Raw genomic sequence first — 122,845 nt, 5'->3', positions numbered from 1 at the left:
ATCTCCAGAAACTCCTTTCTCTGAAAGCCAGGTTACAGAAAAATGAACTTGACGAGAGCCCTATTTATGTGTTTTACAAAAATAAAATATGGTTGGTTAAAGCTCTAAGCATGAAGAGTAATTATCAAAGATCTATTTACAGATATTCCAACTTCAAATTACATGCAATTGTTGCTTCTGGCAACAGCGGCTTGAAGGGAGGAATTTCACTTTTAATTTTAATCACATCTGTATTGTTTGAGTGTTTTGCACTGCTCATGTATTATCCATTTCTTTTGAATATGGAACAAGCATGGCCATGTCTTTATATCTTGAAGTCATTCTGGGAAAAGCTGAAATATTTTATGATTAGTTTCTGACATTCACAATTTGGTCTTCATGCCAGCCCTACTAGCTTCCCAAGAAATGACAAAACAATTCCAATTCTATATCCAAGACAACTGTGCAATTCATTTGCTTCTGCAGAAATCTGTAGTCCTTACTCTCTTCAGAATGTTTCTTCCAGCTCTCTGCCTGTGAAGGAATATAAAGCCTGAGGAGTTAGGGGCAGCCCATCTATCATGAGATGGATGCCAGGGGCAAGTGAGGTCATTAAGTCAACTGTACTGCTGAGAACACAGATGCATCCATCATCCTAGAAAGATTCTTTTCTTAAACACCACTGTGGGGAGTCTCCCTCCCAACCCCCTCTCTCTTTGTGTGTTTGTGTGTTTTTTAACTGCAAAGAGTACACAGCTGTACTATATACACAAATCACAGAAGAAATGAAGAGTTAAATATCTCTCCTCCCACCAGGGATAACTACCCACTAGATGTCTGTATCCTTCCAGACCTTTTTTCCTTTGCACATACCAATATTCATTCATTCATTCACAAAAACTGCAGCATTCTGAATTGGAAAATCCAATTTTTAAAATGGATCCCCTCCTCGCAAAAAGCTCCAAGGATCTTTTAAGTTGTATCTTCACTCTTCCTCCCAGGACATCTCCTCTAGTTAAGTCACACTAGAGATTCTCTAACTTCTTGTTGGTATGGAAGAAAATAGATTTTCAAGACCCAACTTGTGCTATCTCACCAAGAATCAGGGAGGAAACTTTCTTCACTTAAAGCCTTAGAATAACTGAGTCTCAAAATTAGAGAAAGTGTCTGTAGAGGTTCCGGAAACAGCATGATGTAGCCAACTTTTTCGGTAAATAATTTCAAATATGTAGGTGAAACAGTATCTGTCACAAGTACTCAATGATGGTATTGTAGTGTGAAAGCCGCCATAGCCAATACATAAATGAGCAAACATGGCTATAATCCAATAAAACTTTATTCACAAAAATAAAAGGTGAGGGGGAAGAGGAGAGGTGAATTTGGCCCATGGGCTAAATTTGTTTGCAGAACCCTCATATAGTGGGAGGCCTGTAAATCAACACCTAACTCTGGTCCCAGCTCTACCTCTTCCAACCTTGGTGCAAAATTTATTAAGCCTCAATTTCCCTATTTACAAGAGGGACATTTAGAAGAGAGATTTGCTTTGTATTTCTCTTGAGATGGGAAGGAGATGCAGGTTTGGTTGGTTCTCTGAGTATAAGGAACCATATCTAGATCTAGCTCCTTTGTGAACCCTGAGGAGTCTGGCAGGATCTTAAAGAAGAATGACTGCAGTGTACCTAGAGAACATGACCATAATATGGGAGGCTACCAGTTTTGCAAGACTCCCAAGTCCAAGCTTGACGTGGAAGCCCACAATCAGAAGACCCTATGAGCTTAGACCGTAGAGTGGGGACAATGATAGAGGGGATAGTAGAGGACTACTTCTAAATATTCAGGAATGTTAGTATATTTGATACTGTTGATGCCCTGTCAATATCCCCTTTTACCTACCCATGGCAGTTGCTACCCCTCAGCTGCTATAAATGTTGGTTGATAACAACTCACAACTGTCCCTATCTTCAGAGAATTTCCCTCAACCATATGGGAGGCATCCTTGCCTGGGAGGGTAGGCACACATACCCACCCCCTAGCCAATGACTGATGGACACAAGGGTAAAAGGTCAATTCTCATAACTTAAAATGGGATATGATTTGTTCTCCAGAGTTTCCCCCATGGATCAGTCTAAAGCCAGTCTCCAGCCAAGACCACATTCTTGCTTTAGGTTCCCCACCCCTCTATCCCAGCCCTAACTTGCTTCTGTTACTCCCTTTCTCCTGACAGCAGTTCCCCAATAAATGACTTGAAAAAAAAATCCTCATTCTGACTCTGCTTCTAGGAATTCAAGCTAAAATATTTGGTACCAAAAGTGATCCCAGAAAGCAGTCTCCAAGGGGTTCTGGAGTGAGAACACTCACCAGGTAGATGACAATGAAGCCACCAACGCTGGCAGTAGAAGGAATATTCACAGTCCCAGACCTGCTGTAACACTGCAATTCCTAAGACTTTCACCTGTGTTGAACTGGGATGGGCTATGTCAAAGACATTTTCAGTCATAGACAAGCTGAAAAAATCCATCACTAGAAGACCTGCACTACAAGAAATATCAAAGGAAGTCCTTCAACTGGAAATGAAATTACACCAGAGGAAAGCCTATATCTACACAAAGGAATGAAGAGCTCTGGAAATGGTAACTCTGTGGACAAATAAAAAGGCTTTGTTTCTTATGATTTAAATGTCTTTAAAGGAAATGTTTTAAAGGGAGAATAATAGCAATGTATTATGGGGTTTGTAACATATTTAGAAGTAAAATGTAGGGCAAAAAAAGCACCAAGGCCAGGAGGGAAGAAGCTGGAATGTATTGCTCTAAGATTCTTATATTATACACGAGTATAGACAATAAGCAAAAGATGTATGCAATAAACCAGAAACAAACACTAAAATAACACAGGGTTATAGTTAATAAGCCAACAAGACATAAAATACTCAGTGAATAAAGGAGACAAAATAGGATAAGAAAAAAGAAACAAAAGCACATGGGATAAATAGAAAATAAATAGCAAGATGGCAGATTTAAATCCAATGATATAAATTATCACATAAATATAATGATCCAAACATTCTAATTCAAAGCTAGAAATTTTCAGATTAGATAAAAAAGCTAGACCCAACTATATGCTGTCTACAAAATACCCACTTAAAATTTTTTTTAAAGATTGTATTTTTGGGGCGCCTGGGTGACTCAGTCAGTTGAGCATCTGACTCTTGATTTCGGCTCAGGTCATGATCTCACAGTTTGTGAGATCAAGCCCTACATTGGGCTCCATACTGAGCATGGAGCCTGCTTGAGAGTCTCTGTCTCTCCCTCTGCCTCCCCTCCCCCGTGCCCTCTTGCATGCTTGCTCTCTCTCTCCCTCTCTCAAATAAAAAAAAAAAATAAGTAAAAATAAAAAATAAAATAAGACAAAAATAAGCCAAGATTGGATTCATTCCAATGAACATACTTCTGAATGCCAACCAATGAACAGTTACACCCAAATAACCACACTTCTGAACATCCACCAGTCTCTGAATTCTATGCTTTTCCAAAACTCTAAAATCAGCAGTCCACTCTTCTTAGAGAAATTGTGCCTGGTCAGCCTATGTTTAAGTAAGCAATTAATTAAGTTTTGTAGTTTTTGTTTTAGATATTGAGTGGTGGTCTCATCTATTGACATATGGAAGTTTTGAATGGACTCTGAAATAGCATCAGGCTACAATATATGCATCCCTGCCACATGGGCCATTTGACCCAGCTAACTGCATGTTACTAGAGGAGTCTTTGATAAAGGAACATGCCATATGGATCTGGTCATCCACAATGGGAGAGTTGTAACTCAGACTTCTAGAAATCTAGAATAGGGGCATACCATCTTGGTAAAAACCGAGTGTCTGACCACAGGATATCAAATGACGATGTAACTTGAACTTCCCATTATGAGCTAGGTTCTGTCAAACCCACCAGGTCATAAGGTCATGTGGGCTCAGCAGTAATACATCATAAAATAGAAGTGGTACATTTGGGATCAAGTTTGAGCAAGTCCAGAGAGTACAACTAAACTGCACAGTCTGTCAGAGGTAATAAATCCTAACCATCACAAGGAGAGAGGACTGCTGCTACATAATGAGGACATAGAGGAATGTGTTTGGCACTCAGATGACCCACTGGGGCATTTTTTGGTACACCTATGCTCAGTTGAATTATAAATGTGCAATTATAGCCACCGTAGCCTGAAAAGTGTCTGGTGACCAGGAGAACTTAATCCTTAGAGACAAGAGTATAAATATATATCAAATAATCCCATTGTAGACCTCAAACTTACACAATGCTATATGTTGATCATATCTCAATAAATTTGGGGAAAACAAAGAAATGAAGGTATGGATCAACTCACCAAAGAGGATCAACTTTCCAAAGGGGAAAGAGATCTAAAATGGGTTGTTCCAGAGGAAGATGATGAGTGTGAGTCACAGCTCATGAACCAAATACAACAACAGAGGCCAAAGTTCACTCCACTAACCCTTCTCAGGGTTAGTTTTCTCAGAAAGTATGACCAGTCAGGATCCTGGAGCAGCCATGCCTAAATGGAGTGAATTTAATGAGAGCAGTAAGTGGAGATTATTGGTAAAAGGGATGGACTGCAGAGAGATGGACTATCAGTGCACACACACCCCAGTCAAGTTGGTTGACAACAACTCACACCTGCTGTATTTGTCATCTTGGGCTACCACAAAAAAAAAAAAAAAAGATGCCATAGACTGGATGGCTTAAACAACAGAAATTTATCTTCTCTCAATTCTGCTGATTACAAAGTCCAAGATCAAGGGACCAGCGAGATTCAGTTCCTAGTAAAAGCTTTATTCCAGGCTTCCAGATGGCTGACTTCTCACTATGTCCTCATATGGCCTTTCTTCAGTGCATGCGCACTGAGAGAGAGAGCACAAGAGAGAGCTTTCTTCCTTTTTAAAACTTGAGATATAATTGACATATACCATTGCATTTGTTTTAGGGGTACAACATAATGGTTTGATATATGTATACATTGTAAAATTATTGCCATAATAAGTTTAGTTAACATCCATCACCACACATAAATGATAATTTTTTTCTTGTGATGAGAACTGTTAAGATCTACTCTCTTAGCAATTGTCAAATATACAATATGGTATTATCAACCACAGTCACCATGTTGTACATTATATCCCCAGGACTTATTTATCTTATATCTCTTCCTATTCATATAAGGCCACTCATTCCATCCTGAGGGCCAAACCCTCATGACCTAATTAAATCCTAATTACATTTCCAAAACCCCATCTCTAAATACCATCAATTTGGGGGGGTAGGGTTTGAATATATTAATTTGGGGGGACACAAGCATTCATTCTGTAAACGCTACCCTTTCTTCTGGAGAACTGTCATATCCCTCAAGTGGGAGGCTGCACTCCACCTGAGTAATAACTAATTGACACAGGGATACAAAGGACTGTCTCTTGCTTCAGTAGGGAACTAATTATGAGATCCAATTTATGCTCTAGAGCTTTCTTGCAGAATCAGCTGAAATCACATCCTTGCCAACTTTTTACTCCCTGTCTCATCCTGCTTCTCTCACCCTTCCTCCAGAAATGACTCCCCCAATAAACCACTTGAACAAGAATCCCTGTCTCAGACTCTGCTTCTCAGGAACCCAGAACTTTTATGTAACCTTAGGGAGAAGGAGAGTCCCCCAAACATTTCTGAAATAGAATTTGTTAACCAGAGTAAGCCAGTGCTTAAATAATGTTTATCTATTGTAGGAAAATGTTCCACATCTTACATGTGAATGTTGTAAAATTCATACCCATTATGAGTGTATATCTTATTGTCATATGGTTTGTACCACACTTCTTCCAGTAAGTGGATTTACTTTGAAAAAGGTGCTTCTTCCATTGCCAGATGAAAGTCATCATTTTTTACAGCATTCTTTATCTCACTTTTTAAAAAAATTCCCGTATAGTTAACATACAGGGTTATATTAGTTTCATATGCATAATATAGTCATTCAACAATTCCATACATCACCCAGCGCTTATCACAAGTGCACTCCTTAATTCCTATCACCTATTTCCCCCATCACTCCACTGACCTCCCCTCTGGTAACCATCCGTTTGTTCTCTATAGCTAAGAGTCTGTTTCTTGGTTTGTCTCTCTTTTTTTCCCTTTGCTCATTTCTTTAGTTTCTTAAAGTGAAACAAAACTTATGAGTGAAATCATATGGCATTTGTCTTTTTCTGACTGACTTAATTGGCTTAGCATTACACTTTTAGAACAGTCCACAATTTGACAGGAAGTAGTCTCATGCTAGCAAGGCACCATTTTCTGGAACCATGGTTAATTGAATGACGATTCGCTGACTCAAGATTCTAGGTCTCCTGTTTCATTTGCTTCTGCCAGTCGTAGGCATTCAGTTGGCACATTCTGACTGAACCATTGGTGATGATAACTTCACCTTTGATTCTACCTTTGCCTCATAGACTAGTCACGATGGCCAACCACTTACATTCATCAGTTGTTCTTGGCTTCACCTCTCAATGCTACCTTTGCTTTCTTGATTGCATCCGACATATGCCAGCTGCCCCTCTGGAACAGGTCCTGATACTCCCAAGGTTTTGGGTCTTCTTAGACCCTCTTTGTATAAAACACCCTCTTCTATAGGCAAGTCAGATGTCTCATTCTACTCAGCCGTGGTGGTACCTCTGAGGTTATCCACCCCGACTGGGTAAATATTTCAAGTTCACTTTTTTGTCATCCTATTCTATTGGGTATCAGACACCTGAAGTCATAAGCAGCATTTCTAAATCATCTTTAATATTTTTGTATGTGTATTACCAGCCTCTTATTTTTCTACAAAGTATCTTTCTATATCATATCGTTGGCCTCCATGGTATCTACTTTTATTTTAGTCTGGATTTTCATCTTTCCTCATCACATTTCTATCTAGCATTTTCTGCATCAGTTCAGGAAGATTCCTTCCAAACACATATTTCTTAAATGTCTAGAAAATGGTCTCTGCGCTTGCCAATGATGTTTATCATATTCCAGAAAACCCCGTTCCTCCAACTTGGATAGGCAGTGCAACATGATGGTTAAGAGCTTGTATTTTGAAATAAAACAAGCCTGAGTTTGAATCCTGGCTCTACCACTCAGGAGCCAGGAGACCTTGACCAAGATGCTCAACTCTTTTGAGTCTGTCTCATTTTCTAGAAAATGGGCAATGAACATGATAGTACTTACCTCATAGAGTTGTTGTGAGGATGAAATGAGATCCAAGTGCTTATCCTAGAGCCTAGTGTGCAGTAAGCATTTCATTTCATAAATGATATTATTGTTGTTATTTATTCACCATCTTCAAGAGCAGATGTTCAATCCCAGAGCTGTTTGGCAGTTATGCAAAGGGCTAAGCAATGCCCAGTATGAACTGTCCATCAGAGCCATCACCACTGTGGGAGGTGGATATACCAGCACTGCACCATAAGTTCATTACAGAAGAGGTTGGGCCAGAGGGGAGCCAGGCCAGATGGAACACAAGGCACCAAACCAAAGAGAAAAGGGGGGGAAAGCTGCCCATCAAAGCCTCAACCGGAGAGGGCAGGGGAAAAGGCCAGGGGTGGATGAGGGTGTATTTGGGGTACACAGAGGAAGGTTAAAATACAAATGGGTGAACTGTGCAGATTGGGAATGAATACCCTGAAAGGCAATAGCCTCCCTGGCCCAAGACACCCTGAGGTAATAGAAGCAGAGGAGAGGAAAAGAGCCAAGACATATAAGGACCTTCCTAAATTTCAAATTTCCTCTCCTGCTTCCTGACTACAGACCTGGGAAAAAAGAAGTTTGGCTTTCAGTTAGAAGACTTTGGAATGAAGCCAGTCCTGAGGAAGAGGCTAAATTGAAAATCAGGGACCTAGAGATGGGCAAACTCTGTGACAGGGTCTCGCACTCCGGGCCTTAGTTTCTCCACCTGAAAAGGAAAACTCCCTGGAAAATGCCCCAGTTGTCCCCTATCATCCCTGGGGTGTGTGATTGGCCTAAAACACAAACATCAGGGCTGGCTGGGGTTTTCAGCAGCAGGATCCAGCATCTTAGAGACTGTCAGACAAATGACACTTTCTTGCTCCCCTCTCATTACCCCCAGGGACCAGGATGGTCACACCTGCTGATGGCCCAAAACACAACTCTTCCTGTAGGTCCCACAGAAGCTGACACAGCCTCAGTAGATTTTAAGTGGTCCACGATCAGAGACCTGCTGTTGCCTTGTACCATCTGAATCTGACAGCACCATGCACATCACTGGTAAACAGTTGTTATTCACCACCTATAATTGTTTCGAACTCTTGCCCAGAGACACAGGAATGGATCTAATGTCATTTAGAGAATTCCAGTGGCCCAAGACGCCTATAATATTCAATGCAGTGATTCTGGGATCCCATAAGAAAAGTTATAGAGGACTTTCGAGGACTCTGCACAAACATTATGTGTGCCATTGAACTTCTGATCCCCAAGGAGATTCTACAGAACCAGGAAGCTCAGTGAGCCTCTTTCCAGGACTTGGAACTGTAAGGAATTAGGACCATGTTAAGCCCTGCCTTACCTGTCCCTTGCCACCATTCTTTTTTTTTTTTTAACAATTATTCATTTTTGAGAGTGAGAGAGACAGAGCATGAGTGGGGTAGGGGCAGAGAGAGAGGGAGACACAGAATCCGAAGCAGGCTCCAGGCTCTGAGCTGTCAGCACAGGGCCCGACATGGGGCTTGAACTCACAGAGCGCGAGATCATGACCTGAGCTGAAGTCGGATGCTCAACTGACTGAGCCACCCAGACACCCCTCCCTTGGACCCATTCTCACCCCAAATCCAACCTTCATGTGGAGCTCACCACTAACTACCCCAACACCCACCCATGATACAATGAAAGTTGATGAGCCCTCTTACTTAGGGCCTTTTAATCTGATGGTTTCTCCTCCATAGCACCCCTCCTCTACACACCTACTTCCTAATAGATCTAGGGCTTGGGACTGTGAAGACTCGAGTAAGATGAGAATGTGCCCTGACCCCCAGCCACCCAAAACTGATGTTTGGATTGCTAAGACTCTGGGCTGAAAGCCCATCCTGAACCTGGTCCTCCTGGCTGCTTATTCTCTAAGAGCATTTGCTTCCCTGATGCTTCTCCTGCCATGAGGAAGTTTAGCAGGCCAGTTTGCTGCTGGCACCTGCCACACTGTAGCATAACACCAACACTAATGGCTGAAATAATCATAGTGACAACAACGGCTTGGTCTACATGCAGAAGGTACTTGTCATCTCCCCAGGAGCCTCCTGGCCTGGGGCTCATTTGTGACAATGTGCTTGGCCCCTGGCCCACACTGTCGCAATTGCACACCAGATTTATCCGAATGGTTGGCATTATCATTACTGTCATCACCATTCTTGATAACTATTAATTTATTCCTGAAAAATACATTTACTGAGGACAAACTGCATGCCAGATACTGTGCAAGATGCTCAAGGAGTTACAAAGATCAACATCTTGGAGAAGAAGTCCACAGGGAGTGGGAAAGATCAAAAAGAATTCCAATATAGGATTATACAGACTGTCTTATATGGATATATTCCCAGTGCTTAGAAGAATATTAGACCATCGTGAGTGCTCAATAAATACGTTTCAATGAATATTGAATGAAGAAGTGAGTGGACAGATGAATGAGCATGTTAAGGGCTACAGGATATGAGAGTGGAGAAAGAGTAACTTTGTTGGAAAGAAGTCAAGGAAAGATTCCAGAGGAGGTGACTTGAGCTGAACTCTGAAAGCTGAAAAGGCAATAAAGTATACTGGTCAAGAGCATGAAGTCTGGATCTAGAATGCCTGGGTTTGAACACCAACTCCATGTTTTGGGGCATGTTACTTAACTTCTCTGTGTCTCAGTTTTCCCATCTATAAAATGCATTAATAATAGTACTTCCCTTACGATAGTACTTCCTTTATGAGGTTGTTGTAAGGATTACGTGAGTTAGTATTTGTACAACGCTCAGACTATAACCATAAGTAGCACATAGTACTACTCAAGAGTTTGGTAAATAAAAACACTTGGCTAGGAGTTCATCAGACTGACAGGGTGGAAAGTTAAGGGTGTGAAGAAGAACATTCCAGACAGTGTAACGGTATTGAGGTTTCCAAAAGAATGTCATCCTTAAGAAATCGTGGGAAGGCTGTGGGGGGCAGGGGTTTGCTAGAAGATCTTAAATATCAGGGTAAGGGGTGTGGTGAGCCACGACTTTTTATTTTATTTTATTTTATTTTATTTTATTTTATTTTATAATGTTTATTTATTTTTGAGAGAGGGAGGGAGGGACAGAGAGAGAAGGAGACACAGAATCTGAAGCAGGCTCCAGGCTCCGAGCTGTCAGCACAGAGCCCGATGTGGGGCTCAATCTCATGTGAGATTATGACCTGAGCCAAAATTGGATGCTTAACCAACTGAGCCACTCAGTTGCCCTGAGCCATGACTTTTTAAAATAAACTTCTCATTTTAGAATAATTCTAGATTAACAGAAAAGTTGCAAGGTAGTACTGAGAGTACCAGAATATCCTTTACTCGGTTTCCCCTAATGGTAATATCTTCAAGGGACCCACAGTTGCTAAAGCAAGAGTATAACAAAGTCAGACACGCATTTTAGAAAAGTTGCTGTAGCGGTTGTGAGGAGGAGGAATTGGAGGGAGAGAAATTTGGGGCCAGCAGACCAATGAGGGGGATGTTAGAGCCATCCAGTGGGCTGTCATGCAGTCAGGACAAAGTGTGATAAGGAGGGCATGGATGTGAGAAAATTTCTTTGAATGCTCTAGAAGAGGAAAAACCAAGAGCACAGTCAGGAGCTGCAGGGCCTGGACTGGGCACCCCTCTGTCTGAGGCATTTGCCAAGAAGCTTTCCATGTTATTGGACTAGCATCTCTCACCAGGAATCTCCATGGAGAGCTCAACAGGCTGGCAGGTCTGGGGGGGTTCAGATGTACATGCAAAGCCCAGGGAGGACAGGCAGTGGCCAGAACTCCTTCCCACTACCCTGGGCTCAAGTTCTATCCACTGTTCTAGCTCAAGAGGTGGCTGATAGGGCTATTTATTCTTAGTGACAGGTTAGATCTGCTCAGTTTCCTGGCCTCATCCAAGGAAATGGACCCAGATGAGATGAGAGCAATTGATGCAGAGTCATCCCAAACCTAGGATGTTATTAATTTGTACCGAGTATGATATGATCGTTAAGTACACGGATCATGGCACCAAGTGGATTGGGTTCAAATCCCATCTTTACCACTTACCAACTGCATAACCTTAGGCAGGTTATTTAACTTCTCTATGCCTCAATTTTCCAATCTGTAAGACAGAGAAAATAATAGTATCTGCCTCATAAGGATGATGTAAGAATTAAATGAGATAATTAATATATGACAAGAGTATATAACAGCTCATAGGATATATTAGGTCTTATAGATTTAATTTGTTTGATTAATATGTTTAAATGTTTCAATTAATGATTAATAATACTGCTATTATTTCCATTTTTCCATTAGTATGAGCAGATACTAATTCAGAAGCACTTTGAAAAACCCTCTCCATGACCAAACAGCTTCTGTATTTGGTAATTGTCCCACCTAATATGTCAATATTTACACTAAGTGGTTAAGAAAAAAAGTTAAAGCAACAGTTGCACACAAGGTTTGCTCTAGGTAGAGAGCTGTTTGGCAGCAAGAAACAGAAATTCACCCAAGCCAACTTAATAAATGGTTGCTTATATTGGAAGGGCATAGGGGAAACTCGCTGAACCTCATTCCAGCAAGTAAAGTCGATATGCTACAGAACTAGAAAATCATCAGACAACAACTCCCCACATTGTTCTCTCATGGGGCCTCATGATTTCTTGCCTCTGCATTTTTCTGTCTGCTCCACTCTTCTCTAAGGAAACCAGCTTTCTCTGTTTCCACATACACGATAATGGCTATCTCCCAATACATGCAAAGTAAGAAAAAATCTGATTGCCCTAGGGAGTAGGCATACATTCCTTTCCTACTCCCACCTAATCTCCATGACCAGTGGATAGGATTGAGGGATACAGAGGGATCCTCCTCTGGAAGAAAATATGCATGGGAAGAATGTGAAAGGCATCTCTAGAAAATTGTCCTCTTTCCTGAAATTAAATAAAACAGATGATTACTGAAAGAATATTTGTCAACATTGGTGGGATTTAATATTTGAATGTAGAAGATAAACCCAGAAATTTACCTGGAGCCCTAGAAACACCCTTTTCCCTGGTGGCTTGCCTGAGCCCAGCCCCTGCCTTCCTGGTTTCCACTGTTTCTAAGCTCATTTTCCAAAACCCAGAGGTCCCCCAGAAGATCTGATCATGTCGGGAGAAAAAGGGCTCCAGGAACTTTTTCTGGCTATTTAACATAACCCAAGACAGGAGAAAACCTCTCCTAGGCCTATGTCAACAGAACTCCCTCCCAGAATTGTCCAACCTCACAGACAGGGCCTAAGGTGAAGGTGGATGGCCAGGCTTGGAGAAAGAACCTATTCTTCTAGAAGCAGCCGTCCATTGTTTGTATTAGCTACACTTCGCAGTGTTCCCCAACTTTGCATTCACTAGATGTTCACAGACATCCTGCAGAGCTGAAATTTTTGTCCCCATTACCCAGCTAAGAAAATTGAGGTTAGATGAGGTGAAGTGACTTGTCCAAGGTCACACCGTTAGCTGTTGATCTGAGACTGGAACCTAGGCTTATTGGACTCCCAGCCAGAATTCCACTGTATTGCTCTGGCTGACAATGGTTTGGGGAGCAAGATTGTAATCTGGGGAGAATATATAGAAGGCTAAAGTTTGCAGGAGGCCAGAGGTGCAGAGTTAACCAGCTTCTCAGCCCCTCAAGGACAAATGGCCTGATGAGGCTGGTTGAGGACTGTAGAGAATGAGGAATCGATCTACCATCCCATGTGAAAATGGATTGTAGCCCCAGCCTGTGTGTGTCAATGGAGCTGATTAGCACTTGTGTGAGTCTCTAGCCATCGATTGGCAGGTGAGAATCGTTCTGGGACCAGCAGGGAGTCAGTCCTATCCCACTGCCATCCCTACCAGCCTCTCCCTCCACAGAGGTTTCCTCCCCTTTCTGCCACCTGAAGTCTCCAGTCATTCTCCAACTCCTAGACCCAAATGGTGCTCAGAGGAGGGCATGGCTGGTACTCACATCATTCAGCCATGCTAGGTGCAGCTGGTAGAAGGACATGTGGCCTTTATAAAAGGCACTGCCTTCTTGGAGGGGTCAGTGTAGCAAGTGGGTGCAGGGTTTAACTTGGAGCTTATAACACTCCATGGAAAAAGCAAGGGCTGTGCCACATATTGACAATGTGACCTTGGGCAAGTCATTTGCCCCTCTGGGCCCCAGTTCTCCATGTGTATGTGTGATGGTTGATTTTACATATCAACTCAACTAGGCTAAGAGATGCCCAGTTAGCCGGTAAAACGTTATTTCTTAGTGTGTCTGTAAAGGTGTTTCTGGAAGAGATTAGGATTTAAATCAGTAGACTGAGTAAAGAAGATCCACCCTCACCCACATAGGCAAGCATCATCCAATCTGTTGATGGGCCCAAATAGAACACAATGGCTGAGGAAGGGTGAGTTCTCTTTTTCTCTTCTTGAGCTGAGATATCCCTCTTCCCTGCCTGCAGACATCAGAGCTTCTGGTTCTCAGGCCTTCAGACTCAGGCTGAATTATACCACCCGCTTTTTTGGTTCTCCAGCTTGTAGATGGTATATCGTGGGACTTCTCAGCCTCCATAACAATGTGAGCCAATTCTTATATATATATATATATATATATATATATATATATATATATATATATATATATATATATATATATCCTATTGGTTCTGTTTCTCTGGAGAACCCTGAATAATACAGTATGGCATTAAAAATAACTTTTCTCACTGGATTGTTTGGATTAAATAAGGAAGTGTATATAAAAGTACTTTGCAGTCCCTGGCACATAGTAATTACTTGGAATTGATTCTCCATTCTCCTCAAGAGGCACCCATTCTGGGAAGCCTTCTCTAGTTAATCCCAGTTCTCTCTTTCTTTTCATCTTTTGAGTGTCATGTGCAAGTCACAGCAAGAACCTGTGTTTACTGTGACCTGGAGAAGTTCTGTCTCTAAGGAAGCTTGGCCCATAGTATTGGGTTGCCTTTGGGGGAATGAATTGCCAAATTCCAGCAAGGGAAGGTAGGCTCATATTCATCAGATTCCCCAAATTTCATCTGGGCTTAGAGGTTCTATCCCAAGCTTGTTACATGGTATATAGGGGTGCCCTGAGCACTCTTGTGCCTGTCAGGCAATGACCTCTCCCATTACCCCCAATTGTACCTAGTCCACATGGCAGGCTTCCTTCACTAGTTTTCTCTCCTGTCCCTCCAAGGCTGGAGCTCTTCCCACTTGGTTGTAGCCTTGATTCCCTGCCTTGAACTTGTCCCAGGGGTGTGGACTTACCTGCTAGTGGCTGGTCTTCTTTCACAAGAGCTTGGCCTCCCCCTTGCCTTAGTTGGCCACTGTGGGACCACTGAAGGTCTCTATGCTACAGCCAGAGGGGAGCATCTTCTTAAACCCCCAAATTTGGAGAGTGTGACTTAGAGTTATAAACTCATATTAACCCTCAGGCTATAGTGGTAAAATGAGAGAATTTTGGTCAGAACCATGGATAGAAGCAACAGGGTTTGGGGTGCCTGGTGTTGAGGATGAGTTCAGCAGCCACGACGCCTGGCTGTAGCAGCCACTAGAGGCACAAAGTCAGAACCATGGACAGATGCCACAGACTGTGTTATACTGAAAGAGCTGTCTTTAAGATCCTGGACTATTCAAGATTCTTCTGATTATAAGAAATGGAAACCCACTTTAAACTAGCCTAAGCTAGTGTTTGGTTGAGCTGGATGAGTGAGGTGGGTTGTATGGTGGCAGTGAATGCCAAGACTTGTTGCAATGAATAGTGGAAAGTTATAGGCACATCCCCCTTCACCTTAAAGTAAGATGTGATTTCTTTCTTCTTTTTTTTTTCACATATAATTTTCTTTTTCTTCCTTTTTTCAAATTTAAATCCAAGTTAGTTAACATATAGTGTGTATTGGTTTCAGGCGAATTTAGTGTTTCATCACTTGCATATAACACCCAGTGCTCATCCCAACAAGTGCCCTCCTTAATGCCCAACACCCATTTAGCCCCTCCCCCCACCCAGCTCCCCTCCAGCAATCTTCAGTTTGTTGTGTTTTTATGAATCTCCATGGTTTGCCTCCCTCTCTGTTTTTATCTTATTTTTCCTTCCCTTCTCCTATGTGCATCTGTTTTGTTTCTTAAATTCCATATTTTGTTTCTTAAATTCCACATTCTATCCACATTGTTGCAAATGGCAAGATTTCATTCTTTTTGATTGCCAAATAATATTCCATTGTATATATTTACCACATCTTCTTTATCCATGCATCATTCAATGGACATTTGGGCTCTTTCCATAATTTGGTTATTGTTGATAGTGCTGCTATAAATATTAGGGTGTGTGTGCTCCTTCAAATCAGCATTTTTGTACCCTTTGGAAAAATACCTAGTAGTGCAATTGCTGGGGATCGCAAGGTAGTTCTATTTTTAATTTTTTGAGGAACCTCTATACTGAGCGGCTTTAACAGACTCAGGGCTATTCAGGTTATCTATTTCTTCTCAAATAATTTGAGGAAATTATATTTTTATCCAATTTTTATTGGTGAAAATTTGTTCATAGCATCACCTGATTAACCTTTTGATTTTTGTAGGATCTGTAGTAATAAACCCCTTCTGCCTCCTTATATTGATATTGGTAATTTGTATCTTTCCATTTTTCCTGATGAGTCTGACTAGAGATTTATAAACTTCATTGATTTTTCATTATTCTTTCCACAACCTCCACTGTGCCAATTTAGAACATTATCATTTTATTGTGGCAGCCTCCTAAGAGGCCTTCATGCCCTGGCCTCCCACTCCAGTATGCTCTGCCAACTGCTGCCAAATGATGCTTCCTCAAAGGTCTCTTTCATCTGGGACTTTCACTGGATCTACATCACTTTTGAATAATTTCCAGACCCTTGCACTTGACACCCAAGGCTCTCCCCACCATCTGACAAGTATTCACATTTCCAGTCATCACCCACTCCTCCCCTGCACGAATCCTCCTCACATTTGTCATTGTCATTAAATTTAGGTGATTTCTCAGCAATGTGCTTCTATAACTCCTCAACTGCGGTTGATGCGGGAAAAACACCAGACTCAGAGTCTGAAGACCAAGACTGGAAATGAGAATTATCCCATTATGGGCTATATGGCCCATTTTTTCATCTGAAATATAGGATACTAATGCTTACTTGTGGAGTTATTCTTAATTCATACAGCAAGTACTTGTTGAAGGAATATGCCCTGAGGTTTACCTGCATACCTGCGTGCATGTATGCACATAATTGTACTTGCATGGAAAGCAATGCTGCTGTTCAGCACAAGGGGATATGTCCTGAAGACAAATACAAAGAATAATAATAGATAGCATTTACTGAGTGTTCACTATACAGTTAACCCTTGAACAACATGGTATTAGGGATGCTGACTTCCTGCACAATCAAAAACCCACACATAAATTTGACTCCCAAAAGAATTAACTACCAATAGCCTACTGTTGACCAGAAGCCTTACTGACAGCATGAACAAGCCATCAACACATATTTTTGTATGTTATGTGTATTATATACTGTATTCTTACAGAAAAAGCAATTTAAAGAAACTATGAATAAAAGCATGAAGAAAATACATTTATAATACTGCATTATATTTTAAAAATCCACATAAGTGAACCTGTGCAGTCTAAACCTGTGTTGTTCAGGAGTCAACTGTATTTGTTGGCTGAGTGACTACTGTATTAGGCTCCAGGGCTATGGCAGTAAGCAGACAGACCAAACTTCCTGCCCTCTGGGAGTTTACATTTAATCCTTACATTCTAATCCTACATTTAATCTTCTGGAAATCTGGGTTGTAGGCTGTATTCTTTTCATTTTTAATTACAAAACTGTAATTGTGGTAAAATATACATAACATAAAATTTACCATTTTAACCATTATAGATGGATATATATATAACCATCTGTAGAACTCTTTTCATTTTCCAACACTGCAACTCCGTACCCACTAAACATTCTCCCTGTCCCCCAGCCCCTGCCAACCACCATTCTACTTTCTGTCTCTGAATTTGACTAATCTAGGTACTTCATATAAATGGAATCACATAGTCTTTTTTGTAACTGGCTTATTTCACTTAGCATAATGTCCTCAAATTTCATCCATGTTGTAGCATATGTCAGAATTTCCTTTTTTATTAAGGCTGAATAATATACCACTGTACATTTCTTTTTTGAAAGCAAATCAATACATGTACATGATTTTTAAAAGTCAGCTAGTACTACTACCTCTGAATATCTAAATAATATGCTTTTATGTTAGTTTTTAATCTAGTAATATATTATGAAAGATAATTCAATCCTGTAGCACTCCAACCTTATACCTCTCCCTCTTGCATCCTTCTAATATAATTATATCACAATTTTTGGTTAAATCAATATTCAGATTGCCTTATTGATTTTGCACACATGGTTCACTGCTGACGCTAAAGTTGTATTACTTTTCCTGTACAATTTTTTAAATCTTCCCTTGTATTAACAGACTTGTTTTATCTCCTTTCTCCCATTTTCTTAGTTTTCCACATCCTTATGAATTCTCCCTAAACTTTTCAACAGAATGTAAAAAAATTTTCTGAATGCTATTTTCCACATGCAAGGCACTGGGTGACTCAGCCACTTAAGCATCCAACTCTTGATTTCAGCTCAGGTCATGATCTCACAGCATGGAGCCTGATGCAGGGCTGGATCCCACAAGCCTAGGATCATGACCTGAGCCAACATCAAGAGTCAGAAGCTCAACTGACTAATCCACCCAGGCGCCCCTCTGGTTCACTTTTTAAACAGAAAAAGCATCCAGTCCCTGCCAGGTTATGGAAGATGTAGTCAGGTATCTGTATGTAATGAGGAAGGGGTCTGTTTCTTATGTTCCCTTGTTCCCATTCTCATGTTCCTAGTATGATGCCTCACTCCCATCTTCTGCTGTAATTGCTACCTCCGATATCTGTTCTTTCCCTGGCCCTGGGTCTTCGATTGGATGACTCCTCTTTGGCATCCTTTGTGGTAGCACCTGCTATGCAGCTATCCCCGCTCTGCCAACTCTTCCATCCACTTGCTAATCTTCCAAAAATGTGTTGACATCTGTGGTCCACCATTGCCTCTTTTATATTCCTTTACTTTTATTTTAGTGAGGCTTGTTGAGGGAGCAGATATAAATGCATGTCTTCCATCTGCCACACTTAACCAGAAATCCAAAGACTTCACTCTTAATTACCATGCTATATTGCCTCTCAAATGAGACAGTACCTCTGGGATCCTACAGCCCAATGAGGATGAAATGAGGTTACACATGTGAACATACTTTGTAAGCTCTAAAGAGCTCTGGGAATGAGCCAGTCTATGTTAAATTCCCCTACCAAAGTTCCCTCCTTCCTTCTCTCTGCTCTCTGATTCCTCCTCATCTCCAAGGTACAGCTCAAGCTTATCTCCTCCTTGGGGCCTTCCCTGACCAACCCAGCTAACAAGATGGCCCTGAGCCTTGGGCCCTGAGCCACTACAGGATTCTCTGTGCACCTCCCCTAAGCAATGCTACTTTATTCCACTGTGCGCACAGAGCTAGTGGCCAAGATGCATAGTAAAATGTGGATCTTTCAGTGTACAACAAAAGAGCTTTCCTCCTCCCTCCAGGCAAGAGACACAGGCATGGCCAAACAAGGATGAGGTTTGGGGCAGGGGAGAAGTGTTTTGTTTCTTTGATATTGAGTTTAGGAGTCAAAGTAGCTTCCATTGCCTGCAATCTGAGCTGTGGCCACAGTCCTCCAGGTCTACCTCCTCCCTCTTGCCTCTTCTCCTCTCTCTAGATGTCTCCTCCAGGTAGAGGGGGAAGTGGCTGCACCAACAAGTGTATGCCACTGGTCCAGAGGCCATGCCCTTTCACTCCTTCCCTCTCACCAGAGCTTTGATGTGGGTTCTGAGAGCTTCAGTTTATATCCGCAGAGAGCTTAGGCCAGGGTGGTGGTGGAAAAGGGACTGGTCTCTGGCCAGAAGTAGTTGGTCTTGACCTCAAAAATATCCTGACCAGCAGCATTGTTCACAATAGCTAAAATGTGATTAGTAAAATGTGTTGTATACCTGAATATTATTCAGCCTTAAAAGAGGAAATTCTGACATGCTACAACCTGGATGAATCTTGAAGACACACTTAGTGAAATAAGCCAGCCATAGAAAGACAAATACTGTCTGATGCCACTCATATGAAGTGCTTAAATTAGTCACATTCAGAGACAAAAAGTGGAATGGTGGTTGGCAGGAGGTTGGGGAAGGGAGAAATGGGAAGTTATTGTTTAATGAATACAGAGTTTCAGTTTTACAAGATGAAAAAGTTATGGAGATGGAGGTAGTAATGGTTGTACAACAATGTGAATGAACTCCATACCACTGAACTGTACACTCAAAATGGTTAAAATGGTAAATTTTATGTTACATGTATTTTACCACAATAGAATAAAAATGGCAAAAGAAGAGATCCTGATTATTTTTCAAGAAACAGATTCCGTCTGAGTCTTTATGGAACATTCCATTGGAGTGAAATATACCATCTTGTGTTCCCTGACTGGTGTGATTATTATGAAGGAACCTGAGCTTTCCCTGAGAACTGCAGCTGCAAGGAACTCTCTCAGGGTCACTATTTCTGTCCTGGAGTGCCTTGGAAATACACAGGTGCACACACACACACACACACACACACACACATTCCCAGATTGCCTGGCACAACTCTGTGTGTAAGAGCAGCACTACCTAATCTATGTGTGTGTACTAGGGCAGAAATCCAATCCCTCTGCATTGTTCCCTGTCCTACCCAGACCCTTCATCTTGGAGACCCTTGAAGCAGAGATGGATTTGGCTGGAAATAGCCAGCAGGAACAGCTAGGTGGGAGAATGGCCAAGAAGAGAAAGATAATAAGGAGGTCATGTCACTGTGGTCTGCCTCCACCCTGCTACAGATCTGTAACCCTGGGAGTAGAAGGGTGTTCTTCCTGTCCCAGGGCTCAGGATCCCAATTCCCCACTTCTTTTCTGTCTGGAGCTTGATATGTGGCTAGTCTGAATCGATATGAGCTGTTTAAGTATAAAACACATATCAGAATTTAAAGACAGTAGAAAAAAATTAAGAATGTAAAATATCTCATGGGAAAAATCTTTTTATATGAATTATCATGGGAAAAATGTTTTTATATGAATTATATGCTGAAAAGATAGCCTTTTGAATATGCTACTGGGTTAAATAAAATACATTAAAATTAATTCCATCTGTTTCTTTTTACTTTATTTAATTACATTTGTGGTTTGCATTATATTTATGTTGGACAGCACTAACCTGCTGCCTGTCCTGATCCCAGACTGCTTGGCTGGGCCCTGATCCACTGCTTGGATCTTATAATTCCTTTCCACAGACATGGGACCTTTGTCACTGTGGGGGTCCCTTGCTGAATGGACTAACAAATGGAATAATGCTGTATGCACCTGACGTGGACATCACCTCCCGCCTGGACTCCTCCCCACTGTTCCTTCTAGCAAGAGCATGCCCTCTCCTCCTCCCCAGTGTCCATTCTGCCTGAAGTCTGAGCACATACTGGGTCTCTGGCTAGACCCAGGAAGCCCCCAACACGCTGGGCTCACACCATCTGCCAGGAGAAGGCCAAGTGGCCACAAACACTATGTCTTTTTCTTATTTTTTCCTCCTTCCTTCTTATCCGCCCTTTCCTCCCCCCACCGGTTCTTCTCTTTTTTAAAAGTCTAATTCTGAGCAGCCGGCTCTGTTCAGCCTGACTGGTTTGTTATGGCTTATAATCTGCGCCAGGATTAATTAGCTAATTACTGACAAACGTCCGCTGGCAAGATTCTGCTCCAGCTTGTCAGCTTGAAGTGTTTAATTATTTTAATCATTTACTTTCATCTTCAAAATTTATGCTGCCAAGAGAGTTGCAGGGCATCTTTTAATTATGATTTGGGGTTTCTGCTGGGCTGTGTTCTGTTCCTGGGGATAGGGGATAGTATTTTTTACTAGTCTTCCACCAAGGCCTGAACACCCTTCTACTCCCAGGGCCCAGCATCATGCTCTGTGGATTGGAAACGAAGAGGGAGCCCAGATCTGCTCTGGACATTGCCTCTTCTCCGCCTCCATGGTATGCATTGGAGCATGATATGAATTTGCATTTTGTGAGTACCTATTATGTGCTGGACATCATGCTACATATTTATCGATATTATTTCATGCTTGTGAGTATTCATAAACACAAAGAGTATGGAAACAGCCTGAGAACTGAACAGAGTGGCCTAGGGTGATCAGTGGTGAGGAGAAACATAAGGAATGAGCTTATTTTATTCGTCCATGGAATAATTTACTTATAGTCAAGTGAGGTCACCTAAAATATAAAGCTCTGTGATGTCACATATGTGTACACCACCACCTAGATCCATGTACCCCAGAAACTCCTCTATGCCCCTCCCGATCAATACCTCCCAAAGGTAACCACTTCTAACTTCTATCACAATAGATTCATTTTGTCTTGTCTTCACTGCCATATAAATGAAATTATATGGTAAGTCCTCTTTTACATATGACTTCTTTCACTACGCATTTTGTGTGGAAGGTTCTTTAGTATAAATCATAGTCCCTGCCCAAGGCTTTGGTTTGGGTCCAGGAGAGATATTTAACCCATGTCTTTAGAGAGACTTGGCCATGGCTTCATTTCTTATTAGCATTGTCCCGAACGTGAGTTTGGTTATTATTTTTCTCCTTCATTCCCTCTTCTTCTCTACTTCCTCTTCTGTCTTCTCTTCCTGCCTCTCTCTCTTCTTTTCTTCTCTTCCCCCTGCCCATAGACACATTTATCACCATGTCCTATTAGAAAGTTACTTCTGAGCATCAGTCTATGCCATTCTGGATGCAAAGGTTAGGTGTTTCTCAATGAGACATGGTGTTCAGAGGGGGATTGTGAAGCACAAAAGATTGTGTCCCCTGTTACAGGTTGGATGGGTTGGATTCCATTCTCCAAAAAAGACATGTTAGAATCCTAGCCCCCAGTACCTGGTAATGTGACCTTATCTGAGGTAAGGTCTTTACAGAAGTAATCCAGTTTAAATGAGGTCATTAAGGTGGGTCCTAATCTGATATGACTACTGTCCTCATAAAAGGGGGAAATTCAAACACAGACACACACATCGACATCCCCATATGAAGATGAAGGTATAGATGGGGGTGATACTTGTACAAGTCAAGAAATGCCAAAGATGGCTAACAATCCACCAGAAGTTGGGAGAAAGGCCTGGAACAGACTCTTCTTCACATTCCTCAGAAGGAATCAACCCTGTAGACATCCTGATGTCAGACTTCTGGCCTCCAGGTCTGTGCAACAAATTCTGCTCTTGAAGCCACTTTGTTGTACTTTGCTATGGTAGCCCTAGCAAACTAATCCAGCCCCAAAGAGAGTTCTGGTTGGTCTTTCTGAATCTGTGTCATGGGACCAAGAGCAACCTCTACAGGATCTTCTCTGCTGGAGCCACCAAGGGTTAACCCAGCTTTGGTTTGGGAGGACTGAGGCGACAGCTCAGAGCTAAGAGACTAAGGAGAAGAGAAAGATCAGTTTAATGAGCTCAGTAATGCCATTAATGAGGACCAGGCAACATCCAGGGGGCTTCTGTGACGGCCTCCACCAGGGCAAGACAAGCTGAAGGATGCCATGAGCCTGGCCATGGCAGACTCTGATGTGATGTGATCTGTCCTCTTTATGCCTGGGTTGGGGATGGGGGTGGACACAGAGAGTCTTTGTCCAGTGACCAAGATGGCGTGAGACTCCCCGCCCCCACCCCCCGCCCCAGACTCGGGTGTGATTCTGTACGTGGCATCATACTTTCTAACACACAGTGCATACCTGAACACACCCTCACACATGCCTGCACGTAATGGCCAGCTTCGGCAAAGGCGCTCTGCTCTCTGTGTTTCCCTTCTCCCACTCACTCCCACCCTTGAAGTTCCATCTGGAACAGTTTGCATCACGGTAATGCAATTGGGCATCTGGCTAGTCTGTCTGGCAAATGCATAGAGAAACTTCTGCCCAAATCCTACAAAACCTTCTTTCCCTGTTATTTAATGAGAATAACCTACCTACCCCCCCCCCCAACCTCTCATCCCGCCTCCATCCAAGGGTCCCATCCCTAAGGTCAGAGTCAGGTCTTACTGCCTCTCCCAGAGCCAAAGATTGCCTAACAAGCCCCCTCCTCACCTATAACCAAGGGCTCTCCCTAACCTGTCCGTGGAAGCTCATGTGGAGCCTGGGTCCCTGTCTCAGTCTGTATCTCCTATGACTAACTAGCTTATGGTGACTTGCGTGCTGACAGGACATGGAGTGGATCTCCCACCATTATCTATCTGATAATCTCAATCATAGGTGAATCTCAGTCACAGATGAGCATAAGACCTGTGCCTGGGGGGCTTATAATGAAGTAAGGAGCAAGGAGAGAAACAGGATGGGACCTGGGCTCTAGCCCTGGTTCTGCCTTTAGGACAAGCCACAAGCCACTCTTTTTCTAAGTCTGTTTCCTCATCTGAAAAATGGGGACAGTAATCTCTACTGTACAGAATTATGCAGGTTAAGTAAGGATATAAGATGTAAACTGCATGTGGTATAAGCATACAGCCCTAAAAAGGAAGGAAACTTTGACACATGTTACAACATAAATGAACCTTGAGGACATAAGGATAAGTGAAATAAACAAGTCATGAAAGGACAAATACTGCATGATTCTACTTATATGAGGTCCTAGAGTAGTCAAATCCGTACAGACAGAATGTAGAATGGTGGCTGTCAGAGGCTGTGAGGAGAGGGGAACAGGAGTTATTATTTCATGGGCACAGAGGTGTGTCTGCAAGGTGAAGAATTCTGGAGCTGGAGGGTAGTAACAGCTACACAACAATGTGAATGTACCTAACGTGAATGTGCTCAACAAAGTGAACGTGAGAAGGGTCGAAGGGTTGGGGGTGGACATCGAATAGGAACGGGACAGATGTTTCCAGATTCCAAGTGAGAGATATCCAGGCGGGAGACAGAGACCAGGGAGTTGGAAGAACATGACTTGGATAGAGATGAGATTTATAGATAGGAAAAGCAGATTGGAGTCTACTCCAGCATTTATTGTTTTTAATTTAAATTTTTAAAAAATTTTTCACGTTTATTTATTTTTTGAGAGACAGACACAGAGCATGAGCTGGGGAGGGGACAGAGAGAGAGGGGGAGTCACAGATTCCGAAGCAGGCTCCAGGCTCCGCGAGCTGTCAGCACAGAGCCCGACACAGGGCTCGAACTCATGAACCACGAGATCATGACCTGAGCCGAAGTCGGATGCTTAACCGACTAAGCCACCCAGGTGCCCCTGTTTTTAATTTAATTTTAATTTTAATTTTGTATTTTAGAGACAGAGAGTGAGAGCATGTGCACAAGCAGGGGAGAGACAGGGGGAGGAAGAGAGAGAATCGCAAGCAGGCTCCATGCCTAGCACAGAGCCTGACACGGGGCTCAATCTCACAACTGTGAGATCATGATCTCGAGATCATGACCTGAGCTGAAATCAAGAGTTGGCAGTTCAACCGACTGAGCCACCAAGTGTCCCCACCCTAGCATTTAAAGGGTGGGTGGAGGGGAACCTGGATGGGTCAGTTGGTAGAACATGCAACTCTTGATCTCAGGGTTGTGGGTTCAAGCCCCATGATGGGCATGGAGCCTATATACATACATACATAAAGTAAAATAAATAAAGGGGGAGTGGAGAAAGAGAAGCAAAGGACCAAGAATGAGGTATCACAAAGGAGGAAAGAAGATGAACATAGACTGTTGTTTTTCACTTTTCCTTAAAAGTAGTTTCACATGCAACATGGAGCCCAACACAGGACCTGAACTCACAACCTTGAGTTCAAGAGTCAGATGCTTAACCCACTGAGCCACTCAGCCTCCCCAAGCATAGAGTGTCATCACAACACAAGGGAGGAGGAGATGGTCTCAGAAGAAAGGCAAGGTCCACAGTGTCAAATGTTTTAGATGGGTGGTGAGAAAGGCCACTGGGATTGGCATTCATATTTATTGGTAGCTCTATCAAGAGTGGTGGGGCAGAAGCCAGAATGCAGTGTTTTGAAAGATAATGGAAGGGAAGGAAGTATATCCACTGATCACAACTATTCTTCCAAGAATTTTGGAAGTGAATGGAAGGAGAAGATTTGAATGATGGTTTGAGGTAAGCCCATTTTGGAAGGGAGAAGACCTAAGCAAGTTTATAGGCAAAAGAAGGAGCCAGTAGATTGGGAGACAATGAAGATGCAAATTGAAGATACAGAAGACTGAGGGGGTGACTAAGAGCTCATTATGTCCAGGCTCCCTCTGAGCATCCCCTGTCCCTGTCCTGTGTGCAGTCAGAGAGCCCAGACCGACTCAGGCTCTACCTGTGCTGACAAAGGGGACCCCTTTGCCCTTTCACATGGGCAGATGTGGGTATGCTGACACTGAGATTAACCACACATACTCTCATTCCCATCCCCAGACTCAATATACCCTTTCCAACACACTGGACACATAGAACACATTGCTAATTTAAGCACAATTTTTATAGAATATTCCATCCTATGTTCTTCACAAGGTTGTGAAAAGCATAATGAAATGAAAAGCATATATCTAAATGCTCTGTAAAATATGAATAACACAAATACAGAAAAACCTTGGTTTGTGAGCATAATTTGTTCCAGAAACATGCTTGTAATCCAAAGCACTCATATATCAAAGTGAATTTCAAGAACCATTGGCTTAGTTGTGATCATGTGACATTCGACGTCACATATTACTCATATTGCAAGACAACGCTCGTTTATCAAGTTGAAAATTACTAGAAACGTTTGCTCATCTTGCAGAACACTCACAGAACAAGTTACTCACAATCCAAGGCTTTACTGTATTAGGTATTGTTACTATAATTATTGATAAACAGGCTCATACAAATACACCTACACATAAGCCCCAAATGCAGAGGCCTTCATACATCAACCTTGCACACACAGATTCACACACAAGCTCACATTGTTTGAATGGTGCCTATCTCTTCACACTGGCCCACGAGTCCACTAAGACACACTCACACACTCCTCTGTAGACCTACACAAATATGTATGGGTTAAAACACACGCACAGTCTACCATATTACCATATAAATCTACACATTTCCAAGTTCATAAGCACACTTTCACTGAAAAGGACACTCACGTACTCCCATTTAGGCTCACATACATGCAGGTAAATTTGTGCACACTCACTCACAGAGGACCATATGGCTGCACAAAATTAAGCTGAAAGTCTTCCAGCCTGAGGACAGTTGACTCGACATCGATGAGCCAGGGAGGACGTGATTTTGCCAACCTGTAGATTTGTGCCAAGACATTTGTATCATCAGAGATGATGAACCTATCTGTCTTGTGCCAAGGCAGGGAAGGAGAGAGAGAGAGAGAGAGAGAGAGAGAGAGAGAGAGAGAGAGGAAGAGAGAGAGAGAGAGAGAGAGAGAGAAGGTTTGGAAGAACAGAACTCTTCCCTCTCTCTCTTTGTCTGCCTCTTTTTAGATGCCCAAGGGTCCCAACTCCCATACTTCTGGGCAGAAGCTGGGGATCCTCAGAGCCACAGTTTCTGTCCTTGGAGAGCCCCCATCCCCTATGCCAATGCCACAGTCATCAGACACATCTCATAGGATGTCTGCACAAACTCAGTTGCCCCAAGACTCTTCTCTCCTGGTTTCACTACTGCATCCCCAGCAGGTGAGCAGTGTGCATGCAGATGGACCTCCACTTGGATGATGAAAAAATGGAGTGAGAGAAAGGAGGAACTCTATCCAGGAAGTGGCACATGTTTGCTTCATCAGGGCCTCAGCCTGGCACATAGGCCTTTTCACAAACCTCCAACCAGTTCCCAGCCTTTCCTTAAACAGCTGCTTTAATTCCTCTTGTCAAACCCACATTTCCACCACCTCCTGGCTTCACTCTCAGCACATAATTTTGCCCCTTTCTTTACAGAGAACATACATAGTTCTGTCTTATTCTTCAACTTTCCATGTCAATCATCCAATCAATATTAATTCTGTAACTTCTACCCCCTAAAGATCTCTAAAGGAAGAGAAGTCTACTTCTCTTTTCGCCAAGTGAAGCTTTCAGCTTTAATCTTGATTCAAACAACACCCTCCTAACTAGATTCCCTGGATCCATTCTTGCCTTTCTTAACTTACTATGTACACCTCATTTGAGTTATCCTTTTAAAATACAAATATGATTATATCATTCTACTACATAATATCCCTCATTGGCCTCTCATTGCCTATACGATAAAAATCCAAACACTGAAAGAAGTCTTAACAAGGCCTATGTTCAGATCCCACTCCCACCTTCTCCTGTAGCCTCACCTCTCACACCTACCCCCTTGCCCTCTACATGCCTTTTCTATTTGGCTAAGCCCTTTTAAGATCCTCAAATACGGGATGCTATCTTTTGCCTTTAGGAATTTGAACATGGTATTATCTCTGTCTAGAACACTTCCCTACCTTCACTCCCTCCCTTTTCCTAAATAACTTGTCCTTCAGGGCTCAACTCCACCATTGGCTCCACCTTAAAACCCTCCCGACTCCATCCATCCTTTCATTCATCTGTTCATTTATTAAGCAAGAGTACCTGTATGTAAACTTTAAGACCCTCAAGGAGAATTCCCATTCCACCCATGGACCTGCTAGGAAAAAGAAAATGAGGGAAGAGGACTGTAGGGTCCTAACTACTTGATGGGAGGCAAAACTACTGAGAAAGAGGGTTCACTGAGCACAGAATGGCAATACATAGAAAAATAAAAGTCAATATTGAGAACTATGAGATTTCTCCCATGTATGTTTCAGTTAAAGTTCCCTCTCTGAGCATAATGAACTTACAAAGGGACATAGAGGGAACTCTATATGACCAGGAAAACCAATTTCATAACATATCATATTTATTGGGCACTACGGGCACTAGATAATCTACCACAATCTTTGTGACAAGATAAGTATTATGATTCCCATTTTGCAGATGAGGAAAATAAGATCCAGAATAGTTGGGTTATTTGTCCAAAGTCTCACAGCAAATTCATGGCAGAGTCAGAGTCAGACCTCCTAAGTCTATCTGAACCCAAAGCCAATTGTCGGTCTTGGCATTCTCCTGCCCAGGGAGTGGGTTTCAAGGGAGGTTCAAATACACCAAGGAGATGGGGAGCCCATCGGTAGTTTCCACATTTAATGCCCCCATGACACCCATCCTATGTGTGCTGACAGTTTGACAACTTACACAGCAGCTGGTTTGCTCGGAGGAGATCTCTGTTAATTAAAATAGCACAAAGGGAGAGCGGCGCACAAACCATGTCAGTGGGTAATTAATGCAAAGGAGGGCCCAAGAGTGCAGAAATGCTCAGCCTCTACCTGACAGAGCCCAGCTTCACTCATTGCCCCCAGCTCAAAGTTGCCACCTTGTTCCTCTGGCCACGAGCTGCTACCTGCCTCCTATTCCATTGATGGGGGTGGAGGACCTGTCCCCTGGGCCAGAACCTGGGCTACTATTCTTACAGGGTCCTGGCCCTCTCAACCTCCTCTGAACTGTTCATCTCTCCCAGGGATCCAGGAGGACAGGATGAATCAGAGATATTGCCATCCATAGCCCAGTGCTTTGGGACATCATCTCTAAGAAAGAGTTAGTGTCTGCCTGCCCCTGTTCCATCAAGCGGACCACTGCCTTATCTCTCAGGGCAGGGGCCTCGAATTATCCCGCCTCAGTATCTGGTGTATTGGGATGAACTGAACCTGATGCCACCATGGCCTCTGCCTAGGGCTTGAGCTTGCTTCCCTGATGGACCTAGTGCCTGGTCCTCAATCTCATGGCTCTGCTGGATCCTGACCTCCTTCCTGGTCTTTCACTCATTTCATTATCATCGTATCTCCAGCAGGTATACTGCAAAAGTGTATTTCTCCGTTGTACAAATGAACAAACTGAAGTTCAGAGCAGCAAAGTAGTTTGTCCAAGGACAAGAGAAGCTTTCCTTTCTCTGTTCACAGGAAGGCATTCTGGCCATGGGTTTAGCTACCCCCTGCTTTTTGGTTTTTAATAAACTTTTTATAGGGGCCCCTGGGTGGCTCAGTCAGTTGGGCATCTGACTTTGGCTCAGGTCATGATCTCACAGCTTGTGGGTTTGAGCACCGTGTTGGGCTCTGTGCTGACGGCTTGGAGCCTGGAGCCTGCTTTGGATTCTGTGTCTCCCCTTCTCTCTGACCCTCTCCCGCTCATGCTCTGTCTCTGTCTCTCTCAAAAAATAAACATTAAAATAAATAAATAAATAAATAAATAAATAAATAAATAAATACACTTTTTATTTTTAAATGACTTTAGATTTACACACATGTTACAAAGATGCTACAGAGAATACCTGTACACACCTCACTCAACTTCCCCATTGCTAACATGTTATATTGCCAAGGCCTATTTGTCAAAGCTAAGAAACTTACATTGTATAACTAGCTTTGAATCAGGCATTTTTTTCTCCCTGAGAGAGGAGCCATAAATTTCTCTCTCATCCGTCCACAGGTCGAGAGTGTAGATACTCACAATGTGACCCCTTCGATTCTAGTGTCGCTCCCCTGCACCTCTACCTTGCTCTCCGCAAAGAAAACCAAAAGAACCATCAAGGAAGTACAGCTATAGGACCAGAGGCCCAAACTCCCAGGCAGTGTCCTTCAGGTGCCCCACATATCAAGCCCCTCTTTCCATTAGCTTCCAAAGTTACCTCTTGCCCACAAACACCCTCTCCTTGCTAATCTCTTCACTAACTCTGCCATTAGTCCTTGTGGGTATCCATCCAGTGCCAACTTCATCCTCAAAGCTCTCAATCAGATTCAATTCAGCAAGTATCTATTAACAGTGCAGAAACAAATCCAGTCCAGCCCCTGACCTTGGGCAGCTCCTGGTATTTTGAGGAAAATAGACACTTCTGTCCATGATTAAAACATCATGTGGTAAGTACACAGTAATTAAGAGCTTGAGGTCTTCAATCACTGTGGGTGACATTAGTTTCCATGAACATCAGTTGTCTGAATTCTAAAATAAGGATAAGAGTAGAACCTACATCATAAAGTGTTCATGATCGGGGCGCCTGGGTGGCTCAGTCGGTTAAGCGTCCGACTTCGGCTCAGGTCGTGATCTCGCGGTCCGTGAGTTCGAGCCCCGCGTCGGGCTCTGTGCTGACAGCTCAGAGCCTGGAGCTTGTTTCGGATTCTGTGTCTCCCTCTCTCTCTGACCCTCCCCCATTCATGCTCTGTCTCTATCTGTCTCAAAAATAAATAAACGTTAAAAAATAAATAAATAAATAAATAAATAAAGTGTTCATGATCAACTAATTAAAAAAAAAAAAACCTGTCACTTATTAAGTCTGTCACTATCTGACAGGCACCGTGACAGTTGTTTTGCCTTGTTTAAGTCAAGGCTTACAAGTAAAAGTTTCCTTGCCTTTACAGTCAAAGCTAGGGGTGATGGTGGCCTGAATCAAGGCAATGACTTGGAGAAGACATGATTAAAGAAACATTTTAGAAGTCAGTAAACGACTGGATTTGGGGAGACTGAGTAGGTACTAGTGACATTCATTGTGAGAGGGGAACTGGAGGAGGAACAGGTTTGGAGAAGGTGGTGAATTTAGTTTGAGCATGATGCATTGAAGGAGTCTTTGGAACATTTAAATGGAGATGCCCATCCGTTGCATATATGGGCTCAAAGTCAAGAACAGAAATAGAATCTTCTGAAGCATCTGTTAATAGATGATAGTTGAAAGCATTTGTGTAGATATAATTGCCCAAGTAGAGTCAAAAAAAAAAAAAAGGACAGAATTCAAGGTAACAACAATATTTAAGGGGTGAATAGAGAGGGAGAAATCTGTACAGGAAATGGAATCTTTTTTTAACATTTAGAAACATTTTAACATTTAGAACATTACTGTCTCTTACATCCTACACCTCCTCTGGATTTAATGTCTTTCTTAGTGATATACAACCTTTAATAATTCTTTTAGCAAAAACTGTTTTTGCCTTTATGTGACTGAAATCAATTTGTTTTGCCATCAACTTTCTGTGATAAGTCCGTCAGGTATAGAACTCTAAGTAGATAGTTATTTTTTTTCTCATACTTTGATGATATTATTCTATTGCCTTCTAGCATCTATTGTTGCTACTGAGAAGTCTCAATAGAGACTGTTGGTCTGATTGCAATTCCTTTTTATGTAATATATCTTCTCTTTTAGGTAGTTTTTAAGATTTTCTATTTTTCCTTAATGTTCTGTAGTTTCACTGTTATGTACAAGCTGTGACTCTATATTAATTTATGCTGCTTGGGACACTATGTTTATTTTCAATCTGAGAATTCATATCGTTCATCAATTCTAGAGAATTATTATCCAATATCTCTCCTAATATTGTCTTTCCCCCATTCTCACAGCTCTCTCCTTCTGGAATTCCTATGAGATGTATTTTGAAGCTTACAATACCACTATTTGAGTCTGCGTTTTTCCCCCCCAGATTTTTTTTTTTAAGTTTATTTATTTTGAGGGAGAGGAAGAGAGCAGGAGCAGGGGAGGGGCAGAGAGAGAATCTCAAGCAGGCTCCACGATATCAGCACAGAGCCCAACATGGGGCTCGATCTCACAAACCATAAGATCATGACCTGAGCCAAAATCAACAGCTGGCTGCTTAACCAACTGAGCCATGCAGGTGTCCCTCCCCCCAGATCTTTATGTTGTAATAGATCCCAGGTTATTTCCAATGATCTATATATTAAAATTCAACAAATTTATCTTCAGTTATGTCTAGTTAACTGTTTAACTCATCCACTGAATTATTTGTTTAATTTTTAAATTTTTTAAGTAAGCTCTGTGCCCAGTGTGGGGTTCAAACTCACAACCCAGAGATCAAGAGTCACATGCTCTACCAACTGAGCAAGCCAGGCACCCCCTCCACTGAATTATTTTTTTCAAAGACTACAATTTTTATGTTTAGAATTGTATTTCGGGGTGCCTGGGTAGCTCAGTCAGTTAGGTGTCAGACTTCAGCTCAGGTCATAATCTCACAGTCCTGGATTTCAAGCCCCACATCGCGCTCTGTGCTGACAGCTCAGAGCCTGGAGTCTGCTTCAGATTCTGTGTCTCTCTCTCTCTCTCTCTCTGCCCCTCCTTGGCTTGTGCTCTCTCTCTCTCTCTCTCTCTCAGAAATAAACATTAAAAATTCTTTTAAAGAATTGTATTTCAAATTCACCTATTAATTTTTAATGGTACCTTATTTATGCCTTATGTTCTTTGTTATTTTCTTTCTCTCCTTGGCCATTTTATACTCCACTAGATTATCATCTATTCTTTGCAGGTTATCTCTTCTGCTATTTGATTTCCTTATTTGTTTTGTAATTTTTATTTGTGAACATATCTTCTAGGAAATTTTCATTCATAGGATTCTATCAGTGCCCTGGGTTGTGCAGTAGATTGTGGATTGCCTCTGGCCAATGTAGTTTGCTGGCTCAGGATCAATTTTTATCTTAGGTGGGGGCTGCTTTGAGGTTGAGATTTCTATATCATAAACAGAAAGGTAGTGCATAAAAAGAAAGGTAGTGCAGAATCACAGCCTTCTACTCACATATTGATCAGGCCAGAGGGTCAGATTTCTCAGGGTTGACATAAGCACTTCTAGTCTAGACTAAGTGGCCTATTTCCACTTCTGTCCATATTCTCCAGGAAATGAACCAGGAAAGAGTTCCATAGATCTAAATTAACAGACAATACAGCCCTTTCCTACCTCCATCTTTATGCTAGGAGCCTAATTTTATCCTGTAGTCTTAACTCCAGCTGGCATCTAGTATTAAAAGCAAAGCCCCAAAGTTTAGATCTCAACCCCATCGTGGGCTACATGGCCTTAGCTCCCACTCACACTAAAGGAATCCATAGTGTTGTTTTGACATTTGGAATTTTCCCTTCATTGCTTTCAAGCTCAGATACACTTTTTTTTTAATTGGAAGGAAAAAACCTAGAACTTTCTATCTCTCATTTCTATGTATTTGGATCAAAATTCTAGCTCAGTCTGACATCTCAAATAGAAATGCTGAAATTCTATGAAGAAATTATAACAAAGGTTTGACAGTAACATGGAGACAATTATGTCTCAGAAGACAACAGAGAAAAAAGTTTGAAGAAAGGGAATCAAGTGTATCATACCAAATATTGTATGTGGACAAGTGAAATAAGAATGGAATGGATACCATTAAATGTGAAGCATGAAGGCTATTGACTACCCTCTGAGAGTGTTTCATGGGGCAGTGGGAAACAGAAGACTAATTGTAGTGAACTAAAGAGTAAAAGGGGGAAAATAGAGAGAGGAGATAGGAGGTTCTCCTTCTGAAGTGGGACTTTGCAGAGAGGAGACTGGGCTGGTGATAGTGGGACAAGGGGTTGGAGTTAGGTATTTGTGGGCTAAGGGAAGGAAACAGTGAAGGCAGAAGAGCAAGAAGATGTAGGAAAGAAAAGATGTTCCACAAAGGCTAAAAAAGGCAGGGTTCAAACTCACAGTCATCCACAATGACATATCACTTCACACCTGTTGGTGATAATGGCTATTGACAATGGCTATCATCAAAACAAGAAATAGTAAGTGTAGGTGAGGATAGGGGAAAAAGGGAACACTTGTGTACTGTTGGCAGGAAAGTAAATTGGTGCAGTCACTACGGAAAACATCATGAATTTTCCTCAAACAATTAAAAATAGAGTTGCCATATGATCCAGCAATTCCACTTTGGGGTATTTTATCCAAAGAAAACAAAAATACTAATTCAAAAAGATGTATACTCCTCCATGTTCATTGCAGCATCATTTACCATAGCCAAGACATGGAAATAACCTAAGTGTCCTTTGATTGACAAATGGATAAAGATGTTGTGGTGTACACACACACACACACACACACACACACACACACACACACTGAAATACTACTCAGCCACAAAAAAGAATGGGCCTCACTATTTGCAATAGCAGGGATTGACCTTGAGGACATTATACTAAGTAAAATGAGTCAGATGGAGAAAGACAAATACCGTGTGACTTCACTTATATGTGGAATCTAAAAAACAAAACACAAACGCAAACAAAACAAAACAAAAACAAAACCAAGCTCACAAATACAGAAATGGACTGGTGGTTGCCAGAGGAGTGGAGGAATGGAGTAGAGGTGAAATGGATAAAGGGGAACACAGGGATGACTTAGTGGCTCAGTCGGTTAAAAGCATCCAACTCTTGATGAATTTCAGCTCAGGTCATGATCTTACAATTTGTGAGATTGAGCCCTGCATTCAGCTCTGTGCTGACAGTGTGGAGCCTGCTTGGAATTCTCTCTCTCACCCTCTCTCTCTGCTCCTCGCACACACTCTTTCTCTCTCTCTCAAAATCAATAAATAAACACTTAAAAGAAAAAGAAAACTGGATGAAGGGGAACAAATGGTACAAACTTCCAGTTATAAAATAAACAAGTAATGGAAATGTAATGTACAACATGGTGACTATAGTTAACAATACCATATTGCATATTTGAAATTACTAAGAGAGTAAGTCTTAAAAGTTCTCATCACAAGAAAAAAATCTGTAACTTATGTATGCTGATGGATAGTAACTAGTCTTACTATGGTCATAATTTTGCAGTATATACAAATACCGAGTTATTATGCTGTACTCTTGTAACCAATATAATACTATATTCAATTATACCTCATTTATAATAATAACAATAATAATGAAAGCAAAGTAGTTGTTGGACTTTCCCAGAAGGTGAAATCAGAATTGAGAGAGAAAGATGGGAGAGCAGAGATCATTTGAGTTGGGGGTGGGGGGGGGGGCAGGTTGAGGGGGTTCATATCCACAGCTAAGTGGAGTCAGTAGCTTGGCCCTGGTTGAAGCAGAAGCAGAATAGGTAGGGCTTGAACAAGTCTGAGCATGTGGGATGAGGTGGGGATAAGAGAGGCAGCATCACTGAATGCCCCTCAAGGGCAGAAAGGCCCCGCGACCCCCTATCACAACCCTCAGCAGGCCAGCCTGCAGTGGGTATTAGTCAGGCAGATGCTGCAGAAGGCCAAGGGTAAGGGAATTTGGGTGCTGGTGAGAAGGTAGGGCCGGCACAGGTGGGGCTGGGTGGAGGAAGGGTTCAGAGAGAGAGAAAGAGAAGTAGGTAGGTACAGGGGCGCCTGGCTGGCTCAGTCTGACTCATGGTTTTGTGGGTTTGAGTCCCACATCGGGCTCTGTGCTGGCAGTACGGAGTCTGCTTGGGATTCTCTCCCTCTCTGTCTATCCCTCCCCTACTCACATGGTCTCTGTCTCTCTCAAAATAAATAAATAAATAAATTTTAAAAATTAAAAAAAGAAAAGAAGTGGGTAGGTAAACCATCCTTGGGCAGAGAGTGGAAGCAAGAGTGCAAGAACTGTGTGAAAGTAAACATTTCCAAAAGTGCAGCTTGGAAACTTTTCATATATGTAAATTGTTTTGCCATTCTCTTTGGGGCTTGATCAGTAGATGAAGAATGAATGAATGCATAGATGAATGAGTGAATGACAACTAATAGATCAAAGGAAAACAGAAAGAGAGAGAAGTTGGAGAGAGAGACAGGCAGGGGGCAGACAGCTAGGTGACTAGATGAGTATAAAATAGCTGGACTGGGTGCCCAGGTGGCTTGGTAGGTTAAGCATCCAACTTCGGCTCAGGTCATGATCTCACAATTCGTGAGTTTGAGCCCAGCATCAGGCTCTGTGCTGACAGCTCAGAGCCTGGAACCTGCTTCGGATTGTGTCACCTTCTCTTTCTGTTTCTCTCTCTCTAAAATAAATAAACATTAAAAAAAAGAAATGTTAAATAAATAAATAAATAAATAAACAAACAAATAAATAAATAAAATAGCTGGACTGACAGGTTCATTCTCCTCCCTAAACTCAACCTTTCTAGACTGGGTTATGTTCTCTGTATTCCTCCTCTTTTTCCTTCCTCTCTCTCATCCTGCTGTTATCTTGGGGTTCAGTGCCAAGGTTGGAGGGAGCTGGGGAGTTACTTTGTAAAGGGCTGCTTCTGAGGGCTGGCACTAGGGTGGGGCACTGGGGCTGGAGGGGGCAGCTTTGGGGATGTAGTTGGGGGGGTGGTTTGCAACTGAAGCTGAGCGGGGAGGGGCAGGGAGAGGGGACGCAGAGGTGCCCCAGGCATGAAGCTGCAGAGGTGTCAGAGACGGAGATTTAATGACAACCCCGGGGTCCACCTGCACAGATGAGCAGGGCTGGGAGGTGGGAGCTGTGGGAAAATTGGAAAAAGGACACGTTCATTTTTCAGCACAGGTCTCTCTTCTTACACACACACACACACACACACACACACACACACACACACACACACACCTTTAAAAAAGAGCCAGAGGCTTGCTCTGTGCTGGCTCTCACTCCATTTACACAAAAGACCCCCAGGAAACAGGTTGTAAAGAGGGATAAAGAGAGTCCTGAGAAGGAATGGGGTTGCTTTCTCCCCTGGGCTTTGCCCCTGTCCATGTACCTGCAACACCTGATTTAAGCTGTCCGCATTTTTGCTTGTAGATTTTTTTTGCAGTGGGTATAAGATCATTATTTTATTGGTCACCAACCACAAGTAATTCATTTTTCAATCATGACTTGTAAAGCGCATCACCTACAGAGTTAGTTTCACTCCTAAGCTCTGATGGTCGTAACTTATGCCACTTGCCTGTGATGCTGCTGATTATGGATTGCATGAGGTCACTTGGCTCTGATGAACCCCTGGCAGTGGTCAGCGACAGATACACAAGAATGGAGCTCATGGCAATCACTTTTGTTTGTTTGTTCACTTTTGCGTGTATGGTAAAATATACATAACAAAAAATTTACCATCTTAACTATTTTTTTTAAGTTTATTTTTGAGACAGAGAGAGACAGAGCATGAACGGGGGAGGGGCAGACAGAGAGGGAGACACAGATTCAGAAGCAGGCTCCAGGCTCTGAGCCATCAGCCCAGAGCCTGCGCGGGGCTCGAACTCACGGTCTGTGAGATCATGACCTGAGCTGAAATCAGACGCTTAACCGACCGAGCCACCCAGGCGCCCCACCATCTTAACTATTTTTAAGGGTACAGTTCTGTGGCATTAAGTACATTCCCTCTGTTGTGCAACCATCACCACCATCCATCTCTAGAACTCTCTTTTCATCTTGCAAAATAAAACCCTATACTCATTAAATAATAACTCCCCATTTCTCTCTCTCCCCCAGTCTCTGGCAACCATCATTCTACTTTCTGCCTCTGAATTTGATTATCCTAAGTACTTTATATAAGGGGAATCATTCAGCTTTTGTTCTTTGTTCACTGGCTTTTCTCACCTAGCATGATGTCCTCAAGGTTCATCCATGCTACAGCATGTGTCAGGATTTCCTTCCTTTTTAAGGTTGATTAATATTCCACTATATGTATGTATCACATTTTGCTTATCAATTCATCATTGATGACACTTGAGTTGCTTCCACCTTTGGCAGCTGTGAATAATGTTGCTATGGGGCGCCTGGGTGGCTCAGTTGGTTAAGCATCGGACTCTTGATTTCAGCTCAGGTCTCACGAACTGTGAGATCGAGCCCTATATCAGGCTCTGCACTGACAGCAAAGAGCCTGCCTGGAATTCTGTCTCTTGCTCTCTATATCCTTCCCCACTCCCTCAAAATAAATAAATAAACATTAAAAGAAATTAAAAAAAATAATATTGCTATGAACATGTTTGAATGCTTGCTTTCAGTTCTTTTGGGCATTTACCCAGAAATGAAATTTTTGGATCATATAGTAATTTTACGTTTAATTTTTTAGGAATTGTCATACCATTTTCCACAGCATCTTCACCATTTTACATTCTAACCAGCAATGCACAAAGAGTACAATTTCTCCACATCCTCATAAACATGTGCTATTTTCTGTTTCTGTTTTCTTTTTTTTTTTTTTTTAATTTTTTTTTTCAACGTTTTTTATTTATTTTTGGGACAGAGAGAGACAGAGCATGAACGGGGGAGGGGCAGAGAGAGAGGGAGATACAGAATCGGAAGCAGGCTCCAGGCTCTGAGCCATCAGCCCAGAGCCTGACGCGGGGCTCGAACTCACAGACCGCGAGATCGTGACCTGGCTGAAGTTGGCGCTTAACCGACTGCGCCACCCAGGCGCCCCATCTGTTTCTGTTTTCTAATTTCTGACCAAGTCAGCCTCTGCTGACCGCAGGGCTTAGTGCAGAGGAATGTGGCACAATCAGTGGCCACAAGAGACTTTTGGCCCAGGCTTAATATGCATGAGGAGCCTGAATTTTGTATTTAAAATTTTATTTCCAATGAGATTATACACATATGTTATATTTTTATACTACAATTAAAATAATGAATTTATTAATGGAAGCATTTAAGTTATACTACATTTAAAGCACATTGTTTTGGTATTAGACATGTTTAATGCACCTATACACTCAAATAAATAAAAGTAGCCTGGACTCTGTCAAACTCCGAGAGGCCCTGACTGGCTGCCCTTCCTGAAAACACCAGTTTTCACCTTACATTGTTGTGCCTCTGTTCTCTTCTCTATCTATTCTTCCTTTTCCCAGCCCCTCTGTGTAAGCCTTCATTCCCTAAGACTCAGGGGGCCCCTCATCTTCCATTATCTCGCCCCACAGCCCCATGTCCACCATCTTTCTTATGACAAATGGTCCCCAAATCTCTCTCACACAAACAAACTTTCCTCCCAAGCCCAGATATGTATTTCCAACTGTGTAGAATTGGTTGCCTGAAAACAGACTCCAAAATGGAGATCTGTAGGCAGGAAGTTTTGGGGGGAGTACTCTCGGTATCAGCATCAATGGGGGAGGGGAGGAAGTATAATTGGGCAGATGAAGGAACTGAATGGTCAAAACAAAAGCCACCACCAATCCCATAATGAGCTTGGGAATCTGGACAGCCTTCATATTTGTCCTGCCTTGAGCAAGGAGGCCTGACCTTTTTATCTCCACTTTGGTTAGTCATTGATGTTGATTGCCTAGGAAGGCAGTGTGACTTTGGGCCTCATCAGCTGAGGACAGGTACAAATACAGACTGGGACTCAGTTGAGAGCCCTCAGTCACCAACACTTCCAGGATGGGGGAATGAGTGCTTTGGACCTGAAAGAGGGATCTGGGTGACATACCACAGTATCTGCTACACCAGCCCCCACTTGGACGTCCTTGGGTATCTCAAACTTGATATGCCCCAGATTGAACTGCCCCTGCTCCTTTTCTGGGTTCTCTCTCATGTTATTACCAAATTCTTAGGCTTGTCAAGTCTGAGTCAGTTATCTCCCCTCTCCTTTGCCCTACATCCAACTGACATACCTCATAAAGGATATTAGACTTGGCCTAAAGTCTCTTGAATTCATCCCCATCACCTCCTTCCCCACTCCCATGGACCTGCCTCAAGCCCTCACCAAGCCCTCACAACCTTGTTATAGCACTGTACTTCAATCACCTTCCAACAGACTCAGGGGAAAGAGCCACTTACCACAGAATAGGTGCTGCATGAAAGCTTTACTGGGATACTGTTAAAAAAAAAAGAGAGTGATACTCAACCTCCTCAGAAATTAGGAAGGAAGGAAGAGAAAAGGAGGAAAATTAAAATAACAGTTCTAATAACATATTGTTAACTGTATTATATATACCAATATAGAGTATATTTTGTTAGTTACATATACAATTATATCTAATAATTAGTGATTTTGAATTTATTAAATTTGCAAAGATGTCTTCATTTCTCAAGAGCAATAAAGACCCTTTGTTCTAGGAATCCTAACTGTTAGTTTGAATTATGAGGGAAAATATGAACAAAGATGTTAATTATAGCATTATTCATTAGAGTAAAAAAATTGGAAGCATCTTAATTATCTAACAATAGGGTATGAGTTAAGTATGTTGTGGTTTGTTCTATGTAACATTATAAAATCATTAAAAATAATGGTCAAGGGGCACCTGGGTGGCTCAGTTGGTTAAGCCTCTGACTTCACCTCAGGTCTTGATCTCACGGTTCTGTGAGTTCATGCCCCACATAAGGCTCTCCACTGACAGCATTGAGACTGCTTCAGGATCCTCTGTCTCCCTCTCTCTGCCCTTCCCCCGCATGCACACTCTCTCTCCCTCTCTCAAAAATAAATAAACATTTTTTTAAAAATTAAAAAAAATAATGGTCAAATAGTGTAACAGCATGGAAAATGATTACTGCAAAGTTGAGTAAACAAAATTGGGATTTATCATACTTACACATTATGGTTGCGATGATGTAGAAAATGTGATTGGGGAAACAATCTGAAAGGAAATACACCAACATGCTAAGGGTCATTGTATTAGAGAAAAGAGAGTCATTCCTGATATCTTTAGCTACTCTTCTTTCACCATAATCTCCTCCTCATTTTTGGTATTGACAACATTATTTTCTTAGTATATAAAGTGCTATGGAAATGCAATTCCAAGATTCACTGCCTTCCACCACAATGCTACCTGAAACCCCTCTTACACAATAATTATGGAGTCACCACCAGCTATCGATAATCCCACAACCTTAGTTTACAACTTTGTAGTTGATGGCATTATTTTATGATATGATATGATATGATATGATATGATATGATATGATATGATATGATATAAGGTAATATATAATGTAATATAACTATAATAAATAAAAATGTATCAGCGCTTTAGTTCTTTTTATTGCTAGGTAATATTCCATTGTATAGTTATACCACATTTTGTTTACCCATTCATCTGTTGAAGGATACTTGGGTTTGTTAAAAAAGAAACAGTAAGCTCAAAATGGCATCATTGGTGCTAAGCCTGCATTAGCAACCAAGACTTAATACCTAACCTAACTTCAGTTTCAGCTAGAATTTCTTCTTACCCCACCCCCTTCTGCCTATAAAATTTTCCATTTTGTACAGCTCCTTGGAGCTCCTTTCTATCTGCTGAGATGAGATGCTGCCCAATTCATGAATCATTAAATAAAGCCAATTAGATCTTTAAATTTATTCAGTCAGATTTTTTCTAAAGGTTGTTTCCACTTTGGTCTATTACGGGAAATGCTGCTGTGAACATTCCTGTACATGTTTTGTGTGTGTGTGTGTGTGTGTGTGTGTGTGAGAGAGAGAGAGAGAGAGAGAGAGAGAGAGAGAGAGAGAGACTGTATGTTTTCAATTCTCTTGGGAATATATGTACTAAGAGTGAAATTAGTTGGTTGTGGAATTATAGTAACTCCATTTGAACCTTTTGAGGAATTGCCAGATTGTTTTCCAAGCAGCTGCATCATATTACATCCCCTCCAGAAGGTCACAAAGGGTCCCATTTCTCCACTCCTCACCAACACTTGCTATTATCTGTTGTTTTGGTTATAGCCATGCTTGGTGGGTGTGAAGTGACATCTCATTGTGGTTTGATTTGCATTTTCCTGACAGCTAATGATGTTCACCATTATTCATTTGTAACCAAAAGGAATTTTTTGACAAAATAAAGTTGAAATGTTCCCATTATAAAAGTAATTCATGCATATTATTAGATATTTTGGAAACGTCTTTTTTTAAAAATTCAACCACACCCAAATAGCACCATCTAGAGGTGATCACTGTAAATATGTCAGTGTGGTTCAATTTTTTTTCCTCTCTACTCTTTCTAAAATATGCCTAAAGTCACATGACATTTGCAGTTTTGCCTCTGGCATTTCACCTAATGTGATAAAATGGGAATTTTCCCATTACTGGATGTAACAATTTCTTTAGCCATTCCCATACTGATAGACCTCGGTCATTTCCAGCTGTATAAAATATTGTAAATAAAGCAATAGTACAGTGATTTGATACTGTTTTTCGATCTGTGTTCCATCTGTCCAGTGAAGCTGAGATCTTTGAGGACAAAGAACCTGTTTTCTCTTACCTTTCCATGCATTGGCATCCTCCTGGGACAGTCCTGGGTACAGAGGACTTACTGAGTCTTCACTGCAGGACAGGAACTCTTCTAAGTAATTGACACACATCAGTGCATTTAATCCTCACAACTTCCCCATGACTAAGTAATATTATTATTATCCTTACTTCACACATGAGGAAGTTGAGGTAAAGAAATTTTCCCAAGGTTATCAGCTAGTAAAGGACAGAAGTGGAATTTTAATCCAGGCAGCCTGGTCCCAGAGTCTGAACTCGTAACCATCAGCCATACTGCTTCCCTTGATGGTGGAGGCAAAGGGAACTGGTAATGGGAGACAGTCATCTGGGCTTTGGGGATAGGTTGGTTTCATGTTTGAAACCTGGCACCCAAGCTTCATCCCTTAATTGGGAAGATCAGGAAGTCTTGGTGGAGGGAAGTGATTCAGATCCAACTTACAGGACAGCAACTTCCAACTGTCTCCAGCCTCACACCTTTCTCATCAGCCCACAAAGCACTGGAGTGGTCTTTCTCGGCTGCAAATCCCATCTTGCCACTTCCCTGCTTTAAGCTCTCTACTGGCCTCAGGATAAATACCCAAGCCCATATTTGGCAGGCCTGGTTCTCTCTAGCTTCATCTGTCTCCTCTCTCCACCTGGCTTCTCCTCCTCTTTGCCTTATCCTCACATCCTACAAACCCCACCACACTGGGTCTCACTCTTCTACCTTTTGTACAGTGCCCTGGACAGCTCTTTCCTACCTTGCCCCTGCTTATGTTGGCTGCCCTCAAAATCTGCTTAACCACTCCCCCTTCTAAAAAGCGTGCTCCAAATCCATTGATTGGATTGTGTCCCCCTACTAGAGCTGTACTTCTCTACTGACACTCATCATATTTCTTGTAATTGCTTTTCTTAAAAACAATACAGGAGCGCCTGGGTGGCTCAGTCAGTTAAGTGTCCAACTTCGACTCAGGTCATGATCTTGCAGTTCACAAGTTCGAGCCCTGCCTCAGGCTCTGTGCTGACAACTCAGAACCTGGAGCCTGCTTCAGATTCTGTGTGTCCCTCTCTCTCTGCCCCTCCCCTACTCACATTCTGTCTTTCTCTCAAAAATAAACATTAAAAATTTTTAAGACTTTTTTATGTTTACTTTGATTTATTTTGAGAAATAGACAGCAAGTAGGGGAGGGACAGAGAGAGAGGGAGACAGAATCCCAAGCAGAGCTCGATGTGGGGCTTGAACCCTTGAACTTTGAGATCATGACCTGAGCCAAAATCAAGAGTTGGATACTTAACTGACTGAGCCACCCAGGCACCCCAACAATACGTTTTTTTTAACATTTATTCATTTTTTTAAAATATGAAATTTATTGTCAAATTGGTTTCCATACAACACTCAGTGCTCATCCCAACAGGTGCCCACCTCAATACCCATCCCCCACACTCCCCTCCCTCCCACCCCCCATCAACCCTCAGTTTGTTCTCAGGTTTTAAGAGTCTCTTATGTTTTGGCTCCCTCCCTCTCTAACCTTTCTTCTTTTTTTTTCCTTCCCCTCCCCCATGGTCTTCTGTTAAGTTTCTCAGGATCCACATAAGAGTGAAAACATATGGTATCTGTCTTTCTCTGTATGACTTATTTCACTTAGCATAACACTCTCCAATTCCATCCACATTGCTACAAAAGGCCATATTTCATTCTTTCCCATTGCCACGTAGTATTCCATTGCGTATATAAACCACAATTTTTTTATCCATTCATCAGTTGATGGACATTTAGGCTCTTTCCATAATTTGGCTATTGTTGAAAGTGCTGCTATAAACATGGGGGTACAAGTGCCTCCTGTATCCCTTGGGTAAATTCCTAGCAGTGCTATTTCTGGGTTATAGGGTAGATCTATTTTTAATTTTTTGAGGAACCTCCACACTGTTTTCCAGAGCGGCTGCACCAGTTTGCATTCCCACCAACAGTACAAGAGGGTTCCCGTTTCTCCACATCCTCGTCAGCATCTATAGTCTCCTGATTTGTTCACTTTAGCCACTCTGACTGGCGTGAGGTGGTATCTGAGTGTGGTTTTAACATTTATTCATTGTTTGAGAGACAGAGAGAGAGCACAAGCAGGGGAGGGGCAGAGAGAGGGGGAGACCCAGAATCCAAAGCAGGCTCCAGGCTCCGAGCTGTCAGCACAGAGCCCAATGCGGGGCTTGAACTCATGAAACACGAAATCATGACCCAAGCTGAAGTCAGATGCTTAACCGACTGAGCCACCCAGGTGCCCCAACAATACATTTTTATGATAGAAATTTCAAATGTAAGAAAAACAAAAGAGGATATGCTCACCACACAACTTCAGTTATCAATTCACATTGTCTGGTTTCCCCTGAGCTCCCAACTACTTCTCTCCTCCTGTAATTATTTTTAAGCAAGTAATATAGATTATTTCATTTCATCTGAAAATGTTTGATTTAGCAAGTGTCTTCTAAAAGGTAAGGATTTAGGGGTGTCTGGGTGGCTCAGTCGTTTGAGCGTCTGACTTCGGATCAGGTCATGATCTCACAGCTTGTGAGTTCAAGCCCCACATCGGGCTCTGTGCTGACAGCTCAGAGCCTGGAGCCTGCTTGGGATTGTGTTTCCCTCTCTCTCTGCCCCTAACCCACTCGCATTCTGTTTCTGTCTCTCTCAAAAATAAATAAACATTAAAATTTTTTTAATTTTTTTAAGTAAATAAAAGATAAGGATTTTAAAAATCAAAGTTATGGTATCATCATCATATTTTTTTTAAACCTATTATAATTTTCTTTTTTCAACCTTTTATTTTGAAAAATTTCAAACCTACCTAAAAATTGCAAGAGTAATTCAATGAGCAACACTAAAATTCTCGCCCAATTCACCAAGTTTCAGCATTTTGCCACATTTGTTCTCTGAGCCATCTGAGACTAATTTGTGAAAACCATGATCTTCCATTCCTATACATTTCCACATTTATTTCACCCAAACAAGGAGATTCTTCTATGTAACCATAATACACTGATCATATTCAAGAAATTTAAGATACACAGGATAAAATATGTATAATACAATCCATATTCACATTTTGCCAAATGTCCCAATGCTGTCCTTCACGGAATTTTTTTCGTATCTAGTATCTGATCCAGAATCATGCACTGCATTTAATCCGGAAGTTAATTCTCTTTCATGATGTCGATGTTTCCTAGCCTGAGTTGGGGTTTGTCTGATGGTTTCGCTCCTGGTTCTGCATCCCTCATGTTCGCATCTTTTGGCAGAATGCTACCTAGATGACAGTGTGTCCTCCAGGCTTCGTACCAGGAGGTGGAGGCCATTTGTCTCACTATGATGATATGGATTTTGGTTGCTTAAGGTGTATTATAACTGCTTTTAAAATTTTAAATGATCTGGGTTTGTTTGTTTTTGGTTGTTTGGTTGTTTTTTGTTGTTGTTTTGGTTTGGTTTTTGCTTTTTGCTTTTTCCTGCTAGACTGTGAGCTTCATGAGGGCAGAAGCCCTATCTATTTTCTCCATCTCTGTATCCAGCAAGCAAAGCAGGTTTAAACAGGAAAGTTGCACCTACCCCAGGCCCCAGCCTTTTGCGGCCCTTCAGCCTCAGAGCAGCCTTAGGAGGGACTAATTGAGACCTCAGATGAAAAAAATGAGGCTTCGAAAGAGCCTGGCTCCCTAGCAGAGTGACTTCCTCAAACTTCTACCTGACCTGTTCTCTCCCTTCTAGACTCTCTCTTTGGATGGCACCTGGGAAAAACCCTCCTGCCCCCCTAAAAAATGGTTTCAATGGAAACAGAAATTCCCAAAAAGAAGGAAATTACATTAGCTGTCCAGAGCCTAAGGGCTGGAGGAGAGAGGTGGGAGGCCCTATTTGCATTTTTTCCATTAACAAGCTGGAGTTGAGCTAGCTCGCCTGGGGAGATAATTTGAGAGGGAAATCTTTGCATATTTTATTTAAAAGCACGCTGCGTTAGGCGGGTAATAATGCAGAGTGTGGCGATTAGGTAAGGCCTGCAGGGACTGGGGGTGGGGTCCTTTCCCTCCCCTCCTCCTACCACCCCATCTTACCCCCCCCCCCCCCATCTCCACTACCTCCACCCTAGTCCTGGGAATCAGCCTCCTTAAAGGAACAGCCTCCTTAGGCTACTGAGGCTAGTTGGGACTCAAGCCTCAGTAACTCTTGACACTTTCTTGCTGAGGAAGCCCGCGGGAGAGGTCCAAAACTGAGACACTAGCCCGCCCTGTGTCTAAGCGGTTTTAAGTGGCTGAGGTAGGGTTGGGGGTTGGGTGGGGTGGGGTGGAAGGGGAATACCACACTTTTAGGAGGCTTTTAAAAATATGAGACAGATGTCTTTGTCGTCTCGATCATTGTATAGGCAGTCGTATTCATATTTCATTTCTGGGGACAGGGATGCTAAAGTGTGACACTGCATTGCCTAGAACAGTGCACTCAAAGAATTATCCAAATGCCAAAGGCACTCCCACTGAGCTGGCAACCCTCCCTGCACGCATGCGCAAGCCTTTCCTGTAAGTCCTGCCCTGCTGTTGTGTGGGATTCAACCAAGACCTGCGCTTGAGTAATTAGTTGAATGAGCAGGGACCTTGCTTCAATGCAAGGTGTCCGATCTTACACAAATCACTTAACCTCTCAGAGTATTTCCTCTTCTATAAAAAAGCATAATGCCTATTTCTGTGTATAGTCGTGGGAAAACAATGGGAAAATAGAGGGAAAGGGTTCTACAAACTACAAAATTTTTTAATGGTTTTGAGAGAGAGCGCGCGAGAGAGAACATGAGCGGGGGAGGGGCAGAGAAAGAGAGAGACACAGAATCCGAAGCAGGCCCCAGGCTCTAAGCTGTCGGTAGAGAGACTGCCTTGGGGCTCAAACTCACAAGCCACCAGATCACAACCTGAGCCAAACCTCAACCAACTGAGCCACCCAGGCATCCCTAAACTACAGAATTCTGATCGCCCTTTAGAGAATGTAAGGAACTCCTGAGGGTAGTTATGCTTCTCTGGGAAGAGTTTATAAGGCCAAAGGGACCATAACCATTCCCACCTCACCAGTGAGGAACTCATTAGGTCACAAGGTCAGTTAACACTGCTTGTCCTTGGCTATAGCTCCACCACTGAAAAATGGGGTACACTGCACCTGCTCTATAGCCAAATAGCAGAACTGGAAGTGGTTTGAAAAATCTTAAATATCATGAAGAGGCAAGGTACGAGAAGTCTCAATAAGGAAGTCTCAATAAGGTAATCTGTCATTTCCAAATTAGCCATAAAAAATCTGCCATCTTCTCTCCCCACCTCAGTCTTCTCATCTGTTAGATGAGTGCATACACTGATTCACCATCCCCAAAATGCATATGCATGCATGCATGCCCACACACACAAACTAGATCTTATTAATAATTAGGGGATGGGTGCCTGCGTAGCTCAGTTAGTTGAGTGTCCAACTCTTGATTTCAGCTCAAGTCATGATCCCAGTGTCATGGGTTGGAGCCCACATTGAGCCCTACACTGAGCCCCACATCGAGCCCCCCATCGGCCCCTGTGTTGAGCATGAAGCCTGCTTAAGATTCTCTCTCTCTTCCTCTGCCCCTCTCCCCTACTTGCTCTCTTTCTCTCTCAAATAAAATTTTAAGAAATATTTAAAAATTTTAAAAAGAATCAGGGGAGTATCTGAGTGTCTCATATAAAAGAAGTTTCATTATGAAGGATCACCTGGGTGGCTCAGTTGGTTAAGTGTCCAACTTCGGGTCATGTCATGATCTCGTAGTTTGTGGGTTCAAGCCCTGCGTTGGGCTCTGTCCTGACAGCTCAGAGCCTAGAGCCTGCTTTGGATTCTGTGTCCCCCTCTCTTTCTCTCTCAAGAATGAATTAGCATTTTAAAAAAATGAAGAAGTTCATTATGGAGATGAAGGTGATGATTGCCCCTGAGGCAAATTGAAGGGGAGGGGACAGGAAATCAATAAAAGAGTCTGTTCCTAGCTGTGAGTTTGGGGATAGGAAGGAATTCAGGGGTAAGGTGGTCTGTGAGTCCTGGGAGGCTGTATGAGGTTTCCAGGCACTCTGGGCACAGGAAGCAGAATAAGTAGCACCTTCCCTTCCCGCCATTTTCCCATAAGAAGCAGGAAACAGTCATTTAGAGCATTAACTCTAGGGGTGCCTGACTGGCTCAGTCAGAAGAGCAATTGAATCTTGATCTCTTGGATGGACTCTTAGTTTGAGCCTCATGTGTAGAGATTATTAAAACAAATAAAATAAATGAGTTGAAGAAAAGTTTCAAATATCTAGAGCATTAACTGTAAAGCTGTACCATGAGGGAGACATCTGCTTTCACGTCTCCCTCCCCCTTCTGTTTCAATTGCAGTTCCCCCCCTTTCCTCTTGCTCAGTTTCACAGAACTTAGCCCCAGGTGGATTGGTGAGGATACTCCCTAACTTACAGAACCCTTACTGAGTACAGATGAGCCTGTTTCTCAGGTAAGGAGTCTGTAACCTTGTTTTTTCCTGGTCTGGGTTAGAGGGAGGATGTGAGAATGTGGAGTGGTATGTCAGTCCTGCCAGAAAAGGAACCCACCTAAAGTAACTTTTGTTTATTCACCTGCAAAATGGGATAACAGAGAAATGGCACATGGCCTGAAACATGTTGGCCAGTCTTTTCTCACCCATAACCCTTCTCTGCTCTTTATCTCTATTCCCATCCACTGCCCTGTCCTCATTCCCCATTCCCATCTCACCTCCTTTCCATCCTGTTCTATAGCACCTTCATTCACAATCATTCTATTTTTAGGAATACTAAAAGTAGAAGCTCCCATAGAAAGTATTCCCAACCTTGTGAATAAAAGCAGCCTTTTCTTTTTAAAAAATATTAATCACAAACAATAAAGACTACCATTTCAGTAGCCTCCATTAAAATTAATTTCAAAACAGTACAAAAATGTCACTGTTTAGAAAACGAATGGTCAACTGGGGTGCCTGAGTGGCTCAGTCAGTTAAGGGTCCAAATCTGGATTTCAGCTCAGGTCATGATCTCACAGTCGTGGGATCAAGCCTCACTTTGGACTCTGTGCTGACAGCATGGAGCCTGCTTGGGATTCTCTCTCTCCCTCTCTCTCTCTCTGCCTCTCCTGTGCTCTCTCTTTTTCTCAAAATAAATAAACATTTAAAAAAGAAAACGGGGCAGGGGGCAGGGAGGTCTTAGATGGCTCAATCGGTTAATCCTCCGACTTCAGCTCCGGTCATGATCTCACAGTGTGTGAGTTCAAGCCCCGCATCAAGTTCTGTGCTGACAGCTCAGAGCCTGGAGCCTGCTTCGGATTCTGTGTCTCCCTCTCTCTCTGCCCCTCCCCCACTTGTGCTCTGTCTCTCTCTATCAAAAATAAATAAAATGTAAAAAAAAATTTTAAATAACAAAATATTAAAAAAATTAAATATGTATATAAACATTAAAAATTTTTAATAAGTAAAACTAAAAAAGAAAACAAATGGTCAACTACTGAAATAAAACATTTGCTTCCAGAAAGGGTGAAAAATAATATCAAGGCAAATTAACAAAAAAACAGCATATTGGTCTGTAAAATATTTTGCAATTTATAAAGCTCTCTCAAGAGCATTATTTCATACTTAACAATAATTCTGTAAAGTAGATGAAACTTGCTTTCTTTTCCCCCCTTCTAACAGATGTGGAAACTAAGTCTCCAAAAGATTAAGTGAATTTATCTCTTGGTCACAGGGCTAATGAACTTGAGAACAGACTGTAAAGCCAGTTTCCTAAGGAGTACAGGGAAGAGAACGGGAATAGAGATGGGAAGGTTGATGGGGTGCTGGTGATGAATGGAATGAAACTGGGCATGGAGTAAGTGGGGTAGGAATAATGTGCTCAGGACAGAATAATAATGGCATTTGGGTGTGGAGACTAGGGTGGGGATATGTGTGGGATGAAATGAAGATATTCACAGAGGTAGGTGGGGGATGGAGGTGGGGCAGTGTGGAGTTTGAGGGGGTGAGGGCACTGATCCTACAGCCACACTGTCTGGGTTTGAATTCTGTCTCTGCCTCCTACCAACTGTGTGAATTTAGGCAAGTTGCTCAACACCCCTGGGCCTCAATTTCTTCATTCACAAAATGGGGATGTTAATAGTATCTTTCTTCTGTGGTTATTGTGAGCATGAGATGAGTTAACACATGTAAAGTGCCAAGAACAGTGCCTGCCCTGGCACAAAGTAAGGGCACTAGGGGCATGCTCTTCTCCTCCCCCTTCCCCTCCTCTCCCTTCTCCTCCTCCAGCTGCTTCTTTCTCTTGTAGCTGTTAGGGAAATGATTTGGGCTGCAGTAGAGAAGTGAGGTGGAAACCATGGGGTTAATGGTCAGAGGAGGCACTGGCTGCAGGGGGACAGTAAGAATAAAACTGGGGAGAGCATGGCATTGAACGCTGCCAGAACAACCAGAGAAAAGAAGCTCTGGGCTTCTTCCCAGGAGTCTGGACACACACATATCCATCTGTAGACACCTGCATGTTCTGGAGGGAGACTGTGTTGGGTTCCTGCAGAACCAAATTCAAGTAACACAAAGGAGGGCCTTTGGAAGGAGTCTGCTAGGCTCCTATGATGAAGCCCAGCCACCCTGGTACAAAACTCCTCTTTAAAGAGGACTGGCTTCTGGGGTTCCCAGTCTGCATCCCTTACAACCCCATATGCACCCAAACTGTGAAGTTCCTGGGTGTACCTGAAGACAGAGGTATGTCTGGCCCACAGACAAGTGGGATATTTTATTGACCTTATTATACTGCCTAGCATCCCAGGAAGTGATATGATGTCTCAGGCCAAGCTGATGAGAGTGAACATTCATAACAGTTGCACAGATAAAGCCCCTTCCCATGTTGCAGTTGCTGCCTCCAAAAGACTCCACTGTCTCTCGTACAATGCCATGCTTCTGAACCCTCAGAGGCCCTGGGCTCCTGCCTCCCCAGGGCAAGGCCCCTTCCCTTTTCCAAATTGACACCAGCTCCTCTGTGAACTCTTTCTTGACCCCCCCCCCCTTACCTCCCTCATTCCTCTTTCCACCTCAGACACAGAATGTCTCTCCATTCTCTAGGTTCCCATGGCAATGTGCTTCCCAAATATGATCTCTGGAACACTCAATCTATATAATATGATCCATGAGAAAAGGGTTGCATACTCAAACAAGTTTGAGAATCCCTTTTCATACGGTGTTCTCTTCTCAGGAACTAACAACACATACTGGCACAGCAAAGACCCAGAGGAGTCTTCCAGTAAAGAAGTCCAGTTAACATGGTTAAACCCAGGGTTTCCCAAGCCCCTTTGATCATGGTAATCTTTTTTTTTTTAATTTTTTTAATGCTTATTTATTTTTGAGAGACAGAGACAGAATGTGAGTGGGGGAGGAGCAGATAGAGAATCTGAAGCAGATTCCAAGCTCCGAGCTGTCAGCACAGAGCCTGAACACACGTGCTGTGAGATCATGACCTGAGCCAAAGTCAAATGCTTAACCAACTGAGCCACCTAGGGAGCAATCATGGTAATCTTTTACTTCCTGTCTATTGACCATGTTCTGGAAAGTGCTTCCATAGCACTGTGTACAGACGTCTATTGGCACTTACCACACTGCACTCTAGATTCCTCGTGTCTGAGTCTGTCTCCCTGGATACAGACTGTGAAATCCCTGCAGGCTGGGACTGTCTCTGATTCATCTGGGTCCCCGGTGCCTAGCAGAGAGTCTGGCACATGGTAGACAGTAATGTTCAATGCAGGAATTTCCTGTCTGTGACTAAGATGAGGACATGAAGAGTATCTTGAAAGCTCCTGGCTGGGCCTGGGAGGAGGTGTCTGGTGACAATGGTGACAGGAGCAGAGTGACACAGATATGCTTGCAGACTGTGGCGTTCTAGGTCTACCAGGGATATGATCCATCCTGAGGGATCTGGGACAGAGATGAGGATGTCCAGCATCTCTGGGGATCCAAGCATCTGAAGTGGCCTCTGTAGCTGCAGTGGCCAGAGAGAACCCAAGGAAGAGCAGGACCTCATCAGCTTGGAAGGAACTCTGTTGTCCTCCATGTGGCAGGCACAGTGTGGGTAAGGCTGGGCCAGCAGCATACATCATCTTTGAAGAGCCTGGCTTCCCTGACTCATCCACTGCCCTGTAGTGCCCTGGACTTTGGGGCACTGAAGGATGGTTCTTGTGAGCAACAAGGCTAAGCCAGCAATTTCATTCCCTTTCCTGAGAGGGAAAAATCTCCATCAAGGCTCTTGAGGAAGGTCTTTGCGGACTAGATTTGCGGAATATCAGACCCTGGGGAAAGATCAGGCCAGCAGGCATGCAGGAACCAGAGAAGGCATTGCAAGCCAAGCTAAGTAAGTCAAGTCACTGGAGAGTCTCCAAAAGGTTTAAGCTGGAGGAGTCTTATAGAAGCCCACTCCAGAGCTGTGTGGTGAATGGAAGGGAGGGAGCCTGACTAGAAGTGGCCTGGAAAAGTGCTTAGGAAACCAAGCACAGCACTTGGTGACAGTCAGGTTGACTGACTAGGAGGGTCCCAGATGACTGAGTGGAGTGAGCAGGTTTATGGGTAGGAAGAAGATGGGCTCAGTTTTGGACACAAGGAAGTTTAAGGTGCTATGGGGTATCTGGGTGGAGCGGTCCCGTGAGTAGCTGAATATGCAGGTGGGGTGGGAGGCAGAGGCCCAGCTGGAGACAGAGATTGGGGAAGGAGTCCCAAGGATGGGGGAGAGGGGGGCTGAAGTCACAGTGGAAGAGATCCCAGGAGGAGAGTGAATTGAAGAGGTCTCAGGACAGCCCAGGGGAGCATCAAGGGAGTTTCTTGCCCTGAGAGCAGTCTGAATACTGACTGCTAGGGGCTGGCTAGGGGAGTCTAAGAAGCATGCAGAGCCAGCCTGCTCCCTCGCACCCACAGGTCCGGTCCCACACCTGTGTTCCCACTTGCACACCCCTGCGCTCCAAGCGGGGGGCACGCCCCGCAGCCCCTTTTTGCTCTGCCCCCCCACGGCCCCGCCCCTCCCTGCAGACCCCGGGGTTAATCCTCCCCTCCCCCAGATTAGGGGCGCTGCCCCCCTTTGTGCGCCCAAGTGCCCGAGGCGAAAGCCCTGGAAGGCCCGCGGCCGTCCGGGCAGCTGAGGTGGGGAGGGCGGAGTGGGGCGCGGGGAGGAGACACAAAGAGGGGGAGGGACCCGGCTGCAGCTGTCCCGCGAGGAGCCGGGACAAAGGGCCTGCTGGCGGGCCGGCCCGAGCCGTTTTCATGCTTGTTGGGATTAGGCGCAGGAAACGTCGCTCCCAGTCGTGCGGATCAGCAGTCCGGGGCGCGCGGGCGCGTGGGGCGGGCTCGGCCCCACCCGCCCCCCGCTTTGTGCCGAGCCCCGGCTCCGGGCGGCGCCGGGCTCCGGGGAGGCCGCCCCTTTGTCTGCTCCTTTCGGGGGGCGAGCCCCGCCCCGGCCTCTGAACACCAGCTGAACGCGGGCCTCCAGCCCTCTCCTTCCCCAGCGCGGAGCCCTGGAGCTCCACCTTGACCCCCCTCCCCCGCTTATGTGGCAAGGTCACGCTCCCCCCCCCCCCCCCAAGCCCCAGGCACTCGGACTGTTCCCATCCCACGGCCTGAGCACTCTCTCCTCCCGGGTGTGGGCGGATACCCACCTGGGGGGATCTAGCCCCTCCCCCGGCCCCCACATTAGTGCGAGTACACCCCCCCCACCCCGCCTTTTTCGCGCGCCACCTCCCCCGTTCCGGCTGTGAGTCCCATAACCAGATGAATCTCTTCTCAAATCTACTGGTGATAAATGAGAATGAAGCGATTAGAGGATCGACCGGTTCTAAGCTTAAGGGTTTGGGGAAGGAGCAGGGCAAGAATAAGGCTTGGCCAGAGAACCCTCCAGGCCTGGACAGGGGAAACAGACACATTTCTGGCTGTCTGGTGCTGAGGCTGGGAGAGTCTCGGGGGTCTGCAGGAGTATGAACACCTTCCCAGGTTGGGTGCAGTCTTATTTCTGAGACAGGTTGGGGGAGGAGGAGGGAGCATGTGGGTCTGTGGCCGGAAGTGTGCATTTGTGAGTGTGAGCGAATTTGCGTGTGTGTGTGTGTGTGTGTGTGTGTGTGTGTGCGCGCGCGCGCTCGTGCATAGGTGTGGGTCTGGTGCCCTTGTGTCTGGGGGCGCCTGGTGGGTGTGGGCATGTATATGCGAGTGGACTTGAGGTCTGGCTCAGACCCCAGAACGTCCCCATCTCATGGGCCTCGCCACCAACAAACATTCCATTAAACTCGTGGGTCTGGGATTCGAGGTCCTTTAGCAACGCTTTTAATATACAGCACAATGGCCCAGCTGCCTCTTCTACCTCTGATGCCTCCCCATACTCTGCTGGTCAGCTAATAACAGCTCACGTTTACAGACTGCGTCTTTGTGCCAGGCTCAGGTGTAAGCCCTTTACATGTGTAAATTCATTTATCGATCACACAATCCTATGAGAGAAGTACTAATTATCCCCATTTGACAGTTGAGAAAAGCGAGGCACAGCTAGTAAGTGGAGGATCCAGTACATCCGGGTCGAGTCTACACTAGAAATCATTATCCTCTGTTGCTTCAATTTCTACTCATCCTCTAGGAACTTCTTCCTTCAGGGAGCCTTCCTAGATCAGGTGCTCACAGATTTCATCACTTTCCTGTTCCTGTCACCTGTTCACCCCATGATTAGGAGACCCCAAAGCATGGGTTTCCCCATGAAGCTTATAGGAAACAGAGGCTGGCAGACAGGTCACAGGCTGCCACGAGGGGGCATTCAATCTCCTTTGAGATAGCCACCACACAGCCCTGATAAGCCAGGCTGGGGAGCCTACCCACCACATTCTGAAGCCTCCTATGCCCCCCAATTTTTACACTCTTCCTCAGTTCCAGGTTCACTCCCTGCCTCCCTGTACCCCAGGCTTTAATCCCAATCCCTCTGCCGGAGGGATTACCGGAGATGACCTATTTCTCTCCTAGGAGAGAAAAAGCTTTCCATGGAACTAGCCCTTTCTTCTCTCCCCAGAGTACCCAGCCCTGCGTTCCCTCCCCGCCAATTCCTTCCATGCCTTATCCTGTCCCTGGAGCCTGCTCAGGCTTCTGCTATGTGCCCTGCCCCTGTGGGTCTCTGGTTATCAGCCTCAATCTCAACCCTCCTTCTTCTTACTAAGCAGGACTCCTCAGGTAGCACCAGAAACCTAGTTACACTTCCTTGCTCCTAGTCCATTCTTCCTTGCTCCGCTTCCATTCTGGCTGGAAGGGGAAGGTGGCTAATCCCCTCCTTAGAGCATGAACCTTCCCTACTCCCCTCACAGTCCCAGGGACTAACCAATCCCCACCCAATGATTTTAAAACAACCTCCCAGGGTGCGTGGGTGGCTCAGTTGGTTAAGTGTCCCCCTCTTGACTTCTATTCAGGTCATGATCTCATAATTGTGAGATGGAGACCCCTGTCAGTCTCTGTGCTAAGCGTGGAGACTGCTTAAGATTCTCTCTCTCTCTCTCTCTCTCTCTCTCTCTCAAATAAATAAATAATTTAAAATAACCTCCCAATAAAGAAGTCTCTGGTCGAGAGACCTGCACAGAGGGCCAGCCAGGTTTCCCCTCTCCTAGGCTTAGAGTGGCTTGTACATTAGTCTTTGGGATGCAAGTCTCATCTGCCTGTTCAGGCAAGACCTGCTCAAGGGCAGAGGAGGGCTCCACCAGGCCTTGTGTGTTTTAATGCATATGAAGCATCTTCAGGTTCATTTCCTCATTCAGGCTGTACAGTTGCCACAGGTGAAGAGACGGAGGTAGTCTAGAGAGTCTCTGGACCCTGCCTGCTCCACGTACGAAGTATAGCAGTGGTGTCAGCAGCTCCAGCATAGCTGATGGGCAACAGCAGCCACTGGAGTCCTGCCTCAGTTTCATTTATTTATTTATTTAACAAGGTTCTTTTCTTTCTTTCTTTCTTTCTTTCTTTCTTTCTTTCTTTCTTTCTTTCTTTCTTTCTTTCTTTCTTTCTTTCTTTCTTTTTTAACGTTTACTTATTTTTGAGAGAGAAAGAGTGCGAGTGGGAAAGGGGCAGAGAGAGGGAGACACAGAATCCGAAGCAGGCTCCAGGCTCTGAGCTGTCAGCACAGAGCCCAACATGGGGCTCGAACTCACAAACTGTGAGATCGTGACCTGAGCTGAAGTCGGACGTGTAACTGACTGAGCCACCCAGGCGCCCAAGCAGCTTTATTTTTAAAAGCTTTTTTTAAAAGATGACTTTCAAATTTTAGATTGAATTTCCTTAAGGAAAAATTTGATTTTAATATATCTTTATTTTATTATTTTTGAGAGAGAGAGAGATGGACAGAGTGTGAGTGGGGGAGGGGCAGAGAGTGAGAGGGAGACAGAATCTGAAACAGGCTCCATGTGCCAAGTTGTCAGCACAGAGCCCGATGCAGGGCTCGAATCCACAAACTGTGAGATAATGACCTGAGCCGAAGTCACTTAACTGACTGAGCCACCCAGGTGCCCCAGAAAAATTAGATTTTTTAATGAAAATTTTAAGTGTGTATCACAAAAGCACTATTTATAATAACTGTCATTAATGCAGTTTACTATATACCAAGTGGAGTTCTAAGTATTTTGCATATTATATATTCATTTATTATATATTCATTTAATCTTTGCAACAATCCTGTGAGGTGGTTACTACTATTGTCTCCATTTTAAGATGAGGAAACTGAGGCACAGAGAATGTAATTGACTTACCCCAAGGGTCACAGAGACAGAAAGCAATGGTGCCAACATCCAAATCCAGGGGTCTGGTTTCAGAGTCTGTGCTCTTAACTGCTGGCTATGCTCAGAAGAACCTTCACACACTTAGGAAAGAGCCCCTTCTAAAAATTCACTGTCTTGTGCTCTGAGAGCTTGACGTTGTCTCCTTGTTAGAAATCTCCATGGTTAAAGTTGTTAACCTTAAAAATAAAACTGTCAGTTACTTTACCAGGAGAGATGGGTTTATTTGGAGATAGCAAAGAATTGCAATTCAGAATAAGCAAGCTTCAGCAAACCATAGGCAAGTCTGAGAACAAAGGAGAAGAATGCTCTTTTATAGAAGAAAGGGGGGGATTGGGAGGAGCTATTATAAACAAAAATTCATTGGAGTAACCTGGGAGTTTGAAGTGTAGAGGCCATCACTAGCTGAGTAATGACAGTCTCTCATTGGCTGGGCTGTTGCCAGGCAAGGAGAAAACCTTTCTTCCTCCAGCTTGGGTAGTAAAGTATAGGGTTCTTCCTGTCTGGAATGCAAGGTAGTCCCTTCCTGTTGGTTCTGCAATTGACTAGGAGTGATAGGGGTGAGAGCTCCCCCTTCTGGCCTCCCAACTCCATTAAAAAAAATTTTTTTAATGTTTTTTTACTTTTGAGAGAGACACACAGAGCATGAGTGGAGGAGGATCAGAGAAAGGAGACACGGAATCTGAAGCAGGCTCCAGGCTCTGAGCTGTCAGTGCAGAGTCCAGACTCAGGGATCGAACCCATGAGTGATGAGATCATGACCTAAGCCGAAGTCTGAAGCTTAACTGACTGAGCCACCCAGGAGCCCTCCAACTCCATTTTAAATGAGGTTTCCTTTTACTTGTTTTCAATTGTTTGAATTTAGCTATAGCTCTTTGCTAGAACAACATCTCTTAATAAGTGGAATTTGTTAAAACTGGTTCCATATTGTTTCAATGTCCAATGTCAATGTTTCAATGTCCATGTTCAATGTCCAACTGTTTAAATGTCCAATGTCAAGGTGACAAGAATTAATACCTTGGGTCGCTGTTTCAGTGAAAAGTACACCTTGTGAGGTTTAAAAATATACATCTTTTTGGGGAGAAGTACAGGGAGACATTATATTTCTCTGAAATGTTTCAATTTATATAAGTAGAACATAATTTTTACTTGTGTGATTAAAAAAGTCATGGGGCGCCTGGGTGGCGCAGTCGGTTAAGCGTCCGACTTCAGCCGGGTCACGATCTCGCGGTCCGTGAGTTCGAGCCCCGCGTCGGGCTCTGGGCTGATGGCTCGGAGCCTGGGGCCTGTTTCCGATTCTGTGTCTCCCTCTCTCTCTGCGCCTCCCCCGTTCATGCTCTGTCTCTCTCTGTCCCAAAAATAAATAAAAAACGTTGAAAAAAAAAATTAAAAAAATAAATAAATAAAAAAGTCATAAAATATGCCCTTATTTAATCAATCAAAAAATGCTTCTGTGGGGGTACCTGGGTGGCTCAGTCCATTTAGCATCCAACTCTTGATTTTGGATCAAGTCATGATCTCAGGGTTATGAGATTGAGCCCCATGTCAGGCTGTGCTCTGGGCATGGAACCTGGTTAAGATTCTCTCTCTCTCTCTGTCTCTCTCTGTCTCTGTCTCTGTCTCTCTCTCTCTCTCCCTCCCTCTCCCCTCCTCACCTCACACCACCCCTCCCACTGTGCATGCATGTGCTCTCTCTTAAAAAAAAAAAGACGCCTTCTGTGTTAGATAGCCTCTTCGTCCTAGTAATTACAGCCTTGTATAATATCCTCTCTTTGAGTAACTTGCTTTTAACCAATAGAATATGGCAACATTGAGGGGTTGTTCTTTCTGTGAGTAGGTTGCAGAAAATCATGACCTCTGTCTTGCTAGTACCCTATCACTTTCTTGGCTGCCGTGCTTTGATGAAGTGAGTTGTCATGTTGGGAGAACCCACATGGCAAGGAACTGAAAGTGACCTCCAGCCAATGGCCCTTGAGGAACTGAATGTTCCCAACAAATAAGACCACAGACCTTGGATTAACACCTTGCTTACAGCCTTGTGAGAGATTCCTGACCTACAGAAATCATGAGATAACAAATGAGTATTGTTTTAAGTCCCTAAGTTTGAGGGTAATCGGTCATGCAGCAATAGATAACCTTTCTTTATACAAATAATGAATTTTTGATAAACTAATTAATAAGTCATCATACAAACCAATGTAAAATAAGTGTAGTCTAGATTGGCACAGCAAATATCTGAAGTCATATACATGTATTATAACCACATATGTGTCAGAACCAGCTGAGGAGCCTAACTCAGTGTTTTGCAGTCAGGGCACCCTTCAGGGAAGTGGTGGCTCTAGGGCAGGGTTGAATAGGAGTGTGTGGGGGGAGCATATGTATCCCTCACAATCGATGCCTACCCACCCCCCATCTTCAGGCTCAAAGGTGCCTCAGGATGAGAACAATCCCATACGGGGCTCTCAGGCCAAGTCTCCCCTGTCAGACTGAGAGGCCCTTGAGGAGAAACCTCTTGCCAGCCCCATCAGCCACAGCAGGCTGAATACCTCTTCCCCAGTGACTTCCCCCACATCTGTCCCCCAGCTTCCAGTCCAAAAGGGCACCTCAGACGGTATGGAAAAGAGGCCACCAGGCAATGGGTAGAATAGAAACACAAACTCAAGAAATGCATTTCTCTGCCCCAGTTTATTCACCACGGCTTGGTCCAGAGGCCAGGTTCATAGTCAACATGCAAGGGCTAGACACAAAAGCCCCCAGGACCATTGCTTCAGCCTCACTCCCTATACCTTTTACCTACTCACCCATCAGGGATAGAATTCTTTACAGATAGAGCACCCCCATTTTGCAGATAAGGAGAGTAAGCGTCATGCCACTGCTCACCCATCAGGATCTTGCATCCTCATGGCTCCAGAGGCAAAGCAGAGAGCTTGGCTACCTTAGTCCTTGGTTCTCCCCAAAATTCAACCACTCTCCTTTTCACAGAGCCTCTGCTCTAGCCTGTCAACCCCCATTTAAAGGGCCATGCAGTGACGGAAGGGGTTATGACCCAACATGCTAAGAGCTTCCAGAGGCTGGGCTGAGCTGACACTCACTGTCCCCCACCCCCCCACCTCCCCCCCCCCGCCAAAGGTTAATGTGGCTCCTCTGGGCCCAGACAGCCTGATTTCAGAAAAAACAGACCAACGTAATTTGACGTCCAGTGTTGCTAAAGCCAGAAAGGCACAGCGAGTAGAGGCACAGAGAGGAAACAGATTTTTTTTTCCAACAGCCTTGGAATACCATGCCGATTCCTTGCAAGCTTATAAGCACACATTCGCTTTCATCAGAAGCTGAAATCAATATGGTCTGCAACAGCTCCTTTGCTGTGGAGAAGGGTTGTTTGTTTCAAACTGATATTTTAGAATTCCCACTCTCCTATTCTTCACAGGGTTCTGCCGTTATCATCTCCCTTATCATCTCCCCCGTCCCCATCTCCCATGTGCCCCAGGGCAGAGTTCAAGAGGGACAGCTCTTTATCTTCTTCTCTGATCCCATCCCCCATCCCTGCCACGTGTCAATCACCACCCCCAGCTTCCCTCCCTCATACTAATTCTCTACCAATTGCTCAAAAAGCCATGGCAGGCCAGAGCAGCCACCACACTTCCTACAGCAAGTCCACCATCAGGGACAACAGCTTCAGCAGAGCAAAGTCTGGGAGGAGTGATGGGGAAGGAATAGGAGAGGTGGCCTGGGAAGTCCCAGGAGAGTGGATCAGCACAACCCACAGATAAATGACGCTAGCCCTCTCTCCAGGGAACAATTGGACCCTGTGGAGGAAAAATGGCTAGGATTGACAATGGGTAACACAGAGTGTGGATGCCCGACATACGCAACTGAATATGTATTTGCACACACCTGCTAGTGAGTCAGCCTGCAAATCCATGCTCCTAATATACCCTTCCCATGCCTGCACTTGCACACAAAGGCCTGCACACACAAGGGCTCACTCACAGACACCCACCACAAGCCTGCACACTCAAACTCATTCATATGCACACACACACACACACCTTTTGCATATATATCCTCACTCGTGCACATATATACACACTGTTGGACACCTGGTTCATGCATACATATACAAACATACTCCCTCTTACATACATGCTACACACACACATATGTGCACACCCACACACAGACCTGCACATCAGTTAGCTCATGTGTACGCATGGCACACACAAGCTGATGCACAGGTGCTGATTCACACACGCCTGGACCTGCCTACATGATAGCACGTACATACTCACGCTCATCTGCACTCATACCAGCAATAATCATGTACTTACTTGTGCACAACCACACACATGCCTACAAATATATACATGTACCCCTGCACCCCTGTGGAGGCACACCCTTAGCCCTGATCCTGGGGCCTGGATGGGACCGCCCTCTGTTGGAGACAACGGATAAGCTCCTTTCGGTTGTCTAGGATGGTGTCGAAGCTCTCCTGCAGACGGGTCTGCTGGTCAACCAACTGGTGCTGCAGGCCCCGGATCCACTGCAGCAGGGCCAGGCGACGGTACATCACCAAGTGCACATGGTGCTTCTCCTTTTCCTGCTCTTTGTAGCGCTCCTGAGCCTGCAGCTGCTGCACAGCCTGGGCCACTGAGGGCAGAAGGGGATCTGGAGGGCCTGGGCCTCGAGGAGTCCCACAGACAGGCTCAGGGCTGCTGCTGGGGCTGTCGGTGCTCAGGGAACTGCTGGCATAGCCGTTGTCCTCCAGAGGGGAGCAGACTGTGCTGGCGCCGCTCATCTTCTCCAGCTCAGCTCCGGCGATTTCTGCCCCCTCTGGTGGGCTGCGGACCTCCCCATCAGGGAGTCCAGGGGCCTGGAAGGCCTGGTTGTCAGAGGGCAACTCAGAGGAGCCTCTCATCAGGCTGGGCTCCACCTGGCCTGGCATCCCATGCCAATTCTCATTGGCATCTTTGGCACTCGCCATGAAGTTGGAGTTGCTGTCTGGTTGGAGCTCAGGCTGACATACTCCAGGTGGGCCCCCCAGGAACTGGCCCCCCTCAGCTACCCCTGGCTGGATGGCAAACATCTGGTCTGCAAAGGAGAAGCAGAAGAATGAGTCAAAGCAGGACAGGGTGGGGTCCCTGAAGTCGTGGCAGCCTAGCTGTGGGGGCAAGGCAGTGTGGAGGAGCTGGATGCTCCTTCTCAGTCCCTTTCCCTCTGGTAACACCTCCCTTTGTGGTATTCCTATTCCTTCTCTGTTGATTCGCAGTCTCCTGCATAGGGTTTTCCCTCAGCCCTCCGAGGCAGGCTGTCTCCTTATTCTGTGCACGTCTTCCCAGATGAACTAATCTTCTACTATAGCTTCAAGAACCATCAGGTGTTGGTGACTCTCAGATGTGTCTCCAGCCCAGATCCGACTGCTATCCAACTCTGCAACCATCCATAGGACCCCCAAATTCTACATGTCCCAACCAGCTCTCCCTCTCCAGTGTCCTCAGAAAAATGGCCCACCCTGCATTCATTCACTCCAGCCAGAAACCTGAGAGCATCCTGGTCTCCTCACTCTGCTTCCTTCCCCCATCTCATTGACCACAAAACACTGACAATTCTTCCTCTTAAAAACCTGTGTATGTATGCATATACGTCAACCCTCACTTGTACTTGGTTCAGGCCATTTCTTACCGGGATTACTGACTGACTGCTGCAGGCTTTTCTGACCTCTGTGCCTCCAGTTAAAAATGTAAACTTGAGGGGCACCTGGGTGGCTCAGTCGGTTGAGAATCCGACTTCAGTTCAGGTCATGATCTTACAGTTTGTGGGCCTAAGCCCCACGTCGGGCTCTGTGCTGACAGCTCAGAGCCTGGAGCCTGCTTTGGATTCTGGGTCTCCCTCTCTCTCTGCCCCTCCCCAACTCACATTCTGTCTGTCTCTCTCTCTCTCAAAAATAAACATTAAAAAAAATTTTTTTAAATGTAAGCTTGATTGGTCACAGCTCTGAGAGCCCTCCCTAAACTGCTAACCCTCAACATGGCCTACAAGGCTGTGCTTCACCTGACCCCTGCTCCCCATTTCAGGCTTGCCTCTTGCCACTCTGCCCCTCTCAGAATCCCAAATTTCTCAGAGATCTCAGAATGTGTCATTATTCTGTGTCAATAATGTGTCATTATTCACACAATTCCCTTGGTCCACAATACCCTTCCCTTCCCCTCCCCTGTAAACTCCTCCCTTCTCCACCCAGCAAACTCCTTTTTGTACTTCAAAACGCAGATGTCTGATCCCCACCTCTCTGAAGCCTTCCTGAAGTTCTTCCCACAGCCCCAGCACACATAAATAAGCACAGTTAACTATGCCTTCCCCTGTGTCCCCACTGCACTGGTACTCACTGTTTTGTTCATATCTGTTTCTTGGCCCTGGTGCATAGTTGATGGCCAGTAACTGTGCATTTAGTTGTTTTTGGTTTTGTTTGGGGACTATCTTCTAATAGCAGCTTATACATTTGGCTTCCTGACTAGATACCGAGCTCCTCTATATATCCTCTGTCATATTCCTGCACGAAGCAGGTGTCAGTACATAGTTGCTGTGAGAGTAAATGGGGGAGAGGGGCTGCAGTGGGCTATCTATGCTCATAAAGAGAAAGCCAACGGTAGCGAGAGGCTACTGCTCAGGCCCAGGGATAGAAGATATGGCTCCAGTTACCTCCTCTGCCCTAGTGAGCAACCCCACCCCCGCCCCGCCCCGCCCCGATCCCCATTGACAAGCCTCTCTTCTGACCTTGCCCTCTTCCCTCTGGGTTTACTATCTTGTGCCCCTCCCCTAGCTTGCTCCATCCAGGGGCCCCAGAGGGAGGGCGTATCACACCATTCTTTCCTCCCTAATAACCATTTCTACCGAAATTAGGGTTTGAATTAACAAGAGGTTTCTACTGACTACATATTACAAGGATTAGAAAAATGGGGGATCAGTAAGAGTGAGGGATAGTGTAAGTATAGCAGGGATTAGGAGGTCTTTATAGGTGGTAGTGGGCAAAAGTCCTCGGGGTGTAGCGACGGTTCTTTAGGGACCTACATACTACCATCCCGCTAGGCAGTCTTGGAGACCTTCCAGGCCCAAATGTTGTTTGGTTTTTTTTTTCTTTCTTAAACTGGGAGCGGCCGCGAGGGAAGCTGAGATGCAGCGGCTTAGGTGTTAAGGCTCACAGGGTTCTCAGAGATGGTAAAATGGGAACCCAGACACCCTAGGATCAGGCTTCCGTCCAAGCTAATCCGCAGTCGGCCCGGGGTGTGTAAGGCGGCGGGGGTGGGGAGATGGCTCTGTAAGGGTTGGGGAGGCCGCCTCCCTTCCTGCGTAGCCCTGCGGGAGAGGAACCCCCCATCCCTCCGCCTCCAGCAGACAGATAGAGACCATGCTTTCCTAAGCTCCCCACAGAGGGCAGCCCGGAGGAGGCTGGGATCCCCTGCTTGCCCCCCCCCCCCCCCCCCCCGTCCCGGGGGGCTGGCCCCCAACCCTCCCCTCCTGCCGGACTCACTGCCTGGACGCGCCCGCCCCGGCGCGGCTGGCTCTGCTCCCGCGGGCCCCGCGGCGGGAACTCGTCTCTGGAGGCTGGAGGGGGGGACGGGGATGTCTCGGCCTGGCCTGGGCGGCCACGCGGGCCGGGCGTGGGGTGCGGGGCTCCCCGGCGACGCGCCCAGCCCCAGGCCCGGACTGCAGAGTCGGGCGGCGTCAGCGCGGCAGACGGGGCGGGGCGGCCGGGCCCACGTGGGCCGGTTCTGGGTTCCGCCGAGCGAAAGGCTAGTCCGGCCAGAGCGCCGGAACCAACTCCCCCGCCTCCTGCAGCCGTGACCGAGGCCTGCCGGGTCAGGTCTTATCTTCCCACTGCATCCATTGGGTCCCTCGGATCGCTTTGCGTCACTGCAGATACGGTGACATTTTCAAAATGAAAATCTAATCATGTCACCATCCTCCTGCTTTTAAGCCTTTCAAATGGCTTCCCTCTTGCAGGGTAAATCCTTGAGGCAGCGGCCACAGGGTTCTGAGCCTCTTGTCCTGTCTACCTCTCCAGCTTCATCCTTTGCCCTCCATCTCTGCAACTGGGCCTCACACTCCGTTCTGCCACGCGACTTTTGCACACACGGTTCCCTCTACCTAAAATTCTCTTCCTCTTCTCAGCTTACTCATATGTCAGCTCTCTTCTCAGATAAACCTCCTCTGACCTCCTAGGCAAGATTAGTTTCCCCTTTTATATTTCTCAAGGGCACTTGGTTCCTTTTCATCAGAGCATCTATCACAATTTGAAATGATATATTCATTTTGTGCTTGTTTCATTAAGGTCACTTAATGAAAGCTGTTTTTTGTTTTTGTTTTTGTTTTTTTTTCAATTTATTTGTTTTGAGAGACAACAAGGGAGGAAGGCCAGAGAGAGACAGGGAGAGAGAGAATCCCAAGCAGGCTCTGCTCTGTCAGTGAAGAGCCCGATGCAGTGCTTGTTCTCACCAACCATGAGATCATGACATGAGCCAAAATCAAGAGTAGGGATGAGACTGAGCCACCCAGGCACCCCCATGAAAGCTATGTTTTATTTTTATTTATTTATTTATTTATTTATTTATTTATTTATTTATTTAATAAAGGCTGCCATTCCTAATCCAAAGGCTGCAGCTTTTTAAAAAAAAAATTTTTTTTTTAACGTTTATTTATTTTTGAGACAGAGAGAGACAGAGCATGAACGGGGGAGGGTCAGAGAGAGGGAGACACAGAATCTGAAACAGGCTCCAGGCTCCGAGCTGTCAGCACAGAGCCCGACACGGGGCTCGAACTCACGGATGGTGAGATCATGACCTGAGCCGAAGTCGGATGCTTAACCGACTGAGCCACCCAGGCGCCCCGAAAGCTATGTTTTAAAGAAAGAAAGAATATCTGCTCTGGGACAGGACTGGGCCTTATGTCCTACACTCAGGCCCTGGCACCTTCCTCCCTGTAGGGCAGAGAACTGCTCCATAGTGGCTGTGCCGTGAACTCTTCTCTGAAGAGTAACCGAAACTCTTCGGTTTCTACTGACCGAAGCCTGATCTTCCTCACTCCCTTCTTCCTTGGAGGAAAAGTGGAGGGTTGGGGATTCAGTTTGCAATCAGAGAATAGAGATGCAGTTGGTGCTGACTCTAATGATAAGAAAGCACTGGCAGGTGTTAGGAAAGTTAGGGCTTCTTACATAATTTCCTAAGGTAGCCCTAGAAGGGAGACGAGGACAAATTTAGCCTTCAGGGTTCTAGAAGGCCCCTTCCATACCCCCACTTTACCAAGCAAACCGAGCAATTGGCTATACCTCCTTCATGTCCTCCCCACATTAAAAACAAAATAAAACAAAACTAATATGGCTTCATCTTTAAAACATAAAACATTTTAAAATACTCTTGTCTTGGGGCACCTGGGTGGCTCAGTTGGTTAAGGGTCCAACTTCAGCTCAGGTCATGATCCTGAAGTTTATGAGTTCAAGTCCGGCATCAGGCTCTGTGATGACAGCTCAGAGCCTGGAGCCTGCTTTGGATTCTGTGTCACCCTCTCGGTCTACCCCCCCATCCCCCCTGTTCTGCTTCTCTATCACTCTCAAGAATAAATGAATAAATAAACATTTAAAAAAATTAAAATGCTCTTGTCTTTCCCTCATCTCTTTCTTTTGCTTTTATCTCCTACTCCATCTTTTTTAATTTTTAAGTTTATTTATTTAGAGAGAGACAGCGAGCAGGGGAGGTGCAGAGAGAGAATCCCAAGCAGGCTCCAAACTGTCATCACAGAACCTGATGTGGGGCTAGAACTCACAAACCGTGATATCATGACCTGAGCAGAAACCAAGAGTCAGATTCTTAACCAACTGAGTCACCCTGCTACCCAGTCCCCTACTTCAGCTTTTGCTATTTTTTTAGACCTCAGGCCCATTTCTACATCAGATGCTGAAGCCTAACTAGTCTTCCTTTGTCCCTTACCCATTGCAAGTTCCCCTTGCCTTTAGACAGGTGACCCAATGAGGTGACCCAAATCCTCACTCCTAAAGGCTCTGAGCCTGGGGGGATCTAGAGTTATGCAGGTCTTCCTGTGCCATACAGCCATGTCAGATAGTTGTTTGGTGGGCCCAGAGCTGCTCCTCTCTGCCTCTCTTGTGGACTCCATCTCTCCCAGCTCTAACCATGTGGGTCAAATGGGAGCCCAGTGAGTCCAGGCATAGGAACCGCACTCCAGGTGAGTCCCTTCTCTGGGACTTTCTGAAATAAAAGGAAGACAAAGCTGGGAAGATGTATGGGCAGAGCTTTAACAACCACATTCCCTGCCAAGTGGAAGTCAGTTTGGAGTAGGAGTAAATGATGCTTACACATAGAAGCAGAGACAAAAGACAGAAGTCCTGGTGATGTTCTGGTCCCTGTTTCCTGAGGCCTTTCTATAACTTCCAATAAGGCCCTTGTTTTGTCAAGCCCACCTCGAGTGGAATTTCCTTTGCTGGCAATCAAAAGAATCCTGATTAATACAAGAGCACAAGGTAGTGGCCCAGGGGTCCCCCTCATATACCTCTCAGCCCTCATTGAGGAGTGGCATCTCTGTTTCCCCTTGGTAGCCATTAGCAATCCAGCTTACACTGTGACCTCCTTTGAAATGCAGTGGAATCATCTCAGTGTTCCCACATTATAATCATTTCTCCCAAGACGCTGAAACCTCCTGACCTGTAGAAGCTAGAATGTCAGAAACAGGAAGCAAACTCTTCGAGAACGTCATTAGGTATACTCACGTAACACGCCACACCTATCTCTGCCTCTTCATATGGATTCTGGCTACAAATGACAAAGAATTATATACCGACTGTTGACTTAAAGCCTCTTGTACTCTGCAGGGCAGCACACAAATGGGCATAGTTCTAAATAACTTAATATCTGAGAAGTCAAGTGAATTCCCACAGCATCAGATTGTTGTAGCCTCTCTTCTCTTAGTCAAGGGTAAAGTTGTGTGGGATACTCCAGCACTGTGTAATTAATGCAGTAAGTGCTCAGACAGTGGTCCTGGCCACTCCATAATTTTCAGAAGGCTGGGAGCCTTGAGAACAAAAAACCCTAGGAAGGTGGGGGTGTCCATGTCTGCATGATCACAGACAAGCAGATGTATAGATGTCCATGATCCATTCACCAGAAGTTCCTGCAGTCAGGATGCCAAGGAATCAGTCATTCCAGGTAGAGCGGTGTCTGTGGCTGTGTCTACCCAGCTACATAGATTATAAAGACTGAATTGGCAAGGACACAGAAATCACTAGAGATGGCCAGTAGCAGCCCAAATAGGCCAGCTCTGGGAAGTGGGTAGATATCCTGGCAGGCAGACAGATGTCAGAGCCAAGAGAGACTAGCAATGAGTAACCAGTGCTAGGTGCTAAGGGGCCTAGAGTGTCAGACAAGGAGACAAGGGAGATGAGAGGTATTTCTACCCCAGGAAATAGGACAGGCATAAGAGTTCCTTCCTCTATAGGTGGATAATTTCTCAGTGTCAGTACTTCCAGGAAGAAAGAGGTGGGTGGGATCAAGGTGTTTCAGCCTCAAAGACATTATTCCTTCCTATCCATTCACTCACATTCAGTACAGAGTGCTCACTTTGGGTCAGGTGCTGTGTTGGGGATTCAGAGCAGGATCAGAGCTGGTGGTGGCCTTGTGCAACTCCCTGTTTAGAAAGGGAAATAGAAAAGAGTGGGCTATACAATGTGTAGGTCCTACAACAGAGTTACAAGGAAAAAGCAATGAGTACAAAAGAGGGTAAGGAAAGCCTTCACAGAGGGGGCTTTAAAGGATGAATGGAAGCTCACCCAGAGAAAGCAGGAGAAAGCAGAGGAGACTGTATGTGGTGTGTATGTTCAGAGTGTGGCCAGGGTGACTGGAGCTTGAGGGGAAATGGAGGTAAGAGATGAGGCTAGAGGATAATGTTGGCCCAGTTGTGAAAGGCTTTGACCATCATTCCAAGGAGTTTGAGCTTCACCCTGTGGGCAGCAGGGAAATAACCGAGCAAGCCCCCAAAACTTCCATGTCAGAACAAGGCACAGGCGTCTAGTCCTGGAGGACAAGCTATATTGCCACCTGCTTTCTTCTCCTTCCCTGAGCTCAGATCATCTGTCAACTTCTCCACAAGGCTTTGGAAACTTAGGCAAATCAAAACATTTTCAACTTCCCAGATTAAATAAAGATAATATGCCTTGAACATTGTAATTGTGAACACTGGACTCCCAGGGCTAAGCACAGCCCTGGAGGACCTTTGATGTACCAGAGAGTCCTTAAGGAAGATTAGAAGGAAATCATTCCCCAGAATTTGCTCACCTTGGGAAAGAAGGCCTACAAAGCTGGTGACCTACTTGTTTTGTTCATCCATTTCCCTGCTGCCTTTTAAAGGTAAAATGCCACTCTCCTCTATCAAGAAATTGCTGGGGCACCTGAGTGGCTCAGTCGGTTAAGCATCCAACTCTTGGTTTCAGCTCAGGCCATGATCTCATGGTTCGTGAGTTTGAGCCACATGTTGGGCTCTGGGTTGACAGTGCAGAGCCTGCTTGGGATTCTCGCTTCCCCTCTCTCTGCCCCTCCCCTGCTTGTGCGTGTGCTCTCTCTCAAAATGAATAAATAAACTTAAAAATTAAAAAAAGAAATTGCTGTGTGATCACTTTAGGTAAGACATGTCCATTCCCCACCCCCAATATGGCTGTTTTCTCAGCTGTTAAAATGAGGGGGAAGTATATCAAATCTGAAGTTTTAAAGCTTTTTTTTTTTTTTTTTAAACCTTGGAATCTTTTTTTTTTTCCCAAACAAAATCTATGCAGTATATCCAGCTTGAGATCTTGTCTCCTCCCTGAGCCCTCCACTATAAATGGCTCCTGAAGAGGCTCACAGGAAGCTTTTAAACTCAGTCAAGGCACAATTTCAAATGCCCTGCACCACAAAAACCTAGAAGACAGATCCTTTCACTCACCATCCCTGCCTCCCCTAAAGGGAACAACCGGGTGTTTTGGAGCTGCTGGAGAATGAAAGGTGGTGTAGACTCTTTCTCCTCAGTGCACCCAAGTGGTAAATGGCCTCTTCCACCAGGAGACCAGAGAGACAAATCTTAGATCCCGAGGCTGTGGGAAACTCTACAGCCCACAACAGAGGGAGTGAGTTAGAGTTGATCAGGAGGACTGAGAGAAGGGAGTGCCTGTTCCACCCCCTTCCTAGCAGCTGCCTCTGTGGGCTCCATAATCCCCATGCCCTCTCCCCCACTGCACCCTCTGGCCGCCCACCACTCCTCCACCCACCCCATTCATCAGTAGGAGGGCACCGTATCAGTACAGCCTTTCAGGGCCTGACAGGTCCTTTCTGGGTGCCCCCCACATGTAACCACTTAACCCCCAACACAAAGGGCCAGGCTGAATGGGCTTGGAGCCGGCGGCTCGTGCAGAGGGGGAGGCCTCAATAGGATTTGGGGAGCTGGGTGTATAAACCTCTCTGCTCCAGCAGTCCTCAATGGAGGAGCTGGAGTCGGGGCATGTGCCGAGGGGTGGAGCCCGGCAGCTGCATCCCACCCCTGAACAATGATTTATTCATTCTCCCAGCACACACAGAGAAAACAGGCTTGGGGAACGTGGCCCCACAAATCGCCCGTGGCCTCAGCTGATTCCCATGGCAATCACAGCAGTTCCGAGTGCCCCCTCCCCCTTGTAATGTCTTGCCTAAAGCCTGCCCTTCCTCTTCCCCACTAGCAAGTAGAGTGCAGTATGATGTTATGGGAGGCCTTTGGTAGCCAGAAGTTCAGGCGGCCTTGCTCTGTGAATTGGCTCCACCCAATCTCAACCTCACTGTCTCAGAAAGCTTCCTGGTCAGGTTTTTCTCAAACCCATTTCACAGCCAGAGAAACTGAGGCAGAAAAAGGGGAAAAAAAAAAAAAAAGGGCACATAGCTTGACCCACCTCAGGACTGCCCCAGGGGAAGGACTGAAAAAGCAGCAGGGAGTTGGGGGTTCAGCTTGGAAATAACTGACAAGTAAAGGGGGTGCCATAAAGGCTTGCTGGGTGAGTTATTGGCTGCTAACAAAAGGTACCCTATATGTTGTCCCCACGCCTTTCCCCAGCCCCCATCCTCCAGCCACACCTGGCTCTGATTCCTGTTACAATCTTTGGGAGAAACTTTGGGGATGAGGGAACAGAATGAAGACAGTTAAGCAGAGATGCTAAAACCAGCAGATTAAAAAATATGTTGGGGAGGGGGCGCCTGACTGAGGGTAGAGCATGAGACCCTTGATCTTGGGGGCATGAGTTCAAGCCCCACGATGGAGGGGGTGTAGACTGAACTTAAATAAAAAAAAAAAATCTTGAAAAAAATGTCAGGTGGGTAGGTGGTTTCAAGAAGCTGAATTGTGACATTTGTTTTTGACTTCTAGCCTCCACACCTCATGTGTCACCAGGGCCAGATAAAAAAAAAAAAAATCATAATAAATAAAACTAAAAATCAATAATGTTAGCAGAACAGAGAGCACCAGATTGAAGTGACCATCCTCAGACTGGCCCCTGGGCCTCCTGGCCCCAAGTTCATAATTACCCTGTCACACAGAAAACAAATCTATTGCAGGTGGAAGTGTGGGGAGGTGGGAGATCCTGGCAAGGGGTTTGCCCAGCTGAAGAGGGGGAAGGGGTGCAACAGGAAGACAGATTGGCCTTTGGTGCTGGGCAGGAGGGGGGTGGTTTGAGACTGACAAAATCTAAAGCCTTGAGAATTTCAGAAAGTTTTCTTCCCTTAGACAGAAGGGTAGATGCACTAAGGGAGGTAGGTGATCCTCCTAATACTGAACAGTAGTGGTGGGAAGTCAGAGGGAAGTCAGGGAGCCCACTTCGAGGAGTGGGGAGGGCAGCTGCTATGCTGCTGCTGCCCTCTGGTGGGCATAAAAAGACAGTATCAACACCTCCAATGCTGGAAACCTGCTGGAAACTGGAGTCTGTCCTTCCCTGTTCTAAAGCCTTGTCCACCGGGACTAGCACACCCCAGGAAGCAGATGCAGAGACATTTTAGCATGCAGGACACTTATTACTAAGTGCCTTTGGGATCAGTATCTGTGGAAGGTTGGAGAAAGAAGCTAAACTACCATTCAGGTCCCTGATAGCCTCAGTCAACCCCTCAGGGAACTCTGAAAGGTTGGACGGCCCTTCAGAATTATCCCCAAATGAGCTGAGATGGGCAGCCCTTTATACTCCTGTCATTGGATGAGGGCCATGCTGGAAAGTGGCATGATCTTAGGCAAGGGGTTCTCTGCTACGGAGGCAATCCCCAAAGGGGCTGACCATGGAAGGCTGTCTGCAGAGAATGCTCCCAGCAACTGGGCCAACAAGGCCTTCCTCGAAGGGGAACAGGGCAGCCCATCATGCTCTACCCCACACATCACAGATACTCACTAAACTTGTGTTAAGTGAGTGGCATGGTTAGATCATGCCTCAGGCTCCAGACTCAGTAGGGACAGCCCACAAGTCTGTTATTCAAGCAACTGATCTTTGGAAATGGTCAAGGGAGCCTTAATGCTTGAATTCATGGGTTCATTCATTCAACATTCACTGAAGTTTACCAGTGCCAGGCCTGGAGGGAGATACTTTACAAATGGTTTTCTTTCTTAATCCTCACAACTGTGAAGCTAGTATTAACTTAGATTATTCAGATGAGATCAAGTTATTAAGTGGCTTTCACAGTCCAGCAACACTTTAAAAACTGACACAATGGGACAAGTGCTATTGCTGCTGTCAAGGGTTCTTCGGGCCCCAAAGGTCTTGGCTCTGTTCTGTGTGTGTGCATGTGTATATGTAGAGAAATGGCTCTCTCTCTCTCTCTCTCTCTCTCTCTCTCTCTCTCTCTCTGCTTTTAGCCAGAGTATTTTCTCTATCACATGGAATCCTGCTTCCATGGCCTCTTGTTTGAATTCCTTTCTAACAACGTTTCTCCCCAGAGGTAACAAGTATGGGCTTTAAAAATTCCTGGTTGTAGCTACAGAACTACCTCCTTCCCTGGATATTTAAAGGATAGACCACTCTTAATCCCCAGTGTTCTTAGGCCATCTGATAATTAGAAAGTCATGAAAGGCTGACTTCTACCCCTAATGTCTAACTTCCCGATCTGCGTGATCATGTGGGGATAACCTTAAAGGGACAAGAGTTGGAGGTTTCTGCTCCTAAAACCTCTCTGTACCCTGTACCTCTCATTAACCCGATTTTGTAGGAGGTAAGGGTTGGAGAGATAGAGAAAGTTGTCAGCTGCTGTTCTATTACAGCCCTGACAGGTTCTCATTGTTGAGAGTTCTCTGAGCACTCCCAGCCAGCAACATAAAGATTTTAGTTTTCTCATTTAGATTCCAATCATAAAGAACTTGAAGGAAAATGAGGTGGGGAGGGGGAAGTTTGGTATCATGGGGCAATTTCTGGGTCTGACTACAGAGAAACAAAGTACCCTCAATACTTCTCACCCCCTCCCAGCCACACACACACACACACACACACACACACACACACACACACACGCCTTTCCTCCTGGGCCCCCAGAACCTAATTTTTCACATTTGGAAAATCCAGATGATTTTTGCCTGGGTCCATCTGGTTTTCCAAATAACCTGTCTTTTTGATAAATAACATAAGTTAAATTAGACAAGACAAACAAAGAGGGGGTGGGCAGTCAGCTTTTTTCCTTTCCTCAGCCTCTGAGAGAAAGACAGGGTTTGAAAAACATGTACCATGACTCACTCCCAACCCTGCCCTAGCACTTTCCACCCCTTAGGCTGGGCCCAGCGATTCCCCAGCCTGCAGCTGGGAGCTGCCTCTTCACCCCCACCCAGAGCCCACCAGCCTTCAAGAACAACAGACTGTGGTTCTTTCTGAAATGAAGGGAAAGAACCCAGGTGTTCAGCCCCATAGCTTCCTCTGATCACCCTTAGGCTGTAGCTACTTCAAATCCCCTTTTCCCATTATGTATCCCACCACAGGGAAGAACTAGATCAATAAACTGAAAATGAAAACCTTTAAGGTGAGAGAAGAGAGGACAGGAAGAGGGGATGGGAAGGACATGGATAGTACAGACAGACAATACAACTACTAGGGACAGAGATCAGCACCTACATCTCAAAAGGTAAAGTCTGAGGTGACACCAGCTGTCCATAAAGCCACACCTATTTCCCCAGCTTGCTGAGAGTGTCCAGGTACACAGCTGGCTTCCATCCCAACCACTCCCACCGGTCCCAGCATAGAGCCAACCCAGGCAGCATGGGCTGGTGGCTCTGGCAAGGCTTGACTTCTCCCACTCAGCAGATCATAATGAGGCATGAGCCTCACCCCATCCTCAGCAGTGGGCTAGTGGGCATTAGTGCAGCCTCTTACATGTACTCAACCATTTCACATTAATTTGTACCTCTGATCCTAACCACAACCCTGTGAGCTAGACCAAGCCATTTCACTCTGGCCTCATTTTCCAGTTGAGGAAAAAAGTTCAGAGAATGAATTATCTAAGGTCATGCCACTTGTAAGCTGCAGAACAAGGATTTATGGTTTCACACAGCTATCATCTCTATTCTATCCCACACTGAAAAGCTTCTTTGTATGCAGTTCAGCTCCAAGCTTTTCACCATTAGCTCTTCCAGGCTTCAAATCACTCCTTGCTCAGTATTTGTTGAGTAATTCTATATGCCAGGTATGGCACCACCTATGCTTTTTTTTTTAAAAAGATTTTATTATTTATTATTATTTTTTAAGTGTTTATTTTTGAGAGAGAGAGAGAGCTCAAGCAGGGGAAGGGGACAGAGGATCCAAAGTGGGCTCTATGCTGACAGCAGAAAGCCCAATGCAGGGCTTAAATTCACAAGCCATGAGACTCAACCGACTGAGCCACCAGGTGCCCCTAAAGATTTTAACTAATCTCTACACCTAACATGGGGCTTGAACTCACAATGCTAAGATCAAAAGTTGCATGCTTTATGGAGTGAGCCAGCCAGGCACCTCTTTCCATTTTTTGACAAAACAGATATGGTCTCTGTTTTTACAGAATTTAGTCTAATGGGGGAGGCAGACCTAAACAAACATTAAGGTGACAAACCGTGATAAAAGATCCAAAAGAAAAGGAAAACTAGCAGAGGTAAACTGATTAAAAAAGGGGTGGTAATGGAAGGCTTCTCAGGGGAAGTTAGATCTAAGCTAACACCTGGAGATTTATACATTAGCCAGACAAAGATGAAGCGTGGAGAGAAGGGCATGCCAGGAAAAAGGAAGAACACTCTGGAAGGCCCTGATGTGGAGGAAGAGTGGAAAGGAGGTTGAGAGACAAAGCTATATCACAGAGGGCCTTGTAGGCTTGAACTTCATTCCGAATGCAACGGAAGACATCGAAAGATTTTAAATGAGGACATGGCATCCTCCAATTTATGTTTATACCAAGGTTACCCTCTGGCTGCTGTGCATAGATTGAGTGGAAGGGGAGCAAAACTGAGAGAGAGATCAGGAGGCTACCACAGTACCCTGGCAAGAATTATGGAAACTTGGAATAGGGAATTGGCTACAAGCCGGAAGAGAGGTGATTCAAGGTGCAATTTGGAAGTAGAAATAACAGGAGTTAATTTTGGAAGGAAGGAGATATTAAGAATGCCCTTATAGGGGCGCCTGGGTGGCGCAGTCGGTTAAGCGTCCGACTTCAGCCAGGTCACGATCTCGCGGTCCGTGAGTTCGAGCCCCGCGTCAGGCTCTGGGCTGATGGCTCGGAGCCTGGAGCCTGTTTCCGATTCTGTGTCTCCCTCTCTCTCTGCCCCTCCCCCGTTCATGCTCTGTCTCTCTCTGTCCCAAAAATAAATAAAAAACGTTGAAAAAAATTTAAAAAAAAAAAAAAAAAAAAAAAAGAATGCCCTTATAGGGGTGCCCATCTGGCTCAGTTGGTGGAACACGTGACTCCTGATCTTGGGGTTATGAATTCAAATTCCACGTTGGATGTAGAGATTATTTAAAAATAAAATCTTAAAAAAAATTTTTTTTTTATGTTTATTTATTTTTGAGACACAGAGACAGAGCGTGAAAGGGGGAGGGGCAGAGGGAGAGGGAGACACAGAATCTGAAGCAGGCTCCAGGCTCTGAGCTGTCAGCACAGAGCCCAATGCAAGGCTCCAATTCATGAATCGCGAGATCATGACCTGAGCCGAAGTCAGATGCCTAACTGAATAGGCCACCCAGGCGCCCCTAAAAATAAAATCTTAAGAAAGCGTATGTGTGTGTGTGTGTGTGTGGGAGGCCACCTGGGTGGCTCAGTCAGTTAAGTGTCCAACTTTTGATTTTGGCGCAGGTCATGATCCCAGGGTGGAACCTGCTTGAGATTCTCTCTCTGGCCCTCCCTAGCTCTCACACATGCCCTCTCTCTCTCAAAATAAACAAACATTAAAAAAAAAAAAAAAAAAAAGAACAGCCTTATAAATTAAATAAGTCACGGACATGTAATATTCAGCATGGTGATTATAGTTAATGATATGGTATTGCATACTTCAAAGTTTCCAAGAGAGTAGATCATGGAAGTTCTTATCACAAGAAAAAAAATTTGTAACTATGTGTGGTCATAGATGTTAACTAGACTTACTATGGTGATCATTTCACAATATATACAAATATCAAATCATTATAATGTATACCTAAAACTAATATAATGTTATATGTCAATTACAACAACTAAAAAGAAAATCTTTTCAACTCAGATTTGAAGGAATGATAAAATGAAATAGAATTTTTATAACTTAATAAAAAAAAAAGAATGCCTTTAGGTTTCTAGCCTGAGTGACTGGGTTTATGAAGTACCTTTTACTGAATGAGGAATGCTGGAGTAAGAGCAGATTTTTAGAAGGAAGGAAGATCACATTTTTCCCCCTTAAAGTAAGCTCTGGGCCCAACGTGGAGCTCAAACTCACAATCCCAAGATCAAAAGTTGCATACTCCATTGACTGAGCCAGCCAGGCACCCCAAGGAAGATCACATTTTTAAGATGCTTTTTAAGATCACACATTTGAGATGCTTATGAGACAATGGGCCTTTTAACGAGTTGTCTACAAACATTATGATTGTGACAACGGGAATTTCATATTTATGCTTGCAGAGTAGCACTTGGCATAATGCATTCACATATTTTCCAACTTAAGCCTCACAGTAACTCTGAGACAGGCATGAATTACTATTCTCATTTTATGCATATAAATGGAGGCTCTGAAAGGTATGGTATTAGTATTCATTCAACCTTTACCAGGCAACACTACATTCCAGGCCATGTGTCAAGGAATGAGTAGAGGGGCATCTGGCTGGTTCAGATGCCCCATCAAGAGCATGTGCCTCTTCTCTCAACAATAGCCAAATTATGGAAAGAGCCTAAATGTCCATCAACTGATGAATGGATAAAGAAATTGTGGTTTATATACACAATGGAATACTACGTGACAATGAGAAAAAAATGAAATATGGCCTTTTGTAGCAACGTGGATGGAACTGGAGAGTGTGATGCTAAGTGAAATAAGCCATACAGAGAAATACAGATACCATATGGTTTCACTCTTATGTGGATCCTGAGAAACGTAACAGAAACCCATGGGGGAGGGGAAGGAAAAAAAAAAAAAAAAAAAGAGGTTAGAGTGGGAGAGAGCCAAAGCATAAGAGACTGTTAAAAACTGAGATCAAACTGAGGGTTGATGGGGGGTGGGAGGGAGGGCAGGGTGGGTGATGGGTATTGAGGAGGGCACCTTTTGGGATGAGCACTGGGTGTTGTATGGAAACCAATTTGACAGTAAATTTCATATATTTAAAAAAAAAAAAAAAAGAGCATGTGCCTCTTGATCTCGGGGTTGTAAGTTCGAACTCTACGTTGGGTGTAAAAATTATTTAAAAATAAAATCTACACTAAAAAAAAACAAAAAACAAAAAAAGAATGCAAGGCAGAAGACAGAATACCATCTCAAATATGATATAATCAGATAGCATGACACTCTTCCCAGAAATACTCTCCCCTACCCTTAGGTAAACAAGTCTGAGGACAGGAAGCCCCATGAGTTATTAAACAAGTACAGGAGACAAAAACCAAAAATGTCCAGTTTGAACCATTAGAAATTCTCAAAGGGTACAGTTTATGGAGCAGTTGAGATGAGGGGATTGCACAGGGAGCTGAGCAGCTTGTCCCTATGGTGCTTTGGTGAACAGAACCTGATGCTTTATGGAAGAGGCCCTAGAATGGTCTGTGCAACTGTAGACTGAATTAGTGAGATCAAAGACCTGTTTACGTGAAGTAAATGCCATGTGTCCCTACCCCATGGTGTGGAACTAGGAGGCAAAAGGGCTGACATTGAGCATATCTATCTCACAGATGCATGGGCTCTCACCCCCCAGGTATGCCATTTCCAAGCTAGTTGAGCTGAGTGCTAGCAGGAGCTATAACAGCAGGCCCTGGGGTTTCATTAGAACATAGCTGAAGCTGATGGCTCAATGTTTTGGGCACAAGCATATGGGTCAGGTTGCAACTCTCTGCTCCAATCTTGTTAGCAAGGTCAAGACTCAGCTTGCCTTAAACAACTATACTGGCATGGGAAAAAGTCACCTAGTGATCAAGACTCAACTTTTCTTTCTCCAAAGAGTGCTTTCTTTCCAGAGCCTAGAACAGAAACCATACGCTCCCTAGATTTCTTATGCACTGCTTTTCTTATCCTCAGTGGTCAATTAATTCCAACCCTCTTCATCTCTCCCCCCCAAAAAAGGATATGAGAAAGCAAGAGGGGAGAAATACCTAGCCCTCCTTCCCAGTTCTTTTGCAAGGCAAAGGCTACCTGTCTTGGGCACTGTTTAAAGAGCTCAAAGGGGTGCGCTTGGGTGGCTCAGTCAGCTGAGTGGTTGAGCATCTATCTTAACTCTTGATTTTGGCTCAGGTCATGATCCCAGAGTCGTGGGATCAAGCCCTATGTCAGGCTCTGCACTGAGCATGGAGCCTCCTTGAGATTCTCTCTCCCTCCTTCTGCCCCTCTCCCCGACTCACGTGTTCGCTCTCTCTTAAAAAAAAAAAAAAAAAAAAAAACCTCAAAGGGAGGGGCATTAACTCTCATTTTGGACCCACAGCTGCCAATCAGAGGGCTATAACAACAGGTACCATGTATGTAAAGTCTCTTTACCTGTACTGAACCCAAACCACTTTGGGAGTGAATATGATCAATTAAGCTGAGAGGTCAGGGAGGGACAACTGCCCAGCCTCTCTCTCTAGACCCAGAGGGCTTCCCTGGGAGGGAGGCAGCCTGAAAACAATGCTCCTCGATATTACACAGGGACTGACCTAAGAATGAGCACCCAATCTGGATGGCAAACCCTGCCTTCAGGCATTGAGATTTATTGAAACACTACATACATATTAAAACATCTTTATATACATTTTCCCCATTAAAAGATTACAAATATACAAATTCTCTCAAAGTCAGCATCTTGTGTATTAGAAACAATTGTAGAAAACCTATACCCTAATTCCAGCAATTAAATTGGTGTTTCCCATTTGCCAATAAAAAACTGGCACAATTCATCCAATTTCTCAAGTCCAGCTCCTGTCACTGAAACCACAGTATTCACATGGAACATTTTTCCAAAGCAGCAGTGACACTCAGTTCTAAGGGGGGAAAAGATCTGCCTAAAGTTCTAAGAGCCTCATGATTGTTCAGGGAAAATTGGGAGTGGGGGGAATTACGTTCAACAATATTTTGATTATAAACTCCATAGTGGTCTTCTTTCTAAATAAGTAATGACAGATTAAATTGTCCTCTGGTCAGGGCAATGTAATAAACCCAGCTGAATGTGATAAATAATAGTTATATTTTTGTGTGTGTCACGGTGAGAAGGGAGGTCCTTGAGCAACATTGTTGCACGTTGAGAATTTAGTCCCAGGAGAGAGCTCTCTGCACTCCCCATCAGATATGTAATGTGGACAGACACTGGGTGTAACCCTTTATCTTTATCCTTGTAGTCCAGAAAATTAGGGCCAAGATCTTTCTGACTGGGGACCAACCGAGTCCTTATTATAAGGGAAGCAAATGTTAATTGGCAAGTTGAGGCTGCCTAGGGAAGATGCATGCAGGAAAATAGAAGGGGCAAGACAAATATAAAGGCCATCTATTAGTTCCCAGGTCCTCTAAGAAGGCTCTCTTTCACAGAGTCCAGGTCACCGTGGTACACATCTTAGGGTGTGAAGGATTCATTCTGGTGTCAACATTCACTGTTTTCTGTTTTTTTCTGTAATGACACATTTTTTCTTCTCCTTCTCCTCCTCTAACCACACCTTTCACACCTAACCTCCTCTAACCACCCCTATCAACCCAGGAGGCTGCTAGGACAAAATGTCAAATATATAATGGAGGAAGTGAGCCTTCACCCAAGTACCCATGAGTTATTGTTGTAAACACTGCAGAATTAAGATTAGTGGCTAACCCAGGAAATAATACTAGGAAAGGAAAAAGATGTCCAGAGCCATGCAGTGGAAAGAACTGGAATCTCTGTCCATAATCTTAATGCACTGATTATGAAGGAAGGGGGGCAGGGATCATCCACATGAACATCGATTCCAACCTTCAATGCCAGAAACTTCTCAAGCAGTCTCAACATAGGTGCCATCAACCCTGATGGTGTTAGCTTTCCAAGTATCTGAAGATGCTTTGCTTCAATCCTGAAGTACTATCATCTGTTTTGAGGCGCTTAGGTGAAGGGGATGTCATTAAAGATGGACCCCTTCTCCTTACCTAGAGAGCAGAGAAAGAATCAGGATCAGCTCAAGACCCTCATACAAGTACTTACCTTCAATTAGCTCTTTAGGAACTCATAGTTAAATCATGGATGTTTAGGAAAAAAGAAATATAAACTTTCCAGGAAAGTTTCAAAGCTGATTACCTACTGGGGGTAGCAGTCCTCTTGTACCTTATGAGGAGTGCAAGATTAACCCTGCAGCATAAGCCTTTAAGTCAGAAATATCTATATTTTCTATTTAAAAATAAATAAATAAATCTTGCTGTGGAGAGCCACCAAACAAGTCCTCAAATTCCCTACCTGAGGCTTAGATGATTCCTTCGCTGCCTCAGCCTTAACAGGAGAAAGTGTGTGGAAGACAAAGTTTCTTAAATTTCGGGGCGCACTGGGGTTGAGGTCAGAGAGGGCAGCCAGTTTCTGAAGCACGGCTTTGGGCTGGTTTAGCAGTGAGCCTGTCTTCAGCTGAAGAGAGAAGAGTCGTTTGGCATCAAATCCCAAGTGTCAAGGAAAGAATGAGAAGTCAGTCCTTCCCTGCCTCCCCCAGGTCTTGAGGGGACATATTCCTACCCCACTCAAGGAGAAAAGGAACAGCAAACTCCTTTGACATCTACTTTCATTTCCTGCAGCCACCTCCCTCCCCTTGACGATAGAGTATTCCCTTAGCCTGACCGGGACCTATATAAACTTGCAGATTATGACACCAGGTTAACAAAGTCCCCAACCAACCTGGTGAGCACTTTCTGGCCTGATGGCTTCAAAAGGATTTCTGAGTAAAGACTTTGGTTCTTGAATAACCACAGTGCGATTGGCTGAAAAGAAAAGACAGAGAGGCTTGTTCTGGGCAAAGCTAGGTAAATTAAACAAGCTAAGAAACCTGTAACTAAACTAAAGCTTAGGAACTCTGATTATTTTATACTGGTGACTTTAAACTATATTAAGTGGCTCCAAGAAGACAGACAACCAAGTTGGATATCGACAAATCATTAACAGTAATTAGAAAAAACAAGAGTGACAAAAGTACGGAATAGTCTTTAAAAGCCTCAGCTCTGAGGGTGCCTGGGTGGCTCAGTCAGTTAAGTGTCTGACTTTGGTTCAGGTCATGATCTCACCATTCAGGAGTTCAAGCCCCGCATCAGGCTCTGTGCTGACAGCTCAGAGCCTGGAGCCTGCTTTGGATTCTGTGTCTCCCTCTCTGCCCCTCTCTTGCTCGCACTCTGTCTCTCTCTCTCAAAAATAAATAAACATTAAAAAAAAAAATTAATAAAAAAAAAAAAAAGCCAGAATTCCTACTCTGAGCTGCCTTAGAAGATAAAACCAGCTACATATACTCACAAGTACAATGTCCACTGTCAAATAGTCTAAGATCCAAGAACACTGTCTTTCCCATCTCTGAGGTGCCTCTTTAAGACAGTATTGGACAAAGGCCCATGCCTGAGCTGCAACAGGCCCTAAAGGTTGGAGTCACTTCCAAGGCTCCAACACCAACAATCCAGGGGGCTGGACACAGAGGAGGACCAAGAGCTCACCATTTTTCTGTAGTGCTTTGGCTGTAACTTTCTTGGCTAGCATCATAAACTGACTGTCTTCCCCAATTTCTTCTTCTTCAGCTGCAATTTTCCCCTGCTGTGCCTGAAAATAAAAATCAGACAACATTAAAAGAAGTCTACCACTTCCAGAAATATTTAGCATAGCCTGGACCTGGGATATCATTTGTTTTCCTTTTTGCAACCTTTGTTGATTTAGACAAAAAACTGATATTGGACAAACAAACATGAATTGAACTGCCCATGGTAATCTTCTCAAAGCATAAAAGAAAATTCAAGTATTAAAAGGGACAGCAATAAGTTAGTTGCCCAAGATTTCAAAACTATCCTGACAAGCGAGGTGAGTGGGTCTTTTCCTCCTTATAGAGTCAGAATAGGCGACTTTCCTGCAGACTTCCTACCTGGTCTCGAAGCCACTGCTCTCTTTCAATTCTTTCCTTCCTCCAATGGGCTTCTGTCTCATCAAGCTGCTCTTCAATCTGATCATCATCAGAGTCTCTGTGGAACAAGTCCATCTGGGAAGCATCATCTAAAGCAAACAGTTAAGGCTATCAGCATTCTGCAATCCCCATAGGATAAGGTGCCAGACAGACACAAATGAACTCATCATTTACCATATACCAATACAAGCTCGTCCCATTCACTAATAGAAAGTAAGTTCTAGCCAGTCCTCCACAATAGACTGCTACAGTTTTGATTTCCACTCACAGTCTTAAACTGGACAAACATGTACATTGTACCATTTATTTCTAACAGCAACATCCAAGATACCTATGTTTTTCCATCGGAATTTCCTCATTCGTCCAGGACCATCACTGTGCAGATCCCCATCAGCAAGGTACCTCTCCTGGTATAAACGTAGCTGTCGCTTATCATCATCCAACATCGTTTTCCTGCAGGAAAAATATGGTGTACAAAACCAGGACCACTCTGGCTGATCGTAGGGCCTGACTTAAGAAACACCCCATTACTCAGAAGGACCTGTTGGGATACTGACATGTGTATTTTCTTGATTTGATTCTGCAGCTCCTCATCAGAAGGAAGTACTTCATCAATTTCTTCCTGTTCATATTCATCAATATCTTCCCCATCATACTCATCTTCACTTCCCACATCACTCCCTGACACTTCTGCCTCGTCCTCCAGGTATTTCTTCAATCTCCTAGAGAATAATTTTAAAGATTAGAAAATGCAATAATGAGGGGCGCCTGGGTGGTTCAGTCAGTTTAGCATCCAACTTCTGCTCAGGTCATGATCTCACGGTTCGTGAGTTCAAGCCCCACGTCAGGCTCTGTGCTGACAGCTCAGAGCCTGGAACCTGCTTCATATTCTGTGTTTCCCTCTCTCTCTGCCCCTCCCCTGCTCATACTCTGTCTCTCCCTCTCAAAAAAATAAACATTAAAAAAATTTAAGAAAATGCAACACTGAATACATACACAGATTATGGATGTAATGAGAAAAGCAGAACACAGAGCCACTTCAAATAATAATAAGCTTAAATTTATAATAATACATTTTGATAATACTTAAAGTCTATCATTTAATATATACTGTGTGCCAATAACTGTGCTTTACAAGCGTCATAGCATTATCTCAGGAGGGAGTACTTTTATTTCCTTTAATTTGCAGTTGAATGAATTGAGATTCAGAGAGTAAATAAATTACCCAAAGTCACATAGCGAGGAGGCAGCAGAGCCTGGATTCAATCAGGTTCTTTAAAGCCAGAACTCCCAATCTCCTCTATACATTTGAAACATAACTGCTGGAAAGTTTGGATCATTCTGTTCTGTATTTAAGCTCACCAGTGTTAGGAGACAGTCTAGAGATGGTATGGAATAGAAAGGTAATAGACTGGGATCTCTTACAGCTACCACATCTGGACCCCCGAGTTAGAGACATGACTGAGGCTCAGAGTTACTGGTAAGCAAAGCCACTACTAGTAAGTTTTTGTGACTTCAGTTCCCATTGAGAACAAATCTGCTTTCACTTTGGGTTCAAAGTACTGCCATCTACAGTCATGAGTGTCAGAAGTTTGATGGCTTTCTGAAGGTTAATTTTTTTTAAGTTTATTTTTATTTATTTTAAGAGCGATAGAGAGCAAGCAGGAGAGGGGCAGAGAGAGAGAGAGAGAGGTAGAGAGAGAGAGGTAGAGAGAGAGAGAGAGAAAGAGAATCCCAAGCAGGCTCCACGCTGTCAGCACAGAGCCTGATGCAGGGCTCAAACTCTCAACTATGAGATCATGACCCAGGCCAAAGTCAAGAGTCGGACACTTAACTGACTGAACCACCCAAGCGCCCTGAAGGCTGATTTTTATTAAAGACTTATGTTATTTTTTTTTAAGCTGAATTTCTCTAAATCCTAGGCTTCTAGGGAATTCCTTCAAGGGCTACCAGACACTAAGTTCCCCAACCTTCCCATCTACCCACTTTGAGCTGTTCAACTTTTAGCTGTCTTTCTAAGATTTCATTTGAACAAAGGACTCTACAGTTAAATAAGGTTTAAGAACAACCACCTTAGGGGCACCTGGGTGGTTCAGTCAGTTAAGTGTTCAACCTCAGCTCAGGTCATGATCTTCCGGTTCGTGAGTTCAAGCCCCACATTGGGCTCGAGCCTGCTTCCTATTCTGTGTCTCCTTCTCTCTCTGCCCCTCCCCCGCTTACACTCTGTCTCTCTCTTTCTCTCTCTCTCTCTCAAAAATAATAAACATAAAAAAATTTAGGGGTGCCTGGGTGGCTCAGTCAGTTAAGCATCTGACTAACCTTTGGCTCAGGTCACGATCTCGTGGTTCGTGAGTTCAAGCCCCGCATCAGACTCTGTGAACAGCTCAGAAGCCTGCTTCGAATTCTGTGTCTCCCTCTCTTTTTGCTCCTCCCCCACTCACACTCTGCCTCTCTCTCTCTCTTAAAAATAAACATTAAAAAAAAAAAAAAAAGAACCACTGCTGTAGGAAAATCTATAGATGACCCAAAGCTGTATGAGATAGTTAACTTGACAGGTGAGAAATTAGAACCCCAAACTGACCTTAATAGAATGGAATGATGGGCTAGAAACAATAATTAAATCTAGTAGGGATCAATATGATATCCTGTATGTGAATTCCAAAAGTCATCCACATACAATATAATACTGATTACCTATTAAAATGGTCTTTATAAAACTTTTAACATCATGGGAAAATGCTTATGTATATCCTAAGTGGGGAAAAAAGATGAAAAATTATACATAAAAAAATTGCACAGATATCAACTATATGAAAATATATGCATAAAAATGGCTACAAAGCAATAACTACCATCAACACTTTCATTAAATATTCTGGATGGTGAACACAGATGACTTTTTACTTATATCTTTTTGTATTCTTTTAACGTTTTTTTTGTTTTTTTTTTTTTTTTTTTTTAAATTTTTATTTTTGGGACAGAGAGAGACATAGCATGAACGGGGGAGGGCCAGAGAGAGAGGGAGACACAGAATCGGAAACAGGCTCCAGGCTCTGAGCCATCAGCCCAGAGCCTGACGCGGGGCTCGAACTCACGGACCGCGAGATCGTGACCTGGCTGAAGTCGGACGCTTAACCGACTGCGCCACCCAGGCGCCCCTTTTTGTATTCTTTTAAATAAAATAAATGGTTTACTTTCATGATCAGAACAGCAAAACATTAAAAAAAATAAACAGGGAACCCATTTACCCAAGACTAGAATGAGGAAAACCTGAAATGACAGTAATTCAGAGGAAAAAAAAGACCCAGGAATTTTAGCTGTCTACTAGATCCTCAGGATCTACCGTGACTCAGCTCTTACAATCCCTGGTTACTTTACAAGCAGTATGCATCCAGAACAAGGGATGTGGTTTTAGCACTACATACAGCAGTAGTCACACCACACCTGAGGATAAAGAGAATACCCAGTACATGAGGAGTCTAGAAGCAATGTCATGTGAGAAATAGCAGTAGGAACTAGAGATATTTAGTATAGAAATCACTAAGGAGAACGTAACCATCTCTGAATACTCAAGTGATATCACATGAATGGGTTTTATTTAATCTGTGTTAATGCCTAAAAGCAATACAACCAAGCAAACATAGGTAAAACAGTGGCAAGCTACAATTTAACTGTTAGAACTTTCTCTAGCAATGGAAGGAATGGACAGAAAACCTACATTTGCCTTTTCAACTTCTCAGACTGTTTTAGCTCTTCATCATCATCTTCATGGTCTTCCAGTGCCAGATGTTCATTATCAGAGTAACTGCGTTCATCCTGAAAAATCATAGAGTATCACACACAAAGTTAAACAGAATAAAATGTGTCCTCAACTAAAACAGGATTTATAAATTTCTGCCCAAATGTCTCATTCTAGGAAACTGCTTCTGCTAACATGACAAACAGAATTCTCAAGAACTCAGACTAGAAAAAAAAACATACAGCAGCAATACATGGAGTTCAGTTATGATTACTTTGTACCCTTCAAACTCACCTCATCGCTATCAAACTCATTATCATTTGGGACAAGCCGAAAGTCTCCAAATTCTTCCTCTTCCCCTTCTTCTTCTTCTTCTTCTTCTTCCCTAAAATGCAAATCAAGAAATTAATAAATAAGATGTTGGAACCAAACAATAAGAAGTCAGCCAACTTAGGAACTGAAAATATTTTATTAGCACCAACAATCTCTTTAAGAAATAGGAAATAAGATACTTTGCCAAATTTAATTGTAATAAAACATACAACATAATCCCATTGTTGTCCAACCAACATCCAAAACTCCTTTCATCTTTCAAAACTGAAACTCTATGCCCTTTAATCAACAATTCTCCACTTTTCCCTCCCCTTACCAACTGGCATCCAACCCTTCTACTTTCTGCCTCTATGAATTTGACAACTCTAAGTACCTCATGTAAGTGGAATCCTACAATATTTGTATTTTGGGGACTGGCTTATTTCAATTACCATAATATCCTCAGGATTCAACCATGTTGTCCCATGTATCAGAATTTCCTTCCTTTTTAAGGTTGAATAATATTCCTGTGTGTGTCCACCACATTTTGTTTATCCATTTGGGATATCTCCATTTTTTTACTATGATGAATAATGCTACTGTGAACATGGGTGTACAAACACTTGAGACCCGATTTTCACTTCTTTTGTGAATATACTTGGAATTGCTGGATCATATTCTATTTTTAGTTTTTTGAGGAAATGCCATTCTGATTTCCATAACAGCTTCAACATTTTATATTCCTACCAGCAGTGGGTAAGGGCTCCAATATCTCCATATCCTCACAAATACTTCTTATTTTGTGGTTGGTGTTTTTTTTTAATAGTAGCCATCTAATGCATGTGAGGTAGTATCTTATTGTTTTGATTTGCATTTCCCTAAATATCAGTGTTGAACACTTTCATGTGCTTATTCTTGTCTTTTTTTTTTTTTAAGAGAAATGTTTTGTTTAATGGTAAAGCTTAGCACACTTTTAGCACCAGGCAGGGCCTGAAGTCAAAGCAGCAGGGACAGGTAGGTGACCCCCATGGACCCTCACATGGCGAAGAGGATGAGGAAAGCGACTATCAGACAGAAGAACCCCATGCCCTCAGACACACCAAAGCCCAGAATGGCATAGAAGAGCTGCTGCTTCAGAGATGGGTTCCTGGCATAGCCAATGATCAAACTGCCAAATGCCGTTCTGGTGCCAGCCCCTGAGCCAGCCACACTAACTGTGGCAGCCCCAGCGCCAATAAACTTGGCTACTGTGTCAATGTCCCAGGAAACAACATTGGTCTGGAACTCCCACTGGGCAACCTGGAGTGGGGAGCTGCTGTAGGATGACTGTGTAGATGGGATCACTGGCCTGCTCAAGGAGAAGGCAGACATAGGCCTGATTAGACCCGTTACAACAGCAGATCAGAGCTGGAAGAATAGGCAGCACCCGGTGGTCTACACTGTCTGCTTCCCAGCTTTACCTTTAGGTTTCTATGCTTGCCTTTTTTAACCCTGTTCTCCACCAACTAAATGAAAGCACTGTAATTTCCTTACTTTGCAAACAAGACTCAAACACACTGCAAGACTCTCGGACAGGATATGAAGCTCCTAAGATGACTCATTACTGTGGACCCCAGGATTTTACCAGACGACTGGGCCTTCTGAAGTTCCCTCCAATCACTGAGACTCACCTGTCTGTGGGGAAAGAGCCTGAGCAAAGAGCAAGGGCTTCTTCCATGGGATCACCCAAACTGTTCTCCTTTTCTTGCTTATTTAACTCTGATGGAGCCAGAGTAGAGGCATCTATATCACAACAATGAAAAAGATTTGTCACCAAGAAATAACAGCTTTATCCTCTTTCCCCAGCCATCTAAAGACATGCCAGCTCAATACAGTTATAAGGTAAGCTTGCCAAAAAGAGCTCACCATCCATTCATTCAACAAATCCTTATTTAGTACTTACTATGTGCCAGGCACCAGGGATACAGTAGTGAACAAAACAAAACTCCCAGCTCCCACATAGCTAACATTCTAGCATTGGGGAAAAAGGAGCATACAGGTGGAAACAAGTAAGCATTTATATGAAATTTACTACACACCAACACTGTTCAAAGCTTTGCATACATATTAGCCATAAATGAGAAATCACATGGCAAAAGCTAGAGCAGTCTTTTTTTAATTTAATGTTTATTTATTTATTTTGAGAGAGAGAGAGAGAGTGCACACATGCAAGCAGGGAAGGGCAGAGAAAGAGGGAGAGACAGAGAATCCCAAGCAGGCTGCAACCTGTCAGCACAAAGCCAGACCTCACGAACCATGAGATCATGACTTGAGCCAAAATCAAGAGTTGGACACTCAACCAAATGAACCACCCAGGTGTACCAAAAGCTAAAGCAGTCTTAAGTTGACATTTTACCACCTTAAGAAAGTAAGGGCTCTAAATATCAGGAAGCTAAGAATTCAACCCGCACGTTAGAATCCATCATAGCCCTGTTTTCTGTGAACTTTTAACCCAAGAGTAACAGGCTTCTTTTCAAGGACACTGACTTAAGATATTTGGCTATGGAGAGCCTGATACTCTCTGTTGGATATTTACCCTGAGAAGTGAATTTTCCTGAACAAAGATTCAGAAGTTCCTCCAGGTTCTCTTTCTTGTCGCTCTTCCTGGACAGAGTTTTTTCAGCTTGAGATGTGAACTTTCCAGTGCACAGATCCAATAGTTCGTCCATGTTAGCATCCATGGCATTCTCATCCATACTGGCCAATGGCAATCGAGGCTTCAGAGATTGGTACTGATTCCTGTGGTTTCTAACATTTAAGAACCTACAAGCACAATGAAGACTATAAGAAACTCCCTAGGGAAAAAACAAAGTAGTGTGTGAAAAATTTTGATGTTTCTAAAACTGAACTTAGAAGCTGAATCCCAAACCAGAAGACAGAGGATTCAAACTGAAGCCTTAGGATAATCTAAAATGGGAGGGAGTTTAATTAAAGAATAAATGATATTCGAAAGGTAAGGGTAAAGGATAATTTTTGGCTTCAGACGGTGCCAGAATAGAACTTGGTGTTATGTCCATGTAACGTGCCACGGGTGTCTCCATTCTCAATTCCACACAACAAGCCTACACGCAGCAGAATGGATACAGGAAGATTTGGTGCCCTTACAGGAGCTGTGCATTTCAAGTAAAGCAGAGATCGAAGGATCAGAATGGTAGCTAGGACTATTTACATTTTATTTTCTGGAGAGATTTTCTTCAGACTTGCAGAATGTAATACTAATGGTCTGTACACCTTCTCTTTCTCAGAAGAGAAAGCACAGATGGAGTGACAGAAGCTTACTTTATTTTTAAACAAAATTAAGCAGTACCCAGCACCATCCCACCCACAGAAACATAAAACTACCTACCCATCTGCATCCAACAGTTGGCTCTGAGTGTCATCTTCTAAACAGAACTGGAAGTCTCCTGCTCCCAGGAAAAGTGTCTTAGGCTCTGGGGAGGCGTTATACAAATCCTGGGAATCCTCTATGGGAAGTGAAGGCTCAGACAGCTTTCCTGAACTCTGGCACCAAAACAAAACCAAACAAAAACAAAACATTTTATAATTGTCATTCACTGTCATGACAACAACAGAAGTTGCTATTTGCAGTATTTCATCTACTCTAAGGCAATTGCAGTTGAGGAGGACAATGCATAGCCAAGGGAAGCATAAAGAAAAATACCTTCAAGAATGTAAGAACATTGGATGAGGATTGTTTTTAATACACAAAGGGGGTGGATTCTTTAAATTGAACATACATAATGTAGTGGGAGTTGGTTGGCTTGGACACACTTTATTTAGCAGTGTGGGAAGCAAAAGGGGGAGGAGATTAGAAAACCATCACCATCTTACCTTAGAAGCTGAGCTGACCAAACTGGCTCGAAATAGCCCGGGGGAAGGAGATCTGAATCCTCCTGCTGTAGGGAGAAAACTGGTCCCACGGCCTGTTTGTCTGTTGCAAGGCTGATAGGACGGAATTGTGGAGCCAATCAGCTCAAAGCTGCTATTGTGGCTGCTCTCCTTTGTTAGCAATGAGCATGAATCATCTTCATCTAAAGAAAGAGAAATCATTTTTAAGTACATGATTCCAGAAATAAGGTGGATTTGTTTACGAAGAAGAATTGAGAATGTAAAGCTATCAGGTAACATCCATAGGCAAATCTCTCAAGTTCTATGTTCTAAAACATGAAGTTGAAGGTAAATTATAGTACTGAGATAGCATTATACAATCAAGATTTATCACTCTGAGCTAAGTGACCCCTGAAAGTTCCCATCTTTGTCTCACCCTGCCTAATGCCTATAATCACTCTCTCCATTATCCAATCACGTATACATCTTCTGTTCATCTACATATGATTGAAATGTTTCATGGTTCACTCATTCAACACACACTACTAAGGACCTAGTGTGTGTCCATGGTCAATAACAAAGAAACTGAATGTAAGTTTTCCAAAACAGAATCAAGAAAAATGTTCTAATTCATAAGTTCCTTTCATCGCCACAAGTAAGACAGAGTGAAGTCCACTAGAGCTCAAAAAAATGGAATCTTATGGAATTGTCCTTAAGTATCAAAGCTAGAGGAGCTAAGAAAAGTCAAGTTCGGCACAAGAGTCACTACTTACCCAGTTTGCTAGGCCTTTTGCCTGAGATTTCATCTGTTTCTGATTTTTCTTCACTAGGAAAGTAACTACAAAATAAGAAGGTAAATTGTTTAACTGCTTCTGCTTCTAACAAGAGGGGCAAACCCAAGGGAATCTTATCTTTCCCTAAAGAGAATTACTTACCCCATCTTGGAAGAGTTGTCCTTAAATAGAAGTAAGGTAGAATCAGATGACAGAGGTTTGGGGACAGAGAGAAGGCCAACTGACTTGCCAATTTCACTACTGCCATCACTGTTTTCTTTATCCATTTCTTTCTCATCTTTGGTTTCTATTTCTTCACTACTGAGAAGGAATTCTGCAACCTTCATCAATCATGCCACCCAAAACCAAAGTAAAAAAATTTAAAAGCAAATATGTTGTTAGCATCATGCATGGCTGCTTGGTTATAGGTCACATCGTAAATCTGAAAAGGTAAACCCAAAGGAGACTTGGTCTGACCATCATCATTAACATAACTTTCCCTGACACTTCTAGAGCTCTTTTGTACTTTTTTACATTTTACCCTCCCCAAAGTGCTACGAGACTGAAAAAAGACCGAATTATCATTTTACTGAGGCAATGAGAGGTTAAATAACTAGCCTGAGAATGCAGGACAACTAGTGGCCTTAAACCAAACCTAGACTATGACATGCTACGTGGTTCAGCCATTGCTTTCCTCTTCTTTACCCAGGGGTAAATATGAACCAACTCTTTCAAATGACTGCAGAGTTCAAACAAGGGTGGGGGGGTCTTCCTTTTTTCTACCAAAAACTTCATCATCATCTACCTTAGGCAGAAGACAATAGTATAGAACAACGGCAAGAGCCCTTTTATAAATTTCCTCCTCAACCGAGAAAGAAATTAACTCAGGAAGGTCTCAGCCCGCCTGAGAATTTATTCCAGACCTCAACCTGACCAAGGTTGAGACTGCTTTTCATTCTGAATAGAGAAAACTTAAATAAACATCAAAGATAAAGGCATCTATTAATACAAAGCCATTTCCATTTTAGCCTTCTATTTCAGTGAGTAGACCAACAGGTAGAAGCTAAGGCTAGGCCTCTGGGAACTGCAGGTATCTAGAGGTGCTAACAGAACTGAATGCAAAGACTTCGGTACCTGTGAGTTACTTACACCATCTCTGCCCCTAAAATCTCTTATACAATTGAATGTGCTTACCTTACTTTACCTTACTCTTATTCAAATCTGATTTTCTCTTTCCCTTATCCATCCTAAACAAATAACAAAATGAAATAATTGTCAGAAACCTCCTGATTGCCTTCTTCTTCCTCCTCTTCTTCCTCTAGATCTCCTTCTTCCTCCTCTTCTCCATCTTCCTCAGACTCATCTGTCATTTCTTCCTCCTCTTCCTCTTCTTCAAATCCATCTTCATTATCTAACTTAAATAATGCTTGGCGCTTTCGGCGCTCCTCAAGCCTACGGAGTTTCATTGCTTCCTGCAGCTTAGCTTTCAGCACCTGAAGCTTTTCACCTGAACAGAAACAGGAAAAAATGCTTTAGACATAACGACCAACTACCTCCTGCAGTAATGGAAGTGTGCACTTCAGACAACCCCAGGAGTGTTCCAGTTACATCCCGAAAGGAAAATCCGAGACCTTATTACTCGAGGGTGTTACCTTAACAAATAAGGATTATTATGAACTAAAGAGAACTTTCGTAGTTATGTTCTACACTCTGAGATAATATACTACACAGAGATTATAAAAGTTATTAAAGAGGACAAAAATGGGGTGCAAGAGTAGGACTCTGAAAGTCTCTGGCCCAGAAGCCATGAAGGACAACCTTGATAAATATACCTATATTAAAGAAAAAAAGAAGGGGCACCTGGGTGGCTCAGTCGGTTAAGCATCTGGCTTTGACTTTGTCTCAGGTCATGATCTCACGGTTCATGAGTTCAAGCCCTGCATCAGGCTGTCTGCTGTAAGCACAGAGCCTGCTTCTGATCTCTGTCTCCCTCTTTCTCTGCCCCTCCCTGCTTTCACGCTCTCTCTCTCAAAAATAAATAAACATTAAAAAAATTTTTTTAAAGAAAAAAAGAAACAACTCAAAAGTAAAATGGGCAAAGAATATGACCTGGTAGTTCACAGAAAAATTGAACATACATGGTTAGTGAACAAATTAAAAGTAACACTTAACCTCATTTCTTTTTTCCTTTCTTAAAGGTTTCATTTTTAGGTATTCTCTACACCCAACGTGCAGCTTAAACTCACAACCTCAAGATCAAGAGTCACGTGCTCCACTGACTGAGCCAGCCAGATGCTCCTAGTCTCATTTCTAATTAAAGAGATATAAATCGGGGCGCCTGGGTGGCTCAGTCGGTTAGGCATCTGACTCCAGCTCAGGTTATGATCTCACGGTCTGTGGGTTTGAGCCCCTCGTCGGGCTCTGCTGACAGCTCGGAGCCTGGAGCCTGCTTCAGATTCTGTGTCTCCCTCTCTCTGACCCTCCCCTGTTCATGCTCTGTCTCTCTCTGTCTCAAAAATAAACATCAAAAAAAAAAAAAAAAAAAAAAAAGAGAGATATAAATCAAAGTAAGAGGTAACATTTTAACATATTAACTGGAGGAAACAGGAACTCATATATTGTGATTCAGAGTATAAACTGGTGCAACTATTTTGAAGAACAGGATGATATATATCAAAATTTGACTCAATGATTCCACTATAAGGAATTCTGCATCCAAATAAACCAACATATATCTGATACTATGGTGCAACATTGTATGAAATAACAACAACTGGAATAAACAAGATGTCTATTAACAGGAGTATGGTTAAACGAATCATGTTACAGTCTCACAAAGGAATATTATGCAGCTGTTAAAAAACTCAAAAGCAATATAATGTGTATCCGAACTCTGAAGTTAGGAGGTCTGGATTAGGCTACTGGTTCTACTACTTATGAGTTGTGCAAACCTGAGTAAGTTGTCTAAATTCTTTGTATATCAGTTTTCTCCTATATAAAATAAGAATACTAATGTTATTCACAGTAAAGCACCTAGAGCAATGCCTAGCAGAAAGTAAGTATCCAATGTCTGTCTGTCTGTCTGTCTGTCTCTCTCTCATGCCCACACCCACAATGGTGTACACATATGAATTTTCTTCCAAGGACACACAAGAAATTAACAGTTGCCTTTAGGAAGACTAATTTTTCATTTCATACTTTTTCCTCAGTGTCTCCATTTTCTATGTGATATATTATTTATACTTTTATTTTAATGTCTAGTTTTGAGAGAGAGAGGGACAGCATGAGGGGGAGAGGGGCAGAGAGAGAGGGAGACAGAAGATCTGAAGTGCGCTCTGCCCTGACAGCAGAGAGCCCGATGTGGGGCTCATACTCAAGAACCATGAGATGATGACCTGAGTCAAACTCAGATGCTTAACCGACTGAGCCACCCAGGCGCCCCTGTCACTTGTACTTTCAAAGTACAACAGATATCTGGGAACAACAGACATTGTTAAAACAAAAAGGCAGATTACAAAGCAGAATGTACAATATGATTGCATTATTGTTTGTTTAAAAAAAATGTTTTTAAGCTTTATTTTTGAGAGAGAGAGAGAGAGACAGAGCACAAGTCAGGGAGGGCAGAGACAGAGAAAGAGACAGACAGACAGACAGACAGACAGAATCTGAAGTGGGCTCCAGGCTCTGAGCTGTTAGCACAAGCCCAATGTGGGGTTTAAACTCACAAAGCACAAGATCATGACCTGAGCCGAAGTCAGAAGCTTAACCGACTGAGCCACCCAGGTGCCCGTTTGTTTTTAAAAACATATATATACACCTATGCAAAGAGATTAAAAGGATACACGATATAATTATAGAAGGTGTCTCTGATAGAGGATCATAGAAGGTTTTTTTTATTCTATATATTTTCTACAACGGATATTTACTGTTTTTTAATAAGACAAAAACTATTGGAAATAGTCATCTTATCACCTCCCACATCTAAGCAATGCTACATGTGAGTCATGCCAGAGGTACTGTTATCCAATCTTCAAACTGCCCAAGGAAAAAGATTCTAGAACTTTTCACTATAGGGTCTTCGGTAGCCATAAAGACCTGCCAGTGTACAAAGCATAAAGCACGCAAACGAAAACATGAACTCAAATACCTGGTTTTGTGTGGCTTGCTCCATCCAGCTTCTCAGCTGCCAAAGTCACAGGTACCACATCTGCCTTTAGCTCTTCCTTTCCATCAGTGCCCATGCCTTTCACTATGATGTTCACATTCATCTTCTGACCAGCCCTGGGTTTCACTGCTGGATTAGCATGCTTCCAGAAACGCTGTTTCAAGGCTTCCAGTTCTAGATCCAAACACCAACCAGTATGTCAGTGTGCCATGCTTGAACTCTTTCCTTTAAGATTCCAGTTAAGAATAGAACTACTCTACGACCCAGCAATTGTACTACTAGTTATTTATCCAAAGGATACAAAACTGCTGATTCAAAGGGGCACCTGCACCCCAATGTTCATAGCAGTGTTATCAACAATAGCCAAATTATGGAAAATGCCCAAATGTCCATCCACTGATGAATGGATAAAGATATGGTGTGTATATGGGTGTATTTTCATGTATACACAATGTACACACACACACAATGTATACATACATATACACACACAGTGGAATATTACTTGGCAATCAAAAAGAATGAAATCTTGCTATTTGCAACAACATGGATGGAACTAGAATGTATTATGCTAAGCAATAGAAGTCAGGCAGAGAAAGACAAATATCATGATTTCACTCATATGTGGAATTGAAGAAACACAACAGATGAACATAGGGGAAGGGAAGGAAAAACAAGATAAAAACAGGGAGGCAAACCATAAGAGACTCTTAAATACAGAGAGCAAACTGAAGGTTGCTAGAGAGGAGGTAAAGGGGGGGGGGGATGGGCTAAATAGGTGATGGGCATTAAGGAGGGCACTTATTGGGATAAGCACTGGGTGTCATATGTAAGTGATGAATCACTGGGTTCCACTCCTGAAACCACTACTACACCGTATGTTAACTAACTTGAATTTAAATAAATAAATTTAAAATTAAAAAAAAAAAAAAAGATTCCAGTTAATAATCAGTTTTTAAGCTCAACAAAGTTGGAGGGGGAAGAAAAATGCCCCAAAACACCAAAAACTCCTTTGCTACTAACACCTATATCCAATTCACGTAGCTTAACCCAAACTAATGAAATGTTGCAATTATTCTACCTCGATATACTTCAAAAATCATTTTAGGGTAGACATTTACAACTGAAGTTTCTAAATGTGTGCAATTCTTAAAAAAAAAAAAAAAAAAAAGTATTATGCTGGTGGAACAAACACCATAATTACCAATCATTCAATGGCTAAATTTTTCATAGGTTTCAGCCTCTTTTTAAAAATTTTCCTATTTTGAACATTTCACTATTTAATAGTAATCTTACTAAATATGAGCAAGGTCAATTTAAAAAGGGGGAAAAAAAATGGCAATCAATCCAGTCAGTGATGTAACTCATGTTGGTGAAACTGTTATACTAGTATAACCAGAAAGGAAATTCCACTTACAGGTGACCTCTGAACCACACACCCAACTTGCATACAAAGGGGAATATACATATACCAGGAGCGGTAAGTTCAGTGGTCAAACGGCAACAGGAGCTCTATCCCCTCTTCTCCAATGCTATATAGTTCAAAATTTCCTTCTCCTTTCTCCCTCAGCTAGCTGCTACTGGGCACCATCACGCCTCTGTTTGCATCACACCACAGTGAGCTCTGTTTTAAGAGAGAGACAGTAATAAAGAGAAAAGATTCCTTCGGGGTTGAGGGATGCCTTCTCTTCCATAAAATGTCCAGGACACTCCAAGTTTGGTTCTTTTTCTTAAAAAATGCCCTCAAATCATATTGTAGTAGTTTTGTGGTTAGCAAAACTAGTTGTGGTTTTTCCTGCCCTAGAAGGGGATAGGACTGGAAGGAAGCCTTTCCATTCTGAGTCCCTAATGTTTTTTTTTAAATTTTTTTTAATGTGTATTTTATTTTTGAGATAGAGAGACAGAGCATGAGCAGGGGAGGGGCAGAGAGAGAGGGAGACACAGAATCTGAAGCAGGCTCCAGGCTCTGAGCTGTCAGCACAGAGCCAGACGCGGGGCTCAAACTCAAGAACCACGAGATCATGACCTGAGCCGAAGTTGGATGCTTAACTGACTGAGCCACCCAGGCACCCCTCTCTAACTTTATTAGTAGCAAAAAATCCAACACCAAAGGATAGTATGTTTATATCACAAACAAAAGTGCAAGGAGAGAAGATGTAGGTCTGTATCCTCTTTTATAGCAGTTCAGTAAGTCTGGAAGCAATGGGTAGTGGCAGTGGAAAGGGAACAGAAATAGGCAAGTCATTATTGGCACCAAAAGAATAAAAGAAATGGATGTGGAAGAAGATTTACTTGGGACCTAAAATGATAGTGAGGCAGAGGGGTTGCCTTCATTCTTATGGAGAAAGCCAGGCCCTAAAAGCTCTTCATCCCCAATGCACCACAGCACCTACTTTTGCCTTTTACTATATTGCTACTTCTTGCCTTTTACTATATTGCTCAACCATCTCCCTCCTCATCCTAGGATCTCTGTTCAGGCTCCTCTCCGTCCAACAGTCTTTGGCTAGCTCCTTTCATGTCCTCTCTAAGTGAAAAGTCTCTGCTCCAGCTCAGTGTCCATCAGCAGCCCGAATCTAAAACTGTTCTCATTCCCATTGTTCTTTGTCCAGAAAGTAGAGGAATTGAGGACAGAGACTTTCCCTACACTATTGCAGGAAACAGAAGTAATATATTTCTGGTACCCCGGAGTTTGGATCTATATGCATTTTTCTCATGGAAACCTTACTCCATGTGATATTAAGGAAATTAAGGTCTTTCTACTGCTTTTACTCTTAACCCCTTCCAATGTGTCCACCATACTAGCTGCTAGATTGTCCCAAAAATGAATATCTGATTGGGTCATTTCTTTTGCTAAAAATTTTTCAGTGGTCCTCTACTAACAAAAGGCAAAAGTCCAAGCTCTTAGCATGGCCTAAAAGCCTTGCATGATCTGGCCTCACTAGTTACCCATTCCCAAAGTCCTTGCAATCTTCACCCTACCTCATCAGGATACCTTGTGTTTTCTCTTGCCTCTGTTGGGTCTTTTGTGGGTCTGTTCCCTCCACCAAGCAAGCGATTTCTCTACCTTGGTATCTCCTATTCAGCTTTCAAGAGTCAGCTCAGGTATCAGGTCCTTTCAGAAGCCTCCCTGACTCCCCACGAGGTACTCCAAGTGAGGTACCCTTTCTCTAGGCTCAGGGTATACACAGTCATGTAATGGCCTGTTTGCCTGTCTTTCACTCCTATTAGACTCTAATTTCCTTGACAGCAGGGACTATGTCTTGTATACACAGCATCTAACACCATGCTAAATGAAAGTTTATTACACAAATAAATAAAAGTTGATCCTAACTTCATACATATTATGGAACTGACTGGTCTGGAAACCCAACTTTCATGTCAAATACTATTTCTGAAGGAAAACATATTCTGAGTTAAAAACAAATGCCTACTACGTGCCAGGCACTGTGCTAGTTCCCTATATAAGCCAAGTGTAATATTGGAACAATTACCCGGCCTCTCCAAGCCTCCATCTCTTCATTGCAAAGTAATACCTGCAGCCATGAGAATTAAGAACAATAATAAAGAATCTATCAGTGTCTAATACAGTAGGTACTCAAAAAAAGGTTTCTTCTCTTTCCTGTCTCAGTTCAGGACTATTTAAAGAACATTGAGGGGCGCCTGGGTGGCGCAGTCGGTTAAGCGTCCGACTTCAGCCAGGTCACGATCTCGCGGTCCGTGAGATCGAGCCCCGCGTCGGGCTCCGGGCTGATGGCTCGGAGCCTGGAGCCTGTTTCCGATTCTGTGTCTCCCTCTCTCTCTGCCCCTCCCCCGTTCATGCTCTGTCTCTCTCTGTCCCAAAAATAAATAAAAAACATTGAAAAAAAAAAAAAAAAAAAATTTAAAAAAAAAAAAAAAAAGAACATTGAGTTTCAGACAAAAAAAAATCTTGGGGGGCACCTGGGTGGTTCAGTCGGTTGAGCATCTGACTTCAGCTCAGGTCATGATCTTACAGTTCACGAGTTTGAGCCCCGCCGTCAGGCTCACTGCTGTCAGCCTGTCAGCACAAGCCCACTTCAGATCCTCTGTCCCCCTCTCTGTGCTCCTCCTCTGCTTGCAGTCTCCCAAAAAATAAATATTAAAAAAAAAAAAAAAATCTCAGAGCACCTAGGTGGGTCAGTCAGTTAAGTGACCGCCTCTTGATTTCAGCTCAGGTCATGATTTTATGGTTTATGAGATCGAGCTCTGTGCTGGGCTCTGTGCTGACAGCATGGAGCCTGCTTGGGATTCTCTCTCTGAGCCCATTTCAGATCCTCTGTCCCCCTCTCTTTGCCCCCGCTGTGTGCTTTCTCTCTCTCTCTTTCTCTCTCAAAATAAATAAATAAATAAACTTAAAAATCTCCTATTTCTCTGCTAATGGATCTATGCTAGTTCTGTTAACAACCCTTCCAACCCATCTCCTATTCTGGTCAAATGGATTTATAACATCCTTCCAATAATACCATGTAGAACTCTTTCTGTCCCTTCCAAGAATGTCCTTCTCTCCACTTCCACAAAGCCCACCCATTCAATCAACAAAGACTCACTGAGCATATTTTACACACCAGATACTGTGGATAACAGAGCACCCACCAACCATAAGCTCTTATAGTTTTAATACAAATAATTTCACTAATAACATAAGTAGGAGCAAGCATTTGAATGCTTCTTTATGTTATCCATTTCTATGCATGATTTCAACAAATGTTCACTATAGCCCTATGAACCAGATATCCTTTAAAGAAAAAATTTTTAAAAAGGTGGCTCAGAGAGGTCAAATAGCATATTCAAAGTTAAACAGTAAATAGCACAACCCAGATTCAAACCTTGCTCTTGCTACAGAGCCTAAGCTCTTAATTATCATGCCAAACTGCCTCAATGCAGAGGAGAGAATATCCAATTCTATCTACTAGTCAGGAAGTCTACCTAATATGGTAATACTTGAGCTCTGTCTTGAAGGATCATTCATTCATTCATCACTCATCCAGTATAAATGCCTACAATGTGTCATCCTCTGCGGAAGCGCCGGTGATAGAGTAAGGAACAAGCCAGAAGATCCCTATTCAAAGTATAAAGGGAAAGGCAGTGAACAAGTAATTACATCCACCTACACTTTAAGCCTTCTTTTAACCACCTATTGGGAGAAACTTATCCTTCCTCTAAACTGCCATAGCACTTTATTCTAAATGTTTCTTTCAACAGAGACTATTTTTCCCTTTTCTTCACTTAATTTTTCCAATTATCAGTGATACATGCTCATTATAGAAGTCACTTTCCACTTTCTCTCTTGTATTACTGTTATTTGCATACTTATTATCTCCCCTACAAGAGTGTAAGTACCTTAAATGTACGATAAATATCACATTTCTCTTGGTATGCCCTACAGCACCTTGCATGTCGTGGATAGTTTAGTATTTCTTAAATGACGTGGGGAAAAAAGAAATTCAGTTTTGCAGACAATTTACTGAACCAAAATGTTTTCCTTTAACAGTAAAAACATGAATAATGCTTTTTTGAATGTCATACAATAACGCGACAGCAATGTACTTCTTTTGTATGTTAACCTATCAATAGGCTTCTATTTTAAACAAGGTTGAGGACATCCTGATGCCCTGCCAAATTTATCTAAATAGAATTGTACCCACATCTGGGTATCTATAGAGTAAGCTCATTTGTGCAGTTATTGGTTTCTCCTATATCCCGTATCCCCAAATAGTAGCAAATAACAAAAAGCTGCCAGAACAAATCACTCTGGAGGCTCCCCACAACTCAAAGGATTACCTCTGTTGGTTTCAGGTTCTTCAAGTATCACAAAAGAGTCTTCATCAGCACCCAGCCGAGGTTTAATGGAAACATCTACTCCCAGTTGCTTAAGTCTATCCAGAGTGAACCTCCTTGCTTTTTCAGGTGGCACAACTACTGATTTAGTTTGCTGCCTGGGCTCTTCCACCTTCTCATCTGCTTCTTCTGTTCTTTTCAGGCCTTCTTCTCCCTCCAGGGCACGAAGTTCAGGTGCCATAAGCCCTCCAGCCTGACACACCTCATTGTCCTCATTCCCGAGGAAGCTGGATTCCTGATGTGCCACTGAGCTGTCCTCAGGTGGAGGTCTGCCATCACCCTGCTTCTGTTTCTCCTGAATTTCTAGCTCTTCACTTCCCATCATATCCTTACTACAAGATTCCCCTGATCCAGTAGTGATCTGGGGTTCCTTTGAAACTGCAGGGAGTGCGTTAATTTCCAGTTCATGTCCCACACACACTGTCTGCTCAGAATCTTTGTTATGGTGGCCATTATTCATCTCACTTGTATTTACAGTGTCTACGGTTTCTTTGTGATGGTTTGACTGATACTTAGATGACCTAGAGAGGGGAAAATAAGCTCAAGTTGAAAATTATCCTAAGTGTGAAACTCTCATCTCAGCACATAATGAATCCATTATAACAGTTTTAAGAGACTGAGGAATCTGAACTTTCTTACACCAGATGTTTGCTACAAAACTGAATATTTACAAAAATTATAATCTCAAGGAAAGAGAATTCTTACTTCAGTAGCGCCATGGCATTTCCCTGGCAAGTGGGCCGAGGTTTACGTTTGAAGAAATCATGAATGGTTTTATTCTCTGGCATATGATATGGAAGATTAAGTGCAGATTCTACAAAATGGAACAAAACAAGCAAATACACATACTGTATATTCTGAAATGTCACTTCATGTTCAGTCAACTAAACAGCACAGTGAAAGCCATCACCAGAAATAGAAAACAATCCTGGCTTTAATAAAGACAGGATCTAACTACAAAAGAACTCCCTAGAGACCAGTGGCTTTTAAACCTAGTTGTGAAATTAAACTGATCCAGGAAGTTTTTAAAAAATACAGATACTTGGGGCACCTGGGTAGCTCTGTTGGTTGGGTGACCGACTTGGACTCAGGTCATGACCTCGTGGTTTGTGGGTTTAAGCCCCCTGTCAGGCTCTCTGCTATCAGTGCTGAGCCTGCTTCTGATCATCTGTCTCTGCCTCTCTTTGCCCCTCCCCTGATCATGCTGTCTCTCTCTCTCAAAAATAAACAAACATTTAAAAAATAAATAAAAAATACAGATTCTTGGATCCCACTTCAGGCCTACTGAATCAGAATTTCTGTGGAACCTAACACCTTTACACATTTGAAAAGCTCCCAAATCCTGATATAGCTGATCCACAGAAAAACATTAAAAAAACCCTCCCTCCTTAGCACTAATACAGTTCTGGAAATTTTCTCAGTTTATACTTATGTTCCAGAGGCTTTAGAACAATGGCCATTCACCAAGATCAATTTTAAACTTGGTATTATAATTTATATTAAGAATATTAAAAAAACCAAAATCCCCCAATATCCAAGTGGAGCTTACAAAGAAATATTGTGATTTGCCACAAAGTTACTGTACTGGTTTATATTACCTCGAATAAGGCGCTGAGTTTCACTGTGCAGTTTTTTTAACGCTTCCTTACTTAATTTGGCTGCCTTCCGTTCCTTAAAGAAAACAAAGAGACTATGTTAATGCTATTATCCAGAAAGACATTCATCCTTCAAGAGTTTGCCTCTCCACGAAAAGAGGAGAGGGAAAAGTAAGCACTAATGAATTCAGTACAATATAAACTACTAAATATTTATCCAAAGGATATAACAAAAATGCTGATTCAAAGGGGCACATACACCCCAATGTTTATAGCAGTGCTATCAACAATAGCCAAATTATGAAAAGAGCCCAAATGTCCACTGACTGATGAATGGATAAAGATGTGGTGTGTATATATATGTGTGTGTGTATTTACATGTATAATGTACACACACAATGGAATATTACTCGGCAATCAAAAAGAATGAAATCTTGGGGCGCCTGGGTGGCGCAGTCGGTTGAGCGTCCGACTTCAGCCAGGTCACGATCTCACGGTCCGTGAGTTCGAGCCCCGCGTCAGGCTCTGGGCTGATGGCTCGGAGCCTGGAGCCTGTTTCCGATTCTGTGTCTCCCTCTCTCTCTGCCCCTCCCCCGTTCATGCTCTGTCTCTCTCTGTCCCAAAAATAAATAAAAAACGTTGAAAAAAAAAAAAATTTAAAACAAAGAATGAAATCTTGCCATTTGAAACAACATGGATGGAACTAGACTGTATTATGCTAAGCAAAATAAGTCAGGCAGAAAAAGACAAATATATGATTTCACTCATATGTGGAATTTAAGAAACACAACAGATGAACATAGGGGAAGGGAAGGAAAAATAAGATAAAAACAGAGAGGGAGCAAACCATAAGAGACTCTTAAATACAGAGAACAAACTGAAGGTTGCTAGAGAAGAGGTGGGTGGGGGATGGGCTAAATAGGTGATGAGTATTAAGGAGGGTACTTGTTGGGATGAGAACTGGGTGTTATAATATGAATGATGAATCACAGGGTTCTACTCCTAAAACCAATACTACACTATATGTCAACTAACTTGAATATTTTTTATTTTTTTTCATTTATTTTTTTTTTTAACGTTTATTTATTTTTGAGACAGAGAGAGACAGAGCATGAGCAGGGGAGGGGCAGAGAGAGAGGGAGACACAGAATCTGAAACAGGCTCCAGGCTCTGAGCGGTCAGCACAGAGCCCAACGCGGGCCTCGAACTCACAGACTGTGAGATCATGACCGGAGCTGAAGTCGGACGCTTAACCGACTGAGCCACCCAGGCACCCAACTTGAATTTAAATAAGTAAATTAAAAAATAAACACAGGGAGAGCATTTATTTGCATATCACATTGAATTCAATACAATCCATATCTGTGTCCCTACTGTACACAAAGCAATACCATGGGTACCAGGAAAATATGATAGACTTGATAAAACATTTATCCCTCAGAAATCCACAATCTCCTGGGGAAAGAAACCAACATGACAACATACAGAGCTCTATCCCACCTTCCGTATGGTGCCTTTCGATAACTCAGTTTCTTCTTCAAATGAATAGACCCCACTCTCCAAAGACAGCTCTTTTTTCTAAAAGAGAAGATTACAAGTTGAAAAATATGGACAAAAATTAAACTGAAATAAGAGACGTTGCTTACTCAAAAGACTGCTTTTGTACCCCAACATCACATCATGCTATGTTAATTAAAAGTCAGTAATTATCAAATAGAAAGTTTTAAACATACAGCATCCTATAATGCCTAGAAAAAAATTTGCTATCTCAAGTCAAGGTTGGGCCCTAATTTCTCATACTTCTTTATTTCATCTTTCCCTAAGGAGGGACAATGACTCCCAGGGAGCTAAAGGTAATCTTAGCGAGAACAACTGTACTTCCAAACACTCAGGACAATGAGGTTTTGACTGCTGTTCTTTGATACCCCTCCAGAAACACTTTAGGTTCATTTCTTAGAGGCCACAGGATTATAAAATGTATACCTCTGTCCCATTACTCACCTGCTTCTTACACAATATAAAGTATCTTACTTTTTCCCCCTAACATTCCGATGAGGGCAATTCCATACAAGGTAGCATGTCTATCACTTGCATTGCCTGATTCTAAAATTAACAGCCAAAAAACTGAAATCAATTGCCACATGTTTTTCTGGAGTTAAAAATGACAACTTTGGCTCAGGGCATGATCTCATGGTTCATGAGTTCGAGCCCCACCATCAGGCTCTGTGCTGACAGCTCAAAGTCAGAAGCCTGCTTCAGATTCTGTGTCTCCTCTCTCTGCCCCTCCCCCACTTGTGCTCTGTCTCTCTCTCTCTCTCTCTCAAAAATAAATAAACATAAAAAAAAAAAAGTTTAAGGGTGCCTGGTTGGCTCAGTCGGTTGAGTGTCTAGCTCTTGATTTCGGCACAGATTCCAGGGTTGTTGGATCGAGGCTTGTGTTGGGCTCAGCACCTGGTTACGATTCTCTCTCCCTCTCTCTCTCTCTCCTTCTGCCCCTCTCTCCTCTCCCTTGCTCACATGCTCTCTCTTAAAAAAAAAAGAAAAAAAATGGTTCCAGGGGCGCCTGGGTGGCTCAGTCAGGTAAGCATCCGACTTCGGCTCAGGTCATGATCTCACAGTCCGTGAGTTCAAGCTCCGCATGGGGCTCTGTGCTGACAGCTCGGAGCCTGGAGCCTGCTTCAGATTCTGTGTCTCCCTCTCTCTGACCCTCCCCCATTCATGCTCTGTCTCTCTCTGTCTCAAAAATAAATAAACATTAAAAAAAAAAATGGTTCCAATAGTAAATCAGAAAATAAAGAAGGGGCTTCTGGGTGACTCAGTCAGCTGGGTGTCCAACTTCAACTCAGGTCAATGAACTTGCGGTCCGTGAATTCAAGCCGAGTCGGGCCCTTGTGTGGACAGCTAGAGCCTGGAGCCTGCTTCAGATTCTGTCTCCCTCTTTCTCTGCCCCTCCCCTAATTGTGCTCTGTCTGTATCTCAAAAATAAACATTAAAAAACATTTAAAAAAGAAAGAAAGAAAATAAAGCAAAGGTTAGGAGCAGTGGGTTAGCTCTTTTGCAATCATCTTTTACTTGCCTTGTGCTTTTTCACTTTGTTTTTCACAGCTGCCCTTATCGATTCTAATGACTCTTCGTCTTCTAATGCAGAGTTATTTTCTTCCTCCAATCCAGTTTCAAAAAGGTCTTTATCCACAAGAAGACAGCCACTATCATTAAATGGCTGTTTCACATCATCTTCCTGGACAATACATAAAGACAAAGCAAAATCCAATCACCCAAACTCCAATATTTCACATCATAAGGTAATTTGGACCAGGCCATAAAAAGCCCATAATGTATCAGTAGACAAATATTTGGCATTTTAGAACATTCTCCCTGGTTCCTACCCACAGCCATCTTTTGAAGTCCATGCTGTGATTTTATGCCACTGTCCAAAACCAACTTAGTAAAAAGTAAATATTTTTTTTAAAAAACTCAAATACTTATCAAACAGCTAGTTTATAAAAAGATGTTTTTTTCTAGTTAACAAACAAGACTTCTGACTTATGGATGCCTAAAAAAATACTCCTCTGAAAGTTCATTTTCATCAGATAACAAGCAGCACTCCATGTGCTTGCAGAGAAAATCAGAAATCCATTTACGGAGAATGAGACCAACAAGTTTTAAATTACATACCTCATTACTCGCAATACAAACCAATCAACTTGAAGCTATATTCTAAGTGCAGAAACCTCAAGAACTAAAAGCAATTTTTTCTAAGATGTTAATCTGCCTTAGAAAGAACAAATTTAGGGGCACCTGGATGACTCAGTCAGTTAAGCATCCGACTTTGGCTCAGGTCACGATTTCATTGTCTGTGAGTTTGAGCCGCGTGTCAGGCTCTGTGCTGACAGCTCAGAGCCTGGAGCCTGCTTCAGATTCTGTATCTCCCTGTCTGCCTCTTCCTGGTTCGCACTCTGTCTCTCTCTCTCTCTCTCAAAATAAAATAAAAAGCAGAAAAAGAACAAATTCATTCTTTTAAATATACCTCATTTTTTGTTTCCTTCTTTTTTAGCCGCCTGATTTTTTCCATCTTTTTTTCCTCTTTCTCAAGTCTTCTCTTTGATTTTACTTTTGCTTTTCCTTCCATTCTTCCTTTATCATGTTTGGGTTTTTTGGAAATCTTTCTGTCAACTGTAAAGTCCACAGAGTTTTCAGATTGGAGACTCAGCTCTAAGCAAGGCGTCACCTGGGTTTCAAGATTTTCCTGATACAAAGACTCCTCAATGTCACTTCCAGCACTGTCTGCCAGAGTTTTGTAAGTCCTTCTGACTTTTCCATTTTTTCTGACATATAAGTTCTCTTTATTTTCCTCCTCAATGCTGTCGTAAGTTTTCTCTGGAAAAGCATTTGTGTCCTCTCTTTCAGAATCACTGTCTTGTAGCAGCTTCCTGCTTTTCAATTTCTTACTCACAAATATCTCTTCATCTGAATCTGGAGAAAACATAATTTTTTTCAGAGATCTACTATTATTTTGTCCTCCTCCTGGTCCCACTACTCCTAAAAAACATCCAATTACCCAACTGCTGTGTCACCTTGTGAAGTTATGTAACTACCAGTAAGAACTGATTGTAGCAAAGCAAATCTAAAAATAGGTTTTAAGAACCATTTTCCCTGGAAATGTCTCTTACTGAGAAATGTAATTATATATATTTACAAAGTGTAAAGTTGTTCTAATTCTTTTGGTAGGTGTTAAAAATCATTTATTAAAGGATGAATGCCTTCAACCATGCAATGTGGTAGCTTCTAGACATTTTACACATTTAATAATAGAAATGGTTAATTTCAAAAGAGTATATGCACTATAATTTTGCTTTTATAATAAATAAGACAAACAATAAGGCTAGGCATTAATAATTTAAAGAATCAAGAGAATAATGAAATTAATCCAATCCACTTATAACCCAGGCCCCCACATTCTATTTCTAAAAATAAAATTACTATTACAAACCTCCATCACTCAAGGGCACAATTGTTCCACAGCTGCCTTGTCCACTGTCTGAAGGACTATCGGGTTCTTCCTGTGAGATAAGTTTTGGATCATTGATTTCTAGATGAACCTAGAAAATGAGAACACACTTTGCATTAACCAGGTGGTGACAGAAAGCTCTGAGTACATAATGATACACAAATCATCATAGGATCAGCAGGCTGAAATGAAGGGATAACATTAAGAATTACTGGACAAAGAAAAACACAAAAATTCACTGTTCACCTTTGAAGGATACTTTAGAAGCAATGATTCATTTTGAGTAATGGTACATAAAAAGAATCAAGCATTTATTACACATTTTCTGTTTGAACTGCTTCTCAGTGTATCCAAATGACATGTTAAATAACATCACAGAATTGCAATCCTGATGTGAAAAAAAAATCTATAGGACAAACCGTGTGTTACTTTTGGAATGAACTTCAAGAGAAAAGGAGAAAGAGAGGAAGGGGGACCTATATAGAGTAAGATACATACACACATACACACACATATCAACAACTGCATTATGCACATTTTGTTTTTGTTTTTAATTTTAAGTAATCTCTACATCCAACGTGGGGCTGGAACTCACAACCCAGAGATCAAGAGTCCCATACTCTACTAAGCCAGCCAGGCACCCCATGCAATATGCAGACTTTGGATCCTGATTCAAATAAACAGAGCACCTGGGTGGCTCAGTTGGTTAAGCATCCGATTCTTGATTTCAACTCAGGCAGTGATCCCAGGGTTATGGGATTGAGCCCTGTGTTGGGCTCCACGCTGTGTGGAGCCTACTTGAGATTCTCTCTCTTTCTCTCTGTCCCTTTCCCCAGATCATGACTTCTTTCTCTCTCTTTCTAAAACAAAATAAATAAACAGAAAGTATACATCTGAGTCAATGAAATCTGAACACTATCTATTTAGTATTAAGTAATAATTCTAAGATTTTTAGGTGTGGTAATATTTGTGTTACCTGTTTTGGAAAGCCCTTATCTTTTAGAGATGCATAAAGAAATATTTTTGGATGCAATATCTGGAATTTGCTTCCAAATAATCCAGTGAGGGTGAAAGTGGATGAGCTATAAATGAAACATGATTGGGATGATTTGATAACTATTTAAGTTAGGTGATAGGTTCATTATACAGCCTTTCTACATTTGTATATGTTTGAAAATTTCCAAATAAAACCATTAAAATGTTTTTTAATGTTTATTTTATTTATTTATTTTTTTAAATTTACATCCAAGTTAGTTAGCATATAGTGTAGTAATGATTCTAGGAGTAGAATCCAGTGATTCATCCCCTACATATAACACCCAGTGCTCATCCCAACAAGGGTCTTCCTTAATGCTCCTTGCCCAGTCCATCCCCCAACCCATAACTCCTCCAACAAGCCTCAGTTTGATCTTTATGTTTGTCTCTTATGTCCCCGTCCCTGTTTTTATATTATTTTTGCTTCCCTTCCCTTATGTTCGTCTGGTTTATATCTTAAATTCCACGTATTACCAAAGTCATATATTTGTCTTTCTCTAATGTTTTGATTTATTTTTAAGAGAGAGAGGCAGAGTGCTACTGGGGGAGGGGCAGAGAGAGAGGGAGACACAGAATCCAAAGCAGGCTCCAGGCTGTGAGCTGTCAGCACAGAGCCTGATGTGGGGCTCAGACCCACAAACAGTGAGATCATGACCTGAGCCTACGTCAGATGCTCAACTAAGCCACCCAGGCGCCCCTCAAATAAAACCATTTTAAAGGTCACAAGTAGAGGTGCCTAGGTGGCTCAGTGGGTTAAGCTTCTGCCTTTGGCTCAGGTCATGATTTCACAGTTCCTGGGTTCCAGACCTGCACAGAGCTCTGTGCTAATAGTGTGGAGCCTGCTTTGGAGTCTGTATCTCTGTCTCTCTCTGCCCCTGCCCCCCACCCCGGCTCTCAAAAATAAATACAACATTAAAAAAAAAAAAAAATCACAAGTAAAAAGTATAAGTAGGATGGGTGTGTTAGGTGACATGACCAGTCAAGTAACCAGGCTGACCCTAGAGGCCAGGTCTCCTACATCCCTGGTGTTCTTAGGGCTCTGACTTGACTTAATAGGGGGGCAGATATTAACATCTGTAATGTAGTCGAGCATTACTCACCCTAATGGCTTCTCTAACAACTATTAAATTGTTTTAAAAGTTTGGTATAATTACTAAAATAATAACCAAAGATAACAGGTATTAAGGAATCACTGAGGATCATCACATATGTGCTGATGATTCTCCCAACACCTGAAGCAGTAAGATTCTTTGTGGATGTGGAAACTGAGTTTAGATAACCACATAACTCAATACATGCTTTAATCACTTTCTTCTATGCAATTTATAGCAGTATCTGCCACAGTCAGGGCCAGGAACAGGGCAAGAACAGAGTCAAGTCTGAAAAACCCCTGTAATTGAGATAATAGTACAACATTAAAAACAAACAAACAAAAAATCAAACTGGCAAATCATGGCTCATGAGGTCAGCCTACTACTTTTGTAAATAAAGTTTTATTGGAACCAGGGCCAGGATTATAGGCACCTGAAGTGGAGTAGTGCAAGCGCAGGGTCAGATCTTGTCTTTATTTAAAAGTTTTATATTTTGTTCCAAACCATATAATGGAATTTTTGCTTTAATTTTTATTTTTAAAAATTGCATTAAGGGGCGCCTGGGTGGCTCAGTCGGTTGAACGTCCGACTTCGGCTCAGGTCGCGATCTCACGGTCCGTGAGTTTGAGCCCCGCGTCGGGCTCTGGGCTGACGGCTCAGAGCCTGGAGCCTGCTTCCGATTCTGTGTCTCCCTCTCTCTCTGACCCTCGCCCGTTCATGTTCTGTCTCTGTCTCAAAAATAAATAAACGTTAAAAAAAAATTAAAAAAAGAAAAATAAAAATAAAAATTGCATTAAAACATTATCTTAATTACTGAGTTTGGGGAGCCCTCTTAAATTTTGCTCCCAAGGCTACTGTCCCACACTAGTCCCGGCCCCAGAAAAGAACAGGGTTCTGGAAACAGATGCTTCTATCCCCAATCCTGCCAGCAATCAAGCCACAAGCCGAGAGGGTCCGACACTCCTATTTCTTTCGGGGTCGCGTTGGATGACCTCACAGGCCCTTTGTAGATCCAATTCCGAACTCCCAAAGACTGCCGCCGTCCATTTCCGGAGAACCCCGCCCCGCATCCCAGCGGCCCGGGTCTGCCCAGGCCTTCCTCTTTTGGGGAGCTGGACAAGGAAGAACTCCGGCGGCAGGAAACGCGCCAAATGGGAGGTGGGCGGGCGTGGCCGGCTGAGGAACTGCTGGGCGGCCAGCTGCGCGCGCGGAAGGGACCAGAAGCGACGCCGCCTAGCTCACCGAGGCGCGGGAAGTCCACCGCGGGACCGGACGGCCAGAGTCGCGAGCCCCAGGGGCCATCCCGCCAGGCCCGGCCGCGCGCCGCGCCGCCACGGTGCCGCCGGGAGCTGTAGTCCTCCCAGCTTCCGCGACCCGCTCCGCCCGACTCGACCCCTACCCCAACCCGCCCCTCGGAGCCAGGCCTCCGCAGCCACGGATGGCGGTAAGTGCACGAACCCACCTCAGAAAGTACTTCGCCCGTCATGACTCCGGCTTCCTAGCGCTTCGCTTGTGACGGAGCTGGTCTCCTGGTCCCTTAGCCGGAGCGCAGCCGCTCCCGCGGTCTCCAGCCCGGCAACACCCTTCGAGGTTTCGCGCCCAGCCAGAGTGGAGGCCCCGCCCTACCGGTTTGCACCAATCCGGAGGAGGGTTTCTACATGAGGCCACGCCCCCATGCCGTCCTACCAATCACGAAGCACCTTTGACGAGCCCGGAGACTGTAATCTGGGTAGGGTTGGCGGGTCTCTGTTCCTCTCGTCTATTGAACCTAAGTGAGGCTGAGATTCTCCTGGCTGCCAGGCGGTCGGGGCCCTCTGGCTTCGCAAGGCGGTACCAGGAGAGTGGTGGCCTTTGACCTTTGACCCTTGCCACAGCGCAGTGTGAGGAGTAAGCCTTCTGGGCTGGATGGAGGTGAGCTGGGAGAAGATCCCAGGGCAACCGAAGGCACCTGTGGGGATTTTCTCCAGGACCTCCATCCCTGGAGCAGCTAGATCCTACTTCCTCCTTGTACATAGCATTCATGCCACTGAACAAACAGACAAGTTTTGTGGGCTGCTCGGATACCAAAGAATATCCTTGGATAACCTTTATAATTTTACTTAAATTTAATTTAAGGATGCAGAAAACATGCACCCATACCATTTCTAGACTTTTTGGACAAGACAGGAAAAAGAATAAAAGGTCTGGAGTCAGACTAATCCCAAACAATTCTAATCTCTTGTCATTTTGCTAGTTACTATCTTTTTGCCCCTCCAGGTCCATTCTCTGTCTTTCCTTATCCTGCTCTGTCCAGCAAAGGATGACTTCTCCCCACTGCATTACCCAAGCTCCCTTGCCCTCTGGCTCCTGGTTGAATCAAGCCCCTGGAAAGTACTTTACAAGATTACTATAGGGAGAAGATCAGAGGGCACCAAGAAAGAAAGGCATGGTAGTTACCATCCCCACTTCATTCTCGTGATCCTATCCACTTGCAGGGTAACCAACTCATCCCGATTTTCCCAGGACTTTCCCAGTTTTAGCATTGAAAATACCATCTCCCAAGAATCTCAGTTCCAGGCAAACCAGGATAATTACCTTATCCACTGGCCTCCTCTTCCAAGTTTCCAGCTTTAGTTGGGTTCAGATAAAAGTTCTCTTTCTTCATCTTTCTTTACCTCCTCACCACTTCCCAACCCACTTTTGCCACACCAACAAGATCCCATTATCCACTCTCTTCTCTCGCATCTGTCTAGCCACGTTTTCATCCACTTTACTATTAATTGCTACATTGATGATTTACAAATATCCGTCATAGTGCTCCTCCTTCATATTTGGAGGGCTAATATTTATCAGGGGCTTACTAACCCTGTGACAAAAACAGTTGCAAGAATTTTGCAAACATCTTATTTAATCTTCAGAGTAAATTAAAAAATTTTTTTTAATGTTTATTTATTTTTGACAGAGAGAGACAGAGCATGAACGGGGGAGGGGCAGAGAGAGAGGGAGACACAGAATCCAAAGCAGGCTCCAGGCTCTGAGCTGTCAGCACAGAGCCTGACGTGGGGCTCGAACTCACAGACCATGAGAGCATGACCTGAGCCGAAGTCGGATGATCAACCAACTGAGCCACCCAGGCGCCCCCAGGGTAAATTTATAAGGTAAGTAATAACTACTATCTCCATTTTAGCAGGAAACTAACTTTTAAAAAGGCTAGTAACTGGTGGAGCCAATATTCATATCCTGCTCAGTCTGACTCCAGAGCTCAAACTCTTCAGAGAGACCTTGACTGAGTCCCCTCTACATTCTCCCTCTATCCCATGTTCTGGTTTCCCCAATAACACCTCTGCCGCAATTTTATTTTATTTAAATGTTTATTTATTTATTTTGAGAGGGGTGGATAGGAGGGGCAGAGAGAGAGAATCCCAAGCAGGATGTGGGCTGTCAGCACAGAATGCCACACGGGGCTTGAATCCAAGAACCTTGAGATCATTTTCTGAACTGAAATCAAGAGTCCAATGCTTGGGGCGCCTGGGTGGCTCAGTCAGTTGAGCGTCCGACTTCGGCTCAGGTCACGATCTCGCGGTCCGTGAGTTCAAGCCCCGCGTCGGGCTCTGGGCTGATGGCTCAGAGCCTGGAGCCTGTTTCCGATTCTGTGTCTCCCTCTCTCTCTGCCCCTCCCCCGTTCATGCTCTGTCTCTCTCTGTCTCAAAAATAAATAAACGTTAAAAAAATTAAAAAAAAAAAAGTCCAATGCTTAACTCACTGAGCCATCCAGGCATCCCTGCAATTTTATTTTTAGCTATTTGTATATTGTTGCTCCAAGAGGACAAGCACTTTGTTTCCTTTAACACCATATCCTATCTAGAATAGTCGTTCTCAAACTTGAGCATGCATCAGAATGATCTGAAGGGCTAGTAAAAAAGATTGTTAAACCCTACTCTCAGAGTTACTGATTCATTATGTCTGATGTGAGGCCAAAGAATTTGCATTTCCAACAAGTTCGCAGATGATGCTAGTGCTGCTGTATGGTGACCATGCTTTTTTGAGAAGCAAGGGCTTAGAACATATCTGGCTGGGGCTCCTGGGTGGCTCAGTCAGTTGAGCGCCTGACTTCAGCTCAGGTCATGGTCTCGCAGTTCGTGAGTTCGAGCCCCATGTTGGGCTCTGTGCTACCAAACAGCTCAGAGCCTGGAGCCTCCTTCAGATTCTGCATCTCTCTCTCTCTCTCTCTCTCCTCCCCTGCTCATGATCTGCCTCTCTCTGTCTCTCAAAAATGAATAAATGTTTAAAAAAATTTAAAAAAAAGAACATATCTGGCTCATTGTAAGGAAATCAGTCAATATTTGTTGAACTAACTTGATCACTTGACAATTATAATATTATTCTTTTTTAAATGTGTATTTATTTATTTTGAGAGAGAGAGAGAGAGTGGGGGAGGGACAGAGTGAGAGGGAGAGAGAGAATCTCAAGCAGGCTCCACTCTGTCAGTACAGAGCCTGATGCTGGGCTTGATCTCTCTAACTGTAAAATCATGACCTGAGCCAAAATCAGCCAGATGCTTAATCGACTGAGCCACCCAGGCACCCCAACAAGTATATTATTCTTGAACTCTCTTTGGAAGTGAGTAATTGAGATAATAGTCCTGATATTAGCATTTTCAGAACTAATTAGCATTTTGTTCTCTTTGAAAAACACCTATTCAGCCACCAGAAAAACATAAAAAGAGAGTTCTGATTTGGACAATGAGTGGAATGAGTGAGCTAGGAAAGGGAAACCTTTTATTCTATTTATTAACTGTGCTAATCTAAAGTGAGTCTGTATTTGGAATTAACAATCTACAGTTTCAATTTTGGTGGTTGGCACCATAATCCATCATTCACCAATTTAGAAACCTGGGAGTCACTTTGACTCTTCTCTCTCCTTTGACTCTCAAGGTTAATCATCCAACAAGCTCTGTTTATTAAGTTGATAGATGGCAGCAAGAGAAAGCTCTGGGGTGTTCACTTTGCAGAGATTAGCCTAAACCTGTCCAAGAAATGGCTTTGTAAACCTAGGTAAGTCATTTAGCTTCTCAGAGCCTTGCTTTCATTATATTTAAGTAGAAAATACTGAATCCAATCCAATCAGATCAGACTGAATTTCAAATGGATTTAAGTGGCAGATCACCAGGAAGTATGTCTACAGGAAATACTTTGCAGTACTGACCACACCTAATCTGGTCATAGAAATTAGACACTACTAGTATCTATCCTTATGTCACATGAAATCAATATAAAAAAAGGAATTCTGGGGGCACCTGGGTGGCTCAGTTGGTTAAGTCTTGGGCTCTGCACTGACAACTCAGAGCCTGGAGCCTGCTTCAGATTCTGTGTCTCCTTCTGCCTCTTTGCCCCTCCCCCACTTGTGCTCTCTTTCTCAAAAATAAATAAATAAACATTATAAAAATAAAAGGAATTCTGGGGCGCCTGGGTGGCTCAGTCAGTTGAGTGTCTGACTCTTGATCTCAGCTCGGGTCATTATCTCCTGCTTCATGGGACTGAGCCCCGCATCGGGCTCTGTGCTGATGCTGTGAAGCCTGCTTGAGATTCTCTCTCTGCCCCTCCCCTGCTCATGCATGTGCACTCTCTTCTCTCTCTTCCAAAATAAATGGATAGACTTAAAAAAAAAATAAGATGAAAAAATAAAAAAGGAATCCTGACATTACATATCCATGAAAAAATAAGTCACAGGATTTAACGTGGTCAGCCTATTTGAAGGTTGTATTTATAATCGCTCACTGGCAGACAAAAGCAGTTTCCAAAGGCTTATGAAAGTTTAGAGGGAACAGTTAATTAAATTATATGTTTTCTTTCACTCTTTCTGAACACTGAGAAAGCCTCCCATGTTAAATTTTAGTACTACTATTCTTCTGGAGTTAAGTGTGAGAAATGGCTTGCTTTTTCTAAAGTCCTAGGCAGCTAAATCTTTATCCCTGGAGAAACACTGCCACCATGTGGCAGGCCTCAGTCATGTCATTCTATCTATTGCCTGTAGCCACTCTATTCTAAAAAAAAAATTTTTTTTCATTTTAAAATTATTCAAAGAGTTGTTTAAATTTTTCCTTGGTGTGGTGAGATAATTTCATCATTCTTTTTAAAGAATCTTCTTTCAAAAATAATTTCATACCGTAATTCCAGTTTAAATCTTCCCCTGGAGGGTGCCCTGCTAAAAGGCCAAGGGCTATTTTTCTGGCTTAATGTAAGTACCCCTGACCTTTAAAACTGGCACAGGACTTGGGGCACAGGACTTGGAGCCTGGGTGGCTCAGTTGGTTGAGCATCCGACTTCAGCTCAGATCATGGTCTCGCAGCTCGTGAGTTCGAGCCCCACGTTGGGCTCTGTGCTAACAAACAGCTCAGAGCTCCTGAGTCTGCTTCAGATTCTGTATCTCCCTCTCTCTCTCCCCCGCCCCTGCTCGTGCTCTGCATCTCTCTGTCTCTCAAAAATAAATAAATGTTGGGGCACCTGGGTGGCTCAGTTGATTAAGTGTCTGACTTTGGCTCAGGTCATGATCTCAGTTTGTGGGTTCTAGCCCCGCGTCGGGCTCTGTGCTGACAGCTCAGAGCCTGGAGCCTGCTTCAGATTCTGTGTCTCCCTCTCTCTCTGACCCTCCCCCGTTCATGCTCTGTCTCTCTCTGTCTCAAAAATAAACATTTAAAAATAATAATAATAATAAATGTTAAATAAATAAATAAATAAATAAATAAATAAAAATGACACAGGACCTGACACATAATGGGTGCTTACTAAGTAATTGTTGAATGAATGATTAAAATACTGTGGCCTAAAAAATATCAGGGCCTTTTCCCAAGGCATGGCAGCATTCACACCATCAACTATTTTTGTATGTAGAAGGTCCTTTACTGCAACTTTTGGCAAGCTCAAGTACCTATCAAATATTCATCCACTCTTTCAACAGACCTTAAGCATCTATTTTGAGCCTATTCTAAACATGGAGAATACAAAGATAAATAAAATTCAGTCTTGTTCTCAGAGAACTCCCATTGCTGGTTGGAGAGAGGCAAATAAATACGCGTGTGTAATAGTAGAAGTGTGTGTAAGTAGCTGTGGGGCCCCGAGAAAGGCAACTGACTTTGCCTGGGGTAAGCCAGGGGGAAAGGACTCCTGAACTGAGTTTCAAAGATGGACTGGAGTTCTCTAGGCTAGTACAGAGAGGAGAAGGCATTTCAGGTATGTGTAGGGGCTTGATAAAGCATGTTGTGTTTGGGGAACTGAAAGTAGGTCAGTATGACTGGAGCTCAGGGTATGTGTTGGGGGGAGGGGGGAAATGGCCTGAATGAAGGCTGAAAGTTAAACAGGGAACAAAAAGTCTGGAGTGCTATGCTTAGACTTTAGTTTTTAGACAATATGAACTAGGCAGCTGGGGGTGGGGGTGGGGGTGGGGAGTGTTAAGAAGGAGAGAAACATGGCTAGATATATGTTTGAGAAAGATTATTCTGGCAGGGTATGAAGGCTGGATTGGAAGGGGATTAGACTGGAGGCAGGAAGACCAGTTGTCTAGGTGGAAGATTATAGGGATCTGAACTAGGTCAATGGTAGTAACAATGGAGAGGAGGAGACGGATGGGGGAAGAAAGGAGGCAAAACAGAGGAGAGCTTGTTGAATAATTTATCTTGAGGGGCGAGAGACAGTAGAGTCATGGAACTCTGGTGTCTCTCAGGTTTCTGGATTGGTGAGTGACCAATTATGGTGCAACTCATCAAAATTGAGAATATAGGCAATTAATTCCAAATACAGGCTCAGTTTAGCTTGGCACAAAAGCTTGGTTAAAATGTAGAATAAAAGGTTTCCCCTTCCTAGGTGATCCCTGTTGACACATTATCCAAACTGGAGCTCTCTCTCTTAGCTTTCTTGGTGACTGAAGAGGTGCTCCCCAGGCACAGACTCATCTCTCTATTCCATTTCCAAACTGCTATCCGTGCAGTATCCAGAAGCTCAACTCAGCAGCTTTTTGTGTTCCATTCATATATCTTTTCCTTAATTTTCTTTTCCTTTCTGGCTACCTACCCAGGGGGGAAAAATGTGTAAGAAAAATTCCTCTGCCCTGCTTTATTCAGTCTTTTTTCCTCAGGCTTTGGCTTCATTTTTCGCAGAAACCCAAGTATTTTCATGACCCAACCCTCCCCTAAAGCCCTATAGACTTAATGGCTCAGTGATGCCAAGAGTGTTTATTTGGACATCAGCATCCTCAGCACTTGGTCAATTATACCTCAACCACATATTCTTCAACCAGTTTAGGAAGACTAGACCCCTATGTGTATGTCTAGGGACGGGGATTCCATCACAGAAGGATAAAAGGGATCTGCTCCACTCCTATTTTCTATTAAATTTCAGTACTTACTTATGGGCAGGCTAATGCCTACTTCAGACATGTCAGGTAGTTCGACTGCACCTAGAAGGGCAGAATCTTATAGGAATATAGCAAATCCTTCAAGCACAATATAGTTGGAGAAGGAACACTTCCTAAGACAGGAGGTGGTACTGGAGAGACAAAATAACATTGTTCCTACTATAAGCCCAAAGGATGGTTTTATTAGTGATATTCAACCAGGGGATTTATCACAGTTGTCATAATGACCCCACGTTTACCAGAATCTAGAGGGTAGGGCCAACATTGCTAATGTCAGTGAGAAACACTGAAATAAGCATAGAGGAAGATGGAGAGTTTGAGGTTTTTTTAAGATTTTATTTAAAATTTTTTTTGATGTTTATTTATTTTTGAGAGAGAGAGAGAGAGAGAGAGAGAGAGAATGTGCGTGGGAGGGTCAGAGAGAGAAGGAGACACAGAATCTGAAGCAGGCTCCAGGCTCTGAGCTGTCAGCACAGAGCCCAATGCGGGGCTTGAGACCACAGACCTCAAGATCATGACCTGAGCCAAAGTCGGACCGACTTAACCGACTGAGCCACCCAGGCACCCCATGATTTTTTTTTAATTTTTTTTTAATTTTTAAAATTTAAATAATTTTTTTAATTTAAATTTAAATACTTTTTAAAAAATTTTTTAAATTTAAATAATCTCTGCAGACGTGGGGCTGGAGTTTAATAACCCTGAGATCAAGAGTCCCATGCTCCACTGACTAAGCCAGCCAGGTACCCCAAAGGAGAATATTTTAGGTAAGGAAGATGGAACGGGTAACAGCACTGAGACAGGAATGATGGTAAGATTTTCAGAGAATTGTTTAACCCGTGACTTCATAATGATGGAATGGAAGGTAGGAAATAGAATGTCGAGATTGCTGAATTAAATTCAACTCAAGAAGGATCTACAGTGTCTTTTTGGAGCCTCAATACCTGCTAGATACACGGAATATATATGCAAGGATAAACCACACACACAAATAAATTACAGAGCAGATTGTGATAAGTGCTATGGGAAAGATATGAAATCTGTGCTCTGGGAAGCGGGATCACAGCAGACCTTGAATATGCAGCATGGAACTTTAGACAGTTGTTCATTTACTCCACAAAGCTTTATTGATCATTGTGATGGGTTGCTAGAATAATCACAGCTCTTTGTATCCTCTGCCATCTAATTCTCAGGTCTCTCAGGTCTCTTAAATCTGTCCTTGTAACAAGGCTGTCTTTGTTACCTATAGTGATGAACAAAAATATAGTGAAAGTAACATTGTATATATAGCTTCTGAGACTAATCTTTAAGGAGCTTTGCAGCTTTTACTATCATTATGTTAGAATACTGTGGCTACCATTTAAGAAACCCAAGGTATCTTGTTGTATGGGCCAAAGAGAGGAGAATCAAGGCACTTTGGCCAGTAGTTAACTGCTAGACTTGACCATCTTGGATCATCCAGCCATATTGAGCCTCTAGATGAACGCAACCATGTGAGCAACCAAAGATGACACCAAGAAAAGAACTGATTAACTAAGCCTCGCCAAATTACAGAATCATGGGTGAATAAACGTGGGACTACCTTTTAGTAGAGTTTGGAATAATTGAAACAAGCTCTTACCTCCTGACCTCCATGGGCCAGGCATAGAAAATACAATTTTAAACAAAGTTTCTGCTGTTACAGGGATGATATTCTTGTAGTAGAAGATAGATAATAAACAAATAAATAAGTATATAACGTCAGTGATAAATGTTTTGGAAGAGAAATAATGGATGATAAAGGGTTAGAGAGTAGACCCTGAATAGCTAAAGCAATCTTGAGAAAGAACAAAGCTGGAAGCATCACTCTCCCTGGTTTCAAACTATATTATAAAGCTATCATAATCAAAACAGTATAGTATTGGCATAAAAACAGACACATAGATGAATGTAACAGGATAGAGAGCTCAGAAATAAACCTACAAATGGGGCACCTGGCTGGCTCAGTCAGTAGAGCATGTGACTCTTGATCTTGGGATGGTAAGTTCAACCCCCGTGTTGGGCATAGAGCTTACATTAAAAAAAAAAAAAAAAAAAAAAAAAAGTTAAAATAGAAAAAAGAAAGAAACCTGTGAATAGATGGCAAATTAACTTACAAGAAAGGAGCCAAGAATATAACAACAAGAAAGGACAATCTCTTTAATAAATAGTATTAGGATTAAAAAACATTTTTTAAATAAATAAATAGTGTTAGGAAAACTGGACAGCCACATGAGAAGAATGAAACTGAACCACTATCTTATACCACACACAAAAATTAACTCAAAATGGATCAAAGATTGGAATATAAGAAACCATAAAACTCCTAGAAGAAATTATAGTCAGTAAGCTCTTTGACATTGTTTTTTGGTGATGATTTTTTGGATTTGACACCAAAACCAAAGGCAACAAAAGAAAAAAACAAAGAAGTGGGATGATATCAAACTATCATCCATGGCTTCTGCACAGCCAAGGAAACCATCAACAAAACAAAAAGGCAAATTACTAAATGGTATAAAATATTTGCAAATCATATATCTACAAGGGGTTAATATCCAAAATATATAATAACTGATACAATTCAATATAAAAACAAAACAAAACAAACTGATTTAAAATTGAGCAGAGAGGTGGAAATGTAAACTGGTGCTGCCACTCTGGAAAACAGTCTGGAGGTTCCTCAAAAAATTAAAAATAGAACTACCGTATGACCCAGCAATCACACTACTAAGTATTTATCCAAAGGATATACAGGTGTGCCATTTTGAAGGGACACATGCACCCCAATGTTTATAGCAGTGCTATCGACAATAGCCAAAGCATGGAAAGAGCCCAAATGTCCACCAACAGATGAATGGATAAAGAAGATGTGGTATATTTATACAATGGAGTATTACTGGGCAATCAAAAAGAATGAAATCTTGCCATTTGCAACAACATGGATGGAACCAGAGTGTATTATGCTGAATGAAATAAGTCAGTCAGAGAAAGATAAATATTACATTACTTCACTCATATGTGGAATTTAAGATACAAAACAGATGAACGTAGGGGAAGGGAAGCAAAAATAATGTAAAAACAGGGAGGGGGACAAAACATAAGAGACTTAAATATGGAGAACAAACAGAGCGTTGTTGGAGGGGTTGTGGGTGGAGAGATGGGCTAAATGGGTAAGGGGCATTAAGGAAGACATTTGTTGGGATGAGCACTGGGTGTTATATGTAGGGGATGAATCACTGGATTCTACTCCTGAAATCATTATTGCATTATATGCTAACTAACTTGGATGTAAAGTTAAAAAAATAATATAATAATAAAAAAAGTCACCCCCTCCCCCCCCCCAAAAAAAAGACATTAAAAAAAATGAGCAGAGAAGTGTGCCTGGCTGGCTCAGTTGATAGAACATGAGACTCTTGACCTCCAGGTTGTGAGTTCCAGCCCCACCTTGGGTATAGAGATTACTTTAAAAATAAATTGAAATTGAAATTTAAAAAAAAAAGTAAGCAGAGACTCTGAATTGAAATTCTTCCAAAGAAGGCATACAATGACCAACAGGTACATGAAAAGATACTCAATATCACTATCAGGGAAATGCAAATCAAACCACAATGAAATATCATGTCACCCCTGTTAAAATGACTATTATCAAAAACACAAAAAGATTTCTTTTATCATGAAAGCAAGAAACAACAAGTGTTTGTGAAGATGTGGGAAAAAAGGGAAACTTTGTGCACTGTTGGTGCAGCCACTTCCTCAAAAAATTAAAAACAGAACTACCATATGATCCAGCAACTCCACTTCTGAGTATTCAGCTGAAGAAGATGAAAACACTAACTTGATTTCGGCTCTAACTTGAAAAGATATATGCACCCCCAGAATTATTTAGAATAGCCAAGATAAGGAAGCAACCTAAGTCTCCGTTGATGAATGAATAGATTTAAAAAATGGAATATACATACATACACACACAATGGGATATTATTCGGCCATAAAAAAGAATAAAATGTTGCCATTTGCAACAACATGGGTGGACCTTCAGGGCATAATGCTAAGTGAAAAAAGTCAGACAGAGAAAAATAAATATGATCTCACTTTTATGTGGAATCTAAAAAAACAAATTCAT

At 43.2% G+C, this 122,845-nt stretch overlaps 3 protein-coding genes across 5 annotated transcripts; all 3 read right to left on the bottom strand.

The window, feature by feature from the left end:
- Positions 1-59,784: 59,784 nt before the first annotated feature.
- On the bottom strand, positions 59,785-65,312 carry C2H1orf216 (chromosome 2 C1orf216 homolog). 3 transcript variants are annotated; one of them, XM_058718094.1, is made up of 3 exons: positions 64,641-65,312; positions 61,489-62,206; positions 59,785-60,924 (listed from the first exon to the last, which is right to left on the bottom strand). In XM_058718094.1, exon 2 carries the CDS (start codon positions 62,199-62,201, stop codon positions 61,515-61,517), a length of 687 nt encoding a protein of 228 aa, XP_058574077.1. In that variant the 5' UTR covers positions 62,202-62,206; positions 64,641-65,312; the 3' UTR covers positions 59,785-60,924; positions 61,489-61,514. The 3 variants fall into 3 exon arrangements, with proteins under 3 accessions (XP_058574077.1, XP_058574078.1, XP_058574076.1); XM_058718095.1 differs by having other exon boundaries at positions 61,513-62,206; XM_058718093.1 differs by having other exon boundaries at positions 59,785-62,206; positions 64,641-64,953.
- Positions 65,313-79,463: 14,151 nt separating this feature from the next.
- CLSPN (claspin) lies at positions 79,464-111,949 on the bottom strand. Its single transcript, XM_058718092.1, has 25 exons — positions 111,782-111,949; positions 108,176-108,284; positions 107,213-107,658; positions 106,262-106,423; positions 104,686-104,763; positions 103,189-103,261; positions 102,296-102,404; positions 101,534-102,111; positions 95,717-95,908; positions 92,853-93,076; positions 91,732-91,910; positions 91,570-91,634; positions 90,800-90,999; positions 90,315-90,469; positions 89,505-89,731; positions 88,600-88,711; positions 86,912-87,002; positions 86,597-86,694; positions 83,436-83,600; positions 83,210-83,331; positions 82,840-82,967; positions 82,421-82,523; positions 81,621-81,703; positions 81,195-81,356; positions 79,464-80,890 (listed from the first exon to the last, which is right to left on the bottom strand). The coding sequence occupies exons 1-25, from the start codon at positions 111,803-111,805 to the stop codon at positions 80,780-80,782; spliced, it is 3,996 nt and encodes a 1,331-aa protein (XP_058574075.1). The 5' UTR covers positions 111,806-111,949; the 3' UTR covers positions 79,464-80,779.
- LOC131505039 (ATP synthase F(0) complex subunit C1, mitochondrial-like) lies at positions 87,860-88,551 on the bottom strand. The gene has a single exon (XM_058718091.1). The coding sequence runs from the start codon at positions 88,298-88,300 to the stop codon at positions 87,965-87,967; it is 336 nt and encodes a 111-aa protein (XP_058574074.1). The 5' UTR covers positions 88,301-88,551; the 3' UTR covers positions 87,860-87,964.
- Positions 111,950-122,845: the final 10,896 nt, after the last annotated feature.

The sequence above is a fragment of the Neofelis nebulosa genome, chromosome 2 (genome assembly GCF_028018385.1).
Source record: "Neofelis nebulosa isolate mNeoNeb1 chromosome 2, mNeoNeb1.pri, whole genome shotgun sequence".
In the NCBI taxonomy this organism is placed as follows: Eukaryota; Metazoa; Chordata; class Mammalia; order Carnivora; family Felidae; genus Neofelis; species Neofelis nebulosa.
This window is presented reverse-complemented; position numbering and strand designations above follow the sequence as displayed.

Bases quoted from the DNA above. Each gene is read 5' to 3' on its own strand.
- CLSPN (XM_058718092.1), bottom strand. From the start codon at position 111,805: ATGACGGGCGAAGTACTTTCTGAG. The intron at 107,659-108,175 runs GTTTGTAATAGT...TGTTTTCTCCAG, and splicing joins TGTGCCCTTGAGTGATGGAG to ATTCAGATGAAGAGATATTT. The intron at 82,968-83,209 runs GTATCTTGGATG...TGTTTGCTTTAG, and splicing joins ATTCCGATGGAAAAACATAG to ATGATGCTTCCCAGATGGAC.
- C2H1orf216 (XM_058718094.1), bottom strand. From the start codon at position 62,201: ATGTTTGCCATCCAGCCAGGGGTAGCTGAGGGGGGCCAGTTCCTGGGG.
- LOC131505039 (XM_058718091.1), bottom strand. From the start codon at position 88,300: ATGTCTGCCTTCTCCTTGAGCAGGCCAGTGATCCCATCTACACAGTCA.